Source organism: Ovis aries, chromosome 8 (assembly GCF_016772045.2).
Source record: "Ovis aries strain OAR_USU_Benz2616 breed Rambouillet chromosome 8, ARS-UI_Ramb_v3.0, whole genome shotgun sequence".
NCBI lineage: Eukaryota > Metazoa > Chordata > Mammalia > Artiodactyla > Bovidae > Ovis > Ovis aries.
In genome coordinates, this window is record NC_056061.1 from 50,207,841 (window position 1) to 50,352,019 (window position 144,179).

General features: G+C 41.2%; 1 protein-coding gene across 1 annotated transcript; it reads right to left on the bottom strand.

The window, feature by feature from the left end:
• Window positions 1–21,816: 21,816 nt before the first annotated feature.
• Window positions 21,817–116,925, bottom strand: HTR1E (5-hydroxytryptamine receptor 1E). The gene is made up of 2 exons (XM_042253429.2): window positions 116,655–116,925; window positions 21,817–26,771 (listed from the first exon to the last, which is right to left on the bottom strand). Exon 2 carries the CDS (start codon window positions 26,565–26,567, stop codon window positions 25,470–25,472), a length of 1,098 nt encoding a protein of 365 aa, XP_042109363.1. The 5' UTR covers window positions 26,568–26,771; window positions 116,655–116,925; the 3' UTR covers window positions 21,817–25,469.
• Window positions 116,926–144,179: the final 27,254 nt, after the last annotated feature.

Consider the following 144,179-nt stretch of genomic DNA (forward strand, 5'->3'; position numbering starts at 1 on the left):
ATACGTTATTGGAGTTCTAAAGGATTGAGGATTATTGATTCGCAGAGCTGAGAGAGACAATTTTCCATCACCGCCTAATATTAGGGCGAGGCCAGAGTGTGACCACTGTAACTCATTCTTGGAAAACAGCAGAAAGTGCTCTCAGGTGATAGGATTCATCTGAAAAATAAAGTACAGTCTCTGTCCTCACCCCATCTATTCCAGCCCACTCTACCCAAAACCTTGCTTTAGTACTTCAGGAAATTCAAGAGGTTTGAATGTATTTGGTTTTAAGAAAAGAAACTAATTTAGTTCTTATCATTTAAATACTTAGCACCAATGTTCATAAACTAAACTTAAATTGTTCTCCCACTTAGCATTTCAAGTGAGAGCTTTCTTTTCTGCGTTAAAACGTCCCTAAATGACTCTCTCTGACTACTGCCTGGTGACTCTTTCCACCTCCTTGAAAGAATTTATCAACTTTCCACTCTCTTTTTATGTTTCTTTGTCACACACCTGTTGCTCCAGAACTGACTTTTGATGTCAGGAATGAACAAAGTGCTAGATGCAGCATGGCCTCAGTAATTAGCATTACTTGGGAAGATTGATTTGAAGCAGTGAAGGGTTTGAACTCAAGTTACTTTGAAGAAAAAAAAAAATTATCGAGTTCTTTCCACACTGTTGAACGCCTTGAATGTTTAAAAGACAGTAAAAGTCAGCTGTACCTGACTTGAAGGAACTGACACTCCATTTCAAGAGCTTCTTATGAAAAAAAAAAAAAAAAAGGAAACTGGAAAGAAAAGCTGTATGGCATAGCCAGAGGGGGTGGAATAGATCTTGAAATTCAAAACAGAGCAGCTCCATAAAAATGAGTAAAAGTAGTCTTTCTTCAAGGAGGTGGGACTTGAGGTGAAGCTTACAGGGAGTAGAAATTTTCAGAATAAAAGTGACTGAGGAATTGAGATCCTAAATTATATAGTGGAGTATGAAGCATGGAGAATATCTCTATTTTCTAGATTCTGCTGGTAGCATTCACTCTGAAGTGTAAGATTTCAAAGCACCAAAGACAGAAGGTGGAAGCCTGCCCTGCAAGCCAGGGGCAAACTGGTATGGGATGCCCGTGAGCCAGAAGAAGAGTAGTCTGACTGAACTAGGGGTTCTACTGAAACTAACTGGAACCAGTGCTGGGTACATAAACAGAACTGGATTAAGGAGGGCCTTGACTATCCAGATGAGGATCCTAGTGTGATTTGTATGTATTAGGGACTCAGAAATGTTTCAAAAGAAACATAGGGACTTCCCCAGTGGTCCAGGGGTTAAAAGTTCACCTTCCCATTCAGCAGGTGTGGGTTCAATCCCTGGTCAGGTAGCTAAGATCCCACATGCCTTGGAGCCAAGAAACCAAAACATAACAGGAGCAATATTATAACAAACTCAATAAAGACTTAAAAATAGCCCATATCAAATAATCTTAAAAAAAAATTGCTTCCTTAAAAAAGAAAAGCAATGTATTTAATGTCTTTAAAGATTAGAGTATTGCACTTATAGTTATTTGACTGCAGTGGGCAATGAGTGCCTGAAGAGAAAGCCCACTAAATTGCTTTTATGACCAGTTAAGGGTAATTAGAAATCGGTTCACTTATTTATATATCACTGGCAAACATTAAATTTATTCTCTATTAGTTCCCAAATTCTGCAATCTTGTTAAGACTTGCAGATGCCTCAATTATTCTTTTTGTATATATGGTACCAGTGAAAGCTTCAGATGCCCCCAGTCCAGATAGCACCAAATTCGAATAAGTGGTATCTCAGTCAATAAAGCATTCCTTATGGATATCTCAGAACGCTGAAGAGCTAGGAATTCTGCATTTTGATCTCATGCTGTATTAACATTAACCAGGGTGTTGCTATTGCAGAAGAGGTAAAGATATAGACTGGACTGTGTTTCCTTCTCCTCCAAATTCATATGTTGAAGCCCTCACCCTCACTGTGACTGTATTTTGGTGGGCGAGACCAGGGTTTGATTCCTGGGTCGGGAAGATCCCCTGGAGAAGGAAATGGCAATCCACTCCAGTACTCTTGCCTGGAAAATCTTACGAACGGAGGAGCCTGATAGGCTACAGTCCATGGGGTGGCAAAGGGTCGGACACGACTGAGCGACTTCACTTTCACTTTCACTTTAGGGTGATAGGACTAAGCGCGGGCGTCTGCGACCTAAGCGCAGCAGAGGGGAGCTACCTCACGTCTGAGGTCAGGGGCAGAAGCTGGTGGTGGCCGGGAGGAGCAACCCCACGTCCAAGGAGCGGTGGCTGTTCGGGCACAGGAGGGCCTAGAGGAGCCATCCCACGTTGAAGGTCAGGAAGGGCGGCGGTGAGGAGATACCCCTTGTCCAAGGTAAGGAGCCGTGGCTGCGCTTTGCTGGAGCAGCTGTGAAGAGATACCCCAGGCTCAAGAGAAACCCAAGAGAAACCCAAGTAAGATGGTAGGTGTTGCAAGAGGGCATCAGAGGGCAGACTCACTGAAACCATACTCACAGACAACTAGTCAATCTAATCACACTAGGACCACAGCCTTGTCTAACTCAATGAAATTAAGCCATGTCCGTGGGGCAACCCAAGATGGGCGGGACATTGTGGAGAGGTCTGACAGAATGTGGTCCACTGGAGAAGGGAATGACAAACCACTTCAGTATTCTTGCCTTGAGAACCCCATGAACAGTATGAAAAGGCAAAATGATAGGATACTGAAAGAGGAACTCCCCAGGTCAGTAGGTGCCCAATATGCTACTGGAGATCAGTGGAGAAATAACTCTAGAAAGAATGAAGGGATGGAGCCAAAGCAAAAACAATACCCAGCTGTGGATGTGACTGGTGATAGAAGCAAGATCCAGTGCTGTAAAGAGCAATACTGCATAGGAACCTGGAATATCAGGTCCATGAATCAAGGCAAATTGGAAGTGGTCAACAGGAGATGGCAAGAGTGAACGTCGACATTCTAGGAATCAGCAAACTAAAATGGACTGGAATGGGTGAATTTAACTCAGATGACCATTATATTTACTACTGTGGGCAGGAATCCCTCAGAAGAAATGGAGTAGCCATCATGGTCAACAAAAGAGTCCGAAATGCAGTACTTGGATGCAATCTCAAAAACGACAGAATGATCTCTGTTCATCTCCAAGGCAAACCATTCAATATCACAGTAATCCAAGTCTATGCCCCAACCAGTAACACTGAAGAAGCTGAAGTTGAACAGTTCTATGAAGACCTATAAGACCTTTTAGAACTAACACCCAAAAAAGATGTCCTTTTCATTATAGGGGACTGGAATGCAGAAGTAGGAAGTCGAGAAACACCTGGAGTAACAGGCAAATTTGGCCTTGGAATGCAGAATGAAGCAGGGCAAAGACTAATAGAGTTTTGCCAAGAAAATGCACTGGTCATAGCAAACATCCTCTTCCAACAACACAAGAGAAGACTCTACACATGGACCTTACCAGATGGTCAACACCAAAATCAGATTGATTATATTCTTTGCAGCCAAAGATGGAGAAGCTCTATACAGTTAACAAAAACAAGACCAGGAGCTGACTGTGGCTCAGATCATGAACTCCTTATTGCCAAATTCAGACTTAAATTGAAGAAAGTAGGGAAAACTGCTAGACCATTCAGGTATTACCTAAATCAAATCCCTTATGATTCTACAGTGGAAGTGAGAAATAGATTTAAGGGCCCAGATCTGATAGATAGAGTCCCTGATGAACTATGGAATGAGGTTCGTGACATTGTACAGGAGACAGGGATGAAGACTATCCCCATGGAAAAGAAAGGCAAAAAAGCAAAATGGCTGTCTGGGGAGGCCTTACAAATCGCTGTGAAAAGAAGAGAAGCAAAAAGTCAAGGAGAAAAGGAAAGATACAAGCATCTGAATGCAGAGATCCAAAGAATAGCAAGGAGAGATAAGAAAGCCTTCCTCAGTGATCAACGCCAAGAAATAGAGGAAAACAACAGAATGGGAGGACTAGAGATCTCTTCAAGAAAATTAGAGATGCCAAGGGAACATTTCATGCAAAGATGGGCTCGATAAAGGACAGAAATGGTATGGACCTAACAGAAGCAGAAGATATTAAGAAGAGGTGGCAAGAATACACAGAAAAACTACAAAAAAGATCTTCACAACCAAGATAATCACGATGGTGTGATCACTCATCTAGAGCCAGACATCCTGGAATGGGAAGTCAAGTGGGCCTTAGAAAGCATCACTACAAACAAAGCTAGTGGAGGTGATGGAATTCCAGTTGAGCTATTTCAAATTCTGAAAGATGATGCTGTGAAAGTGCTGCACTCAGTATGCCAACAAATTTGGAAAACTCAGCAGTGGCCACAGGACTGGAAAAGGTCAATTTTCATTCCAATCCCAAAGAAAGGCAATGCCAAAGAATGCTCAAACTACCACACAATTGCACTCATCTCACATGCTAGTAAAGTCATGCTCAAAATTCTCCAAGCCAGGCTTCAGCAATACATGAACCGTGAACTTCCTGATGTTCAAGCTGGTTTTAGAAAAGGCAGAGGAACCAGAGATCAAATTGCCAACATCCGCTGGATCATGGAAAAGCAAGAGAGTTCCAGAAAACATCTATTTCTGCTTTATTGACTATGCCAAAGCCTTTGACTGTGTGGATCACAATAAACTGTGGAAAATTCTTCAAGAGATGGGACTATCAGACCACTTGACCTGCCTCTTGAGAAATCTGTATGCATGTCAGGAAGCAACAGTTAGAACTGGACATGGAACAACAGACTGGTTCCAAATAGGAAAAGGAGTACGTCAAGGCTGTATATTGTCACCCTGCTTATTTAACTTATATGTGGAGTACATCATGAGAAACGCTGGACTGGAAGAAACACAAGCTGGAATCAAGATTTCCGGAAGAAATATCAGTAACCTCAGATATGCAAATGACACCACCCTTATGGCAGAAAGTGAAGAGGAACTAAAAAGCTTCTTGATGAAAGTGAAAGTGGAGACTGAAAAAGTTGGCTTAAAGCTCAACATTTAGAAAACGAAGATCATGGCATCTGGTCCCATCACTTCATGGGAAATAAATGGGGAAACAGTGGAAACAGTGTCAGACTTTATTTTTCTGGGCTCCAAAAATCACTGCGGATGGTGACTGCAGCCATGAAATTAAAAGACGCCTACTCCTTGAAAGAAAAGTTATGACCAACCTAGATAGCATATTCAAAAGCAGAGACATTACTTTGCCAACTAAGGTCTGTCTAGTCAAGGCTATGGTTTTTCCTGTGGTCATGTATGGATGTGAGAGTTGGACTGTGAAGAAGGCTGAGCACCGAAGAATTGATGCTTTTGAACTGTGGTGTTGGAGAAGACTCTTGAGAGTCCCTTGGACTGCAAGGAGATCCAACCAGTCCAATCTGAAGGAGATGAACCCTGGGATTTCCTTGGAAGGAATGATGCTAAAGCTGAAACTTCAGTACTTTGGCCACCTCATGCTAAGAGTTGTCTCATTGGAAAAGATTCTGATGCTGGGAGGGATTGGGGGCAGGAGGAGAAGGGGACGACAGAGGATGAGATGGCTGGATGGCATCACTGACTCGATGGACGTGAGTCTGAGTGAACTCTGGCAGTTGGTGATGGACAGGGAGGCCTGGTGTGCTGCGATTCATGGGGTCACAAAGAGTCGGACATGACTGAGCGACTGAACTGAACTTAGGGCGACAGATAAATTTAAATGAGGTTGTAAGGGTGGGGCCCTGTTTTGGTAGGATTGGTGTCATTCTGAGAAGAGAAAGAGTTTAATACTACTCACTCTGCATCAACAGAGAAGAAACCCATTGAGGACACAGTAAGAAGGCGGCCATTTACCAGTCAGGGAGTGAGACCTCACCAGAAACTGAATTTTCCAGCTCCTGGTCTTGGACTTCTAGCCTTCAGAACTGTGAGAAAATAAATTTCTGTTGTTTAAGTCACCTAGTCTGTGGCTCTTTGTTATGGCAAATGGAGCAGACTAATACAGGTATTAACCCTAAGAATGACAGCTGTTTCATTTGTCTTAGTGTCCATAATTGAGTTCTAGGCAGCCAGGGTTGCAGGTTTCTGTTTGAATTAGTTTAAAGAATGTGAGGTTCTATGTCTTGACTTAAAACAAGTATTTATTTGTTTGGCTGCTTCAGGCCTTAGTTGTGGCAAGCGGAATCTTCGTTGTGTCCCGTGAGTTCTTTCACTGCAGCCCCAGGGCTGCCCCGTGGCATGTAGAACCTTAACTCCTCAACCAGGGGTGGAACCTGTGTCCCCTGCATTGCAAGGCAGATTCTTAACCACCGAACCCCCCGGGAAGTCCTACCAGATCTTGACTTTGTCATCCTTGTATACATACTGCTCTCAAGTGTCAGGGGATAACTTCTTGACAAAACCTTAGCAAGGGCTATTGTGAATTTTGATCAGGGGTGAGAAATTCATGAGAAAATTTCCCTGAGGAAATATGCATTTTTGTGCAGATGAGAGCAGTGATGTTTGCTAAAACAGAGTACTGATTCATGAACTCTAATTTAAATCGGTGAGTGACTGATCTCTCGACAATACAAGGACTGACAGACCTATCTGTGTAATGTGTAGATGTCTTTTGGCTGGTGGACATTATTTGACATTTTCCCAATAAGCCCTTTCTCCTGAGCAGAACTGGTTGTGCTTTTTCTTTGTTTTGGCAGCTTGCAATATTTCAGTTGCCTCACCAGGGATCAACCCCTGACCCTTGGCAGTGAGAGTTCCAAGTCCTAACCACCAGACTAACAGGGAATTCCCTAAAACAAAAAAAATTTTTTTTTTAAATCTGAAAACAAGACATCTTAACAGGCTCTGCTTGAATTAACAGATTTTTTTCTATTATAAAGAGATTAAAACAGCATTTTGGAAGAGAGAGAGATACTACTACTAATACTATTATTATGCCTCTTGTGGGACAAATATGTCCAGCAGACCAGCTTTAACCTCAGAGTCACGCAAATTGATTTTTTAAGGGAATGGAAGAACCTGAAAATCTTCTAAGAAACATAGCTAAGAATTCATCTTTCAAAATCATATTGATTCTGCCCGGAAGCCACTGTTAGTCACTCAGTCGTGTCCGACTCTTTGTGATCCCATGGACTGTAGCCCACCAGGCTCTTCTGTCCGTGGAATTCTCCAGGTAAGAATATTAGAGTGAAGTCCCATTTCCTTCTCCACCCAGGGTTTGAACCTATGTCTCCAGTGTCTTCTGCATTGCAGGTGGATTCTTGACCCGTCGAGCCATTGGGGAGCCCTAGGGCCTTTGTAGAGAAGGTTAAATTAAAGTGAGGGAATTAGGATGGACTCTAATCCAATTTGACTGTGTCTTTACAAGAAGAGGAAAATTTTTAAAATTAATTTTTATCGCAGTGTAGTTGCTTCACAGTGTTATGTTGGTTTCTACAGTATGGCAAAACGAATCAGCTATACATAGCTATATCCCCTCTTATTTTGGATTTTCTTCCCATTTAGGTCACCACAGACCATTGAGTAGAGTCCCCTGTGCTGTAAAGTAGGTTCTCATTAATTGTCTCTTTTATATATAGTATTAATAGCGTGGGCTTCTCAGGTGGCGCCAGTGGTAAAGAATCTGCCTGCCAATGAGGAGACACAGGAGACAGGTTCGATCCCTGGGCTGGGACAATCCCCTGGAGTAAGAAATGGCTACCTGTTCCAGTATACTTGTCTGAAAAATTCCATGGACAGAGGAGTCTGGCAGGCAAACAATTCATGGGGTCACAAAGAGTCAGATACAGCTGAGTGATTGAACACATATCAATAGGGTATACATGCCAGTCCTATCTTTCCATTCATCTACTCCCTTTCCCCACTTGGTATCCATATGTTTGATCTGTATGACAAGAAGAGGAAACTCGGACACACCCAGGGACACCAGGGGAAAGGCCATATAAGGACGCAGCAATAAGGTATCCATCTGTAACCCAAGGAGCGGGAGGGATGGCAGGAAAAGCCAAATCTTCTGACACCTTGATCTCAGACTTGCAGCTTCCAGCGCTATGAGAAGATAAATTTCCGTAGTCTAAGCCACTGTGGTACTTTCTTCTGGAAGCCTTAGAAACAAATAGTCATTGAGCTGGGTTGTGGGACAGGAGAATAAGGGTGGGAGGTAGGAACCAAAGAGGAGGCTGGGACTAGGACCTGCGGGTGCACAGGGGCAGGAAGAGTTGGGAGCAGAAACTCAGGTCTGACTGGCAGCAAAAGATGCCCCAGGGAGTGACACAGTTCCCCTTAGCATATGCAACCAGACTGGGGCAGGTGGTCAAAAATAGTTGTTTTGGAGGTACAACTAGAGCCTGATGGGTCTTCATGTGGGAAATGTATTGATAGGTTTATCTCCAGGGGATTGGGGAAGGAAGACAGAGGTCCTGCAGGTGATGAAGTGGTGGAGATGGGAGTGGATCATCAGTGATGTGACTGGTTACGGCACGATTTGGCTTATTGTTAGAAGCTGTGCTTTTTCTTTGAGTCAAAAGGATGGTTTTATGCTGTGCAGGGTATGCACGTCTGTGTATACAAAACCGTATATTTAAAGAACATATTTTAGTTATTTTAGCACTGAGGCTATCTCAATGGATGGGGCATTCACTCATGTTTTTCGGTTGCCTGCACTTCTTAACATAGTATCTCTCAGCATTTGATAACTGAATTTCAACGATTCTGTTTATCTGTGTCAAATTCAGTAATGAATCATTTAGTAGACTACCCTTATCATTTAATAGATCACCCTTATAGACGGTTATGGGGCTTCCCTGGTGGCTCAGAGGTTAAAGCATCTGCCTGCAATGCGGGAGACCTGGGTTTGATCCCTGGGTCGGGAAGATCCCCTGGAGAGGGAAATGGCAACCCACTCCAGTACTCTTGCCTACAAAATCCCATGGACAGAGGAGCTTGGTGGGCTACAGTCCACGGGGTCGCAAACAGCTGGACTTGACTGAGCGACTTCACTCACTTCATTATAGACGGTTATAGCACAGTTAGAAATTTTTATATTGAGAACAAAAATGATAGCTTAGTTATTACATTTTGTAGATCAAACAGTAGGTGAAACTGCTGCTGCTAAGTCACCTCAGTCGTGTCCGACTCTGTGTGACCCCATAGACGGCAGCCCATCAGGCTCCCCCGTCCCTGGGATTCTCCAGGCAAGGATACTGGAGTGGGTTGCCATTTCCTTCTCCAATGCATGAAAGTGAAAAGTGAAAGGGAAGTCGCTCAGTCGTGTCTGACTCCGCGATCCCATGGACTGCAGCTCACCAGGCTCCTCAGTCCATGGGATTTTCTAGGCAAGAGTACTCATGGATGTCATAATTGTCTAACATCACCCAAATTTATTCCAGTGCTTTGTTTGGGGTTTATTTCATTACCTAATTTTTTAATGTATTCTTATAATTTTCATATTCCTTTATTTACTTATTTGTCCCCGAAGTTAACTTTTCTAATGTTCTGGCATATTATTAAATAGATTAATAAACCACACAGAAATAATACGTATTGAACATTGGATAGTAACATTGTGACCAGTAGAGGGCATCAAGGAATCATCACAAGTACAGGTTTTGAAGAGACAGAAATACTAGTGTTTTAATTGTGGGACAATTTTAACTAAAACATTAGTACTAAAATAATTCCATGATATAAATGTGTTTAAATCATCATGGTAACATTACTGAGTGATCATTTCGTGTCTTGGTCATTGCAGATGTACCTTAGTTACACATTTCAAAAACAAAAGTAGCTCTTAATTATGTTGAAATGGAAATTGTTGAATTTTGACATTCTTAGGAAAAATATAAAGTGCTAAATATTAAAAAGTGGCGTGATTTCTAACTTCTGAAATATGTATATACAGTCTCCGAGTGTCTGTGTCTACTCGTCTCTAAGTGTGGAAGATTGAGGAAGTGCTCTCTTGAGGTCTTTTCTAGTAACACAATATGTGGCGATGAAGCTCTTCACCTGGAAATACCACTACGAACAGAATCCTCTTTATCAGCTCCTGGAGGGCTCCCTTGATCAAACCAGAACTTGGACTGAAGGTGCCATGTGGTTTCTGGACTTTGCATCTCTGATTTCTCAGCATTATTTATCAAAATAGAACCCCTATTTGCATTGCACTGTCTTACACAGTCAGAGCCAATTCTGACTCCATGCTGGATCTGTTTCTTTGACTTTAACCTTTGCTTTTCCTTGTTTATGCTATTATAATCATACATAATGACCTGCCTCAGAGCACTCAGACCCTCTGCCTGACTGTAAAACTAAAGTGCCTCTGTTCAGCTCAAAGAGACCCCGCCCAATTGTGAATGGCTGCAAGAAAGAAATACATGCTAAGTCCCTTCAGTCCAGCTCTTTGCAATCTGTCCATGAGATTCTCCAAGCTGACTTAGGTGCCGATTTACGTATCTTTTGTTAATGATACAGGTGTCAGTTTTGGAACTTAAGAACACTTAGTAGATTCTTCACACTGTATTAAAACGCAAAGTAGGAAGCATTTCCTTAGGAAGTTATCCTTTTTTCCCCGTGAATACATTGGGTTTATTCCAGAAACAAGCAGGTTAAGAAGTAACAGAACTGAACTGGTTCAAAATTGGGAAAGGAGTATGTCAGCGCTGTATATTGTCACCCTGCTTATTTAACTTATAGGCAAAGTACATCATGCGAAATGCTTAGCGGGATGAAGCTCAAGCTGGAATCAGGATTGCTGGGAGAAATGTCAATAACCTCAGATATGCAGATGACACCAGCCTTATGGCAGAAAGTGAAGAGGAACTAAAAAGCCTCTTGTTGAAGATGAAAGAGGAGAGTGGAAAAGCTGGCTTCAAGCTCAACATCCAAAATATAAGATCAAGCCACCACTTCATGCAAATAGATGGGAAAAAATGGAAATAGTGACAAGATTTCTTGGGCTCCAAAATCACTGTGGATGGTGACTGCAGCCATGAAATTAAAAGATGCTTGCTCCTTGGAAGAAAAGCTATGACAAACCTAGACTGTGTATTAAAAAGCAGAGACATCATTTTGCAGACAAAGTTCTATCTAGTCAAAGCTATGGTTTCCAGTAGTCATGTATGGATGTGAGAGTTGGACCATAAAGAAGAGTGAGCACTGAAGAATTGATGCTTTCAAACTGTGGTGTTGGAGAAGTCTTGAGAGTCCTTTGGACAGCAAGGAGATCAAACCAGTCCATCCTAAAGGAAATCAACCCTGAATATACACTGGAGGGACTGATGCTGAAGCTGAAGTTCCAATATTTGGGGCACCTGATGTGAAGAGCTGACTCATTTGAAAAGACCCTGATGTTGGGAAAGATTAAAGGCAACAGGAAAAGGGGATGACAGAGGATGAGATAGCTGGATGGCATCACTGACTCAATGGACATGAGTTTGAGCAAATTCCTGGAGGTGGTGAAGGACAGGGAGGACTGGTGTGCTGCAGTCTGTGGGGTCGCAAAGAGTCAGACACTGCTTAGTGACTAAACAAAAACAATGCATTCCTCTACACTGTGCTGTGGACAAAAAAGTGAGAGCCTGAGAGCCTAGGTGAGTGCTCTGTCCTGGCCCTTGTTCTCTGAATATTCATGGTTCCGGTTTCACATCTGCTTAAGGTCCCCTGTGTGGACACTCAGCTTCACTGCCTTTCTCTTTCCACTTACTCAAGGATAAACTCAGATTTTCTGCTTCAGTGTCAGCAGAGTTTTGCAAGTTTGCTCGTATGGTGCTTATTATTTCTTTTTCTATTATTACTTGCCGTTGCTCTAAGTGGGCTTCTCAGGTGGCGCTAGTGGTAAAGAATCCACCTGCCAGTGTGGGGATGCCACAGATGCAGTTTCGATCCCTGGGTTGGAAGATCCCCTGGCAACCCACTCCAGTATTCTTGCCTGAAAAATCTCATGGACAGAAGAGCATGGTGGGCTACAGTCCAAGGAGTTGCAAAGAGTTGGACGTAACTGAGCACAACATGGCATTGCTCAAAGTTTGAAACGTGAAGATTTCATCCTCCTGCCAATTTCTCATCAAATGGCTTTGGATGAGTATGTTCTGGACTGATTTACATGATTCTATGTTCTGCAGAGGGTGGTTCCCAGACCAGTGACATCAGCATCCCTTGGGAGTATGTTAGCAATGCAGAATCTCCAGACTCTCTCCAGACTTACCAAAGCAGAAGTATGAGAAATAATGGCCTTTTATTGCCATTTTGGAGAAGGAAATGGCAACCCACTCCAGTATTCTTGCCTGGAGAATCCCACGGACAGAGGAGCTTGGTGGGTTACAGTCCACGGGTCTCCAGACTCTCTCCAGACTTACCAAAGCAGAAGTATGAGAAATAATGGCCTTTTATTGCCATTTTGGAGAAGGAAATTGTAACCCACTCCAGTATTCTTGCCTGGAGAATCCCATGGATGGAGGAACTTGGTGGGTTACAGTCCACGAGTCTCCAGACTCTCTCCAGACTTACCAAAGCAGAAGTATGAGAAATAATGGCCTTTTATTGCCTTTTTGGAGAAGGAAATTATAACCCACTCCAGTATTCTTGCCTGGAGAATCCCATGGATGGAGGAGCTTGGTGGGTTACAGTCCACGGGTCGCAAAGAGTCGGACACGACTGAGCGACTTCAATTCACTTCACTATTGCATTTTAACTCATGGCATTGAAAATAACTTGTGAAGCTCTCTCTTCCTTTCATTAGAATACAATTTCAGTTTAAGGAATCTGTATTGTCTAGCTTTCCATTGAATATCCAGGACCTAGCATAGTTCTTGGCAGATGGTAGGTGCTCAGTAAATGTTTGTTGAATGATAAATGAATGGATATCTGCAGAGTGAGTCTTGTTTGCTTAACCTAGTTGTTAAGTAACCAATGTGTTTAGAAGGGCTCAATGAAAGAATAATGCTAACAGTGCAGACAAATGAGGTGTGTAATTAACACCTCTGGTCCTATTGTTTCCGAGAAGAGATTTTCTGCCCAGTTGACTGTGATTAAGCTAGGGTTGGCAGTCTCCAAAGTGGGAAAAGGATTGGCCTGTGTGGTAAAGAAGATGACTCTTGCTCTCTTCTACTACAGTATCCTCAAATTATGAGACTGGTGATCCACTCCTTGGCAATCTGAAACTTTGCAGTATTTTGATTTCAAAAGGTCATATTCTAAATATACTAAAAAAAAATATACTGATTTCTCTGTCCTCCTATTTTACCTCTGAAATTAAACATCTCCCCACCTTCCCTTCCCCCTCACTTTTTTTCTTCTTTGGTGCACTCCCCCTCACCACTTTCTGACTATTCCAATACCTGTCTACCTAGTCTCCATTCTTCCATTCTCTTTCATTCAAAGAGGCTTTCTAAACTGTGGGTCTGGTCATATTCTCCTTTGGCTAAAATCCTCAGGCATTTTTCTGCTGCTTGTAGGATTAAACCCAGCATCCTTAGTGAGGCATTTGAGGCTCTTCATGGGCACGGCTGTCTGATCAGCTTCCTCTCCTGTCACTCTCCTTCCTAACCTATACTCTGACCACCACTTGCCACTTCTTTAAGCTATGTCTGACTTTTGAGACCCCATGGACCACAGCCCATCACGCTCCTCTGTCCATGGGATTTCCCAGGCAAGAATACTGAGTGCATTGCCATTTTCTTCTCCAGGGCATCTTCCCAGCCCAGAGGTCAAACCTGCATCTCCTTCACTGGCATGCAGATTCTTTACCACTGAGCCACCAGGGAAGCCCTGACTGTAACGGTAACTGCTGTTAAAAAAGAGACAGGAGTGTCTGGAACATTCTTAAAGCTAAACCTCAAGGATCTGGAGTACAGTTTGGGGACCAGAAGGCTGTCAGGAATTGTACAAGGCAGCTCTTGGTGACAGATGACACTGTTGGTTCCTCGGCAGCAGGAATTAATTAAGCTTCATTCTTGTCCTTTGCCATGGATGCCAGTTGCCTACTTGTTTTTTTTTTTTTTTTTTTTTTAGCATCCCTTTACTTATCTTTCTACTTCTGCTTCCCCTGACAGTGCACCGTTTCTTCATACATTTTTCATTCAAATTCTTGAGAGGTATGACTGTCATCATTGCAACTAATTGCTTTCTGTTTGGGGGGAGCTTCTATACCAGGCCACCCTATTGAACATAGCCAGGTGGTAGATGTAGCTGCTCTTGGGTCAGGTGCTGGCTGGCTGGATCAATCAGTGGATGACTGACAGGGGTTAGGGTATCATGTGGTAGCATGTGGTGGACTGTGGTTCAAGAACCACCTACAGCAGCTTTTCTTAGCAGGGCCTGTGTTTCATAACCTACTTAGAAGGAATTTGTGGGCAAGATAGGCATTCTAAGGCAAGATATCTACCACATAGACGTATTTTGAAAATTCTGGTCATGATTTCTCCTAGGCATTCCCAGTGAGGCGGATATTCTCGTAGCCTCCTTTTCCAGTTTGTATTGTCATACATGAAGTGTTATGTGCATAAATGCTGTGCCTGACATTGCAATATTATTTTGCCTCTTAAAATAGTTTACTGAAGTTCCAGTTTCAGCTTTTCAGGATTGTAGGACACATTCAGGATTGCTCAGTAATAGCTTCAGTTTACTTGACTTTGTGATTCTTCATTTATTCATTTATCCATCAAACATTTCTGGAGTGTCTATGCTAGGGAGTGGTTGTACAGAGAGAAATAAGACACAGTATCCGCCTTCAAGGATCTTACAAACTACCTAGGGAGTCTGACATATAAACTAAATTAAATATGGGTATTAACAGCCTGTTATAGGGATTTGTTGAATGCAAAGAGACAAACTATCAATGTTTTTTAAATCACTTCTCAAAATACAGCGCTGCTCTGTCTTCCCCCAATCTCCCATGCTCAGCTCATCCCATCCCATCCTCTCTTCTCTCATATATGACATGGCGTTTCTAACCGGACTCTTGTAACTATTCAACCAACGACACATGCCTGTATCAAACAAACCTTTGCTTTCCTTACTGGGGTTGAAGACATTGTTTTTCTTTCTGTGGGTATGCATGTGTGTTAGAAAGGGAAGTCAGGCCTCAGTTCTTCATCACTGAGAAACTGATATATAAGAAGTATTCAAATAAAGTTGCCAGGCAAGAGGACACACGCTGCTTCAGAGGTTTTAGAGTCCACGCCAACACCATTTACCGTATGGATGTTCTCCTTGTTCTCTATGAAACACCTCTTGCCACCCCCACCTGCAAAGTCCAGCTAGAGAGGATGCTTTAGCTTGCAGCCTCAGCTCTTTTGTATCACTGTTTCATACCTCTGAATGTGTATTTTATATATTCCCTGAGTTGTTCTCCTTGGCCATCCAAATACCAATTCAGGCTTGATTGCTTAACTGAGTAACTGATTTATTTATTTGCTGGTTCCTTACTGAGTGCTTAACCATGAACCGGAAACACTTGGGATCACTGGTCAGCTCATTATGAGGCTGCTCAGGAGTCTAATGAAAAGAGAACAGACTCTATATGATTTCAACACCTTGAGACTATGAAATTTTTGCACCTTGTTTTAAGTCCCTGGATATGTTCCACTGTTTCCTAGTTTATGGGAACTTGAATAAAATTTCTGTCCTGCTGTTGTGTGAAAATTGTATAAATCTTAATGATGTTGAATTGGTTCATAGTGCCTTTCAGGTCTACTATATCCTTCTACTTTTTAATCATTCTATTAATTTTTGATAGTTTGATATTGAAACTCCAGCTAAAAATTTTAATTTATCTAGTTAAAAAATAATTGCAATATATGGTAGAACTATATGTCAGTTCAGTTTAGTCTTTCAGTCGTGTCTGACTCTTTGCGACCCCATGAATCGCAGCACGCCAGGCCTCCCTGTCCATCACCGACTCCCGGAGTTCACTCAGACTCACGTCCATCGAGTCAGTGATGCCATCCAGCCATCTCATCCTCGGTCGTCCCTTTCTCCTCCTGCCCCCAATCCCTCCCAGCATCAGAGTCTTTTCCAATGAGTCAACTCTTCGCATGAGGTGGCCAGAGTACTGGAGTTTCAGCTTTAGCATCATTCCTTCTAAAGAATACCCAGGACTGATCTCCTTTAGAATGGACTTGTTGGATCTCCTTGCAGTCCAAGGGACTCTCAAGAGTCTTCTTCAACACCACAGTTCAAAAGCATCAATTCTTTGGCACTCAGCTTTCTTCACAGTCCAACTCTCACATCCATACATGACTACTGGAAAAAACATAGCCTCGACTAGACGGACCTTTGTTGGCAAAGTAATGTCTCTGCTTTTCAGTAGGCTATCTAGGTTGGTCATAACTTTCCTTCCAAGGAGTAAGCACCTTTTAATTTCATGGCTGCAATCACCATCTTCAGTGATTTTGGAGCCCCCCAAAATAAAGTCTGACACTGTTTCTACTGTTTCCCATCTATTTCCCATGAAGTGACGGGACCAGATGCCATGATCTTAGTTTTCTGAATGTTGAATTTTAAGCCAACTTTTTCACTCTCCTCTTTCACTTTCATCAAGAAGCTTTTTAGTTCCTCTTCACTTTCTGCCATAAAGGGTGGTATCATCTGCATATCTGAGGTTACTGATATTTCTCCCGGCAATCTTGATTCCAGCTTGTGCTTCTTCCAGTCCAGCATTTCTCATGATGTACTCTGCATATAAGTTAAATAAGCAGGGTGACAATATACAGCCTTGACGTACTCCTTTTCCTATTTGGAACCAGTCTGTTGTTCCATGTCCAGTTCTAACTGTTGCTTCCTGACCTGCACATAGGTTTCTCAAGAGGCAGGTCAGGTGGTCTGGTATGCCCATCTCTTGAAGAATTTTCCACAGTTTATTGTGATCCACACAGTCAAAGGCTCTGGCATAGTCAATAAAGCAGAAATAGATGTTTTTCTGGAACTCTCTTGCTTTTTCCATGATCCAGCGGATGTTGGCAATTTGATCTCTGGTTCCTCTGCCTTTTCTAAAACCAGCCTTAACATCTGGAAGTTCACGGTTCATGTATTGCTGAAGCCTGGCTTGGAGAATTTTGAGCATTACTTTACTAGTGTGTGAGATGAGTGCAATTGTGCGGTAGTTTGAGCATTCTTTGGCATTGCCTTTCTTTGGGATTGGAATGAAAACTGACCTTTTCCAGTCCTGTGGCCCCTGCTGAGTTTTCCAAATTTGCTGGCATATTGAGTGCAGCACTTTCAAAGCATCATCTTTCAGAGCTGGAAATAGCTCAACTGGAATTCCATCACCTCCTCTAGTTTTGTTCATAGTGATGCTTCCTAAGGCCCACTTGACTTCACATTCCAAGACGTCTGGCTCTAGGTGAGTGATCACACCATCGTGATTATCTTGGTTGTGAAGATATTTTTTGTACAGTTCTTCTGTGTATTCTTGCCACCTCCTCATAATATCTTCTGCTTCTGTTAAGTCCATACCATTTCTGTCCTTTATTGTGCCCATCTTTGCATGAAATGTTCCCTTGGCATCTCTAATTTTCTTGAAGAGATCTCTAGTCTTTCCCACTTTGTTATATATTTTCTAAGTCTCCTGTAAATGTGTTATCAAATTTTAATAATTTAAAAAATAAAAAGAGAAAAAGTACAATCCGATATACAGTAGGTACAGATTTTTTCAAATATTGTTTGATTCTGCTTATATGAGGTACCTAGAATAGACAAATTCATAGAGTCAGAAAGTACATTGGTAGATGTCAGAGATGAGGGAATAGGATGGGGCGGAGGAATGGGGAGTTGGTGTTTAATGGGGACAGTTTCAGTTTAGGAAGGTAAAAAATTCGGGAGATGGATAATGGTGAGAGTTGTACAATGTTAATGTACTTAGTGCCACTGAACTGCACAGTTAAATATGGTTAAAATAGTATGTTTTATGTGACTTTTAACACACGCACAAAAAAACTTTAAAGAAAAAGACCAGGGTCTCCTAGTTTTCCACCTGGATTATCTTCCCTCTTTCCCCTTCTGTTTTCCTCTTGCAGAGCTCCCAGTGCTTAGGTAGATGTCAAATTCATGCCAGATTCTCACTTGGTGTTTGTGGACCCCAAACCAGCACCAATATTATCTTCTGACGCCCACTCTTTCTATTGCTGTAGTCTTGCTTTCTTCATATCACTGCTGTTGTCCCTTTTTCTTTTTCGATTATAAGTTTCCATTATCTACTCACACTAATAGCAGGTGGTCAATCAATATTTTTGATTACTTCAGACTCTGCTGATATTATTTCCCAGCTCCTTTTGTCACTGTTCATTTTGTAGCATCAGTGTCCTGATGCCTTCTTTTTTTAAATACATGTTTGATAATTCCACTTCCTCATGAGAAGGTACCCTCCTTACCCAGGACATAGTTCTGTTTCTAAATTTCTTGAAGTCTGTAATCAATGTGTTTACTTCAATTAAGTTCAACAGACATATAAATTATATAAATTGAATGCTACTATGCACCACCCTCTGTGCTGGGTGCTGGAAGCTTCCAGAGAGGCAGCAGATTACTTGCTTTCCTGAAGCAAAAGGAGTCTCAGAGTGATTCCCTTCTATTCTGAAGGGGGTAATTTCAAACCCAACCCCACCATCCCACATTTTTTTTTTGGCAAGGCTGAAACCTGCTGTGTACTTTCTGGGGTTTATGGAGAGAAAGGAGGATGATTTAGGGACCTTGTGTGATTTAAGTGTCCCAGGAACATCCAGTATCTTCCTTCCTACAATTTAAAATTAGCTCCTCCTACTGACAGGTATCTGAAACCCTGTTTTAACTTTTTTTTTTGTCCACACTGTGCATCATGGAGGATCTTTGTTCCTGGATTAGAGATCCAACCTGCACCCCAAGCAGGGAAGTGTGGAGTCTTAACCACTGGACCACTAGGGAAGTCCTCTAAATCTGGGGTTCTTAGGTGAGTCTATATTTAGTCTTCAAAAACCTTTTCATCAGATAAAGATATGAGCCAATTCTGTCAAGTAACAATACCTCCTCTGTGACTGTAGACATTTTTTGGGTCCCTCTTCTTAATGATCTCTATCACTGTCATGGGAAGCTCTTTACCCACCGTGTCTGTATTTGCTGGCCTGACCCTCACTTTGATATTGAAAAAGTGAAAATGAAAATGTTTGTTTCTCAGTCATGTCCGACTCTTTGTGACCCCATGGACTGTAGCCCGCCAGGCTTCTCTGTCCTTGAAATTCTCTAGAGCAAGAATACTGTTGTGGGTGGCCAATTCTTTCTCCAGGGGACCTTCCTGACCCAGGGATTGAACCCAGGTCTCCTGCATTGCAGGTGGATTCTTTACCATCTGAACCACCAGGGAAGTCCCCATTTTGTTATTGGGTGGATTTAAATTGGCCTTAGCCTTTGAAACTCTCTGTGACTTACAATAAAATTCATAAGCAACACTTTCATGAGATGTAGTCTTTAGATTCTCAAATATCCCCAAGCCAACAGCTAATTAGGCTCCTGAGTATCCTGCATTCCTGCTGTACCTGGGGTTTCCAGGAGGTGGTGATAACAGTATTCTGGGTGGCACAATTCTTTACTGAATGGGACTGTTTTTTGTTTTTAATCGCAGGATTTAGCCTCTTTTATCTCCTACCATAAAATGTCACTGGTGTTCTCTGCTGAGATTACTACATGTGCTCACACACATTCCCAGATACCTCTTAGAACTACTGTGCAATGCTGGGACATCTCATTAATCACTTTTCCTTATTTCCTGATAATTATAGTTGACACTTTAGGCACAGGGCCTTTTCACCTGTTGCTTATAGTGGCCCCTACAAACTAAACAAGATTTCTTCCCATTCCCATATCCAATGACTGTCATTTTCTCAGCAATTTTAATTTAAAAATTACCATTATTTGTATTTCTAATGTAGTCATATACTCCTTCTTGCTATTTTTTCTAGTGTTCTCACTGTTTTTGCAAATATTTATAGAATGAAGTTATCCGTAGGAGATCTTAAAAATTTAGCAAACACTGCAAACACGAGTCGATTAAGACCAATGTGATAGCTGAAACTATTAACAAATGACGTGTGCTGGTAATCTGCACAGTTGCTGGGTGTTGCTCTGAGTATATAAGTATCAGTTTGCAAACTGAAGTTCGTAAGTTTGGAATGGCTATAGAGTTATCCAGAGCTGATAGTAGTATTATATTCTTACTGACACTAGTTTCAAGCAAAGCATCTATCAGGTCTCCAGTGGAGTGATATGTCCAAGAATTCCTTTACTAAGTACACAAGCCCCAAAGTCCTAATTTATTAGTTAATGGAGGTGAATGAAATGTGACTCCTGGGGTTTACTTTTAATCTGCTAATGTTCACCCTAGAAGCACCAACCATATCAGAAATTACTATTATTTCACTCAAGCTTTAAGGCTTTAAGGGGGTAACAATGGTCAGTAGCAACTCACACTATCAGTTAAAGGAGTAAATCGAACAACAGACTGTTTTCAGCAGGTTTGATTTATGCTAGGAAACATACATGGACTCTTTTTTGCTAAGAACAGAGGTAGGTATGAGAAAGCATATTTAGTGAGGATCTATCTAGTAAGCTGGAAATGAGTTAGCAAGTGAAAATTAGTTATGCATATATTTTTTTGTGTTTTTATTTCCTTAGACTTGTGAAAGTTTTAAACTCATAATTGTCAGGAATTTTCAATGAAGACTTATGGAGTGTGATAAAAAAGCAAGCAAGTTGCTCATAGAGTTTCTAGATATTATAGGCATTACAGTCATGATAAATACTAGATTTTCAGCATAGGCACACTCTTAGTTAAATCACCCATAAATTGAACCTCAACATGGTACATAGGTCACCATTGGCTGGACAGCCATCTGGCTTGCCCTGTAATATTTGAGCTGCACATGCAGAAACCAATATTCTCTTGTAGAAGGGACGGCTCATTGGCCCCTGGTATCCATTCTCTCCTTCTTCCTTTTATTCCAAAGTGCTCATTTTTGGCAAGGCACATGGTTGCGTAACAAGAAATTCACTCTCTTAATTCTGTTTTACAGTTTGGTGTGTCCATGTGACTAGTGAAAGTGAAAGTTGCTCAGTCGTGTCTGACTCTTTGTGACCTCATGGACTATACAGCCCATGGAATTCTCCAGGCCAGAATACTGGAGTGAGTAGCCATTCCCTTCTCTAGGGGATCTTCCCAACCCAGGGATCGAAGCCAGGTCTCCTTTATTGCAGGCGAATTCTTTACCAGCTGAGCCACCAGGGAAGCTCATGTGACCAAGTTATTGCCAGTGGAATCCAAGGAAAAGGGATGTGTATAATTTCCATGTGACTTACTTAAAAGGAAATTGCTTGGTCTCCATTTCTCTCTCCCCTTTTCTATGGACTGGAACGTGGATGTGGTGGGGAGTCAGCTTTGGCCATTCAGAAAAGGACCAGCCTTGAGAGGATAGCAGAGCCACAAAATGTAAAGACCCAAGTCCTTGGAGAACACAGAGCTTCCTGCTCACTCTGGGCTCCCTCCTACCTCCTGACTGTCATGTAAAAGAGGGTCTGGCTTGCTTGAACTGCCATATTTGGGGGTCTCTTCTTTGGGAGCAGCTTAGCCTGAATCCTAACCAATAAAGTACATTCATTTATGTTCAGTGGCATGAGAAATTCATTCTATTCTCGTGTGGAAGCATTCCTAGCAGATTTTGAACAAAGCTGGGATGAGAGGGTAAATATTAAAGAAAAAGGAAGTGTGTATTGCATCATGAGATTTTAAAAGTTTGGTTTTCTCACTGAGAGAACATTGCACACTTACATTTTTTTCTGGGGACATAATTTCATTCACATTAAGAGATATTTATTGAGTGCCTACTGTGTGTAAAACACTGTAGGCGTTCTTAGGGATACAGAGATAAAACAGACACAGTTCCTGTCCTCAAGGAGCTCACAATCTACTGGGGGCAGAGAGCAGAAATACACAAACAAATGCACAACAAGATAGGAAGCACTTATAATAACAGAGGTCCCAGTGAGGTTCCAGGGAGCACAGACCCCAGAGAGAGGACTTCTACGGTGACAGACAATCTTCTAAGGAAGACTTTGCAGAAGAGATTGTGTTTGCACTCCATGATGAAGGATTGGAGGAAGAAAGATGGGAACTTACGGGGTCAGGTTTCTGAAGCAGTGGGGGCAAAATGTTAGGAAGGCTCAGAAAACACAGGAAATATCTGGATTTTTCTGGAATATGATGGGAGTGAGAAGAAGTGCTGAGACTTAGCTTTGGAAAGGTGGCTTGAAGCCACATGGTGAAGAAGCCTTGAACATTATATTTAGGAATTTCAATTTATCTTATACTGATGGAAAAATAGTAGGGGATTTTGAGTGCTGTTATTAAAAATCAGCAGGACATTCTAAGAGTTAGCATGCACCAGAATCTCCTGGAAGGCTTGTTAAGACAGAGATAGATGCCCCTTGCCTTGAAATTTCTGACTTGGTACGTTTCAGTGGGGCCCTAGACTTTGCTTTTCTAACAAGTTCCCAAGTGAAACTAATACTGCTGCTCTGGAGATGTTGCTTTGAGAACTACTGCTCTAGGAAGATGTATCTGGAAGGTGAGCAGGGGCGAAGTTGCAGATGAGGAGTCCAGAGGTAGGTGGATCAGATAAGAAGATTGGTCCAGGGGAGAGGGCCAAGTTATTGAAGGAGGGTGCATATACAAGCATTTCTACAGAGGTAAATGGATAATAAGACTTTTATACTATATGGATGTGAAAGACAAACCACAAAGAGAGAGAATCTCATTTATCTAATGTGAATGATAAAATGCATGGTAATCCTGTTGTCTGGGACTTCCACAGTAATCTAGTGGTTAAGAATATGCCTACCAATGCAGGAGAAATGGGTTTAATCCCTGGTCTGGGAAGATCCCGTGGAGCGATTAAGCCCATAGACCACAACTAACTGAGCCTCTGCTCTAGAACCTGGGAGCTGCAGCTACTGAGCCCATGGGCCACACCTGAAGTCCACACACCCTAAAGCCCATGCTCTGCAGCAAGAGAAGCCATGGCAACGAGAAACCCACACACCACCACTAGAAGGTAGCTTCCTTCGCCACAACTAGAGAAAGCCCACATACAGCAATGAAGACTCAGCACAACTCCCTCCACCCCGAGAAAGAAAATGAAAACAAAAAACAAATGAAGAATCTGCCTTCCAATGCAGGGGATGCAGGTTTGATCTCTGGTCAGGGAACTAGGAGCAAGTAAGTCTGTGAACTGCATCGGGAGAAAGCCCATGTGCTATAATAAAGACCTAGTGCAGCCCCCAAAATAAATAAAACAAAATCCTGCTGTCTGAGACTGAGAAGGTAGAAAGGAGAAGGTTTGAGTGCAGGAAAATGATCATGAGTTCAGTTTAGAAGGGCTGTGTTTGAGGCACTGACAGTGTTCACAGGAGATGTCCATCAGACTTAATTCATGGGTCTGTGGTGTGAGAATAAGACAGATCACAATCAGAGACACATATTTTAGAGCCTCAGGCATGGAAATATTTGTGGAAATGATGGGAGGTTGGAATGGAGTATGAATATACAGGCAGTGAGAACTGATAGTAAACTCCCAGAATGAAGAAAAGGAGGCAAAGAATGAGAAGCTAACTAGAGAAGTGAGAAAGTAAAGGATCCTAGAAGGCACGGACTTAAACATGAAAGGGATGGCTAACTGTCTGAACTGATGAGAACAGGAAGTTAGATAAGGACAGAGGGAAGGTCACTAGATTTGCCCATTGGCAAGTCCCCAGTAACCTTTGGGAGATCAGTTTTGGGGGAATTGGGACAGGCATACCCAGATGGCAAAAGAGAGAATAGGCAGTGGAAGGTGAGAACTGGAGGCAGAACAAATGGGTGGATAACTGGAGACTCAGGTGGGAGAACAAGGAGAGAGAGGGAGAAGGAGCCTGAGGAGGTACTACAGCCAGAGGACTCTGTCCTAGTGCGAAAAAAGGCTTGAGCAAATTGATGGCTGAGAGTAAAGAAGAGTGGGCAGAGGAAGCGGTGATGGGAAGGAGATTAAAAGGGAGAGGGAGAGAATGAGAAAGAGAAGGGCAAGATTATAGAAAAGTTGGGAGGGGATGGAATTAAGGACTAAAACATGGAGGTGGAGATGGTCGAGAAACCAATGTCTTCTCAACAAAGAAGAGACACGATCTGCGGGAAGTGAAGAAGTGGGAGAGGTCGTGGATGAGAGGTGAGGAGCCCAGCTCTACAACAGTCGCTTACTGAGGAATGTGCAAGAATTTACACACTTTCAGTCCCTTCTGTCAGCACTCTTGACTTAACGGTGAGCTCCTCCAAGGGACTGGAGCCATTGGTCCCGGTCAGCCACACACTGTGTGGCCTTGGGTCCTGCCTGCAGCCTCCTGGACCCAGGCAGCAGTCTGGCATGGAAGCCGCAGGGATTCCAGGAGACACAATTTCATACTCACTTCCTGGTGCGTGGTTTCTGCTATAAACATAGATTTTCAATGTTTAATTTTTTTCCCCCACATACACAACTGGTAATTTAATGAGTAACTTTCTCCAACAAAGTTCTTCAGGTAATGTATTCCCTCATCTGATCAATACATCCCTTAATGGGTAGAGTAGCTTAATGTTGCTTTAAAAGTTCTCCAGTTTGGCAGGTACTCCCACTTTAATCCTGCTAGAATGGGAGGGTGTATCCAAAGTTTTGCTGTGATGCTTCTGAGAACTAGAGGAGGCCCAATGTGTCAACAACAAAGTGACTAGTTTTGATAATTGTTTCATAATATTATTTGCTTATGTTTCACATTCATAGTCAAAGGCCTAGGAAAGTATTAGTACATTCATTCTAGGTTCTTTTTAGAGAATGAAGATGCTTATTTAATCGTGAACTAAGAGCCCTAAGAGCCAGCTATACTGTTTGTGCCAGAAAGTTGCAGGCCATGTAGTCATAAGGAATGATTTCAGGTCAGATCTGCAATCAGTAGATAACAGTGCACCACTTAAAAAAAATCCCTTATGTTATCATGCAATACCCAATGGAAGTTTTAAGCATTTGGGTCCATAAGCTCAGAATTAGTGCCACACACCAGGGCAGGTCATCATGTATTTGATGCATAAGTAATAAAGAATTCTGCACATGAAGATTTATTTTAGCATTCTTTAATTGCTGGGTTAACTGAAATGGCTAAAGAAATAAAAAGTATTTACTATTTCACCTTATTATTACTGCTATGAAATTTCTGTTTTTGTTTGATAGTGTTTATTTGAAATTATGTACCACAAATAAGACCAGAGGTAGAAAACAGCACACAAAATAACAAAACAGAAAAAGAAAAAAAGACAAACAAGACCACATGTACTTACAAACTCTCCTGAACCAACTATGTTCAAGAATTAATAAGCTGCATCCCCTACCCCCGTGCACTCACGAGGCTGGTAAAAGTCAAGCCCTCTGAGTTTTTACAATCTAAGTATGTTCTCGGCACCGAATAAGCTTTTTAAAAGCCAGCTTAAAGTCTTCATTGAAACTTGTGTAGAGCAGAGGGTTGATCAGAGAATTCACATAACCAAGCCAGGTCAAAAAATCAGCCACTTCGGAGGACACAGCATAGGTGCTCAGACCTACTATCAATTCTTTGATGAAGAATGGCAGCCACGACAAGATGAACGCACCCAAAATCAGACCCAGGATTCGTGCTGCCTTGCGCTCCCTGGTGCTGGAGATTTGTTGGCGTTCTCCTGGGTGATCTAGGTCATTGTCAAAGGGAGGAATCCTAATGGAGGTGTGGATCTTCTCAAACTCTGTGGTAGGGTCTGAGGTGGAGAAGTCAGACACACAGAACGTCTGTGTCAGTTTACAACTGCCGAACGAATTTTGGCTGTCAGTGCTTCTGTTGCTTAAATGCCGGCTTGAACCTCTTTTCTGGTAAAGGCTCTTGGCTGCATGGTAAATCCGGTAATACAGAATCAGTATCAGAGTCAAGGGAATGTAGAATGCCCCGAGCGTGGAGTAGATGGTGTAGATGACGTGGTCGTGCTGGATGGTGCACTGACTAGGGGGTGGGCTGAGTTGGCGGTGGCTCCTCCAGAACAGAGGGGGCATGGAGATGAAGATGGAGATGGTCCAGACTGTGAGGATCATCAGCCCGGCCCTCTTGGCGGTCCTCTTCCTGGCATACTCGATAGCATTGGTGATGGCCCAGTACCTGTCCAGGGCGATCACACAGAGATGAAGGATGGAGCAGGTGCAGCAGGTCATATCCACACTCAGCCACACCTCGCAGATGAAGTACCCCAGCTTCCAGCTCTCCATGACGATGTACATGATGCTCAAGGGCATGACAAGCACGGCCACCAGGAGATCCGTCACGGCTAGAGAGCAGATCAGGTAGTTGGCAGGCTGGTGGAGCTTCTTGGTGGTGCAGATGGCCACGATCACGGCGGAGTTTAGCAGCATAGTCAGGGTGGTGATCATCGCCAGAGTCATGGAAACGAGCATCTTCTCCGTGATGGTCTTGGGTCTCACAGCCACACTGGCTTCCGGGGTACAGTTAGTGATGTTCATTTTCCCCTGTTCTATTCTATGCTGTGGAGAAGCTGGTGGTTGTTTGTTTCAGCTGAAATCTATGCAGACTTGAACAACTTTCATTGGTAAAGACTCTGTAATTTCCTCAGCTGTGTCGTCTCTTGGGTTCCATTTTGTGTGGGTAAATGGAAAAACCACAGAACTGTATGCTACAGTCTGAATGAAAAAGCCATGTTCTTTCACCTGGAAGACAAATGACAGTATTTCAGTATTCATAAAATCTTTACATGTTTTTGATATATATTTTTTCTTCTCTGAATGTCAACTCCAACTTTTTAAAAAAGGGAAGTATAGTTGATATATAATATTATACGTTACAAATGTACAATATGGTGATTCCACAATTTTTAAAGGCTATACTCTATGTACAGTTATGAAAAAGTATTGCCTGTAGTCCCTGTGCTATACAATATATCCATGCAGCATTTTAAAACTTTTATTTATTTATTTTTGGCTGTGCTGGGTCTTCACTGCTGCACAGACTTTTCCCCTAGTTTTGTGACCAGGGGCTACTTTCTAGTTGCAGTGTGTGGGCTTTGCATTGCTGTGGCTTCTTGAGCTGCGGAGCACGGGCTCTAGGTGTGCGGGCATCTGTAGTTGAGGCTCCCGGGCTCTAGAGCACAGGCTCAGTAGTTGTGGCTCATGGGCTTAGTTGCTCTGTGGCCTGTGGGATCTTCCTGGGCCAGGGCTCGAACCAGTGTCTCCTGCACTGGTAGGTGGATTCTTTACTGCTGAATCACCGGGAAGCCCCCTGTAGCTTTTTTTAAAAAAGGATTTTAAAAAATATGGACCGTTTTTAAACTATTGAATTTGTTACAACATTGCTTCTGTTGTATGTTTTGGTTTTTTGGCCACAAATCATGTGGGATCTTACCTCCTTGACCAGGGATCGAACCCTCACCCTCGCCTACACTGGAAGGCGAAGTCTTAACCTCTGGACTGCCAGGGAAGTCCCTATCCTTGTAGCTTATCTTACATACAATAGTTTGTTTGGTATCTCTTAATCCTCTACCCCTATATTGCCCCTCCTTTCTTCTTTCTCCCCACTGGTAACCACTAGTTCTCTATATCTGTGCGTCTGTTTCTTTTTCGTTATGTTCACCAATAAACTTCATCCCTACATTATTATTCAAATGCTACTTTCTTAAGTTCCCAAAACCCTTTCTGAGGGCGACATTACCAAATTTTAAGTCTATCTTGCCACCCAGATGACTTTCTCATTTATCTTTATACATCTTTTCACACTTGGAACCATATATTCACATAATACCATGCTTTAAAAATTCTGGGCCTGTTACCTTTAAAGAAAAAATATAGTGTTTATAATAAGCATCTTTCAAACCAAATTTTAAGGTTTCACAGCAAATATTCAACTCCAGAGATATTTTAGTATCACAATGGGATTGTGCAATTTTGTCTAATTATTTCTGACATCTTACATATCCCACTGTGCGTTTCTTTGGAGAAAAGAGAGAAAAAACATATAACATTCCTTTGATGTTTATGGCTAATTATTCTCAGAGTAATACAGTAAATCTGCTGTGAAACAGCATTATCACCAAGCCCAGAGATGTCTATGTTTAAAAAGATGTGTTTACTTTTGGTTAACATTTGTGTTCTCTATCTATCTCTTTGCCTCTCTATCTGTCATCTGTCTACTGGATAGCTGTCATTAAGCTGGGCAGTCAATAAGATAGTGACATTTATTGAATACATAGCTGGTAAAGTTAAATATAAATTTATACTCATGACAACAAGTCAATCAAAATCTGCATAGGAATATTCACAACTGATGACTACTGTTTAGAACAAAAATCAAATCCTCTGATATGACTCTATGACCTTCAGTTCAGTTCAGTTCAGTCGCTCAGTCATGTCCGACTCTTTGCGACCCCATGAATTGCAGCATGCCAGGCTTCCCTGTCCATCACCAACTCCCGGAGTTCACTCAGACTCATGTCCATCGAGTCGGTGATGCCATCCAGCCATCTCATCCTCTGTCATCCCCTTTTCCTATTAGGTCCAAGAAAAACTGGTGTTTCAGCAGGTTTAAGAAGGGTTGAAGACTGATGTGGATTAGACCCAACAGACATAATGATTTTAGCAGAGGAGTGATGGTGAAGGTCTTTGGATGAAGTGGGAGTTGAAAGGCAGAGAACAGGAATTTAAATCTCCAGTTTGGATAAGATTTAGCTCTAAATTTACCTTCTCCTGCTTATAGCACAAAAACCAAGAAGAGAGGAAATGAGCATCATTTATATTTTAGATACAGAAAATAAAAGGAAATGATGATAATTTCACTAACAATCAAATGGGGCAATTATTCTTAAGATAGTCTGTATCTTCCATCTTTCTCTCTATTTCTGTAACGTTTCATAGTGTTACTGTGGATGTACCTATTTTTTCTTTTGGCTGAGCCGCATGGCATGTGGGATCTTAGTTTCCCTGACCAGAGATCAAACCCACGTCCCCTGCAGTGGGAGTGTGGAGTCTTAACCACTGGACCACCAGGGAAGCCCAAGGATGTGCTCGCTTTTGAATGCCTTGTATTTCTCTAGTTCTTCCAGGGCACTTATGCCATCAACAGCTCCCTCTTTTTTGTAAGTCGAATGTTTTCTTACCCACGGGTACCTTGTCCTCTTTTTATAATGTTTAAATATGAATTTATATTTGAGACCAGGCTATAATACTGAAAGAGTATGGGCTCTGGAATTAGACAGACCTGGGTTCAGATCCCAGATGAGCCATCTACTAGCTGCTTAGGGAAACTTCTCTACATTTCTCCCAGTGTCCCATGTGTTAATCTCTACATTTTGACCCCTTCCTCTTAAATAAAATGAAATAAAATTGTTTTTTTCTTCAAATATTTATCCTTAGATATATGTTTCTTGGGTTCCTGGGGTCTGTGAGATAGACAGAGAAAAAGGCTTTTCATTCCAATTATAAGATTGGGAGCATGAACAAGCGATAGAAAACTTAAGAAATTTCAATCTGATTACAGAGGCAATTAGGAAATGCATTAATTTTGCAAGTGTGCAATAAAAAAGTCAAAACTAATTCAGCTTAATCAAACATTTAAAAGCTGCTCTATTTATCTGAGTTTCCATAAGTCCCAACTGTCATTTCTCTGACAACACTATTTGCTCCTTATTTTGTAATTTATATTTCAACCCCCTCTCCCCCCCAGCAAACTATACATTTCTGGAGGGTAAGATGTATACCTGATTTGTCTTTTTAACTTAAAATTAAATTTAATTTCTAGTTAAGTGAGTAAGAACATTGTAGTTTTCAGGGACTGCATTGTTCTCTCTTTTTGTAAAAAAAAAAAAATCTATTTTTTAACTGAAAGATAATTGCTTTACAGAATTTTGTTGTTTTCTGTCAAACCTCAACATGAACCAGCCATCGGTGTATATATATATCCCTTCCCTTTTGAACCTCCTTCCCATCTTCCTCCCCATCCCACCCTCTAGACTGATACAGAGCCCTGTTTGAGTTTCCTGACCCATACAGCAAATTCCCGTTGGCTGTCTATTTTACATACGGTAATTAAGTTTCCATGTTATTCTTTCCATACATCTCACTCTCTCCTCCCCTCTCCCCATGAACATGTCTATTCTCCTATGTCTGTTTCTCCATTGCTGCCCTGTAAATAAGTTCTTCAGTACCATTTCTCTAGATTCTGTATATACATGTTAGAATACGATATTTATCTTTCTCTTTTTGACTTACTTCACTCTGTATAATAGGCTCTGCGGTACATATACACAATGGAATATTACTCAGCCGTAAAAAGAAACACATTTGAGTCAGTTCTAATGAGGTGGATGAACATACTCAGCTCTTTAATGTGACTTCCTGGCTTATTTGTGCCCAAACATTTCAGAGTAGAAGTCAAATTCTCCACCCCTGTGTCATCAGTCACCCCAAACTGCTGCACACATCCAACTTGCCATCTTTCATGTATTTTCATTTAACAATATATCTCTGAAGTTTGTTCCATAACAACATGTGTAATATATTCTTTCAAATGGAAGGGGAAGACCACCTGGGGAGTGATGCTAGATTGAACAAGCGTGGAGAACTGGGCTTTGGAGCTCTTCATTGTTTAAAAATCAGATAGGTCAGGAGGCACCTGCAAATTAGAGGACAAGAAAAGCTCCCAAGGTGGAGGAGAACAAGGAGAGAGAATTCTATGCCATGACCTTTTAAAGAAAATGTATAAGTAAGAGAGTGTGATCTAAGTACTGGCTGGGCAATCTGGGTGACATCCATGACCTTGCCAACAGGCGTTTAGGTGCAGAGATGGAGATGAAAGGCAGAATGCAGCAGTTTCAAGAGGAAATGGGAGGAGAGCAAATTGAAACAGCCAATAAAAGCAGTTTTTTCCAGAGTTTTACTGAAAAGGGGAGCAGAAAATTAAGGTGGTGACTATGGAGGGAAATGTGGAGTCAGGGTTGTTCTCTCTAAGATGAGAGGTTGTCTTTTTAAACTGGGCTGTTTATAGTTTCCTTTACTGCTACACTCAATAACTTTTGTGCTGGGACAGGGAGTGTTTGTGGACTGAGTGGAGTGTGAAAGAGGAGACAGGAAAGCAGTCATGGAGGAGGTCGACAGTCAGTGGGGCCTAGGGACATGGGTAAGTAGCAATTTAAGAGATTACGCTGGGGGTGGCGAAGAGGCTAGAGCCTTACTCAGGAAATGATCCAGCCTCAATTATCTTGGCTTCCTTTACCTTCTTAAGAAAAACAACACCTGTTTTAGAATCACTACCAACTCCATCCTGGAGAAGGAAATGGCAATCCACTCCAGTATTCTTGCCTGGAAAATCCCATGGACAGAACAGCCTGGTGGGCTATCATCTATGGGGTTGCGCAGAGTCAGACACAACTGAGCAACTGAACACTGAATCCACAGGAGGTCGAATGATTTCTAATTAGAACAGAGCTGGTTAAATAGCATCTGAAAATCTATTAAGTACCTTTAGCTTCACACCTAGTAGGGGAGGAGGGGCTATAGTAACACTTAACCCAAAACTCATTCTGCAGAACCAATGCAAATACTAATAGCAACGTACCAAGCTTGTATTAGTCTTCCGGAATGGAAAATTAACTGCAATAATCATAGCTAAAAACAGACATATCGGGAGTTGATGCAGGAACATCATGGGGGTGGTTTTGTAACTTTGTTTCTGCTCTAATCATGGCATCGAAAATACCTGTGCAGTGCAAACCCGTGTCTATGAATAAATGACTTTTCATTAGGATTACCAGTAGAAAAGAATCAGTCTATACCAACTGGCTCAGTGCATGATGCTCCCATTCCCATTTACCAAGATGCTTCAGAGCCTCTGGTTTATATTATCCCAGTGATGGTCAGAGCACCAGGCACCAGATGAGCTTATGAGCATACTCAAATGTTTTTTAGTTTCACCATCTTATCTAGTATCCTATTGGTTTTCATAACTATTAATAATTTGCCATAAATACAGTAAGTCTCCTACATATAAACCTTTAAGTTGTGAACTTTCAAAGGTGAGAACATGTGTTCACACATCCAATCATGTAAGTTAGTTCACATATTCATAAGTTACTGTACTGTAAGATTAAAAATGTTTAATGTTTTATTTTTTGTGTTGGTTTTTTATGTAATAGTTTTGTGACAAGCGTTATAAACCTATTACACTATATCACCTTACACTATATATAGTACCACGTAGCCAATTGTGTACCTAGGGTACCAAGGTTGGGTATCTACGTTAAGTCAGTTTGACTTATGGACAAATTGGACTTATGAACAAATTGGACTTATGAACATACTTTCAGAATGGAACTCATTTTTTGTAGGGGACTTACTGTATTCTTTCATCTCTTCTTTGTTTTCATTTTGCCCAAGTTTTTCTGAGTTGGTTTAAAAATATGTGTCAATTTCTTCTTTTCATTATTTCAGGAGTGGCAGCTTGCCCTCATATTACTAATTTTGTCTCCCTAGTTATTTGTTAAATCCACTTCCTCAGTCTTTGTAAAGACTGTCCTTTGCCTGTCGAGGGGGAAGAAAGGGTGACTAGCAGTGTGTTTCTCCATTTGACTTCTAGTGGGAGCAGATGTAGAGGAGATGCTAGAGTGTGGGGCTCTTCATTCCCATTTTCTTATTTGTTGACTGATTGATTGCAATTGTGATTGGGATATGAAATGTGGTCATTATGAGGTTACTATATTCATAATAACAGGACAATATTATTATTGTAAAAATTCAAACAGTACATATTTTCAGGAGATGTTTATATACTCTAGACACAAGTCTTTTGTCAGAACAATGTTTTGTGAACAATTTCTTCCACTCTGTGGTTTACCTTTGTATTTAAAAAAAAGATTTTTTTTTGGCCACACCACTTGGCATGTGGGATCTTAATTTCCCTGACCAGGGATCAAACCTGTGTCCCCTGCAGTGGAACCACAGACTCCTAACCACTGGACCACCAGGGAATTCCTTGCCTTTGTCTGAAGCTTTTCGATAAAGCATAAAACTTTAATTTTGAGAAAGTGTAAATGATCCATGTTTTCTTTGTGATTAGATTTTCTTGTGTCCTAAGAAGATTAAAAAAAAAAAAAAATCTCAAAGTCACCAGGATACTTTTCTGTATTTTCTTTTAGAAGCTTAATAGTTTTAGGTTTAATGTTCATCTTAGGGGAGGTCACCCAGAGGGCATGACTGCCAGTTGACCCATGAGCTGGACCAGGGCAAAAGGAGGCTCCTCCATCCCTCTCCGGTCTTTAGAACATATGTTCTGCTCACAGTTCCCATGGTGGGAGCTGTTTTCAAGGATGCAGCCTTGAGAAATTAAAGTATTATTGAGACCATCTGGACAGTATATGTGGCTGCATCCAGTTAAGGCCTCTGCATAAACTTTAAAGATTCTGGCGGATGAATGCAAAGACCTATCCATCTGGTGGCTGCTTAAGACTAGCCTCAGATACAGGTTCCCTTGCTCAGTTAGCCTCCCACCGACCCATCTGGAGAGGTCTGCCTCTTTCTTTGGTCTCTCTTTGCTTTCTGCATTTGAGGCCCAATTTCAGGTTTCACCCTGGAAATTTCTGAATTTGAAAACCAAAAAAATTAGGAGATTGGAGAAGTGGGTTTTGGGAAAGAGATGTCCGTGGGAGAAATCCTGAGTTGGCTATTGACCTTTATGTGGGGGAAGGGTGACCTATGTATTAAATGCTCGTGGTCCTCTATGTGTGTCTGTGGACACCCTGGAACCCTGGCTGGTTTAGTGAGCTTATTTGAGGAACTGTACATGGTGCACTGCAGCAAAGAAGGGAAGTGAAGGGCTGGTAGTGGGCTAGTCTCTAGTGTGGGCAGGTGGGAAGTCGAGTTAGAAGTAAGAAGAGCTGCGGTTAGAGAAGGATATGTGGTTGTCCATGGCTCTTCCAGCTTGTGGGCTGACAGGCAAGGTGGGAGAGCAGGGTAAGAAGTTAGAGACCTTGGTGCACTAGTTTGCAAAGCTAGAAGGCCACAAGCTGTTGAGGATTAAGGTCTAAGTGGTAGAACAAAGCCTGATTGGGCTGCTAGGACATGGAATCCCTGGGAAAGAGATTCAGATGAGGAAGAGGATGTTATGGTTGACAATTAAATGGATGAAATGCTCTGTGTTGTTTGACCCCGAATGAAAAAAGAAAACAACACCACCACCAGAGAGTGGGTCAGCCCCCCATTCAGGAAACACAGTGAGAGAATGTACTCCTGCTGAGCTTACTGATAAAGCTGCCAAATTCCAACAAAAGGCCAGGGGAAATATCCCCACCTGGTTGGTGTGGCTGTGAGATCCAGGGAGTGACGGTGGTCCTTTGAACGGTCAGGAAGCGGAGAAAATGAGCAACGTGATCACACACCACCCCCTTCCCCACAGCAGTGCATGCATAGCACCTAGGGGTTCAGGGTACTCACTCCCTTACAGGTTGGATTATTCTATCCTGCAGGGAGACCTGACCCATTGAAGGGGTTCTCCTTGGGCATTTGGATCTAGGCAGTAGGTAAGTAAATTCTTAGGGAGTTTGGTGAAACAGGCCACCTACGTCCCTGTCTTTGAGTCCCAAATGGGCCACATTCACTGCAGGAATGAAAGCCAAGACACCCCAGTCCACCCCTAGCACCTGATATGAGATGCTGATATCCATGCTAAACCTGGTCATAAAATAAGACATTCATGATGTTGGGCAACTCATTACTGATTGGAGGAAACTGACAAATCCCAGATACAGGTTTGGGCTATAAGAAAGCCTTGAGACAGGCCTTCCCTGGTGGCTTTGCGGTAAAGAATCTGCCTGCTGATGTAGGAGACATGGGTTCCATCCCTGATCTGAGAAGATTCCACCTGCCATGGAACAACTAAGCCTGGACTATAGCTATAGGACACTATAGGTATTGAGCCTGTGCTTGTGAGCCTGGGAGCAGCCCGCGTGTCTCAATTTCTGAAGCCTGTGCATCTGAGAGCCTGTGGTTTGTAACAAGAGAAGCCAGCACACTGCAGCTAGAGAGCAGCCCCCACTTGCAGCAACTAGAGAAAAGCCTGAACCAGCAGAGCCAAAAACAAACGAACAAATAAATAAATAAAATTATTAAAAAAATAAAGTCCGGAGACAGAGAGGAAGGTCAGAAAGCCGAAAGGCTATCTTAGCTGGCTGTGAAAGTTACCTAGTAAAAGTAACCTGTAAACGTGGCTTTACCTCCCTGATGCCAGGAGCCCATCTAAAAGGACAGAACAGCAACCCAGTGCTCCACTGGCTGGCCTATGGAAAGCCTTAAAACCTGAACAGCAGTTCGGAACTGCCCCACCTGCCCCAACCAGCCCTGATGCCCCGCCAGCTCCAGTAGAGGCCTCAGGGATGTAGTTCTATTTGGAATGGTGCCTCACTCCCCAGGTATAGCATGCAGGCAAGATCATATCCAGATCAGGGCCATTGGAGACTTCCTGTTCTGCTCACTATTCACCAGTCCCCCCACAATGAACTAAAGGTGACAGTTCTAGTTGATACTGGAGCCAACTGTATTTTAGTATACATGGGCAACCCTCAGTAGTTTTCTGGCACCACCTTGGCACCACTGATGGTGGCAGAGGGCAAACAATTATAGTCAGAAAGTTCCCTTTGATGTTGCAAATTGGGTCTTCTCCCCACATCAATAAAATGGGCCCATTACATTACATTCATGACTGAAGCAGCTAAGCCTGGAGCAGCACATTGATGATATAATGTTAACATATGAGGATTTGCCTCGCTGCAGGACACTCTCTAGACTTCTCTGGAACCTCTGAGAAGAGGATAGATCAATGAACCCACAGAAAATTCAAGACTGACGCACTGTCATAAAACTTTTGGGAGCCATTTATTTGGGTAAAATGTATACCGTCCCTGAAGCTTTGACCGATATTGTACAAACCTAGGCAATCCCTAAGAACATGAAAGGCATTCAAGTCTCCCTGGGGACTTGGGGGTTCTGGAGGACTTTTACTCCCCACCTGGCACAATATGCCAACCCTTGTACTGCTTGATAAAGAAAGGGCATGCATGGGACATGGCTTCTTAAAGTCCAAGCCACCATTGAGAAGGCAAAAATGAAAGTGAAGCTGATTAAAGGTCTGGGTACGTCTCAAACAGACCTACCACTGGAGTTAGACATGCATACAAGTCTGGAAGGTAGAGGCTCGGCACTGTGGCAAAGACAACAGAAGGAAAAATACCCCTAATATATTTGTCCCAGTTCTAAAAGGGGGCAGAAACCTAACATAGCTCCATAGACCAAGAGCTCCTAGCAATATACTTATTTCTCCAGGTAGAATCTCTTAGCACACATGGTACGAACTTGTCTTCCTATCAAGGGGTCGGTTAAGATATTGTGTTCCTTCTCCCATAATCCTGCACCCCAGCCCGGCAGAACTGACTCCTGCAAAGAAGGGTGCTGAGAAGAAGAGCTGGTCCACCATCAACCAGGCGGTGACCAGAGAATACACCATCAACATTCACAAGCGCATCCATGGAACGGGTTCCAAGAACCGTGCCCCTCAGGGCATTCAGAGAAATCCTGAATTTGCCAAGAGGGAGTCCCAGATGTATATACACTGACACCAGGATCAGAAAAGCTGTCTGGACCAAAGGAAAAGGAGTGTCCCGTGCTGGATTAATGTACTTCCCAGGTGGCTCAGTGATAAAGAATCCACCTGCCAATGCAGGAGATGCAACAGAGGTGGGTTCTATCCCTGGGTCAGGAAGATCCCCTGGAGGGGGGCATGGCAACCCACTCCAGGATTCTTGCCTGGGAAATCGCATGGATAGAGGAGCCTGGTGGGCAACAGTCCATGGGGTCTCAAAAGAGTTGGACAGGATTGAGCAACTGAACACACATAGACACACACACACATACACACACACACACACACACACACACACACACACTTCTATCTATATGCGGTTGTCCAGGAAACGTAATAAAGATTAACCAAACAAGCTCTAAATGCTGGTGACCTGTGTACCTGTTGATGACTATGGACCTGTCACCCCTTTCAAGTCTCCAGACAGTTACTGTGAAGGAGAACTAACTGCAGATTGTCAAATAAAGTTATAGAAACACCTTTACATCTTAATTTTTCTTTTCTAATTGCAGCATAATAGGTTTGTCTGTGTTAAAGCAGTTCCTAATTACAGGATTGTTTGGAGAGCATTTCCTAAATACCATGCCTGGGAGCCTTCTTCCCAGTCCCTGGAATTCTGAATCTTTGGACAGGGCCTAGGCAGATGTTCTAAGGTGGTTTTGAAGTGCATCCTGGCTTGAGAGTGACTATTTTGGTAGTTGGGACATTGAGGGTTTAATATTAATGCTTTTACATGCATGTTTTGTTAATTCTAAGATAAATATCTTCCCTGAAACTGGAAAAAAGAGAGGGGAATTATTTTTCCCCCATATGGATGTTTAGTTATTTCGGCACCTTTTGTGGGACAGGCTTCCTTTGCCCTCTGAAATGCTTTGGTGCCCTTGTCCAAAAACACAGTTGACTGTGTATGTGTCAAGACTATGAGTCTGAGACTCTTCTGGTCCACTGAGCTATATCTGTGCCAATATAACAGTATCTGTACTACTGTAGACTTATAGAAGTCTTCAGATCAGGTGGTATGAGTCCAACTTTTTTCTTTTTTTCAAGACAATTTTGACTATTCTAGGTTCTATGATTTTCCATATAAATTTTAGAATCAAATTTTAAATTTCTACAAAAACCCTGCTGGAATTTTGTGATTGTATAGAAATTATAGACTAATTTAAGGAGAATTTAAATTTATCAACATTGCATATCCTTCAATCTGTGAAGAAAGTAGCATTCTCCATTTAATTTGATATTTAACTTCTCTTGTATTAGTTGTAAGTTTCAGTATAGAGGTTTGTACATATTTAACTTGATCTCTGTGTATTTTAATATGTTTTTACAAATAGTATTTGTAATTCAATTTCCATTTTTATTGCTTATATAGAGAAATACAATGAATTTTTGGATGTTAATTTTGAATCGGTTGTCTTGCTAAATACTCATAAATTTTGCAGCTATTTTATAGATTCTTATGATTTTTTTTTCTAAGAAAACAATCATGTCATTTGCAGAGACAGTATTCTTTTCCAATTTTTTTTGTTCAATTACAAACATCACTATATAATAAGCCTATCTGTATTAGCATTTTTTGCACCAATTCCCCAAGCTCCAGAGTGATGCACATGTAGTGAGTGTATTATAAGTTGCATACTGAACTAGGGAGCTCAAATCTTTTATGATGGACAGTAAGCGTGCTGCCCCTTACTCTGAAAGGAGGCATACTAGAGTAAATATGCTTTCCTTTTCCAGTCTCTATCATCCAAAGCTATTTTCTATACCACCATTCTTGGGATGATAGTCTGGAACAAAGGCAATCCCAAGACTTTCATCAAAGTGAGAAACCATACACCACCCACAGCAAGTGACCTAGTGGGAGAAAATCAGTCAATTAAAGATATGGCTAAGTATCAACCTGAGAGTCAAAGCGAGGGATAAATGTGTATGTGTGACAGAAAAAGTATGTGTTCAAAGTTAAAAGTAGAAAATTGAGACCAGAAAATGAATTTGAAAAATAATAGTGAAAAAAATAACCTCAAGAATCCTTGGGGTTTTTATTGGGCATCAATAATACATTTATAAACATAATTTCCCTTAGACTAGAGGCGACTTCTCTTGGAACTGAAACATAAATGTATGCACATAGCCTTCTTCCAGTCACCATGAAATTGTAGCATAAAACTCTAAGATGTTAGACCTAATAGATGCTCAGAGATAACTAGGTACTAATTATAGAGACAGGGAAGTGGATATAGAGGTGTTAGTCGCGCAATCATGTCCAACTCTTTGAGACTCCATCGACTGTAGCCTGACAGGCTCTTCTGTCCATGGGGTTTTCCAGATAAGAATACAGGAGTGGGTAGCCATTCCCTTCTTCAGGGGATCTCCCAGACCCAGGGATCAAACCCAGGGTTTCCTGCTTTGCAGGCAGATTCTTTATCATCTGAGCCACGGGGGAAGCCTCACAGATAGGGTAGGGAACCTGAGACCCAAAGGCATGGAGTATCTTTTCAGGGCCATACAATCAACCATTGATAGATCTGAGGTACATTCACAGGACCTAGGCAACATACTATTTCTTGCTTCTCAACCTAAAGAACTGGGTTGGCCAAAAGGCTTGGGTTTTTTTCCATACTACCTTACAGAGAAACTAGAATGAACTTTTGGCCAACCCAATAGATTGAGCAAAAAGCAAAACCCAACATAGGTACCTACCAGTGTCCCTCTTATAAACATGCCCTTGGGGGCAGCTGGAGTGGAGCCAAGTGGTCTGAGACAGCAATACTTCTCTAGGTTTCTACCTAGAGAAGCTCAGTAGGAAATCATAGCTCCGCAGGGCAGCTTAAATGCTCATTTCCTTGAGTCTGGTACAAAAGCAATTGTGCTGCAGAAGATTTAAAATAAAAATATGTGCACAGAACAGGAAGGAGCCTAGATCGTCTCTGATGAATTGAGTACTTCAGTTGTGTCATTAAGCTGGGTCAAAAAAAGTCATGTCACTTCAAAAAAAATATGCTAATACAACCTCAAGCACCAGCTAGCTTAAATGACAGGCACTTCATTTTCATTCTCAGCTGAAAAGCAAATAACACTTCTACAGGTGCCCTTCATATTAAAAGGCTTTATTTGCCTACAATATAAACTGTCTATTAACTAAAACCTTATCTATACTTCACAAGACAGATTGTTTTTCCCTATCTTCTTTCAAAGAGATGTATCCAGTCCATAGAGGACAAGGGAAAATAGTCTGATAAAAGAGATGAATCAAGAGACATTAACTGAAAGAGCTAATGAGAATGACTGCAAGAGCTGGGACAATTTGAGCAGTAAAACAAATAGCATAGTATTGGATTATAATCAAGAGAAGAAAAGCATTCAGGAGTCCATACTGATATAAATAAATAACATATATAAGCATCAGTAGCATTTTTAAAAAATTGGAGTATTTTTTATTACATATATTTATTATATATAATATTTATTTATTTTTATCTAAAAATTGAAGTATGATTGCTTTATTTTATTTTTTTAATGTAAAATTTTATTTATTTATTTATTTATTTATTTTTAAAAATTTCCAATCTTGCATTCATCACGTTCTGAACTGAGCCCCCACCTCCCTTCCCATAACATCTCTCTATTTCATGAATGCTGCTGCTGCTGCATCCTGCATCAACTCTGTGCGACCCCATAGATGGCAGCCCACCAGGCCCTGTCATTCTCCCAAATCATCCCACCCTTCCTCTCCCTCTGAGTCCAAAAGTCTGTTGCGACCCCATGGACTGCAGCCTCCCAGGCTCCTGCGCCCATGGGATTTTCCCGGCAAGAGTACTGGAGTGGGGTGCCATTGCTTTCTAGTGTATATATGTCAGTGCTACTCTCCCAGTTTGTCCCATCCTCCCCTTCCCACCTTGTGTCCACAGGTCATTCTCTACATCTGCATCAAGCACTGAGCTGAGCTCCCTAGGACTGGCTTATGAGTATATACACATATAAATTGTTGAATAAGTGAATAAATAGTTGAGAAGAGACAAATCTTCCTTAAAGAAGAATTCCAAATGATATATGTACATATTCTCCCCCTCCAGGAAGTGGAGCTTAATTCCCCATCCTTGAGAGTAGACTATACTTAATGACTCGCTTCCAAAAATAGAGTAGAGAAAGGGAAAAAAATAACTTTGCAGAGAATAATCCTGGCAAGCACTACCTTAACCAAGTGAAGGTTTATTCCCGGTGATATTATGTAAATATGATATGCTCTGATATGATGTCATGAGAAGGGCACTTCTTCATTGTATTCTTTCCCCAAACCCATAATCCCAGTTTAATTATGAGAAAAGCATCAGACAACAAGGTTGTGGCGGAAGGGTACTTCCCTGGTAGTCCAGTGGCTAGAACTGGACAGCCAAATAAATAAAGAAATAAAAGCAAACAAGATTGGGGTTATTCTGCAGTATACCTAGTCAGAACTCCTCAAGAACATCAAGGTCATGAAAAAGAAGAAAATGGTGAGAAATCGTCACAGGCCAGAGGGGATGGGAAATGTGACAACGAAATAAAATGTGATGTCCTGGGTTGAAATGGAAAGAGATTATTAATGGAAAAAATGTTTAAATCCAAATAAAATCTGGAGTTGGCAAAACAGAGGCAAGACTGGGGATGACAACTAAGCCTCGTCTCATGTACCAGTGGTTGCATTTTAAGGCTGCACCCTGGCTCAGTGTGATAGTGCTGTGAATGGGAAGTGATATTTGTTGTGGGTGTGGGGAGGGGCTAGAGAGCATGTATCCTATATATTTGCCTTTTTTTGGTCCTATATTTGTTTGTTTACTTTGTATTTGACTGTCTTGCCTCAAAAAGGAAATGTGTTTTGATTTTCCTATAGTTATATTGTCTGACTCCCAAATTGATAATATTTGTCAATTTTTGCCTCCTTTCTTTATTCCTTCATCAATATTATGGTTATTAAGGGGCCAAGGGAACTTTGTATGTTTCTTTTTACCCCTGATGAACCCTCTTAGTTGCTAAGCTATTATCTGCCACAGTCCCTTCTAGAACACAGTTAATTAGATTTCGCTATTTTCCAGCAGTGTTGAAATTGTTTATAGGGATTAGTAGCACTAATTAGAATTTAAAAGGGCAGGATATCCCTGCAAATATTATAGGATTATATATTTTATTTTTAAACTGTTATAGGTGAGGTACTTCAGAGTTAATAGGAAAAGCAAATAGTTTCACCTCATATAAACTCCAACTCATGGGTCCTGGCTGTGGGAGTGCTGGGCTGAAGATTCAGAAGTTGTATCTAGACTCAGCAAAAGAAGGTTATGACTGATCACTAATCAGTGACTAGTCCATATTGTTATCTGAAATGCTAAGATTTTCCCCCCTAGAATTAAAAAAATAGTCACTGTCCTTCCAAATGGCAGCAAAAGTCTTGAGGACCATCATTTTGAGTCAGTCTAATTTCGATCCCAGTTCCACCTAGAGAAAAATAATTTCTTCTAACGGCCATGTTCATGAATTCCAGTTTTTATGAGAAAAGTGATAGAAACGTGACCCTCCATGCTACTTTTTAAAAATTGTTTACAAGAAATACAGCAAGGTAGTGATCAAACTTTCCTCCCTTCTACAACTGCATAAATAATGGATAATAGCCTTCTAGATGTTACAAATAATAATCATGGACAGAATTGCTTCTACAGCATGTGAAGAATGTCACCATGAATTTTTAACTAACAGTTTTCCCAATACTTCAGATGTTTAGGATGAATAGAATAGGTAATGGTAGTTTTCTGGGATGAAGATTAAGTGACAAAACAGATCTAATATTTACTGCACAAAGAAAGAAGTGATGGCAGAAGGTGAAATGTACAAAGAAAATATTCCAGTAAATATCATTTGTGATACAAGTAAGAAGCATTCCAATCCTAGATACATAAGAGCACTCACTTTCTTCCCATCTTGATCCAACAATATATGATTTTTAAATTACTTTCTTGTACTACTTTAAAAATTATGTATTTATTTATTTTTGGCTATGCTGGGTCTTTTGCTGCTGCTCATCGGCTTTCTCTAGTTGCAGCAAGCAGGGGCTCTTCTCTAGTTGTGGAGCGCGGGCTTCCACTGTGCTGGCTTCTCTGGATGCAGAGCATGGGCTCTGGACCAAGGACTTCTCTAAGTTGTGTGCACCAGCTTTCTCTCACTGTGGTGAGCAGGGGCTCTTCTCTAGCTGTGGTGCGTGGGCTTTCACTGTGTTGCAGGGCACAGGCTCTAGGCATGTGGCCTCAGTAGTTGTGGTACCTGGGCTTAGTTTCCCCAGGGCACGTAGAACATTCCCGGACCAGGGATTGAAACTGTGTCCCCTGTGTGGGAGGTGGATTCTGAAACACTGGACCACCAGGGAAGTCCTCAATCTGACAATACATGGTTTTCAAAGTCAAGATGATTAAAACGTCTCCCGGTACGTATATACCATAGATATGTATAGTTATGTCATCTATATGTTATACAAGGTAGACACTTAACAACTGGATGGATACTACTGGAGCTAAAGGCTGACTATGGTTCTTGCCTTCAGATGCTCACAGTTTACCAGGAAAGATAGACCCGATTTCTCTAAATCATAGCCTGAGTGAGCCTAGACTAAGACAACCTTTCTTCCCCTCATGTTAATTGATCATTCCCAGCCATAATGGCACCCCCTTAAAGCCCATCTCCTGACCAGCACTATTCAAGTTCCTTTGGCCTGCAACACCTTGCCTTGTTCGTCTACTTTCCTCATTTGAATCCTATTCTTTTTCCAAGGACCCAAATCCTCTCCCATTTGTGAGATCTTTTCTAAAGTGATTTGTTTAAATATTCAAGGCCAAGTTGATATTTTAGAGGGCTCAGGCATTATCAAACCTAGCGAAGGTGATGGAATTCCAGTTGAGCTCTTTCAAATCCTAAAAGCTGATGCTGTGAAAGTGCTGCACTTAATATACCAGTAAATTTGGAAAACTCAGCAGTGGTCACAGGGCTGGAAGAGGTCAGTTTTCATTCCAATCCCAAAGAAAGGCAATGCCAAAGAATGTTCAAACTACTGCACAATAGCGCTCATCTTACACGCTAGTAAAGTAATGCTCAAAATTCTCCAAGCCAGGCTTCAATAGTATGTGAACTGTGAAATTCCAGATATTCAAGCTGGATTTAGAAAAGGCAGATGAACCAGAGATCAAATGCCCAACATCTGTTGGATCATCAAAAAATCAAGAGAGTTCCAGAAAAAACATCTACTGCTTTATTGACTATGCCAAAGCCTTTGACTGAGTGCTGCTGCTGCTGCTGCTAAGTCGCTTTAGTCTTGTCCGACTCTGTGCGACCCCATAGATGGCAGCCCACCAGGCTCTCCTGTCCCTGGGATTCTCCAGGCAAGAACACTGGAGTGGGTTGCCATTTCCTTCTCCAATGCATGTAAGTGAAAAGTGAAAGTGAAGTTGCTCAGTTGTGTCCGATTCTTAGCGACCCCATGGACTGCAGCCCACCAGGCTCCTCCGTCCATGGGATTTTCCAGGCATGAGTGCTGGAATGGGGTGCCATTGCCTTCTCCGGTTTGACTGAGTGGATCACAACAAACTGAGGAAAATTCTTCAACAGATGGGACTATCAGACCACCTGACCTGCCTCCTGAGAAATCTGTATGCAGGTCAGGAAAGCAACAGTTAGAACTGGACATGGAACTGGTTCCAAATAGGAAAAAGAGTACATCAAGGCTGTATATTGTCACCCTGCTTATTTAACTTATATGCAGAGTACATCATGCAAAATGCCAGGCTGGATGAAACCCAAGCTGGAATCAAGATTGCCTGGAGAAATATCAATAACCTCAGATATGCAGATGACACCACCCTTATGGCAGAAAGCAAAGAACTTTCTGATGAGCCTCTTGATGAAATTATCTCAAAAGCTTTCTTTTAGAGAAAAAGGAAATAGAGAAGTCTCTTTTCTCATGTTTCTGCAGTGGAACCCTAAAAATGTACTTGATTTCCTTTGAGGGCATTCTAGAACTGTTCACCCCTATCTCCTACACAGGATTGGGAACACTGCCCTGTTTCCCTAGTTCACAGCCTAGCAAGTAGCACAGAGCAGAAGTTCATCTGTTTCCCTTTTTATTTATTTTATTTTTATTTTATGTTGGAGTATAGTTGATTTATAGTGATGTGTTAGTTTCAGGTGTACAGCAAAGTGATAGTTATACATATATCGATTCTTTTTCATATTCTTTTCCTATATAGGTTATTACAGACTGCTGAGTAGAATTCCCTGTGCTAATCAGCGAATTCTGATTCCTGGTTGATTATCTATTTTATATATAGTAGGGTGTGTATGCAGAGAAGGCAATGGCACTCCACTCCAGTACTCTTGCCTGGAAACTCCCATGGACAGAGGAGCCTGGTAGGCTGCAGTCCATGGGGTCGCTAAGAGTCGGACACGACTGAGCGACTTCACTTTCAATTTTCACTTCCATGCATTGGAGAAGGAAATGGCAACCCACTCCAGTGTTCTTGCCTGGAGAATCCCAGGGACAGGGGAGCCTGGTGGGCTGCCATCTATGGGGTCACACAGAGTCGGGCACGACTGAAGTGACTTAGCAGCAGCAGCAGCAGCAGGGTGTGTATGTTCATCCCAACCTCCTTATTCATCCTCCTAAAAAAGAGGTTCAGTAAGAATTTGTTGAATGACTGAATGAATAAATTATAGTTAATTATTGTCATTTCACATATGTTGATTATTAATGTGGTACATTTGTGCTAAATCCCTTCAGTTATGTCTGACTCTGCAACCCTATGGACTATAGCCCTTCAGGCTCCTCTGTCCATGGAATTCTCCAGGCAAGAATACTGGAGTGGGTTGCCATGCCCTCCTCCAGGGAGTCTTTTCGACCCAGAATATTAATGTAGTATCTAGTATCCAGAACAAAACAGGTGTTAGTCAGTTGTTCAGTGATGCTTGTGGTGGTAATGGTCAGCTATACATCAAACTTGTGTTTCTTGTTCTTTAGTTTAGGTTTATCACTGGCAAGTTGCCATCTAATCAAAGACTATATTTTCAACCCTTGCCCTACCCCCGCTCCTGGGTTCGACTTTGTGATAATTTCTCATCACTGAAATGTGGGCAAAGGTGATGTGTATTACTTTCTGGGCCATGCTTTAAAGAAGCAGGGATGTTTCTCATGCTTTCTTTTGTCATTGGGTGATTGTAGAAGACTATGAGGCCTTGAATGGCTGGACCAAAAGACACAAGAGGCTGTCTAAAATCATCACATGAAGGAAGGCTACCACTCAATCCGGGGTTTCTGAGTTGGACCATTATCTGAGAATGAATTCAATTTCTGCTGCGTCAGGGATTATATGCTATACTTGGGGTTACCCTAACCTGTAAAGGCATGTAATTAAGTACTTAAAACTAGTGTCTTTTCTTGTTCGTGGCTCACTCTTGCCTTCGGTTAAGGGCACAGTATTAATAAGTCATGGGTGAACTCCTTGTAAAGGCCACATAATTGCTCTAAACACTGAAACTCAGGGCACTGTGGTTCGGTTTGAAGGAAGACTGGTTGAAAGACTGTGGATTGATCAAATTCATTTATCCACTTTGTGAAAAACATCTCAGAGCCCTGGATTTCCCGGTGAGAGCAGCATTATAGACCCTTTACCTTGGAAGACAGTTTTATATTTTACACACTTGTATACTGAAACTGGGCTTCTCCCATAGTGGTGACAGTGGTAAGGAATCCACCTGCCACTGCAGGAGACACAAGAGATGTGTGTTCAAGCCCTGGGCCGGGAAGATCCCTTGAAAAGGGAATGGCAAGTAACTCCAGTATTCCTGCCTAGAGAATCCCACGGACAGAGGAGCCTGGAGGGCTACAATCCATGGGGTCGCAAAGAGTTGGACATGACTGAGCAACTAACACACACACACACACACACACACACACACACACACACACACACACACACACACTGAAACCACCCCTGCTTTTGTTTCTTAAGCCTAAAGATGTAGCTTTTGAGTCTTAAAGACATTTGCCTGGGGCTTCCCTGATAGCTCAGTTGGTAAAGAATCTGCCTGCAATGCCGGAGACCCTGGTTTGATTCGGGGTTGGGAAGATATGCTGGAGAAGGGATAGGCTACACACTCCAGTATTCTTGGGCTTCCCTTGTGGCTCAGCTGGTAAAGAATCCGCCTGCATTGTGGGAGACCTAGATTTGATCCCTGAGTTGGGAAGATCCTCTGGAGAAAGGAAAGGCAACCCACTCCAGTATTCTGGGCTGGAGAAGTTCATGGGGTCGCAAAGAGTTGGATACAACTGAGTGACTTTCACTTTCAGACAAAGGATGTATTAGGGAAGCGAGGCTTTACCTTAACAACTAAAGCCACTGAAGCAAAGGTTGCAGCAACCAAGATTCAATTACCCCCAGGAAATGGATCAAATTGGAATTTCTTACAGCAATAGGAAGGATGGACTATGTTAATAAGCCCAATTTGGAAAATTTTTTGTAGTCCTTTCAAAAAAAAAAAAAAGAGCACAGGCCAATATAAAGTTGAATTTAATCAGGGAGATTGATCAGGAAAAACATTCATTAACTAAAAGTTAAAAAACTCTAGAAGCATATATATTTAAATAACTATATTTTTGTTACAATTCAAGGTATGACCTCTGACTTTTTAAAAGTTTTATTATTGGTTATTTTTGAAAGTTAATTACTTGGTGGAATGAATAGATTTATTCAATCAGAAACAGAGAAAAAATTTCATTAGAAACATTATTTCATACTACTGAAATGCATTTCTTTGATGATTTCTAAGCTTTTACTACCCTGGTTATATTGTCATGGGCAGTGAAATGATTTAGAACTATATGACTCCAATAGCAAATACAACAGTGAAACTAAGCAAACTCACTGAAACCAAAATTAAGGTGGGTGAGCAGAAAGGATGCTTTGGTTCTAGAAGGGTTAGTGGAAATAACTTTTGTTGATCTTAAAACCAAATATTACATACTTAAATCAGGTCTCTGAACAATAACCTTAACAACAGATGATCAAATTTTTAAAAAAAGTAATATTTCAAAGGACACCAAGGAAAATCTGTCCACAGGAACTGGAAGACATGTGAGCTGGATGTCATTATCTGAAGTAATTACTGGCTTATTCAAAACTGAAATGATTTTTCTCATGATTTTATGAGGTCTTGAAGTTACTTAACCTTTTTAATTTTTTACTTGATTAGGAAGCATTACAGCAGAAACAAAAGGTATTCAGCTGCCACAGACATGCTAACGGTGTCCAAAATTGGCAGGACTTCTTGGGAAGAAGAAAGGACATTTTTAATTCCTTTTCCACTCTACATCTCAAATTCGACTCTAATAAGTTATAGAATCCCTTACTATAATTGCGACTGGAGAGCTTATTGGCAGAAGAATAGTTTAAGAGATCAAAGGCTAAATGAAAGATTAGATACTAAACTCTAAATTATCATAGTGGAATTCTTAAAAAGAACTTTAGAAACACAGTGAATCATTCAAACTGGTTATTAAGAAATCCACAAAATAAATTAGAGGAAAGACCTTCCTTAATGGCATTAGACTGATAAGACCTTTTCTTAGTGGGAACATGTAGTCAAATTTATTCAGACTCTGCAGTTTAAGTCTGTAATAGGCAATAAGTTAAATACTGCATGAACCAGCTCATATTAATTATGTGTATGTACTTAGTGGTAAGTAAGCTAACAGGTGCTTTCATATTTGGATACCTGTTGAATGAAGACTGACGAAAGTACACATAAGAGAATAATGTAGCCTCTGCTCCTGAGTCTGATGTTTGCCAAAGCAAATTATTAGTGCGTTTGGCACAATTGATAACTCTCTAAACCAAAGATCTTTACTGTATTATTCAATATAGTGAATCCTTATGGGTAATGGAAGTGTAGTAAGGTCAAAATGGAGTCAACTTTTAAATGTGCTGCTGTAAGATGAGGTACAGTTAGACCTTTTTTCTTTTTTGCTGTTCACTCCATCTCTTCACTTGGCTCAGAAAGAAGTGGTTTGAATGATATGTTTTCAGATCATGTGGCAAAAAGTTATGGGAAAAGGAGAATCTGGTTAAGGCATGAGAGCATTTCTAGAAGAGTGTTCAAGAGTTTTGCCTTTCCGTTCTCCTCAAACTTATCTGAGTGGAAGGTTTCCAGTATTCTGTAGAGCAGCGGTCCTCAACCTTTTCGGCACCAGGGCTCGGCTTTGTAGAAGACACTGTTTCCATGGACCAGGGGAGGGGGAGTTTATTAGGACGATTCAAGTGCATTACATTAATTGTATACTTTATTTCTTTTATTATTACATCAGCTCCAGCTCAGATCATCAGGCATTAGATCCCTGAGTTTGGGGACCCCTACTATAGAGTGAATATGATGGGAACAGTCATCAGAATGCTAGGATTTAAGATCTGTCTTTGCTGTTTGCCATTTCTTTGATGTGGAGGAAGCTTCTAAGCCTACTTGATCCTCAGTTTTCCTCATTTGGCTGTTGGAGATGTTGAGGGTAGGATAGACTGGGACACTCACTTTCTTCCCTGCAGTTTCCCATGGAGGCACAGAGGATATCTGCTGGACTCCCCAGGAGAGAACAGCATCTGAGGCTTGATCACACCTTTGCGTATGCCAAGCCTCCTTCCTCGTGAGCGTGAGGAACTCCGCCCATGGCAAGCATCATTTTCAGTAACAATTTTCCAAACACTGAAAAAGTTTTCTACAGGTGGGTGAAACTGGGGAAAGTCTGTTCCCCACATTTAGGTTCTGTTACTAAAAAAGACCCCAGGACACACAAGGCTGTTGTATCCAGACCTCAGTTCTGTCTATTTCAGCTATACTGAAGGACATTGGGTGGAAAAGTGAGAGCAGGCATTCCCTGACTATCTTCAACTCAGGGGAGAGGGACAAAAATTGTAGTTTTTACATCAGGTTGAAACTGAATTTGCCAATTTTTAATAACTTTAGTAAAGCAGATGCCTTGATTCCTATTTGGAACCTGGGAACCTTGTTGTGAGTAGGAAGTGAGTTAACAGATGTGAAAGCACACAGATAGTACTTGGCACAGAAAGGAATACTCTTTAGGTGCTAGCTATAATGATTATGTTCTGTGCTTAGTTGCTTGGTCGTGTACGACTCTTTGTGACCCCATGGATTATAACCTGCCAGGCTCCTCTGGCCATGGAATTCTCTAGGCAAGAATACTGGAATGGGTAGCCATTCCCTTCTTCAGGGGATCTTCCCAACCGAGGAACTGAACCTGGGTTTCTTGTATTGCAGACAGATTCTTTACCTTCTGAGCCACCAGAGAGCACATTATATATTAATGATGATGACGTAGCATTTAGGGTCTTTATGTGACTCCACTGGGTGCAGTTCCTTACTTGCCATGTTCTCTTGTCTCTCCTGAATTTTTCAGGATCATTTCAATCTCTTGGTCTGATAACACAGTTAAGCATTACAATTAAATCAGTAAGTAATTTGTTGATTTCCCAGCATGAATAATTCATTTTAAAGATATTTCATGAACTGGCTTCCTCTTAATTCTCTATTGAAACAAAGTTGTCATGGTTCTGGGCTTATGCCTGTTGTTCTATTTTAAAAGATTCAGAACATTTATGTAAAAACCTAAGATTGTGTAAAGAATTTGGACAGGTTTCAATAGAGTGTTTTAGTGTTAATCCAAACCTAGATTGAATCTGTTTGTTTTAAATACCTACTAGTTCTCTTTCTAAGACAAAGTATGGTCACTGGATGGCCAGCGCCAGTTCTTGTTGTATTTTCTCCTAGTCCTCACTATACTTGTCCTAATATATTAATTCAACAGATATTTATTGAGCACCTTTAGCAGAGACATTACTTTGCCAACAAAGGTCTGTCTAGTCAAGGCCATGGTTTTTCAGATGGTCATGTATGGGTGTGAGAGTTGGACTGTAAAGAAAGCTGAGTGCCGGCAAAGACAGAAATATAGATCAATGGAACAAAATAGAAAGCCCAGAGATAAATCCACACACCTATGGACACCTTATCTTTGACAAAGTAGACAAGAATATACAATGGATTAAAGACAGTCTCTTTAACAAGTGGTACTGGGAAAACTGGTCAACCACTTGTAAAAGAATGAAAGTAGAACACTTCCTAACACCATACACAAAAATAAATTCAAAATGGATTAAAGATCTAAACGTAAGACCAGAAACCATAAAACTCCTAGAGGAGAACGTAGGCAAAACACTCTCTGGCGTAAATCACAGCAGGATCCTCTATGACCCACCTCCCAGAATACTGGAAATAAAAGCAAAAATAAACAAATGGGACCTAATTAAACTTAAAAGCTTCTGCACAACAAAGGAAACTATAAGCAAGTTGAAAAGACAGTCTTCTGAATGGGAGAAAATAATAGCAAATGAAGCAACTGACAAACAACTAATCTCAAAAATATACAAGCAACTCCTGCAGCTCAATTCCAGAAAAATAAACGACCCAATCAAAAAATGGGCCAAAGAATTAAATAGATATTTCTCCAAAGAAGACATACAGATGGCTTACAAACACATGAAAAGATGTTCAACATCACTCATTATCAGAGAAATGCAAATCAAGACCACAATGAGGTACCATTTCACACCAGTCAGAATGGCTGCGATCCAAAAGTCTACAAACAATAAATCCTGGAGAGGGTGTGGAGAAAAGGGAACCCTCTTACACTATTGGTGGGAATGCAAACTAGTACACCCACTATGGAGAACAGTGTGGAGATTCCTTAAAAACTGGAAATAGAACTGCCTTATGACCCAGCAATCCCACTGCTGGGCATACACACCAAGGAAACCAGAATGGAAAGAGACACATGTACCCCAGTGTTCATCACAGCACTGTTTATAATAGCCAGGACATGGAAGCAACCTAGATGTCCATCAGCAGATGAACGGATAAGAAAGCAGTGGTACATATACACAATGGAGTATTACTTAGCCATCAAAGAGAATACATTTGAATCAGTTCTAATGAGGTGGATGAAACTGGAGCCGATTATACAGAGTGAAGTAAGCCAGAAAGAAAAACACCAATACAGTATACTAACACATATATTGAGCCTATCTTTGCATGAAATGTTCCCTTGGTATCTCTTAATTTTCTTGAAGAGATCTCTAGTCTTTCCCATTCTGTTCTTTTCCTCTATTTCTTTGCATTGATCGCTGAAGAAGGCTTTCTTATCTCTTCTTGCTATTCGTTGGAACTCTGCATTCAGATGCTTATATCTTTCCTTTTCTCCTTTGCTTCTTGCCTCTCTTCTTTTCACAGCTATTTGTAAGCCCTCCCAGACAGCCATTTTGCTTTTCTGCATTTCTTTTTCCATGGGGATGGTCTTGATCCCTGTCTCCTGTACAATGTCACGAACCTCATTCCATAGTTCATCAGGTACTCTATCTATCAGATCTAGGCCCTTAAATCTATTTCTCACTTCCACTGTAGAATCATAAGGGATTTGATTTAGGTCATACCTGAATGGTCTAGATTGGACTGTGAAGAAGGCTGAGCACTGAAGAATTGATGCTTTTGAACTGTGGTGTTGGAGAAGACTCTTGAGAGTCCCTTGGACTGCAAGGAGATCCAACCAGCCCATTCTGAAGGAGATCAACCCTGGGATTTCTTTGGAAGGAATGATGCTAAAGCTGAAACTCCAGTACTTTGGCCACCTCATGTGAAGAGTTGACTCATTGGAAAAGACTCTGATGCTGGGAGGGATTGGGGGCAGGAGGAGAAGGGGACGACTGAGGATGAGATGGCTGGATGGCATCACAGACTCGATGGACGTGAGTCTGAGTGAACTCTGGGAGTTGGTGATGGACAGGGAGGCCTGGTGTGCTACAATTCATGGGGTCGCAAAGAGTCGGACACGACTGAGTGACTGAACTGAACTGAACTGAACACATATATATGGAATTTAGAAAGATGGTAATGATAACCCCGTATACGAGACAGCAAAAGAGATGCAGATGTACAGAACAGACTTTTTGACTCTGTGGGAGAGGGAGAGGGCAGGATGATTTGGGAGAATGGCATTGAAACATGTATAATAGCATATAAGAAACAAATCACCAGTCTAGGTTCGATGCAGGATACAGGATGCTTGGGGCTGGTGCACTGGGATAACCCATAAGGATGGTATGAGGAGGGAGGTGGGAGGGGGGTTCAGGAGTGGGAACTTATGTACACCCATGACGGATTCATGTTGATGTATGGCAAAACCAATACAGTATTGTAAAGTAAAAAAAAAAAAAAAAAAAGAAAGCTGAGTGCCGAAGAATAGATGCTTTTGAACTGTGGTGTTGGAGAAGACTCTTGAGAGTCCCTTGAACTGCAAGGAATCCAACCAGTCCATCCTAAAGGAGATCAGTCCTGGGTGTTCATTGGAAGGACTGATGTTGAGGCTGAAACTCCAATATTTTGGCCACCTGATGAGAAGAGCTGACTCATTGGAAAAGACTCTGATGCTGGGAAAGATTGAGGGCAGGAGGAGAAGGGGACGACCAGGAATGAGATGGTTGGATGGCATCAACTCGATGGACATGGGTTTGGGTGAACTCTGGGAGTTGGTGATGGACAGGGAGGCCTGGAGTGCTGTGGTTCAAGGGGTCACAAAGAGTCGGACATGACTGAGCAACTAAACTGAACTGAACTGATTCTATGTCAGTTACTCTCCCACTTGTTGGGGACATGGTGTAAAAAACAGATAATAAAACTTTGCCTTATACAGATTTATATCCTATTCCTAGAATAATTTATTTAAAATGAAATATTAATGATGGCTCCTTTAGAAACAGACTTGGAAAGTGCTTCTAATATAATTCTTGCTGCTGCTGCTGGTAAGTCACTTCAGTCATGTCCAACTCTGTATGACCCCATAGATGGCAGCCCATCAGGGTCCCCCGTCCCTGGGATCTTAGGACACTAAAGATTATGAAGACTATTTTAACTATATACATACATACCTCTTTATTCTTTATATGCAAACATTCCTCAAAACTTTACAGTGGTTATTGAGATATTAATGTATTTGATCATATTAGCCTAAAAGCATTATTTGCAATATTTACTATATTATTTGCAATATTTACTATATTTATCTCTTACTAGAACAAAAGTAAATAATTGCTTTTAGCATAGATAATACCACCAGTGTGTTCGACTTGATACCTTTAACTTAGAGCTTCACATTTTCCTCAACATCGTTTAGTCACTGAAAACCCCTGATCACAGAATCTGAGGCATACATACATATATATATATATATATATTTTTTTTTTTTTTTTAGTATATCTTTAAAGTTTGACCAGAAGAACCTAGAAAATCTTGAAGTCTATGTTCCTAATTTGTGTATATGCTTAGTCACTCAGCTGTGGTCAACTCTTTGTGACCTCAATGACTGTAGCATGCCAGGTTCCTCTGTTCATGGAATTTTCCAGGCAAGAATATTGTAGTAGGTTATCATTTCCTACTCCAGAGGATCTTCCCTACCCAGGGATTGAGTCCATGTCTTTTGTGTCTCCTGCATTGGCAGGCGAATTCTTTACCACTGCACCACCTGGGAAGCCTATGTTCTTAATTTCAGTTCAGTTCAGTCGCTCAGTCATGTCCGACTCTTTGCGACCCCAGGAATCGCAGCACCCCAGGCCTCCCTGTCCATCACCATCTCCCAGAGTTCACTCAGACTCATGTCCATCGAGTCCGTGATGCCATCCAGCCATCTCATCCTCAGTCGTCCCCTTCTCCTCCTGCCCCCAATCCCTCCCAGCATCAGAGTCTTTTCCAATGAGTCAACTCTTCGCATGAGGTGGCCAAAGTACTGGAGTTTCAGCTTTAGCATCATTCCTTCCAAAGAACACCCAGGGTTGATCTCCTTCAGAATGGACTGGTTGGATCTCCTTGCAGTCCAAGGGACTCTCAAGAGTCTTCTCCAACACCACAGTTCAAAAGCATCAATTCTTCAGTACTTAGCTTTCTTCACAGTCCAACTCTCACATCCATACATGACTACTGGAAAAACCGTAGCCTTGACTAGACGGACCTTAGTCGGCAAAGTAATGTCTCTGCTTTTGAATATACTGTCTAGGTTGGTCATCACTTCTCTTCCAAGGAGTAAGCGTCTTTTAATTTCATGGCTGCAATCACCATCTGCAGTGATTTTGGAGCCCCCGAAAATAAAGTCTGACACTGTTTCCACTGTTTCCCCATCTATTTCCCATGAAGTGATGGGACTGGATGCCATGATCTTTGTTTTCTGAATGTTGAGCTTTAAGCAGCTGCTAAATTAACACTTTGTATAAATTAATCATGTCTTAGGAAAGGATTTTCTTTTGGGGTTTGGCTAAATTCAACTGAAACAACATGTTAAGTTAGATCTAAAAAGATGGTTCGCTCTGTTATAAATTTTAAAATACTCAAGTTCAGGGAAGATGAAAAGAAAGGATATTTTTACTAATAGTTTAAGATAATCAAATCCTCCTTATTTATAGAAACCAAAAGATGAATTTGCATCATTTTGATTACATATTAAAGATGTTTCTGCATTTGCAATGCCTCTGTCATCCTTAAATAAACTTTGTTACATGCCCCCCTTTGCCCCTGTCTCTCTCTGTTCTCTCTAATCAGATAACATGGACCTCACACAGGAAGTTTCATGGTATACAAACTGCGTGGTAGATAGAATATAATTTTGTGGCTTGATGTTGAATCAGTAATATGCTATATCCCACATAGATTTGACTGACTTTCCTTCAAATCTTCCAGTTTCATTCTATTATTTTTAGAACTTTCATATTTTATAATCTTGCTTTGTTCCATTTATTCTCCCAAGAGAGAAACCCTTTGTTGGGAAGGGAAAGAGGTCATTACACTGAAGACACAAATTCAGTTCTCCAGTCTGATGGGATGTAGTGAGCACCACGGGGCTCATCCCAGACGCCTCTTGAGAGCTGACCCACTCCTGGGTTCACCCTTCCTCAGTCCTTCTTTCTTCATTTCCTTGCAGGCGAATCTCCTCAGAGGACTCCCCAAAGTCTGTACAGAATTTTCCATCTTGGTCTGTTCTGAGGAGATCCCGTCTAAGACAGAAAGGGAGCTGTCTAGGGGAGTGTCTTCAATTCTTTTTTATTCCTCCAAGACCAGTAAAGGTGTACAATCTTCTAAAGCACACTTAGAAGGTAGGTGTTCTCTAGAGAGGACTGAGGAAGGGAGTAGGTTATTTCGACAATTGGGTAATTATGGTGGAGGTAGAGAGGAGGCAGATACTTATGGGAAAAATGTGGTCTATAATTAAGAATAAAAAGATAAGGCTTTTAATGCCTAAAGACAAGCCTCCTTGGTGGATCAATTGCCTCTGATACAGAGCTTGAGTCTGTCATACAGGGTGAAGTAAGTCAGAAAGAGAAAAACAAATATTGTGTATTAATGCACATATGTGGAATCCAGAACAATGATACAGATGAACCTATTTTCAGAGCAGGAATGGAGACACAGACATAGGAAGGGACATTTGGACACAGTGGGGGAGAGGAGTGGGGTTGAGATTGACGTATGTGCACTGCCTTGTGTAAACAGATAGATAGTGGAAAGTTGCTGTGAAACACAAGGAGCGCAGCTTGGCGCTCCATAATGACGGAAGGGGATTGGGTTGGGGAGTGGGAAGGAGTTCAAGAGGGAGAGCATAACTGTATACATACAGCTAACTCACTTCACTGTACAGCAGAGATTAAAGCAACTATATGCACATCACCTCCCCTTCACCCCGGGCAAAGAAAATGAAGGCATCAGCTCCAGACTATCAGGGTCAAATCTCAGTTCCACTGCTTACTAGGTTGTCTTTGGTTAAGTTACTTGACTTCTTTGAGATCAGGAAATTGGACTTAATATCAAAGGAGAGTTGTGAGAATTAAATAGTATATGTGACACATAAAACAGCATGTAGTAGGTGTTAAAAACAAAGTAATTATTTCTTTGCCTATGTAAACAGTACCAGCTTGCATGGAATACTTCAACCTCAGCAGTGGCTGAACAGCTCTTTCTTCTGTTCTAGGACACAGGAGAAGATATGAAAGATATTAAGAAGAGTTTCTTCAGTGGAGCTGAATGACAAAGTATGGATCATAAATGACAATTTATGAGGACATAAATTATCCTCTTCATTTCTCACAGCTTTGTGGAGTCATTACTTTGGCCTGTAAATATTTACCTGTGAAATGGTAAACATAGTTTCTGCAATTCAGGGAAATGCCAAGGCTCATGGGAGGCTAGACTCTCAAAAAGTCACTGAGGATTTTAATGTCATCTGTTTGTTTATCTACATTTTAATTTAGAGTATTTAGCATTCTTTATATTGGTTTAAAAGAAGCCCTTTCAGAACCCCACAATTTACATGGGAATGTAAATTGTGTAGCCTTTATGAAAACCAGTATGGATGGTCCTTGAAAAACTAAAAATAGAGCTACCATATGATCCAGCAATCTCACTCCTGGGCATATATCTGGAAAAGATGACAATTTTAACTAGAAAAGAGACATGCACCCCAGTGTTCATAGCAGCACAATTTACAATAGCCAAGACATGGAAGCAACTTAAATGTATATATATATATACATACTTATAATGGGAATATTATCCACCTATAAAAAAGAATGGAATAATGCCATTTGGAACAACAAGGATGGCCCTAGAGATGATCATACTAAGTAAAATATGATATGAGACAGAGAAAGACAAGTACCACTTGATATCACATATATGGAATCTAAAAAAAGTGATACAAATGAATTTATTTACAAAGCAGAAATAGAACCACAGACATAGGAAACAAGTTTATGACTACCTAAGGATAAAGTAGGGGGAAGGATAAATTAGGGGTTTAGGATTAACAGATGAAAGTGAAAGTGTTAGTCGTTCAGTCGTGTCAGACTCTACTCTTTGCGACCCCATGAACTCCTCAGTCCATGGAATTTTCCAGGCAAGAATACTGGAGTGGGTTGCCATTTCCTGCTCCTGGGGATCTTCCCAACCCCTGGGATCAAACCCAGGTCTCCTGCATTGCAGTCAGATTCCTTACTGTCTGAGCCACCAGGGAAGCCCAAGATTAATAGTTACAGGCTACTATATATGAAATATAAAAACATCAGGGATCTACTGTATAGCACAGGGAAGGATATTTCATATCTTATAATAAAATGTAATGGAAAAGAATCTAAAAAAGAATGTGTGTGTGTATATATATATATATATGTATATATATATATATATACATATAACTGAATCACTTTGTACACTTGAAACTAACACAACGTAAATCAACTCTTCTTCAGTAAAAAAGATAAAAAGAAAAAGCCCTTTCACACTAAAGCTACCAATAAGCAGCAAAATGATGGTTCCTATTAGGTATGGTAATTAGAGCCTTGCATGATAAGCACAGAATTTTAAGTGTCAGCTGGAAATGACATCAAGAGCCTCTGTTGTCTCAACCTTTTTTTTTTTTTTTTTATGGAAATAAAAAGAGAAGCTGGATGGGTGAAGGGAGTTGTAGAGCCCTACAACTTGTTAGTGAAAAGAGAGATGATAACCAGTGCCTCCAAACCCAAAGTCATTTTCCACTGAACCATATTAGCACAGATGGTAAAGAATCTGCCTGCAACGCAGGAGACCCAAGTTTCCAGACCCAGATTTCTGGGTCCGGAAGATACCCTGTAGAAGGGAATGGCAACCCACTCTAGTATTCTTGCCTGGAGAATTCTATGGAGAGAAGAACTTGGCAGGCTACAGTCCATGGTTTTGCAAAGAGTCGGACATGACTGAGTAACTAACACACACACACACACACACACACACACACACACACACACCTATACAATCGGTTCCTGAAAAGACAGACATGATGAGCTAGTGGTAGTTTTCAGATTGTCTGGATACATAGCCTCCCTGTTGATCAGTTCAGTAAATTGTCTGCACATACCTAACCACACTTCCAGACACAATTTATGCTCACAATGACTCAAAAAGAAGTATGAATTGAATGTGAATGAGCATAGTTTGGAGGTGGAGTCAAAGCAGATGATCTCATGTTTACATAAACACTTGGCTCTTTGACAGTAATGAAGTACTGCCAAGATTATGGAGCTAAGAGAGTAATTCTGCATGAGAGAAAAAGGACTGGATTTACTGTCAGAAAGTTAATGATTATAAAATATGTATTTATTTATATTCAGAAAGTTGCCAACATGAGAGGTATGATGACTAAAAGCTAACATTAACAAAATGGAAAGGATTCAAAACTGTATACTTTAGCCCCAAATGTGTACCAAAGTTGCTATAGAACCAAATATGTTCATTTCTTTCTTTAAACAATAATTTTTATTTTTGAAACATATTTATTTATTTGGCTGTGCTAGGATATTTAGTTGAGACATGTGGGATCTAGTTCCTTGACCAGAGATCAAACCCAGCTTCCCTGCATTGGAAGGGTGGAGTCTTACCCACTGGACCACCAGGGACGTTCCTCAAAACTCTTTAGATACATCTTATTTTATTTCTTCCTGTTCTTTCCCCTGTTGTGGTTATTTTTCTGACTGCTTACAATTATTATTCATTCTCCAGCAACAGTTTTAACTTCTTGAGTCATGACTCATTTGTGAACCAGAAGAAAATAAAATTTTTTTCTCCCTAGAAAAATACATAAAACATATACATAACAAATTCATATAATTTATTTTACTCAACTGGAAATTGATTTTGACCAGAATAATTTTTCCATGGACAAAATCATGTAAAATCTAATAGTGACTTTCTGGAAAAATTGAAATAAATCTAATTTGTGAAAAACAAAACAAAACAAAAACCCTCCTAAAATGTAAACATTAACTCTGCTCAAATTAAGACTTCTGATATTAAACTTGAAAAAGAATTTGACATAACAGTGTGAAAGTTATCTTGAGCACTAATTAATTATGACATTTTTATTTTGATGGAAGTTGGGGCTAAAAAGTGTGACTCAAAGGGAGATTGTTGTCAAAGAACATCAAATTTTCCCAAGATTCTTTTGCGTTGAAAACCTAAAACTGATGAGTTTCCCTTGGCAAAGCTGGTATTACTGATTTTTCTTTATGCTAGAAAAGAAAGGATTATGAATTTACATTGAAGTCTTAAAAGTTGTTTAAACAGGAGGAATCTCCAAAGATAGTCTCCAGCATTTCCAATTATTTTCAGATTCCTTTCTGCAAGGAAACTGAGAAGACCTTGTAACTCTTGACTCTAACCTATAAAAGCACTTTCTATAGCACTGCAAAGTTGACATGGATATTTGCATGTAATTTTGGCTTTCAGACTGGAGCTTGGAAATGGTTTAATTAACTGGGATATTTCTGACTGTAAATATGAAAGCCCAATTCAATGAAGAAGTATATAGTAAAGAAGTTTATTGTCTTCCATAACAGAGAGTCTGGAAACAGAGCTAGTTTTAGTCAGGTCGGTAACTCATCAGAGATCCAAATTCTATCCATACTTCTACTGTGTATGATGGCAATGAATTTAGACCATCTTTGCTTGTGACTGCAAGGTATGTATCAGTGCTATCTGATCCAACAAATGTTTCTTGTTCACATCCTAATAGAGAAAGAATATTTTGCCCCATCTATGATTGGACTAACAGAGGTCACATGACTTCCCTTTCTACGACAGGAGCCAAGGCAATGCCATGCGATGGCTACAAAAACAAATTCAAAATGAGGCCTCTTTACTCTCAGTCTTTTGGGGGAGATCTCAAACAAAATTAGAATTCTATTAGGAAGAAAGAAGAGTACATGTTAGGAAGGCAGCTTATGTTCTCTACTGATACTTTCAGTTGTATATATAACATCACCTACTTCCTACTCCAAAATATTTGCTAATTAAACCAAACTGAATTAACTATCAAGTTTTTCAAAGAATGGGTATTCCTTTTCTATAAATCTTTTGCTTTGAGTTCTGATTTCAGAATACCTTTTGGAAATTCAGCAATCTTAGGTGTATTAGAAAAGAACTTTGTATTTTGTTACAGTTTTCTGAACCAAAATTGTTTAAAAGGCAATGGTTTAATACCAGGGCTTTGACAAGGCCATAGCACTGGAAATAAGATCCTCTGGGTGATTGGTAGGGGATACATGCATACTCAGTCACTAAGTTATGTCTGACAGTTTGCAACCCCATGGACTGTAGCCTGCCAGACTCCTCTGTCCATAGAATTTTCCAGGCAAGAATACTGGAGTGGGTTGCCAGTTCCTCCTCCAGGGGATCTCCTCAATCCAGGGATCAAACCCGCATCTCCTGTGTCTCTAGTACTGGCAGACAGATTCTTTACCACTGAGCCACCTGGGAACTCCCTTCAAGGGGATTTTGTCTGATAAATTGATGCCATGAGCTACAGGATATATAGTTTCTTTATCAAAGCAGTGAAATCAGTGTGATGTTAGGAGTTGCAGGCATTCCTTTCATACATATCAGTCAGTCAGTTCAGTTGCTCAATCATGTCCGACTCTTTGCAACCCCGTGAACCACAGCACGCCAGGCCTCCCTGTCCATCACCAACTCCCAGAGTCCACCCAAACCCATGTCCATTGAGTCGGTGATGCCGTCCAACCATCTCATTCTTGGTCGGTCCTTCTCCTCTTGTCCTCAATCTTTCCCAGCATCAAGGTCTTTTCCAATGAGTCAGCTCTTCTCATCAGGTGGCCAAAGTATTGGAGTTTCAGCCTAACATCGGTCCTTCCAATGAACACCCAGGACTGATGTCCTTTAGGATGGACTGGTTGGATCTCCTTGCAGTCCAAGGGACTCTCAAGAGTCTTCTCCAACACCACAGTTCAAACGCATCAATTCTTTGGCACTCAGCCTTCTTTATAGTCCAACTATCATATCCATACATGACCACTGGAAAAACCATAACCTTGACTGGACTGACCTTTGCTGGCAAAGCAATGTCTCTGCTTTTTAATATGCTGTCTAGGTTGGTCATAACTTTCTTTCCAAGGAGTAAGAGTCTTTTAATTTCATGGCTACAATCACCATCTGCAGTGATTTAGGAGCCCAGAAAAATAAAGTCAGCCACTGTGTTCACTGTTTCCCCATCTATTTTCCATGAAGTGATGGGACCAGATGCCATGATCTTAGTTTTCTGAATGTTGAACTTTAAGCCAACTTTTTCACTCTCCTCTTTCACTTTCATCAAGAGGCTTTTGAGTTCCTCTTCACTTTCTGCCATAAGGGTGGTGTCATCTGCATATTTGAAGTTGTTGATATTTCTCCTGGCAACCTTGATTTCAGCTTGTGCTTCTTCCAGCCCAGCATTTCTCATGATGTACTCTGCATATAAGTTAAATAAGCAGGGTGACAATATGCAGCCTTGATGTACTCCTTTTCCTATTTGGAACCAGTCAGTTGTTCCATGTCCAGTTCTAACTGTTGCTTCCTGACCTGCATACAGGTTTCTCAAGAGGCAGGTTAGGTGGTCTGGTATTCCCATCTCTTTCAGAATTTTCCACAGTACATATAGTATCAATATTTTTTTCCCATTAAAGTTTTGACCATGCCACAATGCCTGTGTAGTTTCCAAAAGTGACTCTCAAAATAGAAACTACTTACAGGTGTCAGTAAGCAAACACATAGACAAAATCTAGAAATTCTCTACACTAATCTTCCAGATGCTAGTTTGATTCAGTTATACAATATATACATACTTTTAAGTTATATTATTTTATTTATTGGCTGCACACAGCATGTGAGATCTTAGTTCCCTGATCAGGGATCAAATCCATGCCCACTTCTGTGGAAACTCAGAGTTTTAACCAGGGAAGTCCCAGGTTGTACAATATATTAAAGGAAGTATGTACTGTGCTGTGCTTAGTCACTCAGTCGTGTCCCACTCTTTGCGACCCCACTCTTTGCAGACTGCGGCCTCCCAGGCTCCTCAGTCCATGGGATTCTCCATGCAAAAATACTAGAGTGGGTTGCCATGCCCTCCTCTAGGGGATTGTCCCAACCCAGGACTCGAACCCAGGTCTCCCGCATTGCAGGTGGATTCTTTACAGTCTAAGCCACCAGAGAAGTCTAAGAATACTAAAGTGGGTAGCCTATCCCTTCTCCAGAGGATCTTCCTGTCCCAGGAATTGAACTGGTGTGTTCTGCATTGTAGGTGGATTCTTTACCAGCTGAGCTACCAGGGAAGCCCTAAAGAAAGTATAGGAACTAACAATTCCTGCATAACTTACTTAGATATATCAGTGATCCTGGGGTAGCTGATACTTTTTCATTTTGACAGTATCTCTGTTTTGGAGCTGATTATATGGTTGGAATACCTGGGATTTGGTGACCAAGTCAGATCCTCCTGAATGTCACTCCACCCCTCCCTTTCTACATTTCTCTTGTTCAGCCTCCCCCATCTGCCTTTTCTCACCTAGGTCATCTTTTCCATCTCCCTCCTTGTACCTTCCTCATTCCCAAGTTTTCAGTTTCTTATCTCCTCATCCCCTTTCTTCTGTCTTCCATAACATCTTCCTGTATCCCCATTGGTGCTGCCATCATTCTAGCTGCACCAAAAGTGTCTTTCCAGAAGCAGAATGTAATACACAGTATTTTCCATTAAAATATTAATTTGATTTTCCTTTGCAAACTTTTGATTTACAGAGGAATGAGTGAGAGTGAAGGAGACTCTCATGGTGACTGAGTGTGTACTTATAAAAATAAATGAATACATAAATTAAAAGTTTCAAAGTACAGCCCTATAAAATATTAACTACATAAGGGAAAAGATTTGAGAAATTGAGAAAACTGGCAAAAATCATCCTAATCAAGTGGCCAAAGTGAACATAACCAATCATAGTAAAAATTGCAGTCATGTACTATTTAATAGGACTACTGTATAGCTTCTGTTTAATTTTTGCTAAAATATATAATCTGGATCTAGTCATAAGGAAATACCAAACAAGTCCAAATTGATAAATATTCTACTGGCAGAGACATTACTTTGCCGACTAAGGTCCATCTAGTCAAAGCTATGGTTTTTCCAGTAGTCATGTATGGATGTGAGAGTTGGACCATAAAGAAGGCTGAGTGCCAAGGAATTGAGGCATTCAAACTGGTGCTGGAGAAGACTCTTGGACTGCAAGGAGATCCAAGCAATCAATCCTAAAGGAAATTAACCCTGAATATTCACTGGAAGGACTGATGCTGAAGCTGAAGCTCCAATACTTTGGTCACCTGATGCAAAGAGCTGACTCATTGGAAAAGACCCTGATGTTGGGAAAGATTGAAAGCAGGAGGAGAGGGGGACAACAGAGGATGAGAGGGTTGGATGGCATCACCAACTCAGTGGACATGAGCCTGAGCAAACTCCAGGAGATGCTGAAGGACAGGGAAGCCTGGAGAGTTGCAGTCCCTGTGGTCACAGAGTCGGACACGACTGAGAAACTGAACAACAGCAAAAAACTGGCCTGCATTTTCTAAGTGTGAAGGTCATGAAGGTTGAGACAGACCCTGCTCCAGGATGAATGAGATTAGAGAGACATTGATTCTAAAGAGGATCCTTCTGCTTTGGAAAAAAAAAGCATGACTTGAGTGAGGAATAGATGGCATTAATATTTCAATATTACCTTTCTGATTTTGCTGGTTGTAATTGGTTATGTAGAGAATGTCTGTTTTGGTAGGAAATGCATGAGAAAGTATTCAGGGGTGATGATGGAGCATTAGTTGGGTAACTTATTCTCAAATGGTTTAAGAAAGAGCTTTGTACTGTACCCGAAACTTTTATGTAACTGTGGTTGCTGCAAAACACAAAATATGAAAGGTTTTATGGAGGAGGCATTTGAATGGTAGCATGAAGGAAGATCTGGCTGAGCAAAGATGACGATCACTTCAGGCTGAGGGTACACGTGGGCTGGGTGGGCTAAGTGAATCTCCCACTTAGCCACACACACACACACACACACACACACACACACACACACACACATACTGCCACTGCCTTGGTTCAGGGTAATAATTTCTGATGCAGACCATTGCAACAGCCTCTTCATGGGTCTTCTTGCCTCCAGGCAAGGAGCACAAAACATACTATGCTTTTAAGCTAATGATTTTAAACTTTGTATATCATAGACCAAGCTGAAAAGTATAGCTACAAAAAGGAACTGGATAATTAGAAATAGCTGCAGTAAAACAAGCTCCAGTCTTGAAGCCTCTTTTGAGGAACCATCCTCTAAAGTGTACGCTTAATCTACGTACTCTGAGAACCTGGATCTAGTTACTGAAATAAATCCCATACTTCTAAAGGCTACACATGTTTATTACAGACATTTGTGATGACACAGGAAGTTGAAAATGAGAAGTAAAAATGATTCATCATCCCACAACCCTAGTAATACCTGGCAAATTTTCTATCATACTCCCCTAGTCCCCTTATACACCCTCATATAGATGTATGGGATAATTTTCTCTGTGTGGGTATTTTACTTAATAATTACACTGTAATCATCTTGTCTGGCTATGAAATGATCTTTGAAAAAATGATTTTTAAAATTAGAGATATGTTATTATTGTTAGAAATGTAGATTTTTTGCTCTACAATCAATAGTGCTGCGATGAGATGTTTTCTGTGTGTCTTTATTTTCTTAAGATAGCTCCTCAAAGTGTAATTGACCCAAATGCTAAATACTTCAGGGATTTTTATACAAACTGGAAAACGGAACTATAGAAATAATGTATTAATGTATACAGCTACTGGCCATAATGTGAAAGGTACTAGAGACTTCTTTGTAAAAGTGCGTCATTTCCCCAAGTTTAAGTTATTTTTTTAAAAGACTGCCCAAAGTGTGTCTTCAAATATTCTGCTTGGTCTTTACATCCTGCATAACTAAGAATATGAAGTGTGCTTTCTTAATAATTCCTCTTTTTCCTTATTCATTATTAGTGTATAGAAATGCAGTGTGCTAAGTCACTTCAGTTGTATCCAACTCTTTGTGACCCTATGGACTATAGCCCACCAGGCTCCTCCATCCATGGGACTCTCTAGAGCGAGAATACTGAAGTGGGTTGCCATGATTTTGTATATTTATTTTGTCCTCTGCACCTTTTCTGTGTTCATTTATTGTTTTAAAATAGTTTTTATTTACTTATTTTTTGGTGGAGTCTATATCTATGAAAGAGGAGAATGAAAAAGCTGGCTTAAAACTCAGCATGCAAAACAACTTAGATCACAGCATCCAGTCCCATCACTTCCTGGCAAATATAAGGGGTAAATAGTGACAGATTTTATTTTCCTAAGCTCCAAAATCACTGCGGATGGTGACTGCAGCCATGAAATTAAAAGATGCTTGTTCCTTGGAAGAAAAACTATGACTAACCTGGACAGCATATTTAAAAGCAGAGACATCACTTTGCTGACAAGCACTGTATAGTCAAAGCTATGGTTTTTTGAGGAGTCATGTATGGATGTGAGAGTTGGACCATAAAAAAGACCAAGGGCTGAAGAATTGATGCTCTCAAGCTGTGGTGTTGGAGTAGACTCTTGAGAGTCCCTTGGACAGCGAGGAGATCAAACCAGTCAATCCTAAAGGAAATCAACCCTGAATGTTCATTGGAATGACTGATGCTGAAGCTGAAGCTCCAATATTTGGCCACATGATGTGAAGAGCTGACTCACTGGAAAAGACCCTGATGCTGGGAAAGACTGAGAGCAGGAGGAGAAAGTGGCAACAGTGGATGAGATGGTTGAATGGCATCCTTGACTCAATGGACATTAGTTTGAGCAAACTCCAGGAGATAGTGAAGGTCAGGGAAGCCTAGTGTGGTGTCCCTTTCTGGTTTGATATCTGGGTAATGTTAGTCTTATTTAATGTGTTAGCATCTTACATTCCCTCCTGTTCAAATTTTTTGAAGAGTTTGAGAAGGATCAGTTTTAAGTTTTCTTTGAATGTTTGGTAAAATTCACCTGTGAATCCATCTGGTCAGAACATTTGCTTTTTTGAGAGCTTTTTTTTTTTTTTAAATTACTGTTTCAAGTCTCTTTACTAGTGATTGGTCTATTTAGATTTTTATTTCTTCATGATTCGGTCTTGGAAAATTCTATGATTGATCCAAATAATGTATCCATTTCTTCTAGATTGTCCAGGTAGTTGGTGTATAGCTATTCAAAGTATTCTCTTACTAATTCTCTTACTAATCCTTTCCATTTACATGGCAGCTGAAATTTTTTCTCCTCTTTCACTTTTGATCTTATTTGTCTAAGCCCTCTCTTTTTCCCTCAGTGAGAATAGCTAAACATCTGTCAAGTTTGTTTATCTTTTCAAAGAAACAGTTCTCAGCCTCAGTGATCTTTTCTATTGTCTTTTTGGTCTTTATTTCATTTATTTCTGCACTGATCTGTATTATTTCCTCCTTCTATCCCTTTGGTCTTTGTTTTCTTCTTCCTTTAGGTGTAGGATATTTTTCTTGTATTTTGAAGTAGACCTGTATTGCTGTGAAATATCCTCTTAGTATCATTTTTGCTGTCTCCCATAGATATTGGCATGTTGTATTTTTATTTTCACTTGTCTTCAAGTATTTAAAAATTTCTTTTTGATTTCTTCATTGGCCCTATAGTTCTTCTTGATAGCATACTGTTTAGCCTCCACATATTGGCGATTTTCCCAGCTTTCTTTTTATAGTTGATTTCTAGTTTTATATTTTTGTGGTTGGAAAAGATGCTTGCTATGATTTTAATCTTTTGAAATTAACTGAGACTGGTTTGTCTCCCAACATATGGTCTATCCCTGAGAATGTTCCATGTACACTTGTATTCTGCTGCTTTTGAATGGAATGTTCTATGTCTATCTGTTAGGTCTCTCTGTTTCAATGTTTCATTTAAGGCCAATGTTTCCTTGTTGACTTTCTAGCCACTGATGTAAGTGCATTGCAAAATTTCCCTGCTGTTATTGTGTTGCTGTCAATTTTTCACTTTAGGTATGTTAATAATTATTTTACATATTTTGGTGCTCCTATGCTAGGAGAAGGCAATGGCACCCCACTCCAGTACTCTTGCCTGGAGAATCCCAGGGACGGGGGAGCCTGGGAGGCTGCAGTCCATGGGGTCGCTAAGAGTCAGACACGACTGAGCGACTTCACTTTCACTTTTCACTTTCATGCATTGGAGAAGGAAATGGCAACCCACTCCAGTGTTTTTGCCTGGAGAATCCCAGACTGAAGTGCCTTAGCAGCAGCAGCAGCATGCTAGGTGCGTATGTTCATGCTAAGTCGCTTCAGCCGTGTCTGACTCTTTGTGACCCTATGGACCATAGCCCTCCAAGCTCCATGGGATTTCCCAGGCAAGAATACTGGAGTGCGTTGGCATTTCTTCCTCCAGTGGATCATCCCGATCCAGGGATCAAATCCAAGTCTCTTACATCTCCTGCATTGGCAGGCTGTTTTGTTTTTTTTTTTTCTTTTACCACTAGTACCACCTGGGATACATATTAATAAATTTATGTCTTGATGGAGTCTCCTAGAAGCAGCATCTAGTTGGGTCTTATTTTCTAATCTAGCCAGCCACTCTGTGTCCTCTGATTGGTGAATTCAATCCATTTATATTTAGGGTGGCTACTGATAAACGAGGATCTAGTACTGCCATTTTATCTTTCATTTTCTGACTGCTCTATGTCTCCATTTTTTCTTTTTCTTTGTGTTTCTGTATTCCATTTTAGTTTGATGGTTTTCTATGATTTTTTTCTCAGTTTCTTCTTTTTTATATTTTGTGTCTCTGCTCTAGATTTTTGTTTTGTGGTTACCATAAACTTTGTATCCATGTCTCACAAATAAAATGTCAATTTTTTCCTGATAGCATCATATCTTCATTTGTCTATATAGGTTCCATAATTTATCCCTTATTATTTATGGGCTCAATCAAACTGAAATAGCTATAGTTGCTTTCAGTGCTTCCCCCTACTTTAACCTTTATGCTATAATTGTGTTGAACAACCTATTTGGATACAGAGTTGTAATTTTTTGATTCTATCACCTGATCAAAGTTTTATTTACGTTTGCCTTCTGTTTCAGATAGAAGAGTTCCTTTCAACATCTTTTGTAAGGAAAGTCTAATGGTGATGAACTCCCTCGGCTTTTGTTTGTCTGGGAAAGTCTGTATTTTTCCTTTATATTTGAGTGGTAACTTTGCTGCATATAATTTTTCAGTGAACAGGTTTTTATTTTTCAATATTTTGAATATGCCATTCCACTCTCTCCTGGACTGTAGAGTTTCTGCTGAGAAATATGCTGATAGCCTGGTGGATGTTCCTTTGTAGGTTATTGTCTTTTTATCTCTGGTTGCCTCTAAAATTCTTTTTTAATCCTTGACTTTTGACAATTTTAATATAATGTGTCTTGGAGAAGGTCTTTAAAAAATTATTTATTTGTCTGCACAGAATCTTAGTTGCAGCATGTAGGATCTAGTCCCTTGACCAGGGATTGAATCTGGACCCCCTGCCTTGGGAGTTATGCAGTCTTGACTGCTAGATCGCCAGGGAACTCCTGGGAGGGTCTGTTTTGCATTACTAAGTGCTGTATTAGCTTTGTGGACTTGTACATCCAGTTACTCCCCCAGGTCTGGGACGTTCTTAGCTGTTGCTTCTTAAATAAGTTCTCTGCTCCCTTCTCCCTCTCTTCTTCTTTTGGGATATCCTTATCTTTATGTTGCCTTTTCTAAAGGAGTCAGGTAGTCCTCATAGAGTTTCTTCATCAAAAAATTTAGTTCTCTCTCTTCATCTACCTGAATCATTTCTAGATTTCTATCTTTGAGTTCCATATCTGCTCTATTTCCAATGATTTCGAATGCACTGAGTTCTTAAGTTCCAGAATATCTGTCTTGTTCTATTTTAGAGTTTCAATCTCTTTGGTAAAATATTATTTCTATTTGTTAATATTATCCCTGAGCTCATTGAACTGCCTATCTGAATTTTCTTCTAACTTGCTGCGTTTCTTCATGACAGCTGTCTTACATTCTGTCAGTTAGATCACGGTCTTTCCTGACTTTATGTTTGGTTGCTGGAGAATTGTCATTTTCTTTTTGTGATTCTGTGTAACCATGGGTTTTCATGGTGCCTTGATGTGCTGCTTCTTTGCCAGTGGATTTGAAGTAACAAATGTGTTTTTTCTTAAAAAAAAAAAAAAAAAAAACTTTTTGAAAACTTGAAACAATTCAACAGGTTGGTAATTAGAGGCCTTTCTTTCACTTTTCAGTAGGTGGCGCTACAGCACAAATTTTTGGTTTCTCTTACCTGCGCTTTCTCTGGCTATAGACTATGAATTGGCGCTTTCCACCCCTGCCTTGTCATCATTGCTTGTGTCTCTGGGGCTGCTGGGGCCTTGCTACTTTCAGTGTCCCTTCGGCTGCTGGTGTTGCCACTAAGGGCACCGGGATGTTGACTTCTCTGCTGCGTTCGGTGTCGCCGGCACCACTACCGTGGAGAGGGAAGGTTGGTGAGCCAAGGTTGCAGGTGCCTCTGCCACATCCGGGATTGTCAGGTTAGCCAGGCCCACGGCCACCGGATCCCCTGTGCTGCAGGGAGGCCAGAGTCGTTGTGGCACCGCCGCTGCTGCTTCTGCATTCTCTGGGGCTGTGGCTGGAGGGGCCGGGATTGTGGGCACTGCCTCCATTGTTCCCTGGGTTCTGCTTGCTCTGTGCCGTTCCAATCCACTCACCTTGAGATCCACAGACCTGTGGATCTCTCTGGCATCCTGGTGTGTCCAGCAGAAGAGCTTTTGTTGAGTTACGGATGTTTTACGAGTTGTAGATCATGGGAGCATCATGAAGCCATGATACTGATGTCACTATTGCGACAAATTGCTTTCAGCGACATTTAAAAAATTATTTACTTGTTTGGGCTGTACCAGGTATTTGTTGCAGCATGCAGATCTTTAGTTGCAGTATGTGGGATCTAAGTCCTTGACCAGGGATCAGACCCAGGCTGCCTGCATTGGGAATGTGGAATCTTAGCCACTGGACCACCAGGGAAGTCTGTTTAATGACATTTAAGAAAAGAATCCTCTAGCAATGCCTTGCACCTGCAAATCTCAGGAGGCATCCCTCAGATGACAGTTCCCAGTTCAGTTGACCCTGCTACACTTTCACTGCAAACCAGTTTATACTCTTATACTTCCTATTCTGGCTCCCCAATCATATTATATATGCACAGAGGGATCATTTTGTTCTCTAAAGCCCAGCTCCAGCTACTGTGATCTGTGGATCAGCAGCATTCCATAAAGAAATTTTAATCCACTTCAGTCACAGAATTAAAAGAGCATTAACTTATGAATAGAATGAATAATGCTTCAACCATTTCTTGCGCTATTTTAAGAAGATGGTAATTGAAACAAGAGAGTCCTCAAGTGGTATTAAATCTTACAGTTAATAAAAGTTCTTCTAACTAAAGTAGCTGAAATTGTTTTTAGTTATTGCAAAATAAAAAATATAATGCTATGTTTAAAGTCATAATGATGGAGTCAAAATAATTTTTTATACTTTGTTAACATTCACTGCTCTGCTTCCTTGGATTATCTGCTTTGAGGATTCCATGGAGAATTTTAAAACATTTAAAAATGCTTTCTGTTTCTCTCCTACCCAATGATTATCTTCTTTATCCCCTGGTCAACAGATGCTTACACAATCCAAACTCATTTCCGTGCCACTGTAGGCAAAAAGCAATTAGGAAAGAAAATTTACTGCTGAGCTCATCACAGAACAAGGTCCCCAACTATGTATAAATGACTTTTGATTATCCACTACTTTGCATTCTCTCATCAGCAGGGACAGTTGCAAACTGAGTTAAAAATATCATTTTATTTGTAAAGTTGGGATTATCTCTTATAGCCATGATACCTTCATTTCAGAGTTTTGAGAGTTCTCACATGGTTTTTATAATCTGCAAAGGTTCTGAAGAGGATTAAGTCTACAGGAGAAAAAGGATAAAATAATCAGTTTAAGAATAAGTATTTGATATGTGCTATTCTTATTATCATCACTCTGTGTGTGTGTGTACATTTTGACAAGCCTTGGCTAATTCGCAAAGCTCAGGTTTGACCAATGGGTTATAATTTGCTACCTACTATCCGTGAAGATGCTGATGCTGAAGCTCCAGTATTTTGGTCATCTGATGTGAACAGCCAACTCATTGGAAAAGTCGCTGATGATGGGAAAGATTAAGGGCAGAAGGAGAAGGGGGTGTCAAAAGATGAGACTGTGGGATGGCATCACCGATGCAATGGACATGAACTTGGGCAAACTTTGGGAGATGGTGAGGGACAGCGAGGCCTGGTATGCTGCAGTCTATAGGATCGCAGAGTCAAACACGACTGGGTGACTGAGCAACAACATCCTTAAAGATACTCAGAGATGACCTGGCTGTCCAGGGGTACCATGGCCTGATCTGTTCCTCTGTGAGATGAGTGCATGCAGTTTCTGACCAAGCGGTAGGTGCAGAGGCCAGAAGGTGAGGGCTGTGCTGGAGTAGGCTGAGCCTTCCTCCGAAAAAGTATTTTTATTCCAGGGACTTCCCCGATGGTCCAGTGGCTAAGGCTCCACGCTTCTACTGCAAGGGGCATGGGTTCCATCCCTGATTGGGGAAGTAAGATTCCTGGACTGGGAATGGCCCAGAGTGGTAGTTTTTCAGGAATCCAATGTGTTTTGTACCTACATATCTGAGTTCTCTTGGTGAGGAAGTTTTTCATTTCCTCCTGCACCTCTGGCTCCTGGAGTCGTGCCCAGGCCTGCACCTCTCCAGCCTGGGGGCCTTTCTCCTTGGCTGGCTGTTGCTTCTGCTCCAGGTTCTTGACCTGCTTCCAGGCTGTCAGCTCTGAGCACTCACTGCTGTCCTCCAGCATCTTGTATTCTGCCAGGATGTGGCCTGGGCTTGCTTCACCTTATCCTGCACCTTGGGCACTAACGTCAGCCCGAGGATATGCACGGTCTGGCAGTACTGAGAGTCATGCTGGGTCCACATGGAGAAAAGTGCGTGATGTTGGGAAAGACTGAAGGCAAAAGGAGAAGGAGGTGGCAGAGGATGAGATGGTTAGATAGCATCACTCACTCAATGGACATGAATTTGAGCAAACTCAGGGAGATAGTGGAGGACAGAGGAGGCTGGTGTGCATCGGCTACAACTTAGGGACTGAAGAATGACAACCACATGGAGAGCACCTCATACCTGGTCTTGGACTTGGCCTGTGGGGGTGTGTGGTGGGTCTTCCAGCCCTTGACCAGGAGCAGCAGTGGGGTACTCTCCCAGGTCGTATGTTATTATCATTTTTATGTCACACCTCAAAGTAGATATTACTGTTGCTATTTTATAGATGAGAAAACCAAGGATTTTGACCCAAGGGAGCCCTGGATATGAATCCAGGCTTGATTACAACCACTGGCTCAGTGATCTTTTGCAAGTAGAATATCAATATTGAAGGCCGCTGTGCTCTGGGCAAGGTGATAGGAATACAATAACATTGAGACAATTCCTACCCCTAAGAAGCTTAATTCCTGCCCCTAAAGCTAGTGGAGGTGATGGAATTCCAGTTGAGCTATTTCAAATCCTAAAAGCTGATGCTGTGAAAGTGCTGCACTCAATATGCTAGCAAATTTGGAAAACTCAGCAGTGGCCACAGGACTGGAAAAGGCCAGCTTTCTATCCAATCCCGAAGAAAGGCAATGCCAAAGAAATTTCAAACTACTGCACGATTGTACTCATCTCATGCTAGCGAAGTAATGCTCAAAATCCTCCAAACCAAGCTTCAACAATACATGAACCATGAACTTCTAGATGTTCAAGCTGGATTTAGAAAAAGCAGAGGAACCAGAGATCAAATTCTCAACATCTGTTGGACCATCAAAAAAGCAAGAGAAATACCAGAAGAACATCTACTTCTGCTTTACTGATTATACAAAACTGCGTCAGACTTTATTTTTGGGGGGCTCCAAAATCACTGCAGATGGTGATTGCAGCCATGAAATTAAAAGACGCTTACTCCTTGGAAGGAAAGTTATGACCAACCTAGATAGCATATTCAAAAGCAGAGGCATTACCTTGCCAACAAAGGTCCATCTAGTCAAGGCTATGGTTTTTCCAGTGGTCATGTATGGATGTGAGAGTTGGACTGTGAAGAAAGCTGAGTGCTGAAGAATTGATGCTTTTGAACTGTGGTGTTGGAGAAGACTCTTGAGAGTCCCTTGGACTGCAAGGAGATCCAACCAGTCCATTCTGAAGGAGATAAGTCCTGGGTGTTCTTTGGAAGGAATGATGCTAAAGCTGAAACTCCAGTACTTTGGCTACCTCATGCGAAGAGTTGACTCATTGGAAAAGACTCTGATGCTGGGAGGGATTGGGGGCAGGAGGAGAAGGGGATGACAGAGGATGAGATGGCTGGATGGCATCACCGACTTGATGGACATGAGTTTGAGTGAACTCCGGGAGTTGGTGATGGACAGAGAGGCCTGGCGTGCTGCAATTCATGGGGTTGCAAAGAGTTGGACACGACTGAGCCACTGATCTGAACTGAACTGAACTGAGCGACTGAACTGAATTGAACTGAAACTTTTGACTGTGTGGATCACAACAAATTGTGGAAAATTCTTCAAGAGATGGGAATACCAGACCACCTGATCTGCCTCCGAAGAAATCTGTATGCAGGTCAAGAAGCGACAGTTAGAACTGGACATGGAACAACAGACTGGTTCCAAATCATAAAAGGATTATGTCAAGGCTGTATATTGTCACCCTGCTTATTTAACTTATATACAAAGTACATCATGAGAAATGCCAGGCTGGATGAAGCACAAGCTGGAATCAAGACTGCCAGGAGAAGAATAACCTCAGGTACACACGACTGAAGCGACTTAGCAGCAGCAGCAGCAGGTACACAGATGACACTGCCTTATGGCAGAAAATGAAGAAGAACTAAAGAATCTTTTGATGAAAGTGAAACAGGAGAGTGAAAAAGCTGGCTTAAAACTCAACATTCAAAAAGTGAAGATCATGGCATCCAGTCCCATCACTTCATGACAAATAGATGGGAAGACAATGGAAAGAGTGTCAGACTTTATTTTCTTGGGCTCCAAAATCACTGCAGATGGTGACTGTTGTCATGAAGTTAAAAGATGCTTGCTCCTTGGAGGAAAAGCTATGTCCAACCTAGACAGCGTATTAAAAAGCAGAGATGTTACTTTGTCGACAATGGTCCATTTAGTCAAAGCTATGGTTTTTCCAGTAGTCACGTATGGGTATGAGAGTTGGACCATAAAGAAAACTGAGCGCTGAAGAATTGATGCTTTTGAACTGTGGTATTGGAAAAATCTCTTGAGAGTCCCTTGGACTGCAAGGAGATCAAACCAGTCAAACCTAATGGAAATCAATCCTGAATTCACTGGAAGGACTGATGTTGAAGCTGAAACTCCAGTAGTTTGGCCACCTGATGTGAAGAACTGACTCATTGGAAAAGATCCTGATGCTTGGAAAGGTTGAAGGCATGAGGAGAAGGGGAAGACAGAGGATGAGATGGCATCTCCGAGTTAATAGACATGAGTTTGAGGCAGCTCCAGGAGTTGGTGATGGACAGGGAAGCCTGTTGTGCTGCAATCCATGGGGTCGCAAAGAGTTGGACATGACTGAGCGACTGAACTGAACTGAACTGAAGATGCGTAATCTTTAAGTTAAGAAACTGCAGTTGGAAGTGATGAAAAACCCAAAATGAAGTGACCTGAGGAAAAACAGGAAATAACCCACATGGCAGGACAAGACTGATTTCAGATTGACCTAGGGCTTCAAGTGATATTCTATCTCTCCATTATTTTTGGTCCATTCTGCAGCCTCCTATTCTGCAATGACTTTTGGCATGAGTCTGTATTCAGGCTCCCCAGTCTAAGTGTCTATTAGTTCTCCTTGGGGACACGCTCATCCCTGGACCAAGTGCTAAATGACTTTGCTCTAGATCAAGTGTGAGATCTCTGGGCTGGTTGGAGTCAGTGCCCCCAGAAATATGGAACTTATTGTAAGAGATGGGACTGTCCCCCAGGGAGAAATTTATTAACCAGGAGAAAGATCTTATAGAAGCTGGGAGGCAGGGGAAAATGTTTACAACAAAGGTGAAAGCATTAAGAGACTAGACATTTATATCCTACAAAGCACAAAATCCTGCAGAGATAAATAAGAGGACTATCTGACTCAGTCCTGGCCAGGTCAGAGAAGCAGACCTGGGGAAATAGTGCTTAAGCTGAAAGCTGAAAGACAAGTAGGGGTGACAACCTATCCTGGGCTGGAGAGGTAAGCGGAGGTAGATCAGACAGGTCCTGGATGGAGTTTCAATTTTTATCATCAGGGCATTTGGAATAGGTGATTGCCTATTTTATCAGGAGGGCACTTGGAACGCAGATCACCTTCTGTATCATAAAGTATTTGTTTTGGAATCTGCCCTAAATTTCCCCTCATATTTTTATCTTAACTTTTCTCAGTTCCCACTTGCTATCCCAAGGCCAGCTAGGCACACCGCTTGTTTCCTACATATTACTTTTTCTGAGTTCTATGCCACACACATCTCCTTGGATTAAGGAGGTCATTCTTAGCATTCGCTCTGGTGAATTGACCCAGGGGAATTTCTAGATTCCTAAACTGAATAATGGCCTTAACAAAGCACTGCTGTCCACAAAGGAATTTAATATTTGACAGAAGTGGCCTTTACATTTAAAGGTGATTTATTCATGAAAGGAGCTGGGATCACTTAGTGGCCATCAAGCAAAACAAAATATTAGATGCCCACCTTACACTGAATAAATACCAAGTGGATTAATCCCTTACATATAAAAATCATAATACCAGATGAAAACTAGAGAGTTTCTTAAAACATAATCTTGCTAATAATGACTTATAAATATGAAATAAAACCTGCTGCTGCTTAGTTGCTCAGTCGTGTCCAACTCTGTGTGACCCTATGGACTGGAACCTCCCAGGCCCCTCTGTCCATGGGATTCTCCAGGCCAGAATACTGGTGTGGGTTGCCATGCCCTCAAATTCACATATTTATTAAAACTAAACAATTCTGTAAGATGAAAATCATCACTAACAGAATCAAAGACAAATGTCATACTATGAAAAATAACATGCAATTCAGATTATGTATTGAGTTCCCTAAAATCAATCAGAAAAAAGACAACCACCCCCAAAAGAAAATCTTATACGAACTATAAACAGAGTTCACAGAAAGGAATGCTAATTTTTTTTAAACTGTGAAAAAAAAGAAGTCTTATTTTTGGAAGGAGGGCAAATGAAACTACTGCGAGATTCTATTTTTTACTTATCAGGTTTATAAAAAACCATCAACTTTGATAGTACACATTGTGTGAATGACAGTGGAAAAGAAGGCACTCCTAATGCTGCTGCCAAGAATTTCTGTTAACATAGATGTTCCAGAGAAGAATCTGTCAACAGCTATCAAAACGACAAATTCATGTACACTTTGACTAGCAAATCCACTTATAGGAAAGTTGTTTTTACAAGGGTATTATTGTTACCCTGCTTATTTAACTTATATGCAGAGTACATCATGAGAAACGCTGGGCTGGAGGAGGTATAAGCTGGAATCAAGACTGCCGGGAGAAACATCAATAACCTCAGATATGCAGATGACACCACACTTATGGCAGAAAGTGAAGAACTAAAGAGCCTCTTGATGAAAGTGAAAGAGGAGAGTGAAAATGTTGGCTTAAGCTCAACATTCAGAAAACTAAGATCATGGCATCCGGTCCCATCACTTCATGGCAAACAGTGGACACAGTGGCTGACTTTATTTTTCTGGGCTCTAAAATCGCTGCAGATGGTGATTGTAGCCATGAAATTAAAAGACACTTACTCCTTGGAAGGAAAGTTATGACCAACCTAGACAGCATATTAAAAAGCAGAGACATTACTTTGTCAACAAAGGTCCATCTAGTCAAGGCTATGATTTTTCCAGTTGGATGGAGAGTTGGACTATAAAGAAAGCTGAGGGCCAAAGAATTGATGCTTTTGAACTGTGGTGTTGGAGAAGACTCTTGAGAGTCCCTTGGACTGCAAGGAGATCTAACCAGTCCATCCCAAAGGAGATCAGTCCTGGGTGTTCACTGGAGGAACTGATGTTGAGGCTGAAACTCCAATACTTTGGCCACCTGATGACAAGAGCTGACTCATTGGAAAAGACCCTGATTCTGGGCAAAACTAGAGGCAGGAGGAGAAGGGGATGACAGAGGATGAGATAGTTGGATGGCATTACTGACACAATGGACATGCGTTTGAGCAAACTCCGGGAGATAGTGAAGGTCAGGGAAGCCTGGTGTGCTGCAGTCCCTGGGGACACAAAGAGTTGGACACAATGACCAACTGAACAATAAGCAACAACAATCACACTAATTAAATAAATTATGGATCATTTATACATGAAATATGATGCAACCATTACAAACAATAATGCAGCATGAAAAAAATCTCCAAAATATAAGAAAAACATGTGGCTGCATAACCACGCATATAGTGTGACACCACATATGTAATCTGTATGCTGGTATTTGCATTTGATATCTCTGGCAGAATACACAAGAAATTGATTTGTTCTGTCTCTAGGATAAGAAACTGAGGCCTGAAAGACAGAGGTGGGGAGGACAGTTGCTTTGTGCATATATTAACGTATTTGAAAAATCTGTCTCCTCCCCCAAGTATAGCTTGCCCTTTGATGCTCTGAAAGGTCAGCTGACCCCTCTAACTTTTTTTGTCTTCTCCTGAAATGAAGCTCTCTCATCTTAATGCTCACATCTTCCAAAGACTATGTACCTAGCTATCTAATGAGATATGCAATAAGACCCTTTAGAAAGTATAAAACATTAGGGTTCCCAAGTGGCTTAGCGGTAAAGAATCTGCCTACAATGCAGGAAATGCAGGTTTGATCTCTGGATTGCAAAGATCCCCTAGAGAAAGGAAATGACAATCCACTCAAATATTCTTACCTGGGAAATCCCATGGACAGAGGAGCCTGGTGGGCTAGTCCATTGGGTTGCAAAAGAGTCAGACGTGGTTAAAAGACTAAACAACAACAACGATAACAAAAAAGTACAAAACACTGAATACGGGTAAGGAATACTGTTATAAATACTAGTTTGATATCTTGAATCATATTAATTTGACAAGTGAAGCAAGGAAAAGTTGGAGTAGAAAAATAAATTTCCTTGATCTTAAGTAGATTTAAACTTTCATCTTTTCTGTGGGTTTAGCCTCTTCTTGTCAGAGAAAACTATATCTTCCCAAAGTTTAGTACGGTGCTTAGTTCACTGTGGGTGTTTAACGAATGTTAAATAATAATAACATCTATTTATGGATCATTGCCCCACCTGATAATCCTTTTCCTCCATTGACTCACACCTTCTCGCAAGCCATTTTTAAAATGTATTCCTAACTAAATTAGGGTGCAGTAACTCACGGTGAGAATTGATATTTATATAAAAAGGAGAACTGGCACAAAACCAATGATTTAAACTGCAACTTTCCAATTCTTTCTTGGTGGCATTAATAATGTTGCCCTTTGGAAATGTCTTTTCTTCTTTCAAATACCATGTTATAATTGTGATAGGCTGGCTAGAGGGGGGAATCTTCCCAGTGGCTGTTTTTTTTCCTCCCCTTTGCTTTTATATTTTGTGATATGCCATGGGGGAAGGGAATCAAAGGGGAATAATAATCTAAGTTTAACCTTTAATTGTTCTTGCTTTTAACTACATCTCTGATTTCATAGTCTTCCTGCAATTTAAGCTATATCCTTCCATGTCTATGGACCATGAATTCACAGGGGCTGAGAGAAATGATCTCTGAAGGTCTCTTCAATTTAGACACGACATGTTTCTTTAGAAAAGATGTATATTTTATGTGTCTCATATTGTTTTCTTGTGTGTGAAGAATTGTGTCTGCTGTTGTTCAGTTGCTAAATCATGTCTGACTCTGTGATCCCATGGACTGCAGCATGCCAGGCTTTCCTGACCTTCACCATCTCTTGGAGTTTGCTCAAATTCATGTCCATTCAGTCAGTGATGCCATCCAACCATCTCATCATCCATTGCCCGCTTCTTCTGCCCCTGGTCTTTCCCAGCATCAGGGTCTTTTCCAAGAGTCAGCTCTTCGCATCAGGTGGTCAAAGTATTGAAGCTTCAGCTTCAGCATCAGTCTTTCCAATGAATATTCAGGATTGGTGTCTGTTGAATAAACTTGAATAAAATATGAACTCTTTAAAAGGATCAAAATTCTCCATAGGTGCATGGAGCTGAGTTTCTGAAACTCTAATGTAATAAAAATTCATATGTATATATCTAAGGCATCACCAAATTAGTCATTCTTACTTGGCATGCCTTTTCCCTGCCTGGGAAACTCCTATTCAGCCTTTAAAAATCAGCCCAATTGTCATCTCCTTTCTGAATCTTTCCCCAATAAAGAAGAGGTGGCAGCCCCTTCATTGCTCACAGACCACCTTCCAACCTTGCAGCTCCTCTCTCGAACTCTGTGCTTATCTGTCTTTGTGACTGTGCCTCCCATCAGACTATGAGCTCCTTGTCAGCAAGAGTGGTTCCCTTTCATCTTTGAGTCTGCAGTGGCCAGAGGATACGAAGTGTTCACCAAATATTTCCTGAAGGGAGGAATGAATAAAGGGTTGGAAGTAAGGCGTTCTGGGTTCTAGTCTCAGCTCTGCTGCTAATCATATGTGGTCCTGAGCAGCTTGATGGAACTTTTCCAGATTTCAATTTCCTTTAGAATAAAATGAAGGAATATTTCAGAAGCTCTCAGCCCTATTTGATGATTTTGTTTTCTTAATTATTATTAAGACTATTAACCCCTTTGGGCAGAGATTCTATCTTCTGTGTCATTGAACATAGCACACTGTTCCATATAAATTTGTTAAATTGCTCAGAAAAACATGAATCAAAAAAGTAAGTTATGATTGAGTTGTTGGATAAATGACTGGTGTCACTTCAAATCAAGAGACTGGTCCTTCTGCACAGTTAGATTTGAAAGAGCATCCATCATATAAAATTTTTTGTTCACATTCTGATGCCTCTTCAAATCTGAAGGGCAACTATGAAGCAGAAGTAGCCGGGTTTCATAGAGACAAGAGTTAATAATGATAACTGTTGTCATGAACAGGTATCATTTATTGAGCACTTATTTTGTGCTGGTAAATGATTACATTAACTCTAATTTTCAACACAACCTTTCGGAACTTTAGAGAATAACCAAATCAGATCTTAGAAAAGCTATGTAACTTGCTGATCCAATTATCTACTGCTATGTAACAAAACCTCCCAAACAGAATGTATATAACAACTACTTCATCATGCTTCTAGATTCTGTGGGCCAGGCATTCAGACACAGCATGGTAGGTATACTTTATTTCTGCTCCTATTGGTAATGTTTCCTTGCATTATTTACTTTTAGCTAGTCTGGTGTTTGTGTGTGTGTGTGTGTGTGTGTGTGTGTGTGCATGTTAGGAATCCCTAGATGGACTAGCCTGGCTGTTGGCACTGCCTGGGAGGGTGAGCCTGGGATTACGGCATAACGCTTGCTAGGGCAGTGGTCCTCAACCCTGACTGCACACACATTAGAAACATATACAAAACGCTAATACCTATAACTTACTCCAGAACTTCTAAGTCAGAATCTGTGGGGGTAGGGCCAGACAATGATTTTTTTTTTTTTAAAGAATTTCCCAAGAATAAAATGTGCAGTCAACCTTGAGAACTACTGCACTGAGGAATTTGAATGCTTTCAGTTGAGTATCATTGAGACTTCCTGGAGTGGGACTCATAGAAGGTGAGAGAGTGGGGGCAGATACCATGACAAGAATGGGAGTATCATGATCAGACAGGGGGCCTTAAGGGGAGGGCGAGGAGACTCAGAGCTGCCTTGCATCAGAGATCAACTCTGGTCCCATTTTGGGCCTGAGCAGCAGTGCGGATGCCCCAGGATTGACCTAGGCGCTCCTCGAACAGCTTCCCTTCAGGGGTAAGAAGCCCGGGATGCTGAGTCCCTCAATACAGGATTGGTTTGAAAGGTTGCATATGGGGCACGGAGGGGAACAATGATCTGGGACTTGACTTACGGGTTTCCCTGGTGGTTCAGATGGTACAGAATCCACCTGCAATGTGGGAGACCTGGGTTGGATTGCTGGGATGGGAAGATCCCCTAGAGAAGGGAACTGGCTACCCACTCCTGTATTCTTGCCTGGAGAACTCCATGGACAGAGGAGCCTAGCAGGCTACAGTCCACGGGATTGCAAAGAGTTGGACACGATTGAGCAGCTTTCCAGTTCCACTTGGCTTATAGAGGCAATGGAAAGGAGGCAGAAGGTGATATTAACTGAGCAGATTTGCTTCTGAAGCAACAGCTGGGCCAACACAGTCCATGGGCGGATGGAACACAGCAAATTTGGAGAATATGTTTCTAATGATGTTCGTTTTCATTTCTTTTAATGGTACTATATTGTTTCACTTGTTAATTTGAAATGAGCAATTGTAATTTTATGCAAAAGTCATCATTCTTACGAGAGAAATAATTCTTCCTAATCGCAGGACATTAAAAAAATAAGGATACTAAAATTAATAAATATTTGTTATTTTTAAAGGTTTATTTTGCTGTAGTTTTCATGTAATTCCTCAGCTCTGTGAATCACTGTTTTAAGAGAATTTAAGATACTTTAAAGACTTTTGTTCCAACTGCAATTTATAATTGTTGTAAGGAGAAGTTAAAGTAATATGGTGCAATCGCACCATGTCCTCGTTTAACTTAGACATATCTGACTACCCATGCTTGAAAAAAAAATACAAAGGCAGAGGAAGGAAGAAATAATTTAAATACTGCAAGTGGCTCTGCTCTATCACTAAATACGTATATCCCATTTTCTTGTGTCTCTCACTTTGAAAGCATCTTGCTGATTGTTATCTTTGTGCTTATTGTTTAGATCACACATTTATGCATATTTGTTACTGAATATAGTTATCACACATAAAACTGCAAAAACTCATGTACATAGTACTTAATGGGCAATGTGTAGGAAGTTTATGAATAAATTGTCAATACATTTGATTTTTATCTTGTGTGTTAATAACCTACCCCATCCTGCAAGAAATGATTCCAATGCGTATTATTTTATTCCCACAGATGAACTTTTTTTTATAATCACATGATTATTCAGTTTTTATAACTAGAGGGCTGGTTATCAGGAAGACTTCCCTAGCATGCATTGCCCCAAGTAAGATACCTCTCTTTTTACTCCAAAGCACCCAGTGCATACCCTCTACTAGAGTTTTCTGGAATTATGTTCTGACCTATATAGCAAATTTTGCTTGCCTGCTTGTCCCACTCCTGAGACTATGAGTGCCTTGGAAAGAGAGTTGGTTTATTGTATTTCCAAAGCTGGGCATAGTGTTTGGTGTATAGCAGGTACTTGGCAAGTGTTTACAGGACAAATGATGATATTAATCTCTCCATATCTATATCTGACCAGTTTCACAGCCAGTTAAAATAATGTATATGCAATCCTTGCCATTTATGACCCAAGCAACTTCAGACAAATTTTTCTTTTTCTTTACCTGTTCCACAGTTGAAAACCACACACCACATTTTATAAGCTGCTCCATTGTTCATCCCCAAGAAATCCTTTGCGTGCAAACAGTGTCCCTGCTCTATCTTCTTTGCCTACTCTTTGTGAACAGGTGAAAGGTATATGACAAAAAGTGCCCTCAGGAAGGCAGTTCTTACTTAGAAGATTAGTCACAGGAATTAAAGGTGAAACAGAAGCATAAGGCGTGGGTTGTTTATTTGTTTTTTCTGTGTGATTGACATCAGCCTCTGTAGTCTTTGGAGGTGATGTTGCCCTTCCGTATGGATGTATTCATATTCATGCATTTATTTCCCTGTATGTTTTTCAGTATTTGCAGACGCTCAGAGTCTGGGACTGAGCCATGTTCCTTTTGGGAAGGACTTAATGAACCTACTGAGGGCTACAGTGGAGTGGGGCCATTTTCACACCTTTCAAGGATGGGGCCACATACGCCATTTCTGATTTAATTTGTGTTTACTTTTAATTCCAGGAACTCACATCACATTCTTAACTTTCTAGCAGGTCTGACACTCCTCTCAATGCCATTCATGAGCATGGATGCCTGGAGCCTGATCTCATGCCACAAGTTCACACATTTGTTACTGATCTTCCCTGCTGTGCATGTCAACCTGTGACTTTGCTATGACAGCAACATGTTAAGGGGATCTGGAGTAATTAAAGGGCTCAGATTTAAAAGAGCTTACTTAGGAGAAGTGCTACAGAGGACCTGAATTTAGACTAGGGTAAAAAGTGTGGAATATGCCCTCATTTTCACTTGCTACCCATTTCTGACATCAGGATCCATTCAACGATGTATATTTGTGTGTACGCATGAGTGGACATGACAAAACCCACAGGCAAAATGAAGGTGACAGTCTCTGCTCAGTGAAATGACCTCAACCCTCCTCTTTTGCTCAGCATCCTGCTCCTCATTCTTCTCCCACAGTCAGAGCTTCTCAACAGTCATGGAGACACCTTTGGCCAACCATATCGCTCTGACGCACTTGGCAAAAGAAGGGCATGGAAGTGAATCATTAAATCTGCTGATAAGGAGGAGAAAATTAATTAGAATAACCAGATGCTCAGGAAAAGAGTAATAAAATTTGATCCCAAGCTTGGACAAATTAAACTCATATAATTGCTTTTCATCACCTCTTAGCCTCATTCAAGTTGGATGTGAAAGAATGGAAAAGAGTTAAAAGTAGAAAAATAAACTGAGTCAGACAAAGCCTTCTCTTTTACTTCATATGTGATCTCAGATTGAAATGTTTAGCATTATAATTAGGTCTGAGTTTTAATTGTAAAGGCATGAAGAGAGGATTTGAAAACATGAAAAAAAAATTCAACTTCCATAGCAACAAGAGATTTTCTGAATCAAGTGAACAGCAGGAAGACTAAAAAAAGAAAACCCGACTTCCCAAATACTGGAAACCAAACCAGGAAAGGATATAGTGGTATTTGGAAACACAATCAGGCTCTGTTAATTGTTCCTTGCTTTGTTTTTATCACTGGCACAGTATTATTATCTATTATAATTAGAGAAACATATAGTATATGTATAAAGGAATTCTGAACCTATATTCTGACATACCAGTGTGGGGAAAAAGAAATGTTTTTTAATATGGGTTTTCTGTGACTCAAGTGGCAGAAGTAAAATCAACATGGAACTTCCCTGGCAGCCCAGTGGTTAAGACTCCACGCTTCCAGTGCAAGGGGGTGCAGGTTCTATCCTGGTTAGGGAACTAAAATGTCACATGTCCCACAGCACAGACAAAAAAAAAAGAAATAATATCAACAGCATTGGTAGCAGATATTGAAGGCACATGGGGTTAGCATTAGGCATTAGGAGAGAGGACAGAGACCATTTTGGCCATCAGACAGTCTGAGATTAGAAATCCCAGGAAATTATAGGGCTGGGAGAGAATCAGAGAGGAAACTGAGGGTCGAGGTTAAGTGATTGGTCCTGAATCAGCCAGAGAGGTGCTGAAGCGGATTAGAATCCAGTCCGTCGGACACCCTTTCATAAAGTCCCAGTTTCCTGGTGGGGTTGTCCTGTTCCACTTCTCTCCTCACTGGCAGCTCCACAGCGCTTGATGACATCTGTGACAATAGAACAACTGCCTGAGTTAAATGCTAAGGAGAATCCCACTGGTGAGAGTCACCCCCTGGAATAATGGGAACCCCCAAACACAAGCTTTTCACACTTGCTGACAAAATCTTACCCTGACTTATCTGGACAACTGTTCCAGTGTGCCACTGAAGGCGGCTTGTTTAGACAGTCTGCCTGTCAATTTACTTATCTGTAATTTGGCTAGAACTGGTTGGCTTTCTTGCTGGTACCCACGAATGCTAAGGAAGAAGGTCACCGCAGTCAGAGCTGGGTGGTCAGAGCTGCCTGGTTTCCACCAAAAGCTTCATCTCTACATTTGGCTGAGATGGGACTGGAAGCCAGGGCTCCTCCCACTGCTGGACGTGGCACCAGCTTCTGATTCTCTTTCTAATCACTGCATGTGCTAAGTCGCTTCAGTCGTGTCTGACTCTGTGTGACCCTATGGACTGTAGCCTGCCAGGTTCCTCTGTCCATGGGATCTCTAGGCAAGAATACTGGTGTGGGTTGCCATGCCCTTCTCCAGGGGATCTTCCTGACCCACAGATTGAATCTGTGTATCTTACATCTCCTGAATTAAAAGGCAGGTTCTTTGCCACTAGCGCCACCTGGGAACCCCCAGTCACTGCACAAAAGAGGGTTAAGACCTTAAACATGCATTCCGATATATGTTAGGTACAGAAAAATATTGTTTGACTCTACTTATATGAGTTACCTAGAATAGTCAGATTCATAGAGTCAGAAAGTACGTTGGTAGATGCCAGGGCCTGGGGGTTTTGGGAGTGGGGAGGGGGAGTGAGGAGTTGTTTAATGGGAACAGCATCTCAGTTTAGGAAGGTGAAAAATTCAGGAGAGGAAAGATTGTGAGAGTTGCACAGCAATGTGAATGTACTTAGTGTCCTAAACTGTACAGTTAAATATGGTTAAGACAGTATGTTTTAGATTATGTGACTTACGCCACAATTAAAAAACATAAACAGAGGGTTAAGAGAGGTTCAGCATCAGTCAGGAAGTTACATAAAACTTGCTCTTTCTTCCTCACACACGCCCTTGTGTCTAAGTTTTTCAGCATAGGACTCTCTACTCACTTGCCTCAGCTGAAGCTCTGCCATCCTGCCTGGGATGATTAATTTTATGTGTCACCTTGGCTAGGACATGCTGCCCTCATATTTCATCAAATGCTAGTCTAAATGTTTCTATGAAGGCTTTTTTGGTATTTCTTAAAATTCATTTTATATTCGTACGCTGGAATACGGTCTAGCAATGAGAATACACAAACCACAACTGCACACAACATGAGTGAGTTGCCAATTCCAGTGTGTGTGTGTGTGTGTGTGTGTGTGTGTGTGTGTGTGTGTAGTGGGGGGGTGGTGGTTCCCCATTCCAAGAAGAAATTCTCTGACACTACAGATTGACTCAGTTCTGACCTGTCTTTGCTGAGATAGCATCAGATCCCATAGGTTAAGGGGTCACTTCTACAGGACTGCCCTCCCACTTCAGGTGCCAGTCTCAAGGCCAGACTGCCACCTGTGCTTCTGACCTATATGCTATCAATCGGAAACTGTAATGATCCCTTCTCCAGGTTTATTTAATTTGCTAAATTGGCTTGCAGAACTCAGAGAAACATTTTACTTGCAAGATCATTGTCTGTGCTCAGTTGCTCAGTCATGTCTGACTCTTTGCAACCCCGTGGATTGTAACCCGCCAGGCTCCTCCATCCATGGAGTTTTCCAGGCAAGAATACTGGAGTGGGTTGACATTTCCTACTCTAATGGATCCTCCCAACCATAGGGATGGAACCTATGTCTCTTGTGTCTTCTGCATTGGCAGGCGAATTCTTCACCACAGTGCCACCTGGGAAACCTACAAGATCACTAATTTATTATAAAAGGCTATTACTCAGGAATAACCGGATGGAATAGATACACAGGGCAAAGTATGGGGAAAGGGTGCAGACTTTCCCGGCCTGTGAAGGCAGTTTTAAAGATGAGATTAACACTTAAAATTCAGCAGACTTTGAGTGAAGCAGGTCACCCTTTATAATGAAGGTAGACCTCATCTAATCAGTGGAAGAGCTTTCATGAAAAAAAGACTGATGTCCCTCAAAGAAGAGGGAAATCTGCCAGCAGACTGACTTTGGGCTCAAGCTAAAACATGAACTCTTCTCTGGGTCTCAAGCCTGTTGGGCTGCCCTGTAGATTTGGACTTGCCAGCCCCTAAAATTTTGTGAGCTAATTCTTTAAACTCAATCTCCCTCTCTCATATTCTCTCTCTCTCTCTCTCTGTTGGTAGGATGTGGAATGATGCTTCTGAAACCAGCAGAACTATAGAATAGGACAAAAAAAGAGTAAGAGAAAGGACCAATCTCTAATTCAAAATGTGCCTGAAGTTTAAATTGGTACCTGAAACATCACAGTGACAGTTTTGGAAGCAGCTTGGTTCTACAGAGCTGCTCATGTTAACCCCTCCCAATAGTTAGGACCTGTCTGTCCTGTGCTGCCATTCTTTTATCATACCTAAGCTCCAAAAGATGGCTACAAGCTTAAATTCACGCTACCTTAAAAAAATTACTAGTGATGAGTTACTTCACTTTGTTGCCTTCATGTCATTCTATATCAAGTATCTTCTATTCTTCTAGAATTGTATTTCACTCACTACTTCAGGCCAGGTGACAGACTTTAAGCCCAATTCTGGGTTCTTTTGAGTAGTATCATTGCTTCACTTAAAATCTGTAATGAGAGTCACAATCTTATATGGGACTATCTCTCTGTACACAAGAGGGTGCTTTAGTTATTTTTTTGTGCTCTCCCCTCATGTAAAAAACATTCACTTCTTACACTTTTACAGAATAAACACACACACACACACACACACACACACACGCACACACATCATACATATGCAAGTTGCTCAGTCATGTCCAACTCTTTGCAACCCCATGGACTGCAACCCACCAGGCTCCTCTGTCCATGGGATTCTCCAGGCAAGAATACTGGAGTGGGTTGACAGGTCCTCCTCCAGGGGATCTTCCCAACCCAGGAATTAAATCAGACCTCCTGCATTGAAGGCAGATTCTTTACTATCTGAGCCACCAAGAAAGCCCTTTGAACAGAGCTATGATGTATGTTAAAAAAAAAAAAAAGGTATAATGAGTGAGAGAGAGATATACACATACTCTGTTGGTTCTTCTTCTCTGGAGAACCTGGAGTAAAGCACTGCCTCATACTCTTTGGGAGCCAAGTCAACAGCAGGTTGGCAGACACTTCCTTGTCACAAATCTGCAACTGCTGGGATCCTCTACTGGGCCAATTTTCTCTGAAATGTCTCTAACGATGAAGAGAAGGGTAATTTGGAAGCAGATACAGAACTTGGGCAAGCTGCATCTCTCCCTTGCAGCTCCTGCCCCTCTGAAGTTGTGCAGCTGAGAACGCAGGGTAAATGGGCATCTGCCTCATTCATTCCAACATTCATTCAAATATTTCCTGACCGACTACTCTATGGCCAGTTCTCTTCCAGACACTGGAGAATGAAAACCGAACAAGATTGGTGAGACTTCTGCCATTACAAAATCTGCATTTTAGCTGGGAGAGGCCAATAAGCCTTGGTTCGATTGAATTTTCTTCCTTTTATAATGGATAATTTATTCCACTTTATCTTTACAACAATCATGTGAGTGTGGTACTATTATTTTTATCACCTTTTCTTTTTTTTTCTTTTTGGCCATTGCAAGGGCATTAGAAGAAAGTCAATCAGGAAGTTCGGCTATTCACATACTCGTGGGTTTTCAGATCTACTATGAGTCCTAAAAGAACATATTGATTTGTTGTGTCCATGTGACTTTGTTCTTAGTTTATTCTTCTCTTTTGGAGGGGGGGCCTGCTGTGCAGCCTGAGGGGCTAGGGATCAAACCTGGGCCCCCTGCATTGGAAGCACAAAGTTTTAACTACTGGACCACCAAGAAGTCCCAACAATTGAATTTTGGATTGTGACAAGTGTTTTGAGGGAGATGAGGGACGCAGGGACAGAGTGAAAGAAGAGAGAGTCCTTTAGACATAATGGTCAAAGAAGGTGATTTCAAGGAGCCGACATCTAAACATAGGCTTATCAATGATAAGTGCCTCTATCGATCAAAGCCTGCATATTCTTTTAAATTGAAAACAGTTTAAAAAATGAAACAGTGAGTCTGTGTATGTGTGCATGCTCAGTCTCTTCAGTCATGTCCGACTCTGTCTGTGTGACCCTATGAACTGTACCCTGCCAGGCTCCTCTGTCCACGCATCCTCCAGGCAGGAATACTGGAGTGGGTTGCCATTTCCTCCTCCAGGAGATCTTCTTGACCCAGGGGTTGAACCCATGTTGCCTGTGTCTCCTGTGCTGGCAGGCATGTTCTTCATTACTGAGCCACTGCGGAAGCCTGAAACAGTGAGTCTATACAGCCTTACCGTAGAAAATGTAAATGATATAGAAATAGACATAACTAAAGGCAGCAGGCACCCTGGCTGCTTCCCATTCCACTCGCTTTCATGGGTGTGCAGTGGAACCATCAAGCACCCTCAAACTTTTGCCTGTGCTTTTCCATGCTTGTGGGATCTGGCTTTGCATATTAGTCTTCGTTCCATCACAGTCTTTTTTTTTTCTTTTTCCTTAGCCATACATTTTAGAAATCTTTCCATGCAAATGCCTATAAATCTTTTTTCCCCCACTGGGAGAAGAATTTATTTTGTAAAAACTGTAAAACAAACAGAAGGAGCTAAATATTCAGATCGACTGATGAGAGACAGACCCCACTGTGCTTTTGCTCAGGATGGAGAAGATGGGGCTGATATATCCACGGACAGTCCTTGTGGAGTCAAGAAGTAGGAGGAAAAGTAACAGTGAGGGAAAGCTGACCTTGAATTCTGGGATTTAATTCTAACTATGCTTTATAAAAACACAGGTGGTCTTAGCCAGTATCGATCATGAAAAGAAACTTCTAAATATCCTAATAAATAGAGGTTGTTCACACAACTATTAAGAGAAGATGACATATTTTCAAAGGTTTTCAAACAATCTTTTCAAAGGTTGAAGTGAAAAATTCTTCTTCGATTAGGATTATTTGAAATACATTGCTCAAATAATTACCCCAGCAGGCAGGAAATGATCATCTTGAACAATGAACAACAATAATAACCAGAACAATGGTGTTCTGCTTATTGTTTTTGAAAAATTCCACAATGCCACCTCCATTTGAACAAAAAACCCCTGGGTTGGTGTGTTAACTTTTAAAATGCCCCCCAACACCTGCTCCCAAGGCTTCTCAGTTCTGTTGGATAGGCTTTGCTAAGCAGTCTCAGAGTCTCAGACAGACTTTTTGTTGGGTACCTGTAGACTGATGGTTTCAACAAGGATTGTTTTATACGCTGAGTGACAAAGTTGGCATGTGATGTAACACAGCCATGGATCCCCTTGAACATCAATAAACAGTCAAACAAATGTGTAAGCACAGATCTAATATTTATATAGTCTTCTACCCTGGCCAAACAATGTACTCAGCATATGTATATACTTTTATCATCTTACTCTCATAAAACTCTAAGGTTGGTAGTGGTAGTCTTATTTTTTCTCTCTCTCTCTCACACACACACTCAAAAAAAAAATACATATAAGGTTATCTACTTACTTGCTTACCTAAGCAAGTAGCATCTTGGCACTTTCTGATTCTTAAACACATATTTAATTTTTAAATGTGTTTTATTTTTCACACACACACTTTCTCTCGCACAAGCCTACAGATACTCACATATACTTGGGGTTCTATTATTCAAATTGCTATTTTACACTGAAGAGTGAACGCTGTATTAGTTGTTCCTTGCTGTATAATGAACTACCACACATTCAGCAGCCTAAAGCCACACTTATTTATTATCAGGTTCTGGGATCAGAAGTCTGAGCGTGACTTAAGCTGAGTCTTTGGCTTAAGGTCTTATAAGTCTGCCCTCAGGAGTCCGCCAGGGCTGGGTTCTTGTCACAGACCTGAACGCAGAAAGATTCAGGTTCAAGCTTTCTCAGATTATTGGCAAAATGAATTTTCTTATGGCTGTAGGATTCATGGCAGCTTGTCTCTATAAACCCACAATGGAGAGGGAGAAAGAGAGAGGAAGATTCTAGAGCTTCAGGTATGTTGGTTTTTTTGCTGGCTGTTGGTCATATAACCAAAAGTGGGGTCCGGCTGACCATCATTCAAAAGCCAATAAAGAGGCAAGTTTGGTGGAAAGAAAAGTTTGCTTTATTTTGGATGCCGACAACCAGAGAGGGGGAGGTTGGACTCCTATCTGAAAGCAGACTCCCCCCTCTCCCCCCGACAATAGGGGGCAAGAGCTTTTATAGACAGAAGGAGGTGGCTCTGTGCAGAAACAGCACAGTCAGCTCTGACAGTCATCTTGAGATTGGTCATGTGGTGGTCTGACCGGCATCATCTTGATTGTTTTAAGTGCAGTTAATCTTCAGTTCCATGGTCAGTTTTTTTCCCATAACCTTGATGTTAGTTCTTGGAATTGTGGAGCTTAGTGCATGAATAGACAGATAGATGGGACGGGAGAGAAACTCCCCAAGTAGACTCAAATGCAAATGGAAATTTTGATTATGATAAAAGTAGCTTTCCTCTAACATTACTGGAAAATGATGGCTTGTAAATAAATGGTGTTGGGGCAACTGGACTGCAATTTGAAAAAAATAAAACTAGATCCATACCAAAATTCCAAATTAATTACAATTCTAAAAGTAAAAATACAATATAAGAACAGAAGAAAATACAGATTTATGCCTTTATAAACCAGAGAAAAACCTTTATAATACTGATTCAAAATTTAGATATAGGTCTAAGACCAGAGGAGATCAAGATGATGGAGTAAGAGGATATGGAGTTCATCTTCCCCTGTGAACCCATCAATATACCTCTACCTGTGGGACAATTCTCATGGAAAACTAACTGGAAACTGGGAGAAGGACTCCCATATCATCAAGGTTGTAAGGAAGATGCATACATAACTGGGTAGGATGGGAAGAAAAGCATCGTATACATTGAGCTTAGTGTGTGTGCTTAAGCCACTCACTGGGCATCCCAGTCCTGGTGTCTTACGTGTAGAAGACAAGCCTCCTAGGCTGCTTGGAGAACTGCTGGGACAGGTAGAAAGGCTGAAGCTTAGCCCACACTCATGGGGAGTGCACGGGCGCTGTGCCACCGGGCAGCGGGGAGAGCCATCTGCCCTAGAAGCTGCTGCCTCACTGTGCTCCTAGCCCGAGCTGAGTGAACAATACACCTTTCTACTCCATGCCAGTGGATCTAAGGTTGCCAGGACCTGCTGACAGTGACATTGTGAGTAAGTGCAAGTGGGGAAATAATCTGCGTGGGGTTTATATCCCTCTCAATCACTTTCTACAAAATAAGCAGTGGTGCCAGCAAGAGACATTGTCCCAACAAGAATACCAGGGAAAACTGATTCTCTGTGGGACCCCCAGGAAGTATAGGAAAGTGCGGTGCAATCATAAGACATGGGCTCAGAGAAACTCCTAAAAATCACATTTGTGATCAGAAAGCAGATCGTCTATTTGCTATGGTTTATGCTGTGCTCATTTCCCAGATGAATGGAAGGGATACTATGATGGTGCTCTGAAATATTTCTTTCATCAGGGGATGTTCCCAAGATAAGATATAAAGAGAAAAAAATAAAATGAAAAAAATATGCTGCAGACCAAATTTGACTTCCATTAAATACCGTTTATAAAGCTTTTAAAAGAACAGAGAGTATTTACAGGAGCTTCAGATTCAGAAAACATAAAAGAAAATGACAAGCTTGTTTTCAATTTTAGTTGCACTTGTCTGCTACTGATGTGGTAATCGGGTACTTATTCCATTTGTCTTTTTTTTTTTTATAGCACACAGGCTTTGTCATTACACACTGTGACAGAAGGTGCCTCCTGGGTCTCTCATCTTTTGAGAAAGATCCCAAAACCTTCCCTTCCACAGGTGGGCTCCCAGCTACCATGTGTCTATCCTGTGGCTCTCCACCCAGACACAGTAGATGGGCTGGGTCAACAGCTGCCCCTGGTCACTGGGACAGAAGACATGCACACTTGTGAACTGTGAGGCTCTTCTGTCGGTCTTGTATACACACACCAAAGGGGAGAAGAAAGTCACAAATTAAAGAGCAGAGTTAGCTGTGATGAGAGGCAGACAACAGCCTGAATGAAAATGGAAATCTCCCAGGCTCTGTAAGCATTACAGTTCCCAGATCTAGTCACTGTGGTGTCTGGCTAGTCATATGATCTTTGACCTCCTTGAAATATCACTTACTGGAGACTGCAGAAATACCAATAAGATTTTGCACTCCTTCCATCAAGGAGTAGATCTTTTCCCCTTTCCTTGAATCCAGCTGAATTCAGGAGTGACTGTGACCAGCAGAATATGGCAGACATGGAACTGTCTAAGCGTTGACTCTGGCTCTCAAGAGCTTTGCAGCTTCCTCCACTGCTCTTTTAGGAACCCTGTGCCCACCAAGTGAGGGCATGGGCACCTTGTCCAGCATCCTGAGTGACCCACTTAGACGCACCAGACACAGTCTGCCAATCCCCATAAATGCATGAACACACTAGATCAGGCTTCTAACTCACCTCTTAGTTGTGTGCAGATGCACAAGGAATCTCAGCAGAGACCAGCTGCGTTGTACCACATGAGAGAAACTACCCAGCAGTCTCCAAAACTGAGTTAAATAAAGGGTGCTTAAAAAAATTATTCATTTGTTTGGCTGCATCAGCTGTTAGTTGCAGCACACGGCTCTCTAGTCATGGTGCATGGGCTTAGATGCCCCGAGGCAGGTGGGATCTTAGTTCCCTGACTGGGGATCAAAACCTGGGTCCCTTGCATAGGAAGATGGATTTCTAACCACTGGACCATCAAGGAAATCCTCAAGGGTATGGTTTTACGTCTTTAAGTTTTGGGGTTGACTAAGGTCTGTTTAGTCAAGGCTATGGTTTTTCCTGTGGTCATGTATGGATGTGAGAGTTGGACTGTGAAGAAGGCTGAGCGCCGAAGAATTGATGCCTTTGAACTGTGGTGTTGGAGAATACTCTTGAGAGTCCCTTGGACTGCAAGGAGATCCAACCAGTCCATTCTGAAGGAGATCAGCCCTGGGATTTCTTTGGAAGGAATGATGCTGAAGCTGAAACTCCAGTACTTTGGTCACCTCATGTGAAGAGATGACTCATAGGAAAAGACTGATGCTGGGAGGGATTGGGGGTAGGAGGAGAAGGGGACGACAGAGGATGAGATGGCTGGATGGCATCACTGACTCGATGGATGTGAGTCTGAGTGAACTCTGGGAGTTGGTGATGGACAGGGAGGCCTGACGTGCTGCGATTCATGGGGTCGCAAAGAGTCGGACACAGCTGAGCGACTGAACTGCACTGAACTGAACTGAAAAGCTGCCTGATAGATCCTTTATCCTTCCAATAAATTTCAAACATTTTCCCCCTAAGCTGTGTGTTTTTGTGTCTGTGTATGTTTTCACCTTCAACCCAAAGAATCTTGAGTAAGAGAGAAATTGTATCAATAGAAGAGGCTACAGAGAGACTGAAGAACTGATTGGCTAAGTCACTCAGGGTAGTATGCAGAAAGAAATCCCTCATTTGTAATTATGTTTTACTAAAGCAACTAACACCCCACTCCAGTACTCTTGCCTGGAAAATCCCATGGAGGGAGGAGCCTGGTGGGCTATAGTCCATGGGGTCGCACAGAGTGGGACACGACTGAGCGATTTCACTTTCACTTTTCACTTTCACGCATTGGAGAAGGAAATGGCAACCCACTTCAGTGTTCTTTCCTGGAGAATCCCAGGGACAGGAGAGCCTGGTGAGCTGCCATCTATGGGGTCGCACAGAGTCAGACATGACTGAAGTGAGTTAGCAGCAGCACCAGCAGCAAAGCAGCTAACTAAGCAAGGAACCTACCACAACACTAATGGATGCCATAGTATTTTTAGCCTTCCCTTTAACAATCTTTTCCCTATGAGATGCAATATATTCTGTGACCTGGTAACCAATGGATGGTGTTGCCTTGAAGACTTTTGCGTCCTGTACCTTTTTCTAAGTGGTGGTGGTATGTGGTTCTGACTGCTTTCTAACTTTTTCATCTAACTGCTGAATTGCAGGATGGAAAAGAGCATAGTCTGAACAAAATGGAGTGTGGTCTAAAGGGAAGATGGGCTGATCTGAAAATCATTCACTTTGAGGAGAGGGGCCCATTGATGACATTTTTGGTTTCAGTTGCTAGAGATGACTGATTGGATAATCTCCCTTCAGGAAGAGAGTGGGTTAGTCCAATGTAAGATGTTTTAAATCATGTATTGCATAATCAGGAAGAGAGAGTTGTGTGTGTGTGTGTGTGCGTGTGTGTGTGTGTATGCATGCCAGTCAAAAGGAGGAATAGACAACTCTTGGGGGGAGTATCCCTATACAACCCATATCCTCTTTTTTTGTGCATACTGTTTGTTCTCCTCCTGCCAGGACTAGATTCCCAGTAACCATGTTTGCATTTCCAGAACCTCACTCCCTGGCCATTGTTGATTAGGCCAAGGGTATACACTTAACTGGGCTTCCCTGGTGGCTCAGTGGTGAAGAATCTACCTGCCAATGCAAGAGACGTGAGAGATGCGGGTTTGATCCCTAGGTCGGGAAGATCCCTTGGAGAAGAAAATGGTGACTCACTCCAGTATTCTTGCCTGGTAAATCCCATGGACAGAGGAGCCTGGTAGGCTACAGTCCATGGGGTGGCAAGATTCAGACATGACTTAGCAACTAAACAACAACAACACACTTAACTAAAGCTGGGCCAATCAGTTTCTTCTAAAAATCTGAGCCCGTGAGTGAGAGAGGTGTATTGGTTTTCTCCCTGAGTTGTCTGAATCTGGACAGTTAAGCTAGGGAGCTGCAGAGCTCCATTTCCCTATGTGCACGCAGAAGCATTAACAGCCAGTCTGGAGAGAGGAGAGGAGGGAAGGGGTTGAGGAGGGAGAGAGAGACATACATACATTGCATTCCAGGTGTCAGATAACCTCCTAACAGCTAGTTCTGGATCTGGGGTTTCACCATATTATAGTCTAGCATCTTCTAATAAATTCCCTTCATGATTAAGCTAATTTGAAGTGGGAATCTGTTATTTGTATCAAAAAAAGCCTCAAATAAGGAAAATTCACACCAATAAAGAGGCAGTTATTTTAATCTCTTAATAATAACATGAAAGGATATTTGCCAGTGCCTAGCTGTATCTAGTTTCTATTTTATTTTCTGGTACTTAACGCCAGTTGGAGATGGAAATGTCAACCCAGTCCAGTATTCTTGCCTGGAAAATCCCATGGACAGAGGAGCCCAACGGGCTCCACTCCATGGGGTTGCAAAAGAGTTGGACACGACTCAGTGACTAAACAACAATTTATGCCAGTAGTCAATCTGGGATCCAAAAATACTGTGTGTGCCACTTAAAACCCAGGTGACATTCTTATTTGCATTATTGCCCATTTATATTATTGGAAGAAAAACATTTTTTAATCTCACAGGGTGTATTTATATCTATTGTTGTTTTTCTTCCAGTAAATCGAGTTGTGAGTATATCTTTCATCAATCTACAATTCATTTTTGGAAAATGAGCATAAATATCAACTAACGCATAAACACATGCTGTGAATGTAAACACAGTTTAAAATGTTATATCTACTTAACAGGTAATGCTCTTCTAGCTTGTCTTTTCTCCTAGCAGTAATTCTTTCTGGAGTTCATAAATCAATATAGCTATAGTAATTCATATAGGAAATACCACTAGTTCTACAAGTAGCACCATTTGGAGAAAAAATACTTATCAATTTAGATTTAATGATGATGTATGAATGGTCTCATAAGTCGACTTTGAAAGTAATGCTATTTAATTTCTTAATTTGGAGCTTAGGCGAAAAAAAAAAAGAAAAAACTTAAAAGCTATTCATGAGAAGGAAAAAAACACTTCAAAGGCTGTGTTGGTGAAGTGCAAAGTCAAGGGCTGATAAGGAGATTTTCAGGTTAGCTTAATCAGTGAAGATGACTAGATAGTGTGCTTAACACCCACCCCACCAAAACAACTCAGAGGGAATAATCTGTATCAGTGATCCTCATTAACCAAGCTAACCCTTGAACCTGTTAGTTTTATCTGTGCTACCTACATCATGCAGCCCTTTGATTATAATAAAGATTCATTATGGAATTTTAGGGACTTCCCTGGAGGTCCATTGATTAAGACTCTGCATTTTCAATGCAGGAGGCACAGGTTTGATCCCTGGTTGGGGAACTAAGATTCCACATGCCGCACAGCATGGTCAAAAAATAAACATAAATAACAATAAGAATAATAAGATAATCTTGAAAAAAGAAAAAAACTCATTATGGGATTTGAAAGTTGATAATATTATTAAAGTTGTCGTAATGAGGAAAGTTCTGCAATGAGTGAGTCATTCTCTTTCCCAAACAAGTGCTAAAAAATCTGAGCACTGGATGAGGAAAAATTCATGATGAACCTTGTTGAGAATGAGTGAAGCTTGATTTCACTGTGAAAGAACAGATTTGAAAAAGTTCCCCCAACACTCATACTGTTAGAGATTTGGGATTTACCCCATCCCTCTGGGCACTGTCATAGCATTTGAAACCTGAAAGGCATTTTCTATTGAATCTGGTCCAATTTACTTGTAAAGATGACAAAAGTGAGGCCCAGGAAGGTTTAATAATTTTCCCATGGTTACGAAGATAATTTTGTAAATTTTGGAATCAATAACAAAGCAGCTCGCATTGTTTCTGAGGGCTATCTACAGCCTGTACTGTGCTAAGAGCATTGTGTGTGTGTGTGCACGCGTGCACATGTGTGTGCTTAGAGGTGTTGGACTCTTCGTGACCCCATGGGTTGTAGCCCACCAGATTCCTCTGTCCACAGGTTTTTCCAGGCAAGAACACTGGAGCAGGTTGCCATTTCCTACTCCTGAGGATCTTCCCAACCCAGAAATTAAACCTGTATCCTTGCATCTGCTGCATTGCAGGTGGACTTTTTAAAATTTTTACCACTGAGCCACCAGGGAAGCCCCACATGCCTTGAAGTGTGGCCAAATAAATAAAGAGAGGTGTTTAAAAAATAATTAAAGAAAGAACTTTGTGAGGCCTTTACAGAGAAGTTCTCCACTCAAAGGAGAATTTATATGTTAATAACAGGCAATGTAGCTGTCTGAAAAAAATTTAATAATAAAATTTAAAAGGCAGCTCATATTTGAATAGTGTGACAATAAATGCTAGGTAATATGGACTTTGTTCAAGGAGGAGAGTGGGATTTTATTATAATTCAAGGGAGTGACCTGACTCTTAATATTTAACGGTGACAAGGAATTTGAATGTAATACTCTTATTTAGGAAATGTTTTATTCATTGTGCATTTAGGTATTAGACTAATTCTCGATGGAAAAATTCACCAGGCAGCTGTGTATTTGTTTGCTATATGCCACGTTCTCTCTGAGCCAGACATGATGAAATCTGATTTACATTTGGGAGAGACTAGCTGCCTTCCCAGGAAACACACTCCCCCAGTGCTCAATAATAATGGGAGCCTGCTAACTGAGAGCATTCTGCAGGAGCAACTGGTTTAGTGGGAAAGTATATTCTACTTAGGGGCTTCCCAGGTGGCACAGTGGTAAAGAATCTGCCTGTCAACAGGGGACTCAAGAGATCCAGGTTCCATCCCTGGGTTGGGAAGATCCCCTCCAGGAGGTAATGGCAATCCACTCTAGTATTCTTGCCTGGAAAATTCCAAGGACAGAGGAGCCTGTTGGGCTATACATTGTCCATGGGGTTGCAAAGAGTCAGACACAACTAAGCACACGCACACACATATTTTACTTAAATAAAAAGTTGGGAAAGGGAGCAAGGATTCCCTTTTCAGTCACTTGTAACAGAAATTACAATAAAATGCATTCTAATTTTAATTAAATATATTTATAACTAAATAATAATTATATATAATTACAAATACATTTATTATCAAATATAAAACCATAATTAGAAATATATTTACAATTAAATGCATTTAACTACATTTATTTTAATAAAAGATATTCAGTTATGGATTAAAACCTACAGTCCTAATGGTAGGGTCTGGTCACTGCTAGTAACATGAAGCTATTTTGTGGGTCTTAGATTTCCCTCCAAAGCTTTGGCAGAAATATTCAAATACGTACACAAAAACCCTCTGAAAGCTTAATGCTTATATCTCTCTCGTAAAGATGATGACATGGTAAACCGAGTAGAGAAATGAGAAGACCTACGTTTGAATTTTAGGTTGACCAACAAAGCTCTGAGTAAAACAGGTCACTTAACTCCCCTGTGCTTCACTTTCTGCTTTCAAAATAACAAAAGCTGCAGCAGGGGCAGAGTTACATAGCACTTAGGAGGTGCCAGGCATAGTTTTAAGCACTTTTCACATATTAATATATTTAACTCTTCATTCTTATTGAAGCTGAGGTGACAGGGAAGGTTGTGTTAACGACCTTTCCCCAGATGGATGTACAATTAAGCTCCAAAATCTTCTTACCACAACTCAAAAATTTATAAAGTATGAATTTATCCTATCTTAATCACAACACCTCTCTATCAGTTGAGAGTGTAAGATCCCTGGATTAGTGAGAATCCTTTCAAACACACATGAGACAAATCCTCTTTAACTGGTTTATGCAGAAAAAAAAAAAAAAAAAAAAAAGAAAGAAAAGGTAGGGCAGGGGGAAACTGCTTGGGAGATTTTAATGTCCAAGGTAGATCCACGCACAGCTGTATCAAAGAAGTCAAAAAGTAAATCAAGAATCTTTCTTCATCTCTTCTTTCAACCATGTAAGATGTTATCTTTAGGGGTCTTCACCTTTATATCATGTCCCAGCAGTTAATGCAGTTCTAGGTATAAATCCTCAAATCTGCACAGTGGATACAAGTGTTTTGGCGGCCCACAGGGCATTCCTGAACCAATCACAGTGGCTAGAAGTGCAAGATGTTGTGATTGGTCTGGGTTATGTGTGACTCTTGGAGCCAAGGGTACATTCAGTTTGATCTGAGCAGGTCATATAAACGGAGAGTAAAGAGGAGTGGTTCTTCAAGAAAAATCAGGTCACTATTACAGGATGAGGAGGATGGATGCTGGGGAGGGATAAAAAGGCAGACGCCACTCCAATTAGACTGTTGCTTTGGCAATTTCCAGCACTAAAAGGCTACAAATTTCTGCCAAAGGAGGGGATGAAGGGAAAGAAAAGGCTATGCTATGTATGACAGTCCTATCCATAATGAAATTACCCAGTCTCATTTTCTACGTAGTGATTGCAAGAACTCCTCTGCTACAGATCGCTTACTAAAATTACCAGAATAATAAAAGGCAACGATTTAAGTAAAAAAATTCACACTATGTTATAGTATTATATTTATATAAATTCACACTACAATTTTATAGTATTAAAAAGTGACAATCTAAAAACCCAGTAGTAATGATTGGTTAAATGTTACAATAATATCCGTACAATATATTATATACTTATTAGAAGGGATGTGTTAAAACATATTTAATTATAAGCGAAACTATTGATATTAAAGATATAATGTTAATTGGAAAAGTTGATGGAGACAAAAAACACAGTATTTTTCCAGATGTGCCCAATCTCTAGTACTTGACAATGTCAGAAAATAAGCTAATTAGAGAAATATAATCCTTTCTATTGTGAAAATACTAACTGCATTACACTTGCATTGTAAACATTTCATTGAGTTAAGTTCAGTAGCTCATTCTTGTCCAACTCTTTGTGACCCCATGGATTGCAGCATGTCAGGCTTCCCTGTCTATCACCAACTCCCAGAGCTTACTTAAACTCATGTCCATTGAGTCGGTGATGCCATCCAACCATCTCATGCTCTGTCGTCCTCTTCTCTTCCTGCCTTCAATCTTCCCCAGCATCAGGGTCTTTTCCAATGAGTCAGTTCTTTGCATCAGGTGGCCAAAGTATTGGAGTTTCAGCTTCAGCATCAGTCCTTCCAATGAACATTCAGGACTGATTTCCTTTAGGATGGACTAACTGGATCTCTTTGCAGTCCAAGGGACTCTCAAGAGTCTTCTCCAAAAGCATCAATTCTTCAGTGCTCAGCTTTCTTTACAGTCCAACTCTCCCATCCATTCATGACTACTGGAAAAACTATAGCTGACTAGATGGACCTTTGTTGGCAAATAATGCCTCTGCTTTTTAATATGCTGTCTAGGTTGGTCATAACTTTTCTTCCAACGAGCAAGCATCTTTTATTTTCATGGCTGCAGTCACCTTCTGCAGTGATTTTGGAGCCCCCAAAATAATCTTGTCACTGTTTCCATTGTTTCCCCATCTATTTTCCATGAAGTGATGGAATCATTTTCCAAATGATCTTAGTTTTATGAATGTTGTGTTTTAAACCAACTTTTTCCACTGTCCTCTTTCACTTTCATCAAGAGGCTCTTTAGTTCTTCTTCACTTTCTGCCATAAGGGTGGTGTCATCTGCATATCTGAGGTTATTGATATTTCTCCCAGCAATTTTGATTCCAGCTTGTGCTTCATCCAGCCCAGCATTTCACATGATGTACTCTGCATATAAGTTAAATAAGCAGGGTGACAATATACAGACTTGACGTACTCCTTTCCTGATTTGGAACCACTCTGTTGTTCCATGTCCAGTTCTAACTGTTGCTTCTTGACCTGCAGACAGATTTCTCAGGAGGCAGGTAAGGTGGTCTGGTATTCCCATCTCTTGAAGAATTTTCCACAGTTTGTTGTGACCTACACAGTAAAAGGCTTTGGCATAGTCAATAAAGCAGAAGTAGATGTTTTTCTGGAATTCTCTTGCTTTTTCAATGATCTAACAGATATTGGCAATTTGATCTCTGGTTCCTCTGCCTTTTTTAAATCCAGCTTGAACATCTGGAAGTTCACAGTTCATGTACTGTTGAAGCCTGAATTGGAGAATTTTGAGCATTACTTGGCTAGTGTGTGAGATGAGTGTAATTGTGCAGTAGTTTGAGCATTCTTTGGCATGCCTTTCTTTTGAGATTGGAATGAAAACTGATCTTTTCCAGTCCTGCGGCCACTGTTGAGTTTTCCAAATTTGCTGGCATATTGAGCGCAGCACTTTCACAGCATCATCTTTTAGGATTTGATATAGTTCAACTGGAATTCACCTCCACTAGCTTTATTCATAGTGATGCTTCCTAAGGCTCACTTGACTTTGCATTCCAGAATGTCTGGCTCTAGGTGAGTGATAACACCATTGTGGTTATCTGGGTCATGAAGATCATTTTTGTATAGTTCTCTGTATTCTTGCCACCTCTTCTTAATATCTTCTGCTTCTGTTAGGTCCATACCATTTCTGTCTTTCATTGTGCCCATCTTTGCATGAAATGTTCCCTAGATATATGGAGACCCTTTCTGTGCATTTGAATTGCAGGTCAGATTCCAAAAACTCTATTTGCATCCACTTTTCAGTGCAGCATATCTAGTAAGCAAAGCAGGATAAGATTAAGCCATATAAAATTACTGTAAAAATTGGGAGCAGCTGGATCTTATACATACACTTAAAACATAACTGATAGAAGTCACATCTGTTCAGTTGAACTGTCAACAAAGTACCAAGAAGCAGCAGCTGAACGAAATCATCATCTTTATATTTGTTGTCATCATTATCATCACATCAGCATTATCATCATTGTCTTATTTTCTTTAGGTTTGAGCATAACTTTATCAATAAATACACTATCACATTTGGTCCTGGCAAGGCTATTATTAGTATTGCTCTTATAAGAGAACTAAGGCATGAAATAAATCAATTGTTATTCCAAGGTCATTCACAGAGAAAGGTGTAGAATTCAGATCACTTACTCCTTGATTTGCTGTTTTAATATCACCATCTATAATCTGGAACTAGATTTTCAACATTATAAAGCTAATCAAACCTTGATTTTACATTGATATTTACATTTTACAAATTTCTTTTACATATATTATAATAGATTACACTGATTCTAAGTTCAGTCTAAGAACAATACTGTGCTGTGCTTAGTCACTTGGTTGTGTCCGACTCTTTGCAACTCCATGGACTGTAGCCTTCCAGGCTCCTCTGTCCATGGGGATTCTCCAGGCAAGAATACTGGAGTGAGTTGCCATGCCCTCCTCCAGGGGATCTTCCCAACCTAGGGACTGAACCCAGGTCTCCTGCATTGCAAGCAGATTCTTTACCATCTGAACCACCAAGGAAGTCCAAGAATACTGGAGTGGGTAGCCTATCCCTTCTCCAGGGGATCTTCCCACCCCAGGGATTGAACCCAGGTCTCCTGCATTGCAGGAGGATTCTTTACCAACTGAGTTACAAGAACAGCATTGTGTGGTTTTAACAGCAGTTTATACTGACCTGAGTCCTTATCAAACAACTTTGCATATATCATCATATTGTGGTAGGCAACCTAAGAGGGCCCAGTGGTCTGTGCCTCCTGACACTCATGCCCCTGTGTAACTCCTTCCCCTGATATGGGCTGGAGCTAGTGTCTTGTCTGTAATGAACAGAATGTAGCCCAAGTGATGGAATGACCCTTCTGAAATTAGGTTATAAATGACACTTCTGAATTAGGTTATAAAGAGTATGACTTCCATCTTGGAATCTTTCACTCTCAGCCCTCACTCTGGGGAAAGCAAGCTGCAACATGTGGGAGAAGTAAGCTGTGCTGGTAATAGCCCTATAGAGAGGTCCATGTAATCATGAACCTGTCTCCAGCCAGACAGGATCTGAGGCTTGCCAATAGTTACATGAGTGATCTTCCTTCAGTTGTGCTGGGAGATGTCCATAGTCCTGATTGACACTTTGATTGCAGCCTTCTGAGAAACCTGAGCCAGAAGACCTAGCTAAGCCATGCCCAGATTCCTCATTCACATAAAACCTGACATAAATGAAAGTTCTGTTGTTTTAAGCCATTAGGTTTGGGGTAATTTGCTATGCAGCAGTGAATAATTAATACATATTTTAAATTCCCATAGTAGTCCTATGAGGTAGGTTTATTATGCCAGCCTTAACAAATGAGGACATTAAGATTTAAAGAGGTAAGTAATTTCCCCCAAAGCAAACAGTTAATAAGTGGCTGAGCTGGGACCTGAACCTGGCTTGCTGAACTCCAGAGCTTGAGTTCCATGCTGAATTATCCCCTAGGAGGAAGATAAGATGCAGTTTGACTCAACACAGGTGATCATGGAGAGGATGAATTCCTACAGCACATCTGATCTGAGAAACTTTTCTAAAAAAGGCTAAGTTGGCAGGGTATTATTGTCCTACGGTACTGATGACATGGGCTTCCCCGGTGGCTCAGTGGTAAAGAATCCACCTGTAGTGCAGGAGATGTGGGGAGATGCAGGTTTGAACCCTGGGTCGGGAAGATCCTCTGGAGGAGGACATAGCAACTCACTCCAGTATTCTTGCCTGGATAATCCCATGGACAGAGGAGACTGGTGGGCTACAGTTTATGGGGTTGCAAAGAGTTGGACACGACTTAGTGACTAAACTACCACCACCAGCAATGATGATAAACCATGAAGCTTAGAAGCCAGAAGGCTGAGGCATTAATCCAGGTTCTCTGTCTTTGCTCCATGCATCCTCGCCCTTAGATTCACGCTAATTTTTATTACACTGGCAAACTATATGCTACAAATACCACATATTTTAATTTATATTACTAACAGTAATATGCAATAATAATAAAAAACTGTGAACCATAAACTATTCATTAAAGTAAATAAAATATAATAATATGTTATATATGAATTGATTATATTAATAATTACTATAATTAACTCTAATTCTAATTAATTAATATAATTAATATATTAAATATAGTAATATATTATATAAATATAATATTTATATTTATAAAATATAATACTGTGAATCATAAATGATTCATTAAATACATGCCAGTGTTTGCTGGGAGAAATATCGACAGCCTCTGATACGCAGATGTTACCACTCCAATGGCAGAAAGTGAAGACAACCTAAAGAGCCTCTTGATGAAAGTGAAAGAGGAAGAGAGAAAAAGCTGGTTTAAAAGTCAACACTAAAAAACTAAGATCATGGCATCTGGTCCCATCACTTCACGGCAAATAGATGTGGGAAAAGTGGAAACAGTGACAGATTTTATTTTATTGGGCTCCAAAATCATTGTGGACATTGACAGTGACTGCAGTCATGAGATTAAAAGACACTTGTTCCTTGGAAGAAAAGCTCTGACAAACTGAGACAGCATATTAAAGAGCAAAGACATCACTTTTGCTGACAGAAGTCTGTATAGTCAAAGCTATGGTTTCTCCAGTAGTCATGTATGGATGTGAGAGTTGGACCACAAAGAAGGCTGAGCACCAAAGAACTGATGCTTTTTAACTGTGGTGTTAGAAAAGACTCTTGAGAGTCCCTTGGACAGCAAGAAGATCAAACCAGTCAATCTCAAAGGAAATCAATCCTGAATATTCACTACAAAGACTCATGCTGAAGCTCCAAGACTCTGGCTGTCTAATGTGAAGAGGGGACTCATAGGCAAAGGCCCTGAAGCTGGGAAAGACTGAGGGCAGGAGAAGAAGCCAGCAACAGAGGATGAGATGGTTGGATGGCATCACCAACTCAATGGACATGAATTGGAGCAAACTTCGGGAGATAGTGGAGGACAGAGGAGCCTGGTGTGCTGCGGTCCATGGGGTTGCAAAGAGTTGGACATGACTGAGCGATTGAACAACAACAACAAATTGCCATGGATGTGCTGGAGAAAACTGCTCCATCGGCACACCAGGGGCACTGCCTCTGCTACTCAGCTGAAAAACTGACCACATCTCAGGAGCTTTGAGACTTCTGTTTCCTCTAGAGTCATTTTTCATGCCTTCTTGGTAAAACACTTCATTTATATTTAAGCCACCAAACCCTGGGCTCAGCACATTTTGGTCTTCCAGTGCCTTGGACATCAGGTAAGGCCTCAGGCGGCCTTAGAAACAGGCTTATCATGTCACAGAAAGGGTGAGGAGATTACATGACTCTATCAATTTAGAATCTATGAAATAAAACATGCTTGCCAATATAAATGCATGTGTGAATTTATTCGCTAATAGCTAATTAAATGCCATATTTAATACTTGATTTTTTTTAGAGCATCTTTGTGAGGAACTGAATTAGGTTCAGAGCAACAGACTGATCTGAAAGTTAAAACAGTTCAAATGAAAACAATGAAACAGGAAACCCTGCTTCTTTCCTTGAATGTTTATGTAAATTATGCTGGACTATATGGTAGGTGAGTATTTACAGAGTACTAAATGTGCAATTCTCATGTCAGGTGATAACACTTTCCTTGAGGAGGGCAGAGTTCAACATTAAAATCTGCACCCTGAAATAAACTCTTAAGATGCAAGCAACTTATCAAAAAGAACTCAAAAAACAAATATTGGTGAGGATGTGAAGAAAAGGGAACCCTTATACACTGCAAGTAGGAATTTAAACCAGTGTAGCCACTGTGTAAAACAGTATGAAGGTTTCTCAAAAAAATCAAAAATAGAATTACCATATGACCCAGCAATTCCACTTCTGACTATATATCTGAAAAAAGTGAAAAAAGATACATGCACCCCAATGTTCATAGCAGCATTATTTACAATTGCCGAGATATAGAAGCGACCTAAGTGTCCATAAACAGATGACTGGATAAAGATGTGGTATATTTATATACAATGTAGCAGTCAGTCAGTAAAATCTTTTTGCCATTTGCAGCAACATGGATGGACTTTGGGGCTTCCCTGGTGGCTCAGCAGTGAAGAATCCGCCTGCAATGTAGAAACTGCAGGAGACACGAGTTTGATCCCTGGGTCAGAAAGATCCCCTGGAGGAGGGCATGGCCACCCACTCCAGTATTCTATCCTGGAGAATCCCATGGACAGAGGCGCCTGGTGGGCTACAGTCCATGGGGTCCCAAAGAGTCAGACATAATTGAAGCGACTTAGCATGCACGCATAGATGGTCTTGGAGGGCATTACACTAAGTGGGATAAGTCAGAGAAGGAGAAACATTGTATGATATCACTTATACGTGGGATCTAACATGAGAATAATAATTCCTGCCTCAGTGGACCATTTGTGAAGTCCAGAGAGGAAATATTAAAAAAAATTAATGTATTTATTTTAATTGGAGGCTAATTACTTTACAGTATTGTGGTGTTTTTCGCCATACATTGACATGAATCAGCCACGGGTGTACATGTGTCCCCCATCCCAAACCCCCCTCCCATCTCCCTCCCCATCCCATCCCTCTGGGCTGTCCCAGTGCACCGTCTTTGAATGCCCTGTTGCATGCATCGAACTTGGACTGGTGGTCTGTTTCACATATAGTAATATACATGTTTCAATGCTATTCCCGAGAGGAAATATTCTTGCCCACAGGGTTCTGTGCAGCGGAATTCAGTCGGAAATCCACCTCTCTTTACTTTCTACAAGGCCCACGCCACAATTTTCCCCAAATTTAGGTCAAGGTTATTTCCACAACACCCCTACAGGAATAATAATGAAAACATTAATTGTAATAATACCTCCATTTCTTCACAGCCTATGTTACACTGCCCTTTCTTTACTCCCCGCAATAGGTCTCTGAGGCAGGAATTGTCATTCTCATGTTAGCGACAGGACAGACGAAGTCCAAAGTAGTCCAAGAAATGATTGAAGGTAATAAGGGAGGAGGAGGCATCAGATTGCCATCAAGAAAAGCAAACTGGAGAACTGCAGTAAGAGTGTTAGAGAAAGCGAATGCCACAGAGTCCATCAAAACTATTGACATTTTCTTAACAGACAGTTTCTTTTATAATGATGCTTTTGTAGGCACTAAAACTATTTTTGAAAGGAAACCAACCTGAGGGAATAAAAGCAAATAGCACCCAGGAAAGGAGCTTGGATGGATGCAGACTGTAATTCTGCCCTTTCTGGATCAGAAAAGTGCTGTGGGGAGGCTCTTGCTAGGAATTCACTAAATACAGCTGTGGGAAAATGGAGAGCAGCAGTCTTGACATTAAAGGAAAAGATGGAACACATCACGAGGTCAGAGGCAGAGTGTCCAATTCAGGGGCTGCTGCGTCTGGTGTGGGAGCAGGGTTTCCCCAGCAAAATCTGCTCTGAGAGGTTGTTCAAGCTGACAAATAGCCAGCGCCTTCTCAACAATGTACAGTCAACACCCCTTTGCAGCATAGCATGTTACTGAGTTGAACAGGCAGAGACAGTAAGGAGAGGTTTTCATGGGTGATTTTTCCATTGTAGTTGTCATCATGCAGGTCCAGCTACAAAGGAGTAGTTATAGCAACATCTTTCTCAAGCGTTACATACAGGTATCACCATTATGCACATGCAGAGTTCCTTTATGATCATCTAAAAGGTTACTCCTGAAGACAGTTGGCAGTACACACTCCCCACCTTCTTTCTGCATCAAGGGGAGAATTCTATATTATAAGAGTCTGGCCACCCATTTGCCTTGAGTGGTTTAAGTGATGTATTTACTTGCCAAAATGGTGGGGAGGAGAACTGAGAGGCAAAATGGCAAATTAGTTACAACACTTTGGAAGTTCTTCAGTGGCTTAGAAACCTGAGTATAATGAAAAAAGTCAATGCAGAACTCACAGTTAGAAGGGGCCTGGAAAGTTATCTCGTTTACCCCTCTATCGATAGAGTCCATATCAAAAATATCCTGAAATGGATACAGACCCACACTGTTCAGATCCCCCCTTTGAGAAAGGGCTTGTACATCTTCAGCAACATGGATGGACCTGGAGATTGTCATCTGAGTGAAGTCAAGTCAGACTGAGAATGAGAAATACCATGTGATACTGTTTACATGTGGAATCTAAAAAGGTTACAAATGAACTTATCTACAAAACAAAGTTACAGATGTAGAAAACAAATTTATGGTTACTAGGGAGTAAGCAGCCGGGGTTGGGGCGGGGTGATAAATTGGGAGACTGGGATTGACAGGTATACGCTTCTGCTGCTGCTACTGCTGCTGAGTCGCTCCAGTTGTGTCCGACTCTGTGCGACCATAGACGGCAGCCCACCAGGCTCCCGTCCCTGGGGTTCCCCAGGCCAGAACACTGGAGTGGGGTTGCCATCTCCTTCTCCACAGGTATACACTACTACATATAAAATAGATAGCTGGTGCTAGTCGTAAAGAACCCTTCTGCCAACGCAGGAGACATAAGAGACGCGGGTTTGGTCCCTGGGTCAGGAAGATCCTCTGGGGAAGGAAATGGCAACCCCCTCCAGTATTCTTGCCTGGAGAATCCCATGGACAGAGAAGCCTGGCAGGCTACAGTTCATGGAGTCAGAAAGAGCTGGACACGACTGCAGTGACTTAGCACACACACACGAGGAACTCTACTCAATACTCTGTAATGACCTAAATGGGAAAAAAATCTAAGAAAGAGTGGATATATGTATATGTATAACTGATTCACTTTGCTGTACACCTGAAACCAACACAACATTGCAAATCAACTATACTCCAATTAAAAAAAATATTTTAAAAATTAAAAAAAGAAAGGGCTTGTGACCTGGATGCTGGGTTTGTGTCAGGACAGCCTTGAGTGGTTAGCCTTTCAGGAATGATCTCAGCTGCAGACTGCTGAGTTGGGCCCTTCTCAGGGCAGCCACTCTTGGTTACTGCTGGAAGAAGAGTTGGGAAGCCTGACTCCTATGGCCCATCTTGGGACAATTCTAGTAGATTATTCTAGAATGCTCAGACCCCCCCCCCCCCCACCCTCACCCCACCAGGGGTCCACACCGCAGTTCAACTTCACCTCTTGCCTAATCCTGCTTCCTGCCCTCCCTTTGGTGTGTTTCCCCCCAGGCATTCCCTAATACATATCCTATACCATAAACCCCATCTCAAGGTGTGTTTTTTGGAGAACCCAGCCTAGGACATGCCCCTAGCGAAGCAGAGTACAGCACACACTCCATCCGTGGCCCAACTGCATTGTCAGATAGTGTTAGTCTTTTAGAAAGTATTGGCATCTCTCTGCATTTTGTTAACTGGGTCGGTCTCCCTAAACCTACCAGAACAAAACTAGGCCCTCTGCATTCTGTTTCCTTTATTTCCATTCTCTTGCCCTGAATTCTGTCTTGCAATGTAAAAGGTAAAAGAAAGTTTTAGCTGATTCATCATCATCTCCTTCCTTTTTTTTGTAATTGTGCTGCTGAAAGGAGGTAAAATTAAAGGGAAAAAGCATATGATTCATAGGTCACCAGTTCAGGAAATGTGAAGTAGTTCATGTTCCCTTTTAGGTGACTACTCATTACAGTTCGGGGTGTGAGGGGTGCTGGGATGGGAGGAAGGGGCATGGGTGAGCTAGAGGAAAAAGTATTTGTGGTAGCGGCACTGCTGCTGCTAAGTCGCTTCAATCGTGTCCGACTGATCGACCCCATAGATGGCAGCCCACCAGGCTCCCCCATCCCTGGGATTCTCCAGGCAAGAACACTGGAGTGCGTTGCCATTTCCTTCTCCAATGCATGAAAGTCAAAAGTGAAAGTGAAGTTGCTCAGTCATGTCGGACTCCTAGCGACCCCATGGACTGCAGCCTACCAGGCTCCTCCGTCCATGGGATTTGTCAGGCAAGAGTATTGGAGTGGGGTGCCATTGCCTTCTCCAGTGGCAGCGGCACAGGTTTGGGCAATTCTTTTCATCTTCTGAGAGCCAACAAATGCGCTCTTACTCATTCTCCTGTGTTCTCAGCCTTGGCGAAAGGAAACACTATTCACCAGGTTTAGAAAGCTGGAAGCAACTCAAATGCTCATCAACAGTAGAATAATTAATTAAACTGTGGTTATTGTTGTTCAGTCGCTCAGTCGTGTTTGACTCTGTGACCCCATGGACCGTAGCATGCAGACCTTCCCTGTCCTTCAACATCTCTTGGAGTTTGCTCAGACTCACGTCCACTGAGTTGGTGATGCTATCTAACCATCTTATCCTCCACTGCCCTCTTCTCCTTTTGCCTTCAGTCTTTCCCAGCATCAGGGTATTCATATAATACAATGCAATTTCAACCACAAGTAACCAAGCTACTGCTATCACCATCCACAAGAATGAATCTCACAAACGTAAGACTGAGCCAAATCGCAAACGAAGTCATTCTGTGGGATTTATGCATCTATAAAGCTGAAAATAATCTATGATGCTGGAAGGCAGGTAGTGGCTTCATTTAGGGAGGAGGGTGGAGTGACAGGGTGGGGGCAGAAGGGGGATTTGTGTAATGGGGATGTTCTGTTTCTTATCTTGGTAGTGGTTGGTTACCTGGGTATGTTTACTTTGAGAAAGGTCACTGAGCTTAACACTTACGATTCGCACACTTTTTGTATGTATATTATTCATAATAAATTCATTAAAAAATCCTGTAATGACCCCCCCCCCCCCCCCCGCCCCAGGCCTACAGAGTCAAGTCCAAATTCATTGGATCCTCTCGATGGCCAGCACAGTTTTCAGGCCTTCTCTCTAGTGGTTCCCCTTGTGTGTGTTCGCTTTACTCACTCTGGATTTTTGCAGCTTCCTGATAAGGACAGTATGTCTGGCAGTTGGATGACAAATGTAGTTTTTAGATGAATGAATGAATTGTGGGGTTGATAATGCTGACACTGCAGTGCCTTTGTTAGCATTGAATAAAAGAATATAGGTGCAGTTCATAGCACAATTCCTGAAGCAGAGCAGATACTCGCGATAGTTCCTTCCTCCTCTCTCCCTTCTACCATCTATGAATGGGCTTATGAAAACTCTGCACATTATTAGAATATTGTCACTGAAGTCATTTTCTGGAAGGTATTGCCTATGAATCTCATTATCCATTCAGTGGACTTTACTCCAAAAGGGTACTCTGGCTTGTCTTTGATTCCCAAGAATACAGATCTTGACACAAATTTGACATTCTTGGGCAAGCTGTCCCAACCAAACCCATTCTTTCATGTTTAAGTCAGATCCTTTCTTTGGAAACATCACCATATGCCCAAGGGATAAAAAATGGCTGCAGATAAGGAGAGACATTTTTCAGGGTCTGGTTTTACTTTACCTGGTCACTTTAGGTAGATGGGGTTGTTAGAAGGCTCTGAGAGCTTTCAAACAGCTGCTGCTGTTATTGGTTGCTATTTTTCAAAATATTACCTTCTCACTATAAAAATGCTTTCCTTCTCAAGCCAGACTTCATAAAAGACTTTCCACTGGTCTATACTGATAACTTGAATCTTGAGATGCTCATTCCTCTTACAACATAAAATGATCCGTGTGTAGAAGGACTGGATTTCACAGCTTCTTCCAAAGGATTTTGTCTTCCTAATCCTACAGCTGCATGTGTTGAGAACTGGTCACCAAGAGACAGCTCTAACGACAAATCTATTACAAGTATTCCTCTGCTGACGTGCATTTTTCAGAACTAAAAGCACTAAAATCTATTAGTACAAGGAGCATAGCGAACCAGTAGATGAAACAAACAAAAAAATATAAATTAAAAATGAAAAATAAAATCAGAATCAAACTGGCTTAGAATTTCCAAAGATTTTTTCCAATTTATTGTGATCTAGGATGTGGTAATTGACTGAATGAGCTGTATAAATTCTGGTTCTCAGTTTCCTAATCCACAAAATGGGGAGATGAACCCAAATTATGACAAGGTGATGCGATATGTTGATGAAAGTATTTTCATTCCTAGGGAGACAAGACTTTGGAAGGATGACTGGTCCCACGTTTCAGGATCCCCGGTACTTTTAGAAAATAACTCAGGGCGAAGTCAGATGCTCTAAAGAGCCACTGCCCATCCCTTCTTTTCTCTTCCCTGTCCAGTCATCTACACCCCTCCCTACCCTTATAGTATTCTCATCTTCAGTGTTTCCCTGCAATTCATGTTCATATAATTTCCCACACATAAAAATGTGGGAGGTGGAGCAGAAAGGAACATAAAGCATAAGAGGCTCAGATTCACCTTTATCTTGATGACTTTGAAAACATGTGGTATGAGCAGTAAATTCTTATTTGGTTGAAATTCACATCTCGAGTAGCCTCAAGCTTGTTTTCTCATGTAAATAAGCCTCCAGAAATAGAGACGTCCCCTCTCTATAAAAATATTAGACTATAATCTTGTACTTTTAAAGGATAGTGTAGAAACAAAATTCCAAGAAAGACTACAGAAAAGTGAAAAAACAACCCATGTGTAAAGGTGAAATCAGATGCCTAGTTAGTACCAAGATAACCCAGCAGGTCAGAGGCTTCCCTGGTGGCTCAGTGGTAAGGAATCTGCCTGCCAATTCAGGAGACCCAGGTTCAATTCCTGGGTTGGGGAGATTCCCCTGGAGAAGGAAATGGCAATCCGTTCCAGCATTCTTGCCTGGGAAATCCCAGGGACAGAGGAGCCTGGCACGCTACAGTCCAGGGGATCACAAAAGAGTTGGACATGACTTAGCGACGAAACAACAACATCAACCCAGCAAGTCAGGGCCTGAGGTTTTCTACTTTCTATCTGAGCCTTGGGAGAGCTTGGTGGTGATGGAGGGGGCTGTTAAAATGTCAGTGAGGAGGTGCTTGAGACAGATGGGGACAAGGTGCTATTAGTGATATAGCTCACTTCACTGTATCTCATCAAATAGCAGGAAATGGAAGCAGTGCAATGTCGCCTGGGCTAGACATGTATCCTGGATTTTTGTCTCTTCCTAGGTACCATCACTGAGAATCTCTGACTTGTCCTGACTTGGTTATTTTCCTCAAAGGGATATAACAGTATTTACATGATTGATGCTGACCAGGCATCAGTAAGAAGAAATGGTGAGCAGACATTCTGAACAGATACCAGAAATGTTAACGAAAGTGACATCAGGGCCAGTTGCAAAGGAAGCTGTGGTTCAGGTTTCAACATATGTCCAAGGGAACAAAGTGCCAAGAGCACTGGTCTGGGAATACACCCCGTGTAAAGTTCCCATGGGCAGGAAAAGAGAAGAGAAGGAAAGCTTGAGTTTTCTATGTTGATTTACATGGAATTTTAAATCTGTCAGCTGGTTGACATAAATGGCCAGTTTCTGAATACTTTTTAGTGTATGCAAATAATCTGTGAAGTCTTCATCCCTCGAAATCTTCCCAAAAGGAACAATGACCACCTAAAGGAATGTTTGGGCATGCATCTATGCCAAGACCTTGTGGATCTGAGCCCTGACTGCATTATTTTTGAGCTCCATTTCAGCTCTTTCATGATGTCTCAATCTATACAGAGGTCTGTCGCAACCCTTGGGCTTCAACAGCCCACATCAGGTGATGATGATATAATAGTTAAGTTCGATCAACAACAATGAATCAGGATCTGAATGAACTTCTCTGTGTAGCTCTCTAGTGATGAAATACATGGGCAGAAGTACTTCTCCCACTTTTATGCAGAAAAATGGTTAGCTGCGGAGGTGCTGTGCAATTTTAGAAATAAGCAAAATACTTAGCAATTCTAGCTGTACTTAGCAATATTAGCAATACCACAATACTAGCAAAATACTGAAGTTTTAGGCCTCCCATTTAGGAGGCCTGCTTCATTTTCACATTTCTGTGGTCTGGGGGCTGAAGTTCTGAATGGAGGAAAAAGACAGGCAGATATATTTTCTGCATTTGCTAAGCTGGCCTCAGACACCTCCATTCATTTATCTGTTGAAGACAGGGTCACCTCATTTAATTCAGCAAGAAAACAAGTACACCAGTAAGAAAAGAAAGACTGGCTCATAATCTCCTCTGTATTTCAAATATGTTTCCCATGGAAGATACTGCACAGGGAGCCAGACCCAGGCCCTTGCTTCCTGCCCCTGGAACAGGGTTAACTCAGGGAAGCCCTGGATAAGTCCACCTTGGGTGTTTAAGGTTAAGCACTTTGCATCTGAGTGTAGAAACTATGGTAAGTACATATTGTGGAGCAATGCCAAGTTCAGAACTGAACATATACTACTGTGGAGCTGGGAGTAAAATAAGAATGGTAAGGGGACCCTGAACTATTTGGGAAAACACCCCTCCCCCAATCCACTTGACCATCTATTATTCCCTCCCAGACTCAGAGATTTGATGCAGGAAGTATGGAAGGACAACAAGAAAGGTTAGGAAGAAGCACCCTGGGAGGCTGACACCCTCTACCTCATCCTTCTAAGCCAAGGACAAGCAGGCTTAGGTTGAATACAAGGTCCTACCCCAAACTGGACGCAGAGGGAAACACATAAAAAAAGTATATGATATTTTAACAATGCAAAACCTTGTTTGATCTTGAGGTAGGAGCAGGAGCCCCTTCCATTTAGCCTCAATTCCCTTTCGTTTTCACTACGTAGAGGGCCAGCCTCTCACCTTGCAGAACTGGGTGGAAGTAGCTCAAGACTAAACTTCCCAGTCCCTGCTTCCAAGATGTATTTGGTAATTTAAGTACATGAGTCAGCCCCATCACCTCCCCACACGGGTATTTTCTTTCTCCGGACAGAGCACAGCATAATTTTATGACCGCTGGAGCAACCGTGCAGTCCTTTCTCATCAAAGGTTTTCCCATCAGCGTGGGCTCTGCACCTCCCTCGTGGTGTCGCGGTCCCCGCAGCACAGCCCTCTCCGCGGAATTTCCATACAAGTTTTTTCCTCCAAGCACCCCTTTCCCACAATTTATTTAAATTTTAAGCTGCTCAAATCCTTTTGCAAGGAAGTAGGACAAAATTCTCCAAGCACAGTTCTACACAACGTCGACACTCAGGTTTCACACATTTGGGGGATTGTTTGACCGAGAACCGTGTCCCGTGCAAAGAATTCTGGAGGCAGGCACGGTGCCCGGGCGACCCCGGTCGTTGCCCTCCCAACCCCCGCCGCCTCTGAACCAAAGACCAGGCAGAAATCCGCCAGCCCGCGACGGAGCCCCTGCCCGGGGACGGGGTCAAGGGGAAGCCGAGGGCGTTTCGGAAGGCGTGCGCCCCTCACCTTGTGGACGGAGCGCGCAGCCGCCGCGCCCTGGGCGAACCTGGGCGTCCTCTGGTTCCAGAAGTCTCACTCCCAGCCGCTCCTTCCGCTCCCGAGCGTTACCAAAGCGCCGCTTCTCACCGCACCCGGCTCCCGGGCGCGCCGAGCCGGTGCGCTGGCCCCTCGGGCGCCCTTTGCCCGCGCGGTGTCCCCGGGCTGCGGCAGACCCGGTCGCGAGCGCGGCGCGCAGGGCGGCAGGAGCTGCGCTCCGCCAGGTCTGGGTGCCGGGACTGGGAGAGGCGGCGAGAGCGAGAGCGAGAGCGGGGAGGACCAGGAGGAGGAGCAGGAACAGGGGGCAGTCTGTTAAATCGACCGGTAGGTTACAGCCCTCCAGGACACCCTTGAACCGAGAACGGGATGGGTGGGATGAAAAGGTGGGCCGGGGTGCAATGCGGAGAGTCGTGGTGGAGGAGAACCAGGGGCTCGGAGCTCCGAGGTGCTTCAGGTCTTGCTTAGGCTGTAAAAGAGAAATTCTGGAGCTGATGGCGCCCCAGGGCTCCCACTTGCCAACGCTAGAGGGCAGCGCTGGCCACACTATAAACTTGACCTATGGGGTTGGGGGAACTGGACGAGGGTCCGGCCTCTTAAGCCCTTTGCTGGCGGCGGCTAGTGGGTGCCCGGAGAAGCAGACCCCTTCTCCCCTCCCGTGGCCAGACTGGGCTGGGAGACAGAGGAAAAGAAAGGGGTTGGAAGATTCGGACATTGTCTCTCTGCGGTTCCTCCAGGCAAACCCTCTGGAGGTGAATTATTACTCAGATGTCCTCAAGGAGAAAATTCCGGCCAACATCTACGGAATGCTTTAAGAAGGATGGGAAGAAGAGGGTGGGAAAGCAGTGGAGGCAAACTGGGATGGGGAAAAGTGGAAGGGGCAGAGAGATGGGGGAAGGCAGAGAAGAAAAGGAGAAGGGAGTGGGTTGGAGCTGACTTTTCGGGTTGGCAGGAGCTTTCGTGATCTTCATAATGTTCCAGGAGTACCCACCTGCCGCAAGGCCAGAGAAATGTACTTGGGAGGGACTTTATGGAATCCTGGTGCTGCTGCTGAAGGAAGCTTCCCCAGGGCTAGTTGGTTATCTCCTGTCTGGAGCCTGGGTGGCTCTGAACCCATGAGGCTTTATATAAGTTGATTCCATATTTCAGGGGTAAAATCAAATTATTTGAACCACAACCCTCGCAGAGGAGACAAGGAAGCATCGAAATGAAAGAGACAATTTTACATAGAGAATATGATTTGTGGACAGCTTGCTACAATCTTCACGTTGAAAGGATATTGGAACTTCTGCAGACATCCCTTGTGTTTCCCGAAATACATGCCTTACTGCTTATCTTTCTTGTGTGTAGCCTCATGGCTAAACGGAGAAGGCGATTTTTTCCCCCTAATAGCTTGGCATTTCTAAAACAAATGAAATCCTCTTCTTCAATTCAGAAAGCAAGCATATGTACCCTTCTTCCTGCCTTCTGGAGTGCCTCTCAGGATCAGCAGGGATTGGATGAAGGATAGGTAGGAGAATTTCACTGAACAGGGCAAAGGAAAGTTGGTAAACTGAAGTCTTGAATTGTGATTTGCTTTTGTCAATCCTATTAAACTAAGAGAAAGGGCTTAAGTGGACTAAAGCCTAATAGGAGGATTGGATGGAAGCGTTTTTTTTTTTTTTCCTGCCAAAGAAGATGGTATTTATAAGTTATCATTAAAAAATTGTTTTTCATTTTTCTTTTTTAATTGAATGAAAGATTCTTTTTAAAAATTTGATTTTATTTATATTTTGTATTATTAAAATTTTAAAATTATTTAATTCTTATAGGTTGCTTTCCATCTGCAGTTATTACAAATTATTGGCAATATTTCCCATGTTGTACACTATATCCCTGAGCCTATGTTATACCCAGTAGTTTGTGCTTCCCACTCCCCCAGCCCTACATTGCCACTGCCCCTTCTTCCCCCAACCACTAGTTTGTTGTCTACTCCTGTGAGCCTGCTTCTTTTTTGTTGCTATTGTATTCACCAGTTTGTTGTATTTTTTAGATTCCACATAAAAGTGATATCATACAGTATTAGAAAGATTCTTTAAATTCTGTACTGCTTTATAATTTTCAAAAATTTCACACACATGATTTTATATAGTCCCATAATAACTCTTCCCCTCCCCCCCTCTACTGTAAGGTCCCTCCCCACTGGTAACCTCCCCACACTGGTAACCAGTAGTTCTCTTTATCTGTGAGTTTGCCTCTTTCTGTATTATTCACTGGTTTGTTGTATTTTATAGATTCCGCATATCAGTGATATATATACAGTCTTTGTCTTTCTCTGTCTGACTTACTTCACTCAGCACAACGTCCTCCAAGTCCATCCATGCTGCTGCAAGTGGCAAATTCCATTGCATTTCATGGCTGGGTAGTGTTCCATTGTACATGTGTGCCACATCTTTTTTTATCCATTCATCTGTTGCTGTCATAACTGGGAAGTTATAAGTAATGCTACTGTAAACATTGGAGTGTATGTATCTTTTTAAATTCAGTGCAGTTCAGTTTAGTTCAGGTGCTCAGTCGTATCCGACTCTTTTCAATCCCATGAACTGTAGCATGCCAGGCTTCCCTGTCCGTGACCAACTCCTGGAGCTTGGTCAAACTCATGTGCATTGAGTTGGTAAAACCATCCAACCATTTCATCCTCTATTATCCCCTTTGCCTTCAGTCTTTCCCAGCATCAGGGTCTTTTCCAATGAGTCAGTTCTTCGCATCAGGTGGCCAAAGTATTGAAATTTCAGCTTCATCATCAGTCCTTCCAATGAATATTCAGGACTGATTTCCTTTAGGATTGACTGGTTTGATCTCCTTGTTGTCCAAGGGACTCTCAAGAGTCTTCTCCAACACCACAGTTCAAAAGCATCAGTTCTTTGGTGCTCAGCTTTCTTTATAGTCCAACTCTCACATCCACACATGACTACTGGAAAAACCATAACTTTGACTATATGGACATTACTTTGTTGGCAAAGTAATGTTTCTGCTTCTTAATATGCTGTCTAGGTTGGTCATAGCTTTTCTTCCAAGGAGCATGTGTCTTCTTATTTCATGGCTGCAGTCACCATCTGCAATGATTTTGGAGCCCAAGAAAATGAAGTCTGTCACTTTTTCCACTGTTTCCCCATCTATTTGTCATAAAGTGATGGGCCTGGATGCCATCATCTTCGTTTTTTGAGTGTTGAGATTTAAGCCAGCTTTTTAACTCTCCTCTTTCACGTTCATCAAGAGGCTCTTTAGTTCCTCTTCACCTTCTGCCATACAGGTGGTGTCATCTGCATATCCGAGGTTATTGATATTTATCTCAGCAATCTTGATTCCAGTTTGTGCATCATCCAGCCTAGCATTTCACATGATATATCTGATGCTGGGAAAGACTGAAGGCAGGAGAAGAAGGGGATGATAGAGGATGAGATGGTTGGATGCATCGTCACCAACTGCATCATCACTGAGTCCATCACCGACTTTATGGACATGAGTTTGAGCAAGCTCTGGGAGTTGGTGATGGACAGGGAAGCCTGACGTGCTGTAGTCCATGGGGTTGCAAAGAGCTGGACATCACTGAGTGGCTGAACAGTATTGAACTGAACTCTGCATATAAATTAAATAAGCAGGATGACAATACATAGCTTTAACATACTCTTTCCCCAATTTGGAACCACTCTGTTGTTCTGTGTTCAAGTCTAACTGTTGCTTCTTGTTCTGCAACAAATTTCTCAGGAGGCAGTTCAGGTGGTCTGGTATTCCCATCTCTTTAAGAATTTTCCACAGTTTGTTGTGATCCACACAGTCAAAGGCTTTAGTGTAGTCAATGATACAGTAGTAGATATTTTTTGGGAGTCCTCTTGCTTTTTTTGTGATCCAGCAGATGTTGGCAATTTGATCTCTGATTCCTCTGCCTTTTCTGAATCCAGCTTGAACATCTGGAAGTTCTCAGTTCTTGTACTGTTGAAGCCTAGGTTGGAGAATTTTGAGCATTACTTTGCTAGCATGTGAGATGCATGTCACTGCGCAGTAGTTTGAGCATTCTTTGGCACTGGCTTTCTTTGGTTTGGAATGAAAACTGACCTTTTCCAGTCCTGTGGCCACTGCTGAGTTTTCCAAATTTGCTGACATATTGAGTGTAGCACTTTCACAGCATCATCTTTTAGGATTTGAAATAGCTTGCGGGAATTGTATCACCTCCACTAGCTCTGTTTGTAGTCATGCTTCCTAAGGTCCATTTGACTTTGTACTCCAGGATGTCCTGCTCTAGGTGTTTTGTTTTTGTTTGGATGTATATCCAGGAGTGGAACTGCGGGGTCATATGGTAGGTCTGTTTAAGTTTTTTGAGAAACCTCCATGCTGTTTTCCACAGTGGCTGCAGGGAATCTAAATCATCATTTTGAAATATGGTTGATGGTAGAGGTGTTCCGTAAAAATAAACGGAATAAGAATCATTCCTCATCTATAAAAAGGAACTCATAGAAGCAAGGTTTTTTAGATACCCCTGGAGTAAGTAAGGGCATGGTCTTTCTTACTCTGGCAACTCTGGAGGCCTTTCAGGAGATAAAGGCAATTTGAGTTCATTCCATTTTTTAATTTTTTAGATAAATTAATTTATCTATTCTTTGATTATTACAGTGTAGGCAAATATGGGAACATATCATACGCTTGGAAACTCTGCTGAACATACCTCAGAACACCCCTGCTTTGGCAGATTTCAGCTTTGTGAAGCTCATGGTTATTTTCAAAGCTATTAATTAACTTCTGGAATATATTTTACCAGTTTTAATGAAAGTTAACATCTGCCTAATTAGGAGCTGATAATTCAATTTGTGGATTGCCCATTTGAATTTCCACGAGGCTCTGTGAGTGCTTTAACATTGTAGGTGTATGTGAATCACGTACTGATTTCACATACAGAACTCCTTGTAAGTTAAGTTTAAAAAGCATCTATGAGGATTGAGTTGGAGTCCTAAGCCCATGGGATAATAAATTGATCAACCTGTAGGGAGAGCTCAAAAGTCATTAGAAAGGAATTAACTTCATAATGATCAAATTTATTCATTCAAAAATGTTAATGAATGAGTACCTTGTTCCAAGCATTGTACCCCCTGAGCCAACTTCTGGGGATACAGTAAAGAATGTAGTTTCATTCACTGATTCACAAACAAGTAAATCCAGTCCTTAGTAATAGTTGGGCAAATAGGGAAGCCCAGGGATCTGTGGGAACTCAGAGGGGAATCTAATCCAGCTTGAGTGATAGCTGGAGGTGGAGTGGTAGCTGTGCGTGTATAGGAGGAAGGTGGTTGAAGCAGTGGGGAGTGGGAAGAATGATGAACAATGCGTTGACTCCTAGACACATCCCAGTCACATTTATTAGCTTTCCACATGGATGCTGAAACCTTACTTTCATATCTGAGGAAGCAAGTATGCACATTTTCCTACTAGAAGCTAGCCTAGAAGCTTCTTAAGGTAGGGACTGTGTATGACTTGTTCATCTCACCAGTACAGAGAACAGTTAAGACTCTAGTAGACATTTATCTGTAATTTCCTGCCTCCACTGTGGAAATAGGAATGAAGTGAGAAGGGAACAGTTGTGGTGGGGAGGTACATTAACTGAGCTCACAGAATCCTAGATGATTTCCATATGTTAGCCCACCAAACAATTCCAAGAGCTATATTGCATAGTTCTCTCTTTTGCTGTTGACTTAAAAAAATGAGCTTTCATTTCCTTCAAGATTTGTTGTTGTTTTTTAGTTGCTAAGTCATGTCCAGCTGTTCACAACCCCATAGATGGCAGCATGTCAGGCTTCCCTGATCTTCACTATCTCCTGGAGTTTGCTCAAACTCATGTCCATTGAATTGGTGATGCTATTCAACCATCTGACTCTTTCTAGATTTATGGTGTGACAAAAATCACAGAGAGAGTATGAGATGTGTACAGTTAGCTTTCTGTGTTAGTCAATTCTCAGGAAGTTCCACTGTGAACAAAGCATAACTTTGAAATTTCAGTGGCTTATTACAACAAAGGATTGTATCTTGCCCGCAGTACATATAAACTGTGGACTAGTGGTAGGCTGCAGTCCATGCTAAGGGTCGGACACAACTGAGCGACTTCACTTTCACTTTTCACTTTCATGCATTGGAGAAGGAAATGGCAACCCACTCCAGTGTGCTTGCCTGGAGAATCCCAGGGACGGAGGAGCCTGGCAGGCTACATACAGTTCATGGAGTCAGAAAGAGTTGGACATGACTGAAGTGACTTAGCAGCAGCAGCAGCAGCAGCAGCAGTGGATCCACTCCACGTTTGTCCTGAGACACAGACTGATGGAGCCAGAGTATTATTAGGCAGAGGGAAGGGTAATGGCAGAACATCACAATGGTTCTTAAAGCTTTTGCTTACTTAGAAGGTTAATCATTTCTGCTCACATTCCATTCGCTAAAGCAAATCACGTGGCTGAATCTGATGTCAACTGACTTCCTCCTAGTGGGAGGGATTCCAGGGAAAGCCTCTGTAAATGAGCCTGAGTGACAAATATTGTCAACAAAGTATTCAACCGACAAGTCTCCAGCCATGCTTTTGAATGCTTTTCTCTTTAAAAATCTTTGTTTATTGAGTCTATTGGCTGATGATGTTCACCAAACTTAGGATCAGGGAGCAAAATAGTAAATCTAGGTTGATTAACTTAACTGATTAGACTCTGTCATCAGAATCCAGACTTCATAGGAGCAGTTGTCCTTGCACTATGAAAAAGCTCCATTCTCTGGCAACATACTGGCTCTTTCTCCATGTGTTGTTGTTGTTCAGTTGCTAAGTTGTAGCTGACTCTGAGACTTCATGGATTGCAGCATGCCAGGCTTCCCTGTCCTTCACCAACTCTCAGAGTTTGCTCAAACTCATGTCCATTGAGTTGGTGATGCCATCCAACTGTCTCATCCTCTGTCGTTCCCTTCTCCTGCCTTCAATCTTTCCCAGCATCAGAGTCTTTTCCAAAGAGGCGGCTCTTCACATCAAATGGCCAAAGTATTGGAGCTTCAGCTTCAGCATCAGTCCTTCCAGTGAATATACAGGGTTGATTTCTTTTAGGATTGCCTGGTTTGATCTCCTGACAGTCCAAGGTACTCTCAAAAGTCTTCTCCAGCACCACAATTTGAAAGTATCAATTCTTCAGCACTCAGCCTTCTTTATGGTCCAACTCTCACATCCATACATGACTACTGGGAAAACCAAAGCTTTGACTGTATGGACTTTTGTCAGCAAAGTGACGTCTCTGATTTTTAACATGTTGGCACATCTTAATATCTGTTCCCATGAAGAAATAATAAAGGCAGACTAGGTGGGTTAGGGCAAACCTAACAAGGATAAAACCTCAGGCTCCAGAGATATCGACAGGGACTCATGGTCAGTCCCCTTCTTATCAAAAATGATCATAAGAAGCAGCTCACTCAGTGATGAGCAGAAATACCGTAGTTGATTTTTAATGAATATATCTTGCACATCTCCCACCTAAAAGTTTGAAACATATATAGAGGACCTGGTCCCTATCCTCAAGGAGCTCAGAGTTAAGGTTGGTGAAGGAACTTCCATGGATGACTTCATAGAAGAGCTGAAGGAGCAGAGAAGCGCACATGGAGGAGTTAGGACTCAGCTGAATTTGGAAAGATGTGCAGAGAATGAGTGGGCTTTCTCAGTGTAGGACTGATCTCTCTACTTTGGTTCCTGTCTTCCTGCCCTTGGGAAAAGGAGGTACTTGGGGTAAATACTTTGCCTAGGGTCATACAAGTGGTATGTGCTGAACTGAGATTTGAACCCATGACTAACTCTAAAGCTTGTTTTTTTTTTTTTTTTTCATTCTATTGGAGTGTGATCCCAAGATGGGCTGATGGAGTTCTGAGGAAAGCTTAGTTATGGGAGTGAGTGGACTGTGGAACTCGGGCTCATAAAACAGGGACTCCTGTGGGAGTATTTGACTGTGGGAATGGGTGTGTGGGGGATGGGCCATAACAGAGTGCCTTAAAATGTTTTTCATTATTTTTATTTTTATGAGTAACATTATTACTTTGTGTAGAGAATGACAGCTTTCAAAACACTTTTTTTTTCAAAACTGAGCAATGTCAAATCAATTTTTAAGAAAGAAACAGGGTTTACAATATAACATATTAAGTGGCAGTAATGCCTTCACTTTGTATTTATTAGTTTAATAGCTTGATTGAGGTATAATTTATACAACATAGCTTTCAATCACTGTGAACATACAATTCAATGGTTTTAGTAGCTTAATAGAGTTGTGCAGCCATCACCACAGTCCAGTTGTAGAACATCTCCAGTGACTCTCAAACTTCCCGCATGCCTGTTTACAGTCAATTTCCCTCCTCCCACACCTATCCTAGCCACTGATCTGCTTTGCCTCTATAAATTTGCAGATCAGTACATAGAATAAATATGCAATATTTTGTGTTTGTCTTCTTTTACTTGGCAAAATGTCTTTGGTTTCATCAGTATATATGTAACCCTCAGTTCAGTTCAGTTCAGCCGCTCAGTTGTGTCCGACTGTTTGCAATCCCATGAATCGCAGCACATCAGACCTCCCTGTCCATCACCAGCTCCTGGAGTTCACTGAAACTCACGTCCATCGAGTCAATGATGCCATCCAGCCATCTCATCCTCTGTCATCCCCACTGGTTCCTTTCAGTTACTGAATTATTTTCCATATGAATGTGGCAGATATCTATCTTAAATTTAATTTCTTACTTTATGTTGGAGTATAGTTGATTTAGTGTTGCGTTAGTTTCAGGTGTACAGAAATGTGATTGAGTTGTATATCAGTCATTGAGAGAATATTGAGTCGAGTTCCCTGTGCTATAAGTAGGTCCTTGTTGATGATCTGTTTTACATATAATAGTGTATGTATGTTAATCCCAACCTCCTAATTTATGCCTTCTCTTCATGTTTCCCCTTTGGTTACCACAAGATTGTTTTTGAAAGCTGTGTGTCTGTTTCTGTTTTATGAATAAGTTCACTTGTATCATTTTTTTTAATTCCACGTATAATATCATATGATGTGTCTTTCTCTGCCTTACTTCATTTAGTATGGTAATCTCTAAGTCCATCCATATTGCTGCAAATGGCATTATTTAATTTTTTATGGCTAAGTAGTTTTCTTTTGTATATATGTACCACATCTTCTTTATCCATTCATCTGTTGATAGACATTTAAACTGTTTCTATGTCTTGACAGTTGTAAATAGTGCTGCAGTGAAAATTGGGGTGCACACTTCTTTTTGAATTACGGTTTTCTCTGGATATATGCCCAGGATTGGGACTGCTGGATCTGATGGTAGTTCTATTTTTATTTTTTTAAGGAACCTCCATAGTGTTACCCATAGTTATTGTATATGGCACATATCTTAAAAATTCAGTAACCAGTAACTGAACATTTGGATCATTGCTTCACTTTAAATAGCACTTTTAAATTTGAAAATCACTTGGATATATAATACCTCAATGGGTCCTTGTGAATCATGGCAAGAAATCAAAGCAAGTTGCCAGAAGCCAGTGTGAGGAATTCCACCCATGACAAGGTCATGCGGCAGAGATCTGATGGGCAGGGTAGAGTGAGATCTCAGGTTTTCCCCCTGGCATTTCCTGAGCATGTACCCCCAAAAATAAGAATCTGCCTGCTTTTCCACTCTTCTGACATTCTCTGGAAAAAGTCAATTCAGGGCTTTAGTTTTCTGCATTTGAAAGAGTGTTTCAGTCCAAAAACCCCTCTGATGGCTTTCTAGCCTGCCTGCAGGACTCCTACAGCTGCGCATGTGATTGTTTGAGGCCTCCTGACTGCAGGAGGCACAGGAAGCTTAAAACATCCTAGGAATGTAGGGGCTTTCGAGGAGTCAAAATCATTAGAATAGGACTGATTAAAAGTTTCATTTGTTGAGCCAGAACTTGCTGCCAAATTTTCATATCCTTTATTTTTAGATATAGTTGGTATATAGAAAAACAAGTAGTAGACCTGGTATTAGCAACATTAGATCTTTGAGTTAAGTACCTTCTTTGTTATAACCCACTGCACTGAAGAAAAACTTCAGGGGAAACGAGATTAACATTCATTAAGAAAGAGAGCCAAAAAAATGTTAGCAAGCCTTCTGGCCAGAAGATAATGTAAATCACCTGAGACCTTTTGTATACAAAAAAGATATACAGAAAGGGTCAGGCCTGCTGCCCCTGCGTAACTCTGTATCTTCCATTATATAAAATTTAGGGTATATAAACACCTTTTAAATAATAACGTTGGAGGGGGTTTTTGCACAAGCCTAACCTCCCCCGTGTTGATTCTTTCTCTTGCTCCCTCCCTCTCCTTTTCAGGCTGATCCCTTGTAACGTGGAGGCTCACTGTGTCTACTTACTTGTCCAGGCTTCTAAGATCCGTAAGAGAGAGAGCCCAAGGTGGGGCACTCTCCGATATTCAAACAGGCGCCAGCGGCCTAATGTAGACGGTGCAAGTTCCTTGTCCGGAACTTTATTGGTTTTCCACGTAAGCCAAGCTAATCAGCCTCTTTTCTCCACTAAATTTTCCTACTACACTATTTCTTCCTGATCTAATCTTATATTAATAAATAAATAAGTCTTTCCTCACCAACGCTGTCCCTGCTTCGAATTCCCTGGATCCACCGGGGCTGGACCCCAGCAGCAGGAGGTTATTCTCATTTTATTATGACAAGGATGATAATAATAGCTGACATTGATTGTGCTCTTACTATTTGCAGCACTTCTCTAAACATGCTAAGTAAATTAACTCATTTAATCTTTGCAATGGCCTTATGCAGTTATCCAACTCTATGCCCCAACCAGTAATGCTGAAGAAGCTGAAGTTGAATGGTTTTATGAAGACCTACAAAACCTTTTAGAACTAACACCCAAAAAAGATGTCCTTTTCATTATAGGGGACTGGAATGCAAAAGTAGGAAGTCAAGAAACACCTGGAGTAACAGGCAAATTTGGCCTTGGAATGTGGAATGAAGCAGGGCAAAGACTAATAGAGTTTTGCCAAGAAAATACACTGGTCATAGCAAAGACCCTCTTCCAACAACACAAGAGAAGACTCTACACATGGACATCACTAGATGGTCAACACCAAAATCAGATTGATTATATTCTTTGCAGCCAAAGATGGAGAAGCTCTATACAGTCAACAAAAACAAGACCAGGAGCTGACTGTGGCTCAGATCATGAACTCCTTATTACCAAATTCAGACTTAGATGGAAGAAAGTAGGGAAAACCACTAGACCATTCAGGTACGACCTAAATCAAATCCCTTATGATTATACAGTGGAAGTGAGAAATAGATTTAAGGGCCTAGATCTGATAGATAGAGTGCCTGATGAACTATGGAATGAGGTTCGTGACACTGTACAGGAGACAGGGATCAAGACCATCCCCATGGAAAAGAAATGCAAAAAAGCAAAATGGCTGTCTGGGGAGGCCTCACAAATAGCTGTGAAAAGAAGAGAGGCAAAAGCAAAGGAGAAAAGGAAAGATATAAGTATCTGAATGCAGAGTTCCAAAGAATAGCAAGGAGAGATAAGAAAGCCTTCCTCAGCGATCAATGCAAAGAAACGGATGAAAACAACAGAATGGGAAAGACTAGAGATCTCTTCAAGAAAATTAGAGATACCAAGGGAACATTTCATGCAAAGATGGGCTCGATAAAGGACAGAAATGGTCTGGACCTAACAAAAGCAGAAGATATTAAGAAGAGGTGGCAAGAATACACAGAAGAACTGTACAAAAAAGATCTTCACAACCCAGATAATCATTATGATGTGATCACTAATCTAAAGCCAGACATCTTGGAATGTGAAGTCAAATGGGCCTTAGAAAGCATCACTACGAACAAAGCTAGTGGAGGTGATGGAATTCCAGTTGAGCTGTTTCAAATCCTGAAAGATGATGCTGTGAAAGTGCTGCACTCAATATGCCAGCAAATTTGGAAAACTCAGCAGTGGCCACAGGACTGGAAAAGTCAGTTTTCATTCCAATCCCAAAGAAAGACAAAGAATGCTCAAACTACCACACAGTTGCACTCATCTCACATGCTAGTAAAGTAATGCTCAAAGTTCTCCAAGCCAGGCTTCAGCAATATGTGAACTGTGAACTCCCTGATGTTCAAGGTGATTTTAGAAAAGGCCGAGGAACCAGAGATCAAATTGCCAGCATCCACTGGATCACGGAAAAAGCAAGAGAGTTCCAGAAAAACATCTATTTCTGCTTTATTGACTATGCCAAAGCCTTGACTGTGTGGATCACAATAAACTGTGGACAATTCTGAAAGAGATGGGAATACCAGACCACCTGACCTGCCTCTTGAGAAATCTGTATACAGGTCAGGAAGCAACAGTTAGAACTGGATGTGGAACAACAGACTGGTTCCAAATAGGAAAAGGAGTACATCAAGGCTGTATATTGTCATCCTGCTTATTTAACTTATATGCAGAGTACATCATGATAAATGCTGGGCTGGAAGAAATACAAGCTGGAATCAAGATTGCTAGGAGAAATATCAATCACCTCAGATATGCAGATGACACCACCCTTATGGCAGAAAGTGAAGAGGAACTAAAAAGCCTCTGAATGAAAGTGAAAGAGGAAAGTGAAAAAGTTGGCTTAAAGCTCAACATTCAGAAAACGAAGATCATGGCCATCTGGTCCCATCATTTCATGGGAAATAGATGGGAAACAGTGGAAACAGTGTCAGACTTTATTTTTCTGGGCTCCAAAATCACTGCAGATGGTGACTGCAGCCATGAAATTAAAAGACGCTTACTCCTTGGAAGAAAAGTTATGACCAACCTAGATTGTATATTCAAAAGCAGAGACATTACTTTGCTGACTAAGGTCCATCTAGTCAAGACTATGGTTTTTCCTGTAGTTATGTATGGATGTGAGAGTTGGACTGTGAAGAAGACTGAGCCCCAAATAATTGATGCTTTTGAACTGTGGTGTTGGAAAAGACTCTTGAGAGTCCCTTGGACTGCAAGGAGATCCAACCAGTCCATTCTGAAGGAGATCAACCCTGGGATTTCTTTGGAAGGAATGATGCTAAAGCTGAAACTCCAGTACTTTGGCCACCTCATGCGAAGAGTTGACTCATTGGAAAAGTCTCTGATGCTGGGAGGGATTGGGGCAGGAGGAGAAGGGGATGACAGAGGATGAGATGGCTGGATGGCATCACTGACTTGATGGACATGAGTCTGAGTGAACTCTGGGAGTTGGTGATGGACAGGGAGGCCTGGCGTGCTGCAATTCAGGGGGTCGCAAAGAGTCAGACACAACTGAGTGACTGAACTGAACTGAACTATGGTGAAAGAGCCATTATTATCCTCATCTTTTAGGTTGGTTAACTGGTTCAAAGAGGTTAAGTAATATTCCCAAATCTCTGTAGCCAGTAGGTGGCAAAACTGGGGTTTAAAATCAGACAATTTGACATCAGTAATGATGCCTGATAGGGCTTCCCTGGTGGCTTAGACAGTAAAGAATCTGCCTGCAATGCAGGAGACCTGGGTTCAGTCCCTAGGTCAGGAAGATCCCCTGGAGGAGAGCATGGCAACCCACTCCAGTGTTCTTGCCTGGAGGATCCCCATGGACAGAGGAGCCTGGCAGGCTACAGCTCATGGAGCTGCAAAGAGTCAGACACGACTGAGTTACTAAGCACAGCACAGTGAGGCCTAGAGAAGTTAGATGAGTTGACTTACTGAAGGCCGTTGCTAATAAATGGATGTGTTTCTCTTCTTCCAGGTACAGGCATGTTTGTTATAAATTTGTTTACTAGATCCCAGAGAATTTTTGACAAAATTGGATACCTTAGACATTAATATGTAGCATACCTCTTTTTGTATGGATGATGACATGACTGAGAAAAGAAAGTTGTATATGACCTCCAAAGTCACACATCTGGTCAGAGGCAGGCCCTGGATTAGATCCCAGTTCTCCTAAACCCAGAATTGGTCCTTTTGTCATTAGCCTCTTCCTTAAAGATCAGTACAAAGCCAGATGTGGTGGAATTTAGGATCCTCAGAGATAGAAGACAAATAACCTTGTATTGAAGAGGGGGATTCTGAAAGGGAAGTAAAAGCTGAAGGAGACATAATTGTTTTTCTTTAAGTTTGGGTCACAAAGCATGCATGTCTGACAGGGCCTCAGACCTACTCTAGTTCCAGTGAATTCTTGAATTCACAGGTGGCTGAGGCAGCATGAGAATTCCATGTGTGTTAAGTGTCTGGATCTACTGAATCAAAATCTTGGAGGCTGTGGCTGAGGAATCTGTTTTTTGAAACTTCTCCAGATAATTCCTTAATGTGTTAAAAAGAAAACCTAAATACTGCTGGAGACTCAGATACAATATATTTTCATGAAGGTAATTTTGTCTTAGAACAGGTTTTCTCAAGCTGTTCATACTATGTAACCCTCCTTTTCCTGGCATCTATTCAGTGATTGTCTAAGTTGTCTCAGGCTGCCATAACAAAATAACATAGACTGGGTGGCTTAAACAAACAAAAGAATTATGTCTCACAGCTCTGCGAAGTCCAAGATCAGTGTTCTAGCAGGGTTTCATTCCAGGTGAGAGCTTTTGTCCTGGCTTGCAGACAGCCATGCTTCTTTGTGTCCATACATGGTGGAGAGAGAGAGAGATCTCTGGTGTCTCTCCCCTTTTATAAGGATACCAGTTCTTTGGGATCAGGGCTTCCCCTTATGATTTCCTTTAGCCTTATATGTCTTCTTAGAGGCCCTTTCTCCAGTACAGTCACGTGAGGGGTTAGGGCTTTAACATATGAATTTTAGTGGGACACAGTTTGGCCCATTGCAGTGGCACACAAAGCCAGTCTCGTTGTCAAAACAGGGACAGTAGGACACACAGGTATAGAGTTTTCTAGCTTCCTCCCACTACAGTTCTTTAACACATTGTTTCCTTTTTCACCTTTTCAATTGCAAAGCAGAAAAAAATCAGTGACATCAAGGAATAAAGTTCTTTAGAAAGTGTCAAAGTGATACAATCAGTTATTTGATAGGACATATCAGAGTAGTCCTCATGTCCAGAATAGCAGAATATATAGTCCCATTATTTTAATTCTTGAAACACTTCCTTGGAATAATACACATTTATAATTTGTTCAGTGATTAAAGTAATTATTTTATAATTCAAGTAAAAATTTTTTAGTTAACATATAATTAAGATTCTTATGAATTTAATTTTAGGGATAATAAACATAACATACATATAGCAGGGTTGTGTTCTCCCTTCTCTCACCTCCTGCCATTTCTCAGGCTTGAAATATACCAAAGTACAAATAACTAAGAACGGCCTTGGAAAGCATCTTAAAAGGTGCCAGAAAAGAGACAGAGGCTTTAATTTGTTTTGTAACAAACACAATAGTAAAACAGAGGGTATGTTAAAAAAAACGGTCTGTTTTGGCTATGTGGAAGTTCAGTTTGTCTTGTAGATAACCCAGCCTGACTCTAATGGGGCCTTTCCCCTCACTCCATCCCCCCTACCTCCAGCCACATCTAGGGATCTGTAAGAGAAACCAGATGGGCATGACCTACTTTGAAATTTGGCAAGAAAAAGAAACAGATTTGGCTTGGGTGCCATTGGGACGCAAAGAGGAAATGAAGGAAGGGGAGAAGAGTAAGAATTTAAAAAAGAGGTGGGTTGAAGAAAATGACTGGCCATTTGAAGTGAATCAGAGGAACTAAACTGAAGCCCTTCTCCTCCCACTGTGCTAAATTGCTTCAGTTGTGTCTGACTCTTTGTAACCCTATGAGCTATAGCCCGCCAGGCTCCTCTGTCCATGGGATTCTCCAGGCAAGAATACTGGAGTAGGTTACCATGCCCTCCTTCAGGGGATCTTCCCGACCCAGGGATCAAACCCCTGTCTCTTAGGACTCCTGAATTGGCAGGAGGGTTCTTTACCACTAGCGCCTCCTGGGAAGTCCCTCCCATTGTACCTGTGGAGAAGTTTTTCCATTCAGATCAGAAACAACACAAAGATATCTCCTCTCTCCACTCCTTTTCAAAGTTGTACCAGAAGTCTTTCCTAATGCAATAAGACAAGGAAAGAAAATAAAGGATATATTATTTGGGAAGGAAGAAATAAAACTGTCTTTGTAAATAATGCAACTGTCTATATAGAAAATCCAAAACAATCAGTCAAAAAAAGAGAAAAGAAAAAAATCCTCCAGGCATAAGTGAGCAATTATAGCACAGTTGTAGGATACAGGGTGTTATATGCAATCCTTTTCTCTGTGAATAACTCAGTGCTGGTGGGACTCATCATTCCCAATAAACAAGGAACCAAAATGATCTAATATCATGATATTTTAGTTTTTAAACATTAGTTTTTACTGTAGACATTTTGATGGGAATTTGGTTAGAAAAATGCAAGTTATGTATACGATTAAAAGCAAGCACATCTTGGGGTATGGTGGCTCTTTGTTCTCAGTTGAGTGAGAAGGCAACTGAATGACTGGTGGTGACAGTACTTACCTGATACTCACAATCATCATTCATTCAAGGGAGCTCAGAGTCCTTCAGACTGTGCTGTTTTTCAGTACAAAAATTTAAGTAAATGTTTTGCTTACTGATTTTGGAAAAATAATGGAAACAGTTAACATGGCTGTCCTTAAGGACATGAAGCCCCAGAACAACTGCATGCAAGGAAAAATGCTGAGCCAGTGAAACTTGTCAGTGTGATACTTGCAGGAAGACAGAGGGTTGGCACAGTGGGAGGCTGGAGATGCATCATCAATCATGAGAAATAAATTCTCAGTCACTTAGTGCTCAGGGCAGGTAAAAGAATTATCAACCACTGCAGTGAACACTTGCATCTAATTGTGTTCACCACTTTACATGGATTTTGTTTTCATTTACTCTTTTCAGGGACACCCAGAAGAAATTCTTCCTATCTTCATGTCATAGCTAAGGAGATTATGGCCAAGGGGGTTAATACATTGCCCAAGGCTACAATGCTAGTAGAAAGGAGTCGATTCCAAAGCCAAGTACCGTGACTCCAGGATATGGGTTTTAAATTTCTACGCTCTCCATTTATTACTTGATATGTAAATGGAACGTCAAATTGTTTTGAATTCATAATGTGTCCTGCAAAGGGCCTGGGGCAAGTTCCAGCTGTGTCACTTGGTGCAGGCTGGCACTCATGAGCAGGTCAGTGGCAGAGGTGGCTCCTGTGTCTTCAGCATTCTGTGCTTGACCTGGGCACAGTGGCACTCATCATGGGACTGTGCTCCAGCAGCAGAACTCCTCCTCCCTTTGCTCAACCTTTTAATGAGGGGAGAGTAAGAGCACTTGGTAAAACAGGAGACAAGCACCTGTTTAATGCATGTTGGGAAATGTCAACTGCCCAGCACCTACAAGCCATATGGTGTTTCTGTCCTCTGAGATGTCAAGTTCAGGTGCTGTCCCTCCAGCTGGGAAAAGGGGATGTCATTGCTCCCAACTAGCTCATTGCCCCGAGTATGAGTTTCCTATAATATTGTAACAAAGTACCACAAACTAGATGACTTAGAACAGTAGAAATGTATCCCTCACAGTTCTTGAGGCTAAAAGTTCAAAAATCAAGGGGTTAGCAGAGTATTGCTTCCTCTGAACCTTTGGGTAGAATTTTTCCTTGCCTTTTCCTCATTCCTGATGGTGGCCAACGATCCCTCACATTCCTTGGCTTGTACCGGCATCACTGTAGTCTCTGCCTGTGTCGTCACATGGTGTCACCCCTGTGTATCTGTCTCCACATGATGCTTTGCTCTTCTTGTAAGGATTCCAGTCATTTTAGACTAGAGCCCACCATAATAACCTCATCTTAACTGAATTATATCTTAAACAAATGTTTCTATTGAATGAAATCACATTCACAGGAACAAGGGACTGGGACTTCAATGTATCTTTTGGGGGGACACAAATCAACCCACATTATCTGGTAACCCAGTAAGAGCTTTAGGTTTCTGTGACAGACAATGGTCTTTATCTCCACATTCCACAGTATGTTAGTCCACTGAGGAAAATTCCATAATTTAGAGAATGTTATTAATTAAAAGAAAAACTTTAGCAAGAAAATATGTAATTAACTTCTGATTGATGGGTATGGATTCATTTTAGGAGGAGAAAGTATGATTTTATGGAGAGAAAAAGATCATCAGAGCTGTCACTTTATAAGCTTACATCTAGCTAGTCAAGTGCCTGAGTACAGAAGGAAATTTTTTGTTTATGAGATTACAAATTCTGCACTTATGGAGTTAAAATTTTTACTCTCATTATAACCAAGGACACTGATCTTGATGGTACCACTGAAAGTAGAAGTAGGATTCTTATTTTTTGAGCTTTTATCAAGCCTGCAGGATGCAAGATTTCCAACAGTACAAATAAGATGCTGTCTACCTTCAAATGACACTCACCCTTGTTTCCCTCCAGAGATAGGAAAGTACCAGCAAAAACTGTTTGCCCTTGGCAACATGTAATTTAAAAGAATGTACTGTACCAAACAGGAGAGAGGTAAAAGATAAACAGAGAGAATGAGAGAGAGCGAGAAAGGCAAACTCAAATAGCAATATTCCTGCTGCATTCAGTTTGGATAATTTATTTTGTTGCATAGAGAGGCATTGATAATATGTATTTTGGTTTCATAATTTTTTAAATACTCTTTTACAGTAGAATCCATCTTTGCTGCTAATCATTCCCCTTTCAAAGCAATGCCTGATCTGTTTTCTGAGGGCCAGCTTCATGAGGAGATAGAGCAAATTTATAGTCTGGAGCTGACAGTTCAGAGGCTGAGATGACTGCAGTGATGTGAAGATAGTGGTTGTTCACCAAGTAACTTGAGATTACACCACATTTCAGGACCACATTGTCTAGAATGCAGAGAAATCCTTAGATACTGCTGGAGGGAGGTAACACTGTTGATGAATATAAATGAGACCAAACACAACAGACAACACAGAAATACAAAGGATCATAAGAGACTACTATCAGCAATTATATGCCAATAAAATGGACAACGTGGAAGAAATGACCAAATTCTTAGAAAAGTACAACTTTCCAAAACTGAACTAGGAAGAAATGGAAAATCTTAGACACATCACAAGCAAGGAAATTGAAACGGTAATCAGAAATCTTCCAGCAAACAGAAGCCCAGGTCCAGACGGCTTCACAACTGAATTCTACAAAAAATTTAGAGAAGAGCTAACACCTATCCTACTCAAACTCTTCCAGAAATTGCAGAGGAAGGTAAACTTCCAAACTCATTCTATGAGGCCACCATCACCCTAATACCAAAACCTGACAAAGATGCCACAAAAAAAGAAAACTACAGGCCAATATCACTGATGAACATAGATGCAAAAATCCTTAACAAAATCCTAGCAATCAGAATCCAACAACACATTAAAAAGATCATACACCATGACCAAGTGGGCTTTATCCCAGGGATGCAAGAATTCTTCAATATCCGCAAATCAATCAATGTAATTCACTACATTAACAAATTGAAAAATAAAAGCCATATGATTATCTCAATAGATGCAGAGAAGGCCTTTGACAAAATTCAACACCCATTTATGATAAAAACTCTCCAGAAAGCAGGAATAGAAGGAACATACCTCAATATAATAAAAGCTATATATGACAAACCCACAGCAAACAATATCTTCAATGGTGAAAAATTAAAAGCATTTCCCCTAAAGTCAGGAACAAGACAAGGGTGCCAACTTTCACTGCTACTGTTCAACATAGTTTTGGAAGTTTTGGCTACAGCAGTCAGAACAGAAAAAGATATAAAAGGAATCCAAATTGGAAAAGAAGAAGTAAAACTCTCACTGTTTGCAGATGACATGATCCTCTCCATAGAAAATCCTAAAGACTCCACCAGAAAACTACTAGAGCTAATCAATGAATATAGTAAAGTTGCAGGATATAAAATCAACACACAGAAATCCCTTGCATTCCTATACACGAATAATGAGAAAATAGAGAAATTAAGGAAACAATTCCATTCACCATTGCAATGAAAAAAATAAAATACTTAGGAATATACCTACCTAAAGAAACTAAAGACCTATATATAGAAAACTATAAAACACTGATGAAAGAAATCAAAGAGGACACTAATAGATGGAGAAATACACCATGTTCATGGATTGGAAGAATCAATATAGTGAAAATGAGTATACTACCCAAAGCAATCTACAGATTCAATGCAATCCCTATCAAGCTACCAATGGTATTTTTCACAGAGCTAGAACAAATAATTTCACAATTTGTATGGAAATAAAAAAAACCTCGAATAGCCAAATCAATCTTGAGAAAGAAGAATGGAACTGGAGGAATAAACCTGCCTGACTGCAGGCTCTACTACAAAGTCACAGTCATCAAGACAGTATGGTAGTAGCACAAAGGCAGAAATATAGATCAGTGGAACAAAATAGAAAGCCCAGAGATAAACCCACGCACCTATGGACACCTTATCTTTGACAAAGGAGGCAAGAATATACAATGGAGTAAAGACAATCTCTTTAACAGGTGGTGCTGGGAAAACTGGTCAACCACTTGTAAAAGAATGAAACTAGAACACTTCCTAACACCATACACAAAAATAAACTCAAAATGGATTAATGATCTAAACATAAGACCAGAAACTATAAAACTCCTAGAGGAGAACATAGACAAAACACTCTCCGACAAAAATCACAGCAGGATCCTCTATGACCCACCTCCCAGAATATTGAAAATAAGAGCAAAAATAAACAAATGGGACCTAATTAAACTTAAAAGCTTCTGCACAACAAAGGAAACTATAAGCAGGGTGAAAAAACAGCTTTCAGAATGGGAGAAAATAATAGCAAATGAAGCAACTGACAAACAACTAATCTCAAAACTATACAAGCAACTCCTGCAGCTCAATTCCAGAAAAATAAACGACCCAATCAAAAAATGGGCCAAAGAACTAAATAGACATTTCTCCAAAGAAGACATACAGATGGCTAACAAACATGAAAAGATGCTCAACATCACTCATTATCAGAGAAGTGCAAGTCAAAACCACAATGAGGTACCATTTCATGCCAGTCAGAATGGCTGCGATCCAAAAGTCTACAAGCGATAAGTGCTGGAGAGGGTGTGGAGAAAAGGGAATCCTCTCACATTGTTGGTGGGAATGCAAACTAGTACAGCCACTATGGAGAACTGCCGGGGTCCAGCACTGGTGGATCCAGAGTAATTCGAAGGTGGGGACGGAATCGGCGTCCTGGAAAAAACTTATTTAATTACAGATATAGAGGGAGATTAGAAACAGATAGTGTAGTAGGAGAACTAATGGAGAAAAGGAGGCTGAATAACTGGTTTACGTGGAATACCAATCACCACCTACGTAGGCCACAGGCGTCTTTCTATTCTCCCAAAGGAGAGGAGGCACTGAGGCCTCCCTGGTCCGATCTCAGAAGCCCAGGCAGAATTAGCAGGCTTGGTGAGTACCCACATTTCAGATGGGAATTCAGCCACGAAAACGGGGAGAGAGAAAGAAACGACACGGGGGAATCAGTCTTTCCAGAGACTGATCCGATTTCTTTATTTTTCAGGTTTGTTTATAAACCTTTTTGTTATACATAGGGATGAATACAGAGTCATGTGGGGGGTCAGCAGACCTGACCCTTGTCACAATCAGATGCTTCATATAAAATTATACAAAGGTCCTATGAGTTTCATCATCTTTTAGCCATGAGGTCTGCTGACATTTTATGGCCCTTTCTGATACCGGTCAGTTAACCAGAAAACTTATTTTTCCATGGGTGATTTTTTTCTTAAATCAGGCTCCACTCTCCAAATAAAGTTGCATTCCTATAGGGTGAGGGTGTAGTGAGTTACAATCAAGAAAGGAATTTACTTAACCTAAGGTTTAACATGATTAATCTTAAAGGTTAATACTTATTTCTCCTATAAGCTAGTTATATTCATTATAAGGGCAGGAATATGGAGATTTAGCAGCAAATATTGGCTCAACAAATGTAAACCCTTCACCAATGTTCCTCTTAAGATCTATTTTGTCTTAAGATAGTGATAAAGTTACATTTTTGCATAGCAAGGACACAGTGATTTATAACAAAGTACTGTGGTCTATTACAAAAGAGAAGATTCATTAACTCAAAAAGTCTAGTGTTGCTAACATCAAAAAACTACTATATTTCCTTTTCTATATTCCAAATACATTGATTATGATATTCCCAGGTGCCTAAGGATACGGAGGCCTGATGGCAATCATTGACTCATCAATGAAAAAAGCCCTACGCTAATACTCCAAACTCTCTGTGCTGTTTATGGTTGAGAGGTTGTCACACGAGCTAGTCTGTCAGCAGAGAGGTTTGACCTGAGACATCCTTGTCACACCCAGGGCAGGGAATTAGTAGTAATTATTGGCACGACAAATGAAGAAAAAACCCTTCACCAATATAATTCCTAATCAACCCACTACACTATACTAATAATTTTCTAACTTCTCAAGAGAGTCTGTATTTAGAAAGTTTTAAAGCATCTCGTGCCTCTCAAGGTTGGGAGGCTGTAAACAATCACATGTGGCTGGACGAACCTGATCAGGGAGGTCAGAGAAACTTCCGAGTTCGTAAGTTGAAACACTCTTGTCACGCCCAGGAATTTTATTAACTGGAGCTGCAAGTTAACTCCTTCTCTGAGAGAAATGGTTATGGGGAGAGCTCCCCATAAAGTACTGATTTTGGGGGTTGATGCTTGGGAACAGGGGGTTTCCTGAGGCTTGATCATGCCTTTGCGTATGCCAAGCTTCTTTCCTCATGACCTTTGCCATGGGCGGAGTTCCTCACGCTGGCTCCCAACAGAGAACAGTGTGGAAATTCCTTAAAAACTGGAAATAGAACTGCCTTATGACCCAGCAATCCCACTGCTGGGCATACATACCAAGGAAACCAGAAATGAAAGAGACACATGTACCCCAATGTTCATCGCAGCACTGTTTATAATAGCCAGGACATGGAAGTAACCTAGATGTCCATCAGCAGATGAATGGATAAGAAAGCAGTGGTACATATACACAATGGAGTATTACTCAGCCATTAAAGAGAATACATTTGAATCAGTTCTGATGAGATGGATGAAACTGGAGCCAATTATACAGAGTGAAGTAAGCCAGAAAGAAAAACACCAATACAGTATACTAACACATATATATGGAATTTAGAAAGATAGTAACGATAACCCTGTATGTGAGACAGCAAAAGAGACACAGATGTATAGAACAGTCTTTTGGACTCTAAGGGAGAGGGAGAGGGTGGGATGATTTGGGAGAATGGCATTGAAACGTATAATATCATACATGAAATGAATCGCCAGTCCAGGTTGATGCATGATACTGGATGCTTGGGGCTGGTGCACTGAGACGACCCAGAGGGATGGTACAGGGAGAGAGGAGGGAGAGGGGGTTCAAGATGAGGAATATGTGTATACCTGTGGCCGATTCATGTTGATGTATGGCAAAACCAATACAATATTGTAAAGTAATTAACCTCCAATTAAAATAAGTGAATTTATATTAAAAATTTAAAAATTAATAAAAATAAATAAATGATACCAAAGAAAGACAACGTTTTGTATCCTGTATCCAAGTTAAGTCAACGCTTCTAGAGAGTGTACTATAGAAACTGATGCAAAAAAATCAAGGTTGCTTAGAAAGCCTAGAAGAACTTCTGTCTTTTTATTTAGGCAGTTCTGACATATTTGTAAATGGTCATGCCTTTAGACAGATTTTAATCTAGATGGGTGAGTTATAAATCTCACCCTTGATGCTCTTAGTTTCAGTAACAATGCTGATCTCTATCAAATAATGCTGATCTACTATCAAATTATGATGGAGAGAATAAAGGCAAGACTTACAAAGTTTGAATTGGCAAAGATAATGTGTCATAGGCTACTGAAGTTCCCCAATTGGTTACTCTCATTCTGTAGAAATACAGGTGGAATAGTTTTTCCAAATATGCAGAGTTGACCTCATTTCCCCTCTGCTATTGCTGCCTGTGCTGGGGACCACTAAAGGGACTTGCTGGTTTAATGTGGATTCACTTCATTTTGCTTATTCATTCTTTCAGTTGAACTTGTGCTGTTTTTCTATTGGTCCTTGCTGACTCCTTGAAATGTGGGCATTGCTATGTAGCTTGCAGAAAAACAGTGTTTGTAAAATCCCCCATTGTTTTCTATGTTACCTACATAACATTTCACTTGTTACCTACAGGACAACTTTTAAGTGTCTTAGCTTTACACTCAAGGCCATATCCAAATGTATCTTTTCACTTGTGCCTGAAGCTTCAACCAAATAAGTCTATTCTTCTTTAGACTGACCCTGAGTCTTCTCTCCCCTAATCCTTTGTGCATGCTGCTTATTCTGCTTAAAGTAAGTCAGAGTTAATATATTTCAACCCATCTTTCAAGTTTCGCTTCTTCATGAAATCTGTAAGAGATATCTCTTCGATTTTATCTTATGATGATGTCACCTAGGGGACTTGTTTGAAAGAGACAAAGCAGGCTTTAATCTTGGCAGAGGTGTAGTTTTTTGCATATTTTCCCCCTTCCTTCAGAAAGAGTCAAAGACCAGCATTCAAGTCTTTTGGCTCAAAAGGAATCAGGGATTATGAGTTGACATTGTGTGGTCATCAGGACCGAGCTAGAATAATGTCCTGACTAAGTGAACTTGTCATTAGTCCATCCGATGGGAGTCAGAACTCCTGATCTCCTCCTGGTCTGAGGAGGAAGAAAGCCAATAACACATTTCCTCCCTTGCAGCATTTCTGATATAACTGCTTTAGGGTAAACACTTGAGCATCAAGAGCAGCTGGTTTTCCTGTGGAAGATAGAAGTCAAGGAGGCAGAGACAGGTTTCATGGTCACGGTCCTGGGCTGCAGCAGTGGCAATATATCCTTTCTCAAAATGATGTACTACTCTAGTTCTCTCATAGAGACATAATTCTAAAGCCTGAGAGTTTCATCTTTTAGTTGCGGCTTTGGTGTTCTCTCCAGTGCTGTCTTTCAACTTCAAGGCTGATGTCTGGAGGACGCTTGGAATAATGGCTCCAGTGGGAGGGTGCACCCTCGATCTTGTCTTTGGCAGCAGATGCACTTTCCATCTAAAATCTTGTTAAGGCTGCACTTTTACAGACACATCTTATTACTATTTTGGGTTGAAAGTACAGAAGCACTGGTTGCTCCTGTACCTCGGAGGCCTCAAACTGTGGGTCTCTAATTAAGCTTAAATTACAGAACACAGGCAGGGAACAATTCCCTGACTAAGACAGGGTTTCCTTTAATCTCAGTTTGAAGACTTGATAGCTCTGGTCTGAGTTATTTCTCCCTATTAGGTTTTACTGAAAGTGACAGGAAAGAGCCAATACATGGATCATTATGAATATCCCAACCATTTCACCTAACAGTGGAGTCCATCAGCATGTGGACATTCTGCCAAAGCAGAGGCAAACATTTGCCTGTTTTGCTCTCCCATTATAAAGATCATCAGCTTTCCAGCTGGCTTACCTCTGCTAAGCCTTGACTCAAGTTCCTAAAGTCACTCTGCTATCAGGTACCGGTTTCTGTATCACTACTATTTTATTTGGCTTATTATCAGAAAAATCCAAATGAATAGCTCCAATGATAGAGAAGTTTATTGTTCTTTCACGTAAGGAAATCTAGAGTCAGGCACTTTTGGGCCAAAACTCAGTCTCTTATTTATCTGCTATGCCATCCTTTGTATGTAGATTGCAGCTTTTGAAGTTACTTCATAATCCAAAGGGACTTCCCTGATGGATCATCAAGTAAAGAATCTGCCTGCAATGCAGGAGACACAGGAGACTCGGGTTCGATCCCTGGGTTGGGAAGATCCCCTGGAGGAGGAAATAGCAACCCACTCAGGTATTCGTGGACAGAGGAGCCTGGCGGGCTACAGTCCAAAGGGTTGCAAAGAGACATGACTGAGTGACTAAGTACATAGTCCAAAATGGCATCTGGACTTCCAGACATTTTGTTCAGATTTTACCCAAAAAGAGTGCAGGGTGCACACTGCTATTAATATATTTAAACTGGATAACCAACAAGAGCCTACTGTATAGCACAGGGAAATCTGCTCAACGTTATGTGCAGTCTGGATGGGAGGGGAGTTTGGGGGAGAATGGATGCATATATATGTATGATTGAGTCCCTTTGCTGGTCACCTGAAACTATCACAACATTGTTAATCAGCTACACTCTAATATAAAATAAAAAGTAAAAAAAAAAAAAAGAGAACAAATGAGAGAAGGGCAAAGGACCTCCTCTCTGTTGAGTCTGCCTAAGAGTGTGTGGAGAATATAGTATTCTAGTTGGCACACTGAGGTCTATAATTCATCCAAGATTCTGTAAGTAGAGAGAAGAAAATGGATTTTGGACAGACAACTGCCACACTGTCCTAACGATATCTCTAGCATTTAACCATCTTATGTGGCAAATTCTCAAAATATTTTTAAGCCTCTGAAGGTACATCTTAAATATAGAATACAAAATGCCCCAAGCTACTCATGGCAAAATTATTTGTATTAGTAAAATGTTGCAGACAGCCTAAATATCCACTCTTAGAGTAGTTGAACAGCTACAAAATGGAAGAATTTGTCATCATGAAAATGACAAAGAAGATCTTTATGAAATTATATGGAATCATTTCCAGGATATATTGTTTAAGAAAGCAAGGTGCAAAAGAGAGTATATAGTGCACTATCTTTGCATAATAAAGGAGAAATAAGAACACACACACACACACAACTTGGTATTTCAAATAGAAACACAGGAATGACAAGCTAGAAACCAATGGAAGTGGTTATATAAGCAGGCAGGTGAGAATTGAGCAAGGTAGAAATGTGGGAACTAGAGTTCCCTGAATAAACTTGTAAATGGTTTTGACTTTTGTGATGTAATATTCATGTAAATATTTTATATATTCAAAAAAAGCAAACAAAACAGATGAAATAAAAAGCTAACATTGAAACTAAATACAGACACAAGCATCCTTACTTTGTGTAAAATTGATATCCTCACTAATACACCAAAGAAGAAATTAATCAAGTAATTTTTGAATACAGTACTTTGATCATGTACACTTAGAAGAAAGTATTTCAAGGCTAAAACAATTACAAAACACCTTTGAACTCTTATTAGATTTTTTGTTTTTAGTGATATTGGTGGTATAATTTTCAAACTATTTTGTGTAGTAGGACACAGCGAATGAGTGAATATATAGATGTAGGGGGGAAATAATGATCTTCATTGTGGGAGAAGGGAGCTGCAAATATGGGTTGGGAAAAGTTAAGGTAGAACCCTGGGATGTAGATTTGAATTGAAGATACTGGTATAAACTAATTGTGTATATATTTTCCTTGCTATCTTCATTAA

Excerpts from the sequence above, each read along its gene's own strand:
- HTR1E (XM_042253429.2), bottom strand. The coding sequence starts at position 26,567 with ATGAACATCACTAACTGTACCCCGGAAGCCAGTGTGGCTGTGAGACCC.